Source organism: Labrus bergylta, chromosome 23, assembly GCF_963930695.1.
Source record: "Labrus bergylta chromosome 23, fLabBer1.1, whole genome shotgun sequence".
In the NCBI taxonomy this organism is placed as follows: Eukaryota; Metazoa; Chordata; class Actinopteri; order Labriformes; family Labridae; genus Labrus; species Labrus bergylta.
The window spans coordinates 18,208,537-18,352,715 of NC_089217.1; the positions used below are offsets into that span (position 1 = coordinate 18,208,537).

Below are 144,179 nucleotides of genomic sequence, written 5' to 3' on the forward strand. Positions count from 1 at the left end.
AGATATTGTTTTAAACATACTCCTTTAAACATTATTTTGGGTTGTCTGGAGGAGAATTGTCCCCAGATGTCAAAATCAATCTGCTTCATTCACAATAAAGAATGAATCTGAATCAAGCCCTTGTTAAACTAAATCATAAAGTCATTAGGTTACCTTTTGGAAAGATTAACCCAACAAAAATCGAATATAGTAATGCAACATGTTATAAAATGGATATAAAGTGGGATTAAATAGAACCAACACATTTTATTTTTTGTCTAATTGTCTTGTCTCTAATCTTTTTTCCTTAATGTCTTGCTGATTTTATTTGAGAGTAAAATCTCAAGCTTAAAAAGTGGGATTTTGAAATTCTTGTTATTTAAATGTACATGTGTTATTGATATAACTCAGAGAGATTTGACAAAAACTCAATTTAATGTATATCTATTAAGATGTACTTCAAAAAACAAGGATGAGAGTCCCTTTACAGGCTTCACTTCTTTCCCCAAGCCACCTACGTATAGGCCTATATCTTATTTTGGCAATTCACTAAATCAACAAGCCACAAGCTGATGTCAGCTTTTATACAGTTTTTATTGTTTATTTTCCTTCGTCCTATCATGATAGCATCAAAGCAAATGCATGAACGGGCGGGATTTTCATGAAAATCCGAGTTTAAAAGGGTCTGAATCTGAAACTGCCAGCGGAACAAGCTCTGATCTGAAAACTAGGAAGGTCTTGTCAGCTAGGTGGGTGAATCGAAACTTGCTTTGAGTAGATATTGATAGTGGGTCGTTGTCAGGCTTTGTTTGGACTGAGCACTTAAGTTTCATTCTCTGAGCATCACCAGGAGAGGCAGTTGACGCGTGTCACACCCTCTGTTGATTGCAAGCTGAAAATCTGGGGCGGGATTTTCACGAAAATCCAATCTTAAAAGAGTCTGACGCTTCAGCGTGGCCACAGAGCCCGGGCATCCACGACTACTGCTTTGCCTATTTCCTCTGGTCATCTGCTAAACGCAACATGTGCTCCAAAGAAATTTCTGTGATTCATGGGAACAGGAAAAGACACATCTGTCATAGACAACAAAATCTTAACAACTTGTCTCTGCTTAAGAAAGCCTCTTCTACCCACCCTTCATTTACTTTTGGCCTCTGGAACTGTCAATCTGCTGTGAATAAAACTGAATTCATCCAAGCACTTGCAAAAATGTCAGACATTCAGGCACTTGCCCTTACTGAAACCTGGATCCGCCCAGAAAATACAGTCACACCAGCTGCTCTTTCTGTTGACACAGTGTTCTCACACACACCCCGCTCTGTTGGACGTGGAGGTGGTACAGGTATCCTCATTTCTAATACCTGGAAATTCAATAAACTCTTCCCACTGAGCAACAACTCCTCATTTGAATATCACACAATCTTGGTTACTGCTCCTATTAAAATGTAAATTGCTATCATTTACCGCCCACCAGGGTGTAATCTGAATGATTTTGATGTGGAACTGGACATGCTACTCTCAGAAATCCCTGATGATGGAACACCACTGATTGTAATGGGAGACATGAATATACACACTGATAAAGCCCAGGCAACAGACTTCCTTGCTCTCCTATCCTCATTTGACCTCACGCAGGTCCCAACTCCTCCTACCCACAAAGCTGGCAACACTCTTGATTTAATTCTGACTCGGAACTGCTCGACAGCAAACCTGACTGTCACCCCTCTGCATCTATCAGACCACTTCTTTATTCAATTCACAATCTCCTTGCCGGAACTCCCTCAGGTGCACCCACAAATGGTGTCATACCACCAAAACATGCGATCGCTCAAGCCAGCTCAGCTTGGCAATGGCTGAGGTAATGGCTGCCATGCCTGCCCAAAAGGTCTGTACCGCACTCTCTACAGACGAGGCTACAGACACACTCTGCTTCACACTAGCCTCATCTCTGAACAAGCTCTGCCCTCTGGTGTCCAAACCCGCTCGCAAAACCCACCCTAGCCCATGGCTCACTGAAGTCATAAGAGAGCAAAGAGCAGGGCTGAGGGCAGCAGAGAGAAAATGGCAAAAATCCAAACAGTCCACTGACCTCAATGACTATAAGCAAAGACTTGTCTCATTCTCCTCCAGCCTGAAAACAGCTAAGACAACATATTATCAGAACAAGATATGCAATGCCACAGATACAAGAAAAATGTTTTCTGCTTTTAACTCACTGCTTCAACCACCTCCTCCTCCACCCTCCGATCTGTTCACACCAGACATGTTTGCCTCGTATTTTACTGAAAATGTTGCAACCATCAGTAACCAGTTTTCTGAGCCTGACCAACTCAGCCCAAAGACACCAACCAAAAGTGCCTCACTCGACTCATTCTCCTCTCTGACTGAGGATGAAGTCTCTAAGCTTGTGCTAGACTCTCGGCCCACCACCTGTCCTCTGGACCCAATACCATCAAGCCTCCTGCAGACCATTTCCTCTTTGCTTAATGCTGCGCTTAAGCATATCATCAACTCCTCTCTGTCAACTGGTGTGTTCCCCACTGCATTCAAGCAAGCTTGGGTCACCCCTCTGCTCAAAAAACCTACACTAAACCCAGCCCAGGTTGAAAACTACAGACCGGTTTCTCTTCTGCCCTTTCTGTCAAAAATACTTGAGTACATAGTCTTTAAGCAAGTCTCTGAGTTCCTGTCCAGAAACGATCTGTTTGACCCAAATCAGTCAGGCTTTAAGCGGGGCCACTCTACTGAAACTGCACTACTGTCAGCAACAGAATCGCTACGAGCTGCCAGAGCTGCGGGTCAGTCCTCAGTTCTATTACTGCTAGACCTGTCTGCTGCCTTTCACACAGTCAACCATCGAATCCTCCTATCCACGCTCTCTGAACTTGGCATCTCAGGATCTAGCCTCTGCTAGTTCGTGTCCTACCTCTCTGGGTGATCCTTTAGAGTGTCGTGGAAGGGAGAAGTGTCCAAAGCGCACAGCTTATCCACAGGGGTACCTCAAGGGTCGGTGCTTGGTCCCCTTCTCTTCTCCATATACACAAGCTCACTACCACTGCTATGCTGACGATACCCAGCTCTTCCTGTCATTCCCACCAGACGATGTTGCAGTCTCTGCAAGAATCTCGTCATGCCTTGCTGATATCTCTAAATGGATGAATGAACGTCACCTTCAACTCAATCTTTCAAAGACTGAGCTCCTTGTCATCCCAGCCAGTCCCTCTATGCAACCACGGATCAATATCCAGCTTGGAACAAGCAAACTCATGCCCACAAAGCCTGCCCGGAACCTGGGTGTCATGATTGATGACCAGCTAACTTTTAAGGTTCAAATAGCTTCGATTGCCCGGTCATGTCGATTTTCCCTGTACAACATCAGGAAGATCAGACCTTACCTGTCAGAACATGCTGCACAGCTCCTGGTACAGGCTCTTGTGATATAACACATCGACTATTGCAACTCTCTACTGGCAGGTCAAACCCCTGCAGATGATACAAAATGCAGCAGCACGACTGGTCTTCAACCTTCCTAAAAGAGCACGTCACTCCGCTGTTCATCTCCTTACTCTGGCTCCCAGTTACTGCTCATAACAAATTTAAAACTCTGCTGCTTGCTTACAAGATGGCGACAACAACGGCTCCTCCTTAATTTAACTCTCCGATCCAGGTCTACACTCCCTCCCGCCCACTACGCTCTGCCAATGAAAGGCGTCTGATCCAACCTTCACAACAGGGTCCTAAGACGCTGACTAGAGTCTTTTTCCTCTGTTGCCCCCCAGTGGTGGAATGAACTTCTAAACTCCATTCGATCTGCAGAGTCCCTCTGCACCTTTAAGAAAAAGCTAAAGACCCAGCTCTTTCATGAATACCTACTAACTTAATGATGATGGTCTCCATATTATTATTGATGATGATGATGATGGTTGTGACGATGGTTTTTGTTTGATAACGACGACTTATAAGATGGTTTCTATACTGATTAGAGCTCTCAAGAACTGCCCTCAATGTTGTGCTTTGCCTCTGGTCACTTCCTGTCAGCACCTGTGTGTCCAATCAGACTCAAAGCTGATCGTTTGCTCTTACTGACATTGTTCCCTTTTTTCTAGATCCTTGCTTGTGTTTTACTTACTCTCTGATGTACGTCGCTTTGGATAAAAGCGTCTGCTAAGTGAATTGTAGAATGAACAGAGAATGTTTTCATACACAACAGTCTGCGCAAGTACACACATCTTATGTGTTTAGTTATTTCATGTTTATGAGAACAGGTGAAAATATTGACCAACTTAACCGTTGCCATACACTAAAGCATTTATAGTCAAAGTGAATTTTTAATGGCCGTCCCTAGATGTGCCTTTAAAATATATGTCATGAAATATGCATAACAAATATAGTGTACTATGCACATGTACAGTGTTTGCAATAAAGTGTGCAACCAGGGCATTACCTAGCCTGTCATCAGCATACATTTAAGAAACAATCTCCTTGTCTTTATGTATATTTGCATCACAAAACACGACAGACAAATACTTTGATATGATCATGATCATGACACAATAAAATCAAATAAAATAGATATTTATTTAATGCTTTAAAGTCAAGCAGCTCTTTGGCAGCTGCAGCAAAAATACAACACAGAAACATTTGTAACAAAAACAAAGAGGCCCCCTCTATTCATACCTGGAAAGAATTGATGAAATATTATTTGACTGTAGAAAAGGCTTTATCTGAAGATAATAACAAGGTCAAGCAACTCAGGGACGTATGGGAGTTTATTAATGAAGCATTATGAAATCTATGAAACAATCTGTGGGGAAGGGGGGAGTCGGTGGAGAACACAAGACAAGGACTTATGTGAGGTGTGTGTGTGTGTGTGTGTGTGTGTGTGTGTGTGTGTGTTTCTGTGTATGTGTGTGTGTGTATTAATGTCAAGCGTGGGCATTGGATGCGAGGGATGTGGTTTGTGTAAGACGAATAAATGGGATAAGAATTTACATTTCTTCATATTTTATATTTATATATAGTACATGTAGTACATGTAAGCTAAAGGACGTGGGCTACTGAGAGCCGAAGCTAAAAACGAACAATCTTGCAGTATCTCGGTCTGTCTCTCATCCATGCCTCATCCCTCCAGCATGAATTTCCAGCCTGGCTGTACACGTCATACACCAAGAAAAAAGAATCCTCCGTTTGTTCACAACTCTCATCCCGCCCTTTCTGCCCCCGCCACATACCTGAAATAGACTGAATGTGGTCTAAAGTGAATGTTTACTTGTTTTGTTTTTGTTTGTTTACTTGTTTACATGTTTACTTCTACACTATAGAAAAAATCTGTATGTGTCCTGAATGTCTGGGGTCCCCAGATTTTTGTAAAGTCAACGTGGTTGGGAGCCACTGCTTTAGATGGTCCCCAAGTGCAATCACACATATAGCTACTATACCTTCTTCAGCCACTAGATGTCACTCCTTACCCAAACAAACATCCAGCTCCCTGACAGATACAACTCTTAAAATTGTGTACAGCTATAACCCTCGGATATAACTGTTTAAGGGTTCAATAAAAATGTATCTTATATTTATGCTTATGATAAATATGTTCCACATTCCCCTAAAACCCATTTTCAAAGAGTTTGTTACAATGTCTCCCTGAACATGCTTGACATTGTTTGTCGGCTATGTGATGAATATAATCGTGCAAAGCCATTCTTCTTAATTAAACATACAAAAATGTGTTTTTATGAATATTACATTTATCAAACTTTATATTTAGATTATTTAATTTAACGCAAACAGTGCTGTGGATCACTATCCATCATTTATAAAATAGTTATGAACTGCCTCCAAGTTTAATGTAGACCGAACTGATCAAATGATTACGATACCCTGCCCAGCCAGACTAATCAAATGATTACCGAGCACAAAAAGGGAGAACTGTGTTATTACGTCAAGTTAACTAGTATTTAACCGGAAGCGGGATCTTCAGTGCTTTCCCTTCAAAATAAAGTCATGACCAGAGAAAACTTTCAGGACTATAGTGATGATAGAAACATGAATATTAACTTATTTTTTTAAAGATTAAAATAAACCAATATTGGAGAAATAAGACTAATAAAGAAACCCATTGAAAACTTACTCCGCAAACTAATTTTTGTTGCCAAACAAGCGATGACCACCGTTTTTGAAAAATGACGCCAATGCGAAAGTGCAAACCCCTGCAGTTCAACGTGTGTCCACTTGAGGCTGGCTCAAGGAGCAGCGAAAGTCACATACACATGACTGGCAAAAAAGACGTTTTTACAGCATCAATTAACATGTTTACAACCTGGAATAAAAACGAAATAGGTCTGATTAGTTATTGTCATCACTGGCACACACTGTACGGGGGTGAATTTTTTGTTAAACGTCTCTGTTTTGATTTAGAAAACGATGCTTGTTGTGCATAATTGGGCGTGTAGCTGACATGATTGACAGCTGGGTGCGATGTAAAGGTTTATCAGGAGGCTTAAAACCCGCCTCAGCTCCAGCTCTCAGCCTGTCGTTAGGTTGACTGAAAGTTAGGCTGAGACAGGATTTCCAACCTGGTGGCGGCTGCCGATGAGCATGGGAAAACCCCTTCCATAACAGATTGCTGATGTCCCTCAGGCTTCGTCCATTAATACTTACCGTATGATGCCAACCCACAAGTTGAGAACCACTGCCATAAAGAGTCCATGGCCGCACTCCATGTACAGAGGCTGTAGTCCATCAAGTGGGTGGCGTGGATTCAGATCCGACCTGTGGTTTCTTTCCCGCATGTCATTACTCACTCTCTCTCACCCCTCTTTCTGACTCTATCCACTGTGCTATCTCCAAAATAAAGGCATTAAAAGCACCAAAATAAATCTATAAAAAATGTATAAAATTCACTGGAATTTTTACAGAGTATTGTGTGAAGAACTGATTAATGTTCAGTGGGGGGCAGTAGATCAGTCCGTAGGGACTTAGTTTGGGAACTGGTGGGTTGCCGGTTCAAGTCCGGGTGAGGACCATAATATGGTTGTTGGTCTGGTACCTGGAGAGGTGCCAGGGCACTTCCCGAGCACTGCTGAGGTGCCCTTGAGCAAGGCATCAGCTGCTCTAATGTTCTCCCTGTGTATCAGTGTGTAGCAGCCCCACTCTGACATCTCTCTACCAAAAGACGTCCACAGGTCCTGTTTGTGCATGTGTGTGATTCGAGCCTATGTGTGTGAGAAGCATGTCCCTAAAAATAAAAGAGTGTGAATCCGAATTTCCCCTCGGAGATTAATAAAGTATATCAAAATAAAAATAAATAAAATCTAGTTTAGCTTTTACTTTGAAATGTATAACAGGAAGTGTTTGTAACTCCGGCTGACTTGACGTCCGCTAACTCAAACCCATGACAGAGCCGAACAGGCGGGCTACTGGCTAACAAGTTGACTGAATATCGGTGATTTATAGTCTGCAGTAAGAGTACCAGTAATGTGAAGTTCATTTTTAATCGTCAGAACTTTAATATCGGACCAGCATGACGCCGCGGGGCTGAGGAGGAGCCGTGAACACTCAACATATAAACATTACAACGTCGCCAGCTAACAGTTAGCAGACAGACAAACGTCCCCACAGGAGGACAGACAGCTCTTCCCTTCAGTGAGACAGACACACAACCCACCGGGAAACCCCCAGCCAAGAAAAGGTGAGTACCCTGCAAACGCAACAACATAAACACAACAACTCCCGCCCACTGTTAATGATAAAAACGCAGCTAGCTTAATTGCTAATTGTCTGTGTGTGTTAGTTCCGAGTTGACAGCCGTGACTCTGCAGTCAGGCAGTGCGTACTCTTATGTAATAAACCAGTGCTAGCCCTATAGCTTTAAGTCTAGCAGCTCCTCCATCACTGTATTCCCACCCTCACGTCCTTGTAAGTGTCCTCTTAATCCTAGTGTTAACATTTCGAGGAATAGTGATGTTTATTTACGTCGTATTATTTAATCGTGTTCACTCTGGAGGCTGTGTGTGCGCTTTGCAGGAAATTGGTAACAAAAAAAAAAATAGCAGATGCTTCATGTTGATGTCCTGCGAGATTTAGTGAAAAGGCTCGTTTAAGATGTTTTGGGCTCTATTATTTTCATCCAGCATTGCAAACCCCTGATGCTGTGTCTACTATACTGTAGTGATCAATCCATTTTTACTTGTATAGTACCAATTCACAACAAATATTATCTCAAGACACTTTACAAAGGAGCAGGTAAAATGTCTTTGGTATATTAATAGGGACGTAACGATTCACTCAACTCACATTACGATTCGCGATTCTGGGTTCACGATACGATTCTCTCACGATTTATTGAACAAAATGAGACTGAAGACAAGTGATGACTGAAAATGATTCAAACCCACTTGTCAGTGTGGTTTAAATGTTTTCTTTCTCTCATCAAGGGGAGGTGATTGGAGCCTCTCGTTGTGGTGTTGATTAAATGCTGCACCATGTTGGTTGTGCTGTTTGTGTAGTTCTCTGTCTTCTTACAATGTTTGCACACAGTTTTTTGTCTCGTCTGTTATCTCCTCACCTCTTTCATTTTCTCTCTCGGGGAAGCCGAAATGCTTCCACACCTCCGATTTAAAAGACGGTGGTGAGTCCTCCATTTCTAAATCTTGCTCTACAGCTGCTGATTCTCACCATATTATTGCGATTCATTTTTCAGAGTTCTGATGTGAAAACCTTTGAATCGATTTATCACAATTTTACGACTAATCTTTACATCCCTACAGCGATGTGTTTATTGCGAGTGCTCATATCCCGGAAGTCTCAGAAATTGCGATGAATTAAACAGCCCTAGCATGTTTCTTCATCACAGCTTTATCTAAAATGTACCCCCTTCTGTAATATCCTCAAACACATCATCCTGCTGCAGCCTCTTCAGTCCTGGTGCTCTGTTACCACTTTCACCGGTCAGGAGCCCCGAGCAGAAACAGGAGACTGACCGGCGCTAAGAACTTTCCTAATTGTGTCAGACAACTGATGCGTCCGGCACATTCAGCCTGTAATCAGATATCTGATATCGACCTGTCGCCTTATCCACATGAGCTTTCATGGAGCTTTCTCCTTTCCTGTTGTTTGAATTAGATTTTTGTAGTTATTTAGATCACTAACAAGGTTTTCTAAGCCTTTGCTTCCCCCCTTATTTTTCAGTAGGAGGAGAAGCAGGCATGAAATTCAGAAAAAAAGCAGATCTAGTAAATCATGTTTTGGCATTTAATTAGTCTGATTAAATAATAAATAATATGATATGTTAGGGGCAAAAAAGTAAGGTGATGTCAAATACAGCTCTGACTGGACTTTGTAGCCAATGATTTAACTAACTATGTCACTACTTTATCAGCTGTAGAGCTGCTATGTTTCAACCACAATTACATTTTCTGGATTTTTGTCTGTCATTCAATATCAAACTGGCTTTGCAAAAACATAAACAGAAAACAAACCAACAATAACTTCAATGTTACTCGTTTGTTGTGACAGTTGAGGACAGATGATGATTGTATTGATAATAAGAATATTTGGTTAGAGATGGTTGAACCTGTGATAACATTTGACAGTCATCATGCATGACTGATCATTTTGAATTAACACCGAATACCTCAAGCACCCCATTGATAACACTATTACCAGGATTACAGGATTTCATCTAACTTATAATTGACCACCGCTAATTGAAGTCAATGATGCAATCAGTGGCCAATTTATTCTTTGTACATGTGCCAACCTGTGTTCTACCACTTGCAGACTGTATTTCCATGTTTTCCATCTTCTCCTCGTTTGCATATCAATCCCAGACTTTCCATGCCGAACTTTTGTTGAGGGGAGGCGCGCAATCCAGGGTCACAGGATGCTCCAGCTAATTTGCCAACCAAATGTAGTTTCCACTCTGCCCTTCTCCAGCCCTAGCTTGTCATCTGTGCACTGCTCTGTTGGACACACATAGCTCTAAATTTGAATGAAGAATCTACTTTGGGCGCACCAGCATTGTATAAATACCTAAAAAGGTAAACCACACAGAAGCTAATTTTGTTTGGGTTGTTTGCACAGTAAAGAAATATCGATAAGGAAACTGAAATTCTGTTGTCACAGCACAAACAAAATACGTGTTTTTATTCTGTCAAATAAATACATATAACCTACTAAGGATTTTTTGGTGCCATCGAGCAAAATAATTTACTGTTAAACGTCAGAACATTTTGGAATATTACCATTACAATCTGAAAGTAAATAGCAAATATATGACTGTGACGGTTATATTAGACAGATATGCCAAAGGTCCACCTCTGAGAAGCTGCAAACAAAGACTGTCTTCTGTTTTTTTTTTTTTGCTTGATGCTTTATAGTAGATGCACACTAGTTTTTTTTTTGGCCAGCTAATGCGTCAAGCCATTGTCACATATGCACTACTGAGAATATCTAGATCATTTCAGGAGGACTGCTCAGGTTATTCTCCTGACATGGCTGTTCACATATGCTACTCACAGCGGGAGACTATCCCTGTCAGATGGGGGGGGGGTTCACTTCCCATTGGCTTGAAGTGAATTCTCCGGAGATTATCCAGCTGCGTTTTCACATCAGCCCACTCAGACATGCTGCGGAAAAAATACTAGGGGTCTTGCCGGAGAAACTCCGGGTGAAGTCTGAATGAAAGATTTGGCTGTGCGCGCTCACACATATACAGCTCCTCCTGGATATATCAAGAGTTTTTCAGGAGTTTTCTGCAAGTGTGAAATCCCTATTAGTCATGGTAGCTCTAGTCCTGTCTGTGGAAAGTTCCAATAACGATGCAGAAGTCTCCAAGTGACTCTCATGTGATGTGGTCTCTTCTCTTCATTGTGAATCTAAAAATAAAACTCTGGGCTTAAATGAGACACTAAAAAACACACTGACAAAAACAATATGAAGCAACAGCTTGCCTAACTTCTTAAAGGCAGAGAAATCAATTTAATTTGACATTTCTATTTCTCATAACCGACTGGACAGCCTTACTGGAGGACAAAGGCCAAAATTGGGGTTTGGAGGAACATGCACCTTGAGATTTACAGTTATGTTAATCAGGCTGATTAATTATGCCAAGTGCAAGGCTGCATAATGCAACGGGAGAGACTCTTTGGATACCAGCCATTTTAAAATGGCCTTGTCTGCAACAGAGTGCTTTGATAATATATTCCTGCATTATAAATAAGTCTGTCCTACAATATATTCAGTGGTTACATGATTCTTGAAACTCTTAATATGGATACATTAACAGTGTTGTGTTGTGTCCACGTGTGTCATTTGCAGTTTATAGTTTGATGTTTGTTTGCACATGTATGAGGAAACAAATACTGTGTAGGACATAATGTGCCGAGCAGGTTTGATACCTTTATGTCAGACATCCTATATTTATGCACTCTTTGTGTGCAGTTCCCCTTGTACATTTTTTAGTCTGTCTTCACAGGCATTTGGTAGCAAAGGCAGAGACACAAGGAACGTTTGTACCAGTTTTATTAAGCCAAATGAAATCAATAGACGAAACAGGTTGCAAATGTTAAAAATGTAAAGGAAAAAAAGTAACACAAAATAGAAAATATGAGCCCAAACAACAAACCGAGGTCAACCAAAGTAAAGCTGCAACTGAGTTCTGACCTGAATAAAAATGGATATCCTCATGCTGTCAGTCTTTAAGAAAGTCTTGTCCCCCACCGCCATGACAGACACGACATGTTTATTGTTGCCGTGGAAACACTGCTACTGGAAGCTGCCGTACTGTTGCTGTATGTGCTGCTGTGATAAAAACATCATGTAAATTATACTTGGAAACAAAGTCGGTAAACATATTCTCTTCCTCAGGTCGGTTCCCCCCAGTTCGTCTCGACTACGGCCAACTCTGAGTTTATTTTCATCAGGGTGGGGTGGGGGGGCGGGGAGCAGCGGAAAGATCACTCCTATGACTCCCCCTCGACTTTTGTTTTGATTGAATTCCTGGTCGCGGAATTTACAAACTATGCCTTTAAAGCATTAGTACCTTTCAGAAATGTTGATTATCAAAAATAACAGAGATTAATTGGTTTCATCAAGTGGTATCATCAAGTATCAAAACAGTTTGACAACCACAGCACAGAAACACCTTTTTTTGTTTTTACACAAAGGTTCAAACATAGTCAGAAAATGCTCTAGTGTGAAATGTGAAATGTTAACTAAGCTCAGCTTGCTTGTAAATAAGAACAGACAGAAGAGAGCTTGTGCCCCTTTCTGAACTGTTACCAATAGAGCTAAAAGCTTTTTGCAGTAAAGAAAGCACTTACAGCCCTGAAACACAGTTAGAGTCCTTTAAAGGGCTTCACAGCAGCCCCATTATGATGTAATAAAACAGCCCCCTCACTTCCAGTGCCACGCTGAGCAAATATTCACCTGTCAGTCCAAAACAGCCTCTTCTCTCTCTGCCTTCAGACTGTAACACTATTAGAAGCTATAACAAATTTGGAGGCCAGTGCATCAGCGCTGTGTAATCTTTCCTTCTAGGACACTCAGGCCACTGGCTGCGGTTTGGCTGATTGGATGCCTTTGCTCTGACAAATCCCAGATGTGCTCCAAGTGAGAGAGTTGCTTCTCAACTCTTATCAGTGTGGATTAATCCAACAGCAGCAGCACACAAATCAGGTTACGCTTTGGCCCAGCATTCTTTATTACCATACATGAAAGGTTAGCTGAGGCTCAACCAATGAATACTGCTGTTGTTATTACAATGAAACCATATTATCGTGTACCTTTCATTTTATTGCCTCAGCCCTCATTATTTCAAGGAGCCCAGATACCCTCCGTTCTCATACATCAATCAAACCAAGCAAACATTTAATTTGCACCTGTCTGCGGCGATGAAAGGGTTTAGTTTAGCATGGTTTCTTGTGTCAGCCTTGCACCACGTCCGCTGCTGAGCAGATTTTGTTGTTTGATAAAGGAGCGTGGGTGTTTCAAGCTCTTTATGAGCGTCTCAGTCCATTACCTTCAGTGTCAGCCCTCGTCAGGCCCCTGGAGGAAACGTAGAAATCCTTTTTACTGCTACAAAGAACTCTAACTTCCTCGTACACGACAAAGATATATGCTGTTTTCAAAGCTTCCTATAATGCATTCAATCGCAAAAGAAGTCTTGTGTGTCCAGCTGACTCAATCTGACAACAAAGTGAGACTTAAATCATGTCACCCCCATACACTTAACATGGTGCTCTGAACGATTTCTGCAAAGGGAACATTCGACGTGATTCATAAACCGATCACCTCCTGAGCAGCAGCAGTTATCTTTGACATCATTTTTAATCTTGTTCAAGTGGTTATAAGATGGTAAATTGAACTGTCCTGAAACCAATTGAATGTTTGATTTTTGCCACCGTGTGTGTACACCCTTAGCCAAAATAAACCACATAACAATTTTCATTAGGGATGAACCGATTATGAAAATCAGAGCTGATACCAGTACCACATTTTAAAATAACAATCAAACCAAAAGCTGATACTGATGCTTTGTGTCTGTTTTTGAAATGATTTATGTGATTCATTGTATCAAAAATGTTGGTCCCTCCTCACTGGAACATGTCTTATAAACTGCAAAAACAGTGAAAGACTCCCACTCAGCCGACATTTTCGTTCACGACTGACCATGAATACTTATCACAGTTTGTCCTACAGGTGAATTCCTCTACCCAATAATCACATCCTATCTGAACCAGCAGTTAGGTGTTTTATAGGGCTTAGTAAAATAATCAATTCATCAATGCTTTAAAGTCTTAATATGTGATTTTTCACACTTAAATGTAATATAAATCAAGTATATCCTCTGAAAATAACTCTGAGTCATGACTGTCTACAATGGGTGTAACACCCGAGTCCCACTGTCTGTGATGTTTTCAGAGTCCTATCTTCAGTTTGTTTACATCGCCGGGACGGCCGGCCGACTGACTCCTCCCCTCACGTATAAAAGTTGTTTAATTGAGGGACTAGAGAAAAGAAGAATAACATACTGTACTCACTGCTTAACTGTGTTTCTGATAATAAAGATCACTAGCATTAGCATGCTAACACAACAATGCAGCACAAGTTGTTTTGGTTTCATGCTGGTGCTCAAGGGCGACATCTGCTGGATCAAAAAATTGCATATAAAGCCTTTAAAGGGATGATAACAATTAATCGATGATCAATTAATTGGTCGTTAAGAATTTGCTCGAGGTAGACAAATTAACTTGATTTACTGATTTGAAATATCAAGAACGTGTGTCATTTATCCTCCTTTCATCAGTGCAATGGTGTATTTACAAAGTAGGCTATGTGGCAACGCTGCTGGACCCTCGACACAAACATCTGAGTGTTTTAACAAATGCACAGAGAAAGCATGGATACGGAGGTGGATACGTTTTTGCAGGACATTCCCCTACCTTTGGTTACAAAACCGACAGACTGGTGGAAAGTAAATGCGGACAGATTTCCCAGAGTAGCAAAGCTGGAACGCCAGTACGCATACCCGCAACATCAGTGCCATCTGAGTAGCAGTTTTCAGCCGTTGATTTGCTTGTCACCAGGCTGCGCTCCCATCTGACCCTTGACAGGGTCTTTTTTTATTAGAGTTCACAAAGTGTAATTTGGTACTCAGTTTATTTTATATTTGATCTGTTATCATAGGCCAAAAAGTAATATTTACTCATGCAATGCTCTGGGTAAAAAGACGGCTACATAGCTGAGATTTTTTTGGAGCGTGTGCGCTTTTCAATTAACGTTATATAGTCGACCATAATAACATTTTAAATATATAGACGGCAGACATATCAATGTCTGCCCTCTATCTGTTTCATATGCAGTTCTGTTAGAAAATATGTTGCTGAGCAAATAAAGCTTTGATTGAGGAAGAAAAAAAAGCATGTTTTTAAACCATGATTAATCGAGTGATTGATCGTTAATTTTACCAATGGGCGAGTAAGTCAAGTGCTTAAAATTAGCAACCCCATTTGGGATATATATTTTTTGAACATTGACGGTGAATTCACTCATTCTCCGGGCTGAGGAGATCGTTGTATTAGCCTGACAGGGTAGCAGCTTAACTTGCAGCTCCCTCACAGTGTGTACTCAGTGTGGAGTAAAGACAGTAGAGCTTGAGAGACGGGGAAGTTATGACTTTTTAAAAATTCTTTATTCTGTGTTTTTAGAGGTCTTAATAATCTCTTATTTCATTTTGACAACAACAAAGGAAACATCTGGTTTCTTCAGCCCAGTAATTTTCAGGATACTTCTCAAATGGTCAGCATTATCAAAGGGTATTGTGATAAATGAAGTTATTGGTCGAGAAAAAATATCCTGAATATATATTTTATTATCATTTTATCCAGTAAAACTTTCGAGTCAAATTGAAGCACCACTCTTTCGTAAATTATAAACCTGCTCTGCTAAATTACATAATTGTGCTTTGGATGTGCAAGCAGGGTTTGGTTTGTACTTTCCTTTGAATTAAGAGAAGCATTCTCATCATTCTTTAAACCGTGGAGATGAATCAACTATATGTTAAGTGTTAAGTATGTTTCATTGTCTTTGTTGAATTTATTCAATGTGAAAAACCTTGAGAAATTGAAAATATCTTCTTCTCTGCCCTGCTTGAGACCTGCTTCTCTTCTACCTACTAATGTTTCTGTGAATCAGACCTGGGCCTTGCCCTCACACAGGAAACTTGCTTTGCTGCATATCAGTCATTACAGGCACCTGACCTGCAGATGAAACCACTTCCTGTCCATACCCTTAAAAAAACAATTGTGTCTGAGCTCAAAAGCTGACTCAGGAGAGCTGAGCCGAGCCTGTAGGTGTTGTCTTTGACCACACCTAAGATTGTCCTGAGGGCATTACAGCTGTGAAACACAAGAGACATGCTGGATCAAACATCGGCAGGTGGTGAAGATACTACGAGTGACCCATGTTTCTGTGAGACCTTGTTCTTTAAACAACAATGAAAAGAAAGGGAACTTTAGCATGCCTTTTCTTTTGATCTATTACTCTACTAATGCACCTTAGGTGAAACAACAAGTTTTTTTTGGTGTAGTTATGGTCGACACAAAGGTTCATGTAGTAAACAAAGACCAAAAAATGATCTCAGAGGAAGGGAAATGTCATATTAACATCTTTCACTTTTGTCTCTCTGGGATCGTACAGAATTTATGTCATCATTGAGGCTCATAAAGACGGAAAATGTAACTGTTTGCAATCCAGCTTTACAGACAACTCTGAACGTGATCTGTTCATGGACTCAGGTTACATCCTCTACTCATCCCAGGCATTATTGTTAAGCTGAAGGTGTTAACAAGGGTTGAACACCTTTGTCTTCTTTCCAGGGTCCCAATTCAGACCCTGAGACTACAGAGTCCTGTTCTCAACTGCAGCTCTTTTGAAGAGTTTATGCAAACAGAAAATCTTGTTCAGTGAGAATAGAATTTAATGACTTAACATTAGACGATATAGAACAAGTGAACATGTAGCAGCCATGTTATACCCTCTTGGCCTGTAGACTGCTGTTTTTTCTTGAGTCTGGCAATTTTGTGGTAATCTTACTTTTTTATTGTCTAAAGTGACCATATTTGGAAGAAGGGGTGGTGTGCTTGACAGTGAAGTAGTTGGCTGGTGGGATTAAAGTGTTTTCCAATGTAAATTTTCCCCAGATTTACAGTATATTTCCAATAATAATGAATCAGCTGGCTGATTAGATGGTTGACCACAGTGCCTACCATATTGTTCTTTATTCTCTTTATTCCCATGTGATCTTTTAGTTCTCCTGGGATCTTGTGAACCCTTGAGAAAAGCCGCTCATGGCGGTGATTTGCTGCGCTTTTGTATCAGAAACAGACCCTTTGGGATAGGGCGCACATCATAGCATGGATCCTGTGGAAACATGGAGGAGTAATGGGGATTCATTGGTCACCAGCCTCAAGTACCATGGTTTTTCTTATTGGCTTCATCTTATAAAGACAGAGGTTGCTGTTTAGGCTTAAAGTGGATTCACTTGCCTTTGGAGCCAGCCTCAAGTGGCCTTTTGAGGAACTGTAGTTTTGGCCGTGAAATTTGTTGCTAGATCATACCAAACCTCTAGCATCCACTTTTATGATCAACAAAACAGCACTGGCTCTTACTTTGTTTGAAATGTAAAGGTACGGTTGGCAGCAGAAGTCTCAAAAAAATCACCACTACTGTAATAATCCCTCCAGGCTCAGCTGTGGCCTGAGGGGTCAGTGGCTATGAAGCAACTTACTTTTACCATCTGTGTCACATATCTCTCCATACAGTCTCTCCAAGTCATGTCCTCAGAAAACGGATCATTTGGGGCAATCATAATGGAGGAAGCTGTAAATAGATGACATTTAGCTCGTGTTAAGTAAATGTCTCTTCTATTCCTGTGTTCCAGCCACTTATATTGGAAGGGTCAGTGCTGTGGTCTCATAATATTGCTTTTTTCCAGGAAAAGCTAGGAAAGCAAATCAAAAGAAATGTCAACACAGAGGTTAATTAAACCAATTGTCTCTAAGACCTTATTCATGAAAGATGATTAAAAAACAATACATCTCTTTGGAGATGTGTTGTTAGAGATATGTTTTACTTTTATCTCTGTTATTTCCCATTTGTGGCGTCCTTATCAACATTTTATTGTCTTGTCACAATACATTTAGCCTTATCATTGTTAGATAAGCTATCTTTGCCGGCCCATCTCTCCACTTTCTGTTCAGGTTGGGCAGGCTTTATTGAGCCTCTGGGCGAGGGATTTGGGGTGATAATTGCTCTTACTTGTTGAGAAGAATGCCTTCACAAAAATGTTGTTCACTAAGGTATTGTTGGTGAATTAAGCCTTTTGTTGTGCTCTGCCCTCCATCTGGCTTTAAACTCCGAGTGTGTCCCACTTAACTGCAAACTGACTCCATATCATCAAGTTTTTGTTCTTTGTCTCCCGTCTTCTTTCTCACTAATCCCCTTGAAAATGACTTTTCATTGCAATTGTATAATCCCCTCACATGGCCAGACTTCTTTCCCGTCCAGCAAGGTCAGACGAGCTCCTAAAGTCTCCCTCTCTAAAGCTCATTAGCGAGCAATATTTTGTTAGATCTAAGAAACCACGGAGAGGGATCTTTGGTTAGCCACAAGCGGAATACAAACCTGAACTCCAAGTGAAGCCTTCAATATAAAACACTGTTCAAGCTTTGGTGATAAGAATCTGCTTCATGGTAATACATGCTAGTCTGAGAACTTTCTCAGTCTTCCACTTTTAAAGGGTTTTCTTTAGATCCTCTTGTTTTCATAGGAGCACCATCATGATTTAAGGAGATTGTTCTTTGAGGAATTTTATCAAACCCTCAGTTATCTGGGGTGTGACTGTAGAGATTTAGTTATCTGAATTTGCGCATCAGACAACCCAAACAACTGATCTGATAACAGTGAGATAGAAAAAAAATGTTAGCAGCAAACATCACAACACTCACCTGTGTGAGCTACTCGAGATTCATTTCCCTCGCAGGTAATAAATATTATTTGACTGATGCATAAACTGGCATACATATCAATTCAATTCATTTCAAACAACTTTATTAATTCATCTTGGGGCAATTGGTGTGGAACAGTCCGTACACATGAGAAAAACAAAACACAAACAAGGACAAGTTGACACACAAACAACAGATTACACAAGGAGTTGAAACAGGGATAGGACCTAAAGGAGACACACTAATATTGACTGAGTTAGAGGTGTGCCAGACTGAATACAAAATAAAAACACTTGAACAATCAGTCTAATAAAAGAATAAAAGATCTGTGGCGCTAAAAAGATAAAATGACTAACCCTAGGAGCATTCAGTAATCTGATTGTAGTTTTTGTACAAGTCTATTTAATGCTCTAGTTGGTTGTGTCCAGTGTTGGGCAGTAACGCGTTACAGTAATAATAATACTTTTACTAGTAACGAGTAGTGTAACGAATTACTAATGAAATTCCAGTAATAATATTACAGTTACTCACGCAAAAATAACTTGTTACTACCTTACTGTTGTTGTTATTACCCCACTTCTGATTTAAAATGCAACAATCCCCAGATTCATTTCATCGCGCACGTCAGCCAAGCAGGAAGGTAGTGAGCATCATGGTGGCCAGGTTTGCAGTTTTCCTGCTGAATCGGGCTTCATTTTAGGTGCTGCTGCGGGTAGTTTTTTTTTTTTTGGCCTTTGGGCTTATTTTGTCAGTTGTTGTCATACATACCTGGCAACCCTGGCTAGCTTGGAAGATGGAAGTGCTCATGTTTACATTCAGCGGCTTGAGATATTTCCATTACTTTAGTTTTCTCGAGAGGAAAGATGACAAGAACATTGTTGTCAGATGTAGATTGTGTCCCGGTACTATAGGGCTCTTTCTACTGCAAAGAACACGACCTCAAACCTCATTAAGCACTTACAACAACAGCACAACAACGTGAAGCTCGTGTAAATAAACCCCACCAACGAGCCCTCTGCGGCCGTGGAGATTAGCTGTAGCCCTACAATGCCTACAAAACAACCAGACTGGATTTTGGCTACAAGCCAAAGAACTAATGAAACGAAAAGTAATATAACGAGTAGTGTAACATACTACTGTTGGCAGGGAGTAATAAGTAAAGTCATTATATTACTTTTAAAAAGAGTAATAAGTAATGAGTAATATAGTCCTTTTCTTCCCAGTAACGAGCCCAACAGTGTGTGTGTGTGTGTGTGTGTGTGTGTGTGTGTGTGTGTGTGTGTGTGTGTGTGTGTGTGTGTGTGTGTGTGTGTGTGTGTGTGTGTGTGTGTGTGTGTGTGTGTGTGTGTGTGTGTGTGTGTGTGTGTGTGTGTGTGTGTGTGTGTGTGTGTGTGTGTGTGTGTGTGTGTGTGTGTGTGTGTGTGTGTGTGTGTGTGTGTGTGTGTGTGTGTGTGTGTGTGCGCACAGTTGGGGATGTGGACTCATACACTGAGGTCACCTCCAGCAGTGAAGCTTTCCTCTCAGTTGATGCAAACACACACACACAGAGGGAGCTCTCACTGCTGCTCCGACACCGGCAGCCCTGCAGCTCTAGCCTACATTTCAGAGGAGGAGGAAGAAAAATTGTAGTGATGTCATCTCTATGTCTCTCTCTCTCCCTCCCTCTCCCTCTATTCCTCTGTAGCCCTCTCTCAGAGACTACTGTGAATGTAATGGTGCTTTCTGCTACCCGAGCTACGTGAGGTAGGTCGTTCATTCACCTCTCCATATGCTCTCTCTCGCACATGTGCATGCTGCATCGCTCCGGCTGTATCCAAGAGTTTGTGTGCTTAGATTTACCTGCGCTCGATTTTGAATCGATGTCGTCCATTTACGTGACTGTGTTTTGAATCTTTCGAGTGTTTTCACGCTATGTATGTGTGTAGGAAGGCTACGGTAGGGTAACAGCTGCTAATACATTTAGGTCACATCACACTACAGCTTGATGATGTGTCCCGATATCCGACTAGCAACTCAGAACGTATCAGCCGGTGTCAGACAGACTGCAGATAGCTGTTGAAATCCCAGGCAGGGACGTGGAGGTGAATCATACTTGTCCAGAGTCTGGCTGAACTGATCATGTAGATTTGATGGCTACAATCCTGTCAGCCAGCTCAGCCCGTTTCCCCAACTCAGAAGGCCATTCTCAGGTCACAGGAATATCGTCTGCCGCTGTGACCCTTCCACCTCCTTGTGATGTCCGTAGTACATCCTTCAGAGAATGATGGAAATTTAGGCTACATGTGCTGGCATTTCAGCCTTACATCTTTTCTCTCTGTGTTGTTATGCAAGAGGTATCACACACACACAAACTGACACATATTATTCAACTTGGGCTGTGTGCGTCATACACTTTTCACTGTGCAGCTCTGAAGAGGAGCCATGGCTGTGTTCTCTCTGTGATTTTCCTCTCAGTGTCTGATGCAGTGATGTTTCAGAGCTAGTTAAAAACCAAGCAGTTGCGTTTTTTCCCTCCTATCAGGGGGATGAGCGGTCCGAGGTCACCACAGTCTCCTTGACACTGCTGGGGTTAACACCTTCTCACAGTCCTCATCAGCATTCCCATCCACATGTCGCTCTGTTAGGTCCGATAAATGGATGTTAGTGAGCTGAGTCACCTTGCTGCATTTGAAAGTCTTACACAGTTTAAATATTGCACAAGGTGACACTTGCCATTCTCCTGTGGCTAATGGTGAAGAAATAAAAGAGACGCTCTGCTGTCAGAGATTATAGCGCCACATCATCCTTTTTTTAGCACGAAGAACCAATAATAACGCTCATTATATGATTCTGAATCAGGTTTATTTGCACAATAATGGTCTTTTCTTCGGTTGGGAGCTGTGCTTTTTTTTGGCTGTGCTGGTTTTCCGCATGCAATTAAGCGTCAAGGGCGTGGAAATCTACATTAATTGATTGGTTGTGGCATAAAAGACATTGACTCATTGATTTTCTGTCAGCTGATGTTCAAACCAAAGTGTGGTGAGTGTAGTTTTAGCTGTATTTATGTAGGGTGAGAAGAAACAGGAACATTTAAGATAGAGAAACAACAAGTGGAAGATAGGTCTTGTGATTCTACATTTCTCTTGCTGTTAACAAAATTCAAAGACCGAAACCATGAATGTGTCCTATAGGTGGGAAAAAAAATCAATCTTATCTTCTGAGATTTTAAATAGATTCATAACTTCCAAAAAAATTTAAATGTATTTATTTTTATTTTTTTGGCTAATGAGTCACTCCCTGCTAAGTGCTAAGGCTAGCTCTTTAACTCAGTAGAATGCCAAATGGAGCAGCAAGAAATTCAGCCAGTCTCACAGATGACTGGAGTAGATCCTGAAGTACTATTTCTAAAATAGACTTTGAATCATGAATCCAGAATGAAATTGAAAGATTCCCTGCCCTAATGTACAGTATCCTACCAACAGGTTGTCCTGTATTTCAGAGGACACTGTAGGACAATGTAATCTAATGTATTATGTATTATAATCTCTTGATAATGACACATCATTTATTTGATGCATCAACTTTGAAAAAGTGACAGATCACCAAGAAGTCAATGGGAAAAATCATTTTTCATGAAGCATTTATTTGTGACAAAAAGACAAACAGAGAAACTGACCATTAGACGATTATTATGTCAACCTCACACAAAAGGTGAATGATTTAAAGGCGATTGTTGATCATCAAATAGCCTTTACATCCACACACGTATGATTATTTCCTGAAATTCAGTGGGTTAGCTGCATGTGTAAATGCAAGCTGACACTTTTTTTACCCCGACTTCTTTCCAGACTTTTTTTTTACCTTCCCCTGGTTACATTTCTGCAAGAAATCAGAATCAGCTGATGTGTGATTTAGTTTTTTGGGTTACGATTTGATTTGAAATTGATCAATATGCTTTGATATTCATTCAGTAATACACATGGATGACAGAAATACCCAGATGATTCATCACAGTACCTTCTGGTATTTGTTACATCATAATGTGTGCATTTTTTTTGTCTTGATTTAGAACAAACTGACTCCAAAATGAATTTTTACAGATGTTGTTTAGTCAAGTGGGGTCTCAGTACAACACAAATCACAGTGTGGCAGCACCCACAGTGCCCCCACAGGAGGTGGGCTTCATAACAATGGCAATTATCAATATCAGGATGTTCTGTATCGATATTAAGTAGGGAAAAACTAGATTGCAATGCATTGATGAATCAATTTTTTTACTCGGCCATAGTTAAATCTTCATGCAACTGATGAAGCGGCTTTATTATTTTTTGTGCTCAGCAGTTTGTTTTTCACTCTTTGATTTATACTGTGAATATGTTCAGTTATATGCAGGGTTGATTTAAAGGCAAAAATAAACTGTCATCACAGTGACTATGTTGCTTTGTTCTCCATCTTGGATATGTTGTAGACATTACACTGTGACTTGTGCGGCATCCTTTTAATAATATTTACTGCCTCCTGAGAACCCCCCGCTCCCATCCGACAGTGAAATTCTCCCGCTGTCAAGGACATGCGTGAAAAACCTCTCAGGGAGATTTCAGTGGCGGGCATTCCTTTTTTCATTTTTTTTTTTTAAAGATTTATTTGTGGGCGTTTTGTGCCTTTATTTTAGAGATAGTTCAGTGGATAGAGTTGGAAATCAGGGATAGAGAGTGGGGAACGACATGTGGGAAAAGAGCCACAGGTTGGATCCGAACCCGGGCCGCCCGCCTCGATGACGACAGCCTCCATACATGTGGCGTGTGCACCAACCACTGCGCCACCAGCACCCCACGGGGGGGCGGACATTGCTGAGATTTTCCAGATATTGTCAGGAGTGCATCTGTGAAAATGCACAGAAAATCGTTCTGCACCCTATTGCACATTAAGAAAAAATCTTTTATCCTTTCTAGCTTTCAGTGTTTTCCTGAACATTTTTTCCATCCTCCTGCCAGCCAGTTGAACTCTCACTGACCCTGTAATCCCTGTTGTTGACCTCCATGTTGCCTCTTGCTTGCTCCATGTCATTGCCTGCCGCTGGGTGATAAACTTGGCGGAATCAATTCCTCCTTTTGCGTGTCCTTTAACAAACACTTAACAGATATTGTGCTTTTAAAATAATCGTTGGACACTTGGCTTCTGTTAGATTTGTCGTTGTTAAGCTGGACAATGAGGTCATGCATGTGAGAAAAAGGTCAACATCAAACACAAGTAGAGTATATTAAGGTAGTACACATATGCAGCCACCTTGTCAACAGCTGGACGGGGGGGGGGGTCTACTCTCTTGACTCCGTGTTTGTGTGACTTCTTCCACTCAAAGTGTTAAAATGATGAGAGTCCATCTGAATTGTCAGTTTTCCATCGCAAAGAGCTTAAAGGTGACTGAACTATGTTATATTGTGTATTTGTACTTACATTACCTTAAATATTCCAACAGTAATCGAAGCAAGAGAAATCCATGATTGTGTAGTTGTATCAGGACATGTCGTCTTGTTGTGGCAGCCTCCATGACAGAGCCTCCATGACAGACACGACATGTTTATCGTTTCCATGGAAACACCGGCTGCTACGTTAAAGAACGCCGAATAAGGAATCGGGAACAGCTACTGAAAGGAGGGGTTTGGCCAAGAGTAAATTTATAGAAAGTCAGGGAAGAACCTAAAGACTATTAGAAGTTATTAGAACTATCTAGAAGTTATTTATTGTGAGATTTGGCATATCCCCTGCCAACACAGAAACTCATCCTTTGTTCACTTGCCTTTTAAAAACCTTGTTTATACTTTCTTCTTTATTAGATGGGTAGATGCAGTCTCTTTAGGCAAATCTCCATGATGCTCAAGGATGCTTTAACTTGAATTGGAAGAAATAATTTTCAAGCATTGTGATTCAGACGAAAAGGATCTAATGAAGGATGAGTTAATCTTTGCTATGGAATTGGATGCACGATATTATTTCAATTTAAAAACATCTGCAAGCCTCTAGTATTTCTACAAACAACCAAGATTTGAAATGTATGACCTGCATTGTTAGAATCTGTTTGTTACATGTTTTGCGACATACAACGATATTTTTTATAATTTTTTCACTTTCATTTCTATGTTACTCTTGTTAGGGGTAAGAAAAGTGAGTCTGATTTTGGTGCAGCAGAGCTGGATTCTCTCTGGTCCACCAGGGCAAGCCTCTAACTCTACTTACATAGTTGATTAATATTCTTCACTCCCTGACCTACATGGATTAATTCTGTTTAAAGAAGTCTCCCCCTGAGCACCAAACTGGGACAGGCAGTAGATTACACTGGACCAAGTTTCTTCAATCTTTCCTCTCTCCCCTGTCTTTGTTTTACTGCTTTAATTTCCATAGAAAGTATTCCTGAAAGTACAGTTTGTCCACTGGCACCTTCTTGTATAGTGTCATGGTCATGTGTCCCTGTACAGGAAATTACATCCAGCCTGCCTGAGCTGTTTTAACTTTGAACATCTGATACTGAGCAGATTACGTAGCTTCATATATACTGTATATTATTATTGTTGTGTAAGAAAATAGTTACCATCCAGCAGAATCATCAGGTGAAAAGTGTTGTCTAGTACTTTTTATTATTTCACCAGTGTTTACAAGACTGATGATGACAATCCCATCAGCCACAGCACTCATTTCTTTTCAGTAGGGTAGAGACAAAATATCAATTTTGCAACGTAAGGCTTTAAATATGGTCATTTTAAACATATAACTCACCGCGTCACCTCTCCATGACTCTTCACACTGGTGCTTATGACATGAATGAGGGTGGTGTCAATGTAGGTTTATTAGCGGAAAAAAGTTGACAGCGGGATGAAAGAAAGAAAAATGATAGCGGGATAAAGCCGACTTTACAGCAGGCCAACTAAGTTAAAGGATGAAGCTTGATCAAAGGTGAAAATGACACCAAAGTGCAGTTAAAACATGAATCCTGCACTACACCTTTTTTTCAAGCAATTTATATTCTTCAGTTAATCAGATATTGTAATATCATAAAATGATTTTCTTGCAGAATGTATCATAAAATTGTTTTTGCGCCAATGTATTGCAAATCATGTTGCATCGCATCGTGTTGTATCTTATCTTGAGTTCCCCTGAGATTCTCACACATAATATTAAGTGTTGAATCACAAATTTTAGCTTGCTAACTAATAACTCTAAGATGTTGAACATTGATTGTGCATGTTATAGTCTAGAATGCATGCATTGTTGTCATTGTGTGCATGTGCAGCATTCTGAATATATATTAAGCTCAAAACATCTTTGTACCAAGAATGGCTATATTTGTGACTTGGTGGCATAGGACATACACAGATAAATACAGGTTTTAGGCATGTGCACTTGATGACATGATGATGATATTATTGAGGGAAATACTTTTACATTTTGGATGGAAATCAATTCTCACTTGCTGTCAAGAGCAATGAAGCTCATCTACTTTTCCCAAGTGTTGAAAACAAGCCTTTGCAGGAGAGTCTTGTTGGAGATTATTCTAAAAGCTTCATCATCACTTTGCAGCAGTAGGGTCAACAAAGGCCTTGTTCAGAATTATCAGAGTGTGTGACAGTCGCTTCAAGGACTGCAGATAAAGATGAAATTGACTCTTCAGACAAAACCATGGGAGAGACTGTTGTCTGTGCTGTGTGTTATCAGGGACACACGTGACAATGTCACTGTCTCACTCTCTGCTGTTATCGCTCATCCAGCATGCTGCTAACGCACGGTATGTTTAACTTAACCACATGTAATCAATTCCCAAACACTCAGTGTTGACAGCAGTGATGGGTCTGTATAGATCTGCCTCTCTGGCTGTCTGAGAGATGCCTCTCCTATGGGGAGTGGACGGCTACATCACTACAATCAGCTTAGGATCCTGAAATGATTTATGTCCTTGTCTGCCCTTGAGCTGAGCTCTACTGTTAATCTAAAAACAATCAGAATCTGAAAGTATTTTCCCCACTGCTGACTCCAAACAAGAATAACAAGCAATCCAAACAGATATCTTCCAGTTTGCTCTTCTCATTTTTAAACCAAACATTTTCTGTAATTTATGTTTTTGTGTGGAGCTTTAAAAAAATACACAGTCTATAAGAGTCATGTTTTGTGACATTTTAAATACTTGACACACTGCAGTTAGGATTGTGCCGCCTTGATACACCCAGTCTAAATAAAGCATACTTTTATTACAATTGGACTGAAATTGTTCTGATGGAAAATTGGACTTATTCTCAAAACCACTGATAGTAATTAAGAAAAGGTTTGTTTTTGAATATTTAAGAATAGTATTCTAAATAGCACGCTAGAACGTTGTAAGCTGTTAAAATAGATTAGGCTGAGAGATCATTTGCATTAAATGGCAAGATTTTTGGTCCTCAGTCTTACCATAGAGCTGAGAAAAAACAAATCTACAGGGAGTTTGACTTCACTCACTTTTTAAGAAGTCATTACTCCAAAAGATATTTAAATCGTAAGATTTTTGCAACACTTTTATCCATAATTTTGCATAGTAATCCTTTAAAACACTAAAGTCCTGCAGCTGTGACTTCTTTTTGTAAGTAGACTAGTCTGCCCAATCTTACCAGGGCTTTATAAAGTGGTATAAACACAGACAACCATTGTCTGGAGGAACCTTTACTTCCTTGAAAAGTACTTTGTAGAAACTAAAGTTCTGGAAACTTTTGCTGTTTGGTACTTTTATCTTTTCTTCATCTTTAACAGATATGATCTTCAGCTCTCCAAAGGGTAAATGTATGTCTTAAGACGTAACTGATGGACTTAATGTCTCACGATCCAATACCTGTTGCCATACTTGTTGATAATAATAATAATTTAAATGAGAAAATCTGCACTCTAACAAACTCTATACCCAGGGGTTCCCTGCTATCTCTTGGCTCGGTGGAGAAACCCCTCAGAAGGTGTTTTGTGTTTCCAGCCGTGTTTTGGGGACACTGCCAAGCCACAAGTTTAGGATTCCCCTAGCGTTTGCCCTCTGTCTTTGGCAATGATTCATAGCTCTTTTAGCTCCCAGTGTGCTGTGCTACGACTGAGACCTTTTGTAATGTGCCAGCTTGTTTGTAAGGGCAGCAGAGTGTCAGCAAAGTGTGGGAGAAACTGAAGACAATTGAACCACAGCAGAGTGGATTGCCCGTCAATTTCTTGTCCATTGTTTATCAAGTGAGGACTCCAACATGATACACAAAATCATAGATAGATTAAAAAAAATAGAAAGGTATCAATATACATCAACTACTGTAGAGTTAACCGCCATATGAGCTTATCTTCTTGTATTGCTGAAGCAGAACTGTGACTAAAATGCTAACACGCCAACAGAGATATGCTACATAGATACAATGTTAGCATTAACTGTCTTAGCTAAGAGTTTTGTGTTTCGAAATGATACAATCTCCATTTGATGATGATCGATAGTATAGAAAAGTAAAGTAGATAAAAAGACGACAGATTATCAGTCATATTTACATTCAAAGATGTCGCCATCAAGAGAGGTTTTTCAAGTAACTGACACTACAACTGCACAAATATACAGTGCTAGCACTTTTTGGTAATTAAAAACAAGAATTTACCCAATATTGAGTTTCTAGGACCTTTATGTTTGTTGCTGTCATATCAAATCAGTTATCAATATGATTAGGAATGCTTTATACTGGTATTGTGTCATACATTAAAATTCTGGTACCGTGACAACCCTACAACAGGCACAACATACCCTGATCTATACTTGTCTAAGGTACGATGTGTTAGCAAACGCTTCTCCATTTCCTGAAGGCCAAGGAATATAGACTAAGTGGTTGGCCTATTTGGTAGCTTTGCACCAAACCCTGGAGGACAATGTTCCTGATGCTAGTTTGTAGCTAGCTACTACCTGTTAGCATTCAAATGAAGCTCAGATGGTGATTATCAGTCTAGATGTCTGTAGGCAACATGTGCTTCATTTTTTCCTTGTTGCAGCAGAAGGCAAAGCTTATGCTACTGAAACTTAGAACTAAATATTGAATTATACGAGAATGACTAAGTGCTCAGTGTAGACCCTGGGATAAGATAATAAACTTCTGTTGTCACTGCAGGTACACACTTCAGAGGCATTATAAAAGTCGTAAATGTTTGCAAAGAATATTACAGAAAGAAATTGTACCCCCCTCGCACTACTATAAAACATTCCCTGTAGTTTTGGGGCGATTATTTTTGGGTATTTTCGCACCTCAGCTGTGTGGCTGCTGCTCCCGGCTGAGTCATGGACTGATTGCAGAAGCCTGTTTTGAGAAAGAGTGGAGAGCATCTGTCTTGGCGTGACGGGTCCTTGAGAGTCGAGGCCAGATGAAGTGTGTGTGTTGGCTCAAGCCAAGAGGCTGTTGGAGCAGTGGAGCATTACATTGGGAGAATTAGGTGGTGAGGGGATTTGGTGACCTTCTCTTTGTCAGGGTGTCTTCCTGTCCTCTGTGTAATATAACAGGCAATTTGTCTCTCAAGAGTCTCCTGTAGAGCGGCTTGCTTCCTACTTTTATAATGAAATTGCTAATGTAAACAAAACTTCACAGACTGACAAATGTACAACATAATCTTAAAAATGTATCTGTCATGTCAGTATAGTTGTCCTATGGGAAGTTGCCTATGTAAATAATAACAGTTTTTGCTTTATATTGAATTGGTTCATCAAAGTTTCATAGAAGCAAACATTGATTTAAACTTAATTAAATAAATTGAAACAGAAAAACGGAGTATTACCATTTTTCACCCTTCTTCTCAGTGCTGATTCTCACTACAAAACAGCCTAAGCCTGCTCTTATGTCCAAGAAGCATCTCAAACCCTCACCAATTATCTTTTATCTATAGTGTTTGGCTCTCATGATTTGAGCTGAATAGAGCCATTCCATGTCCTCATAAGGCAATTATGGCTCTATTTCAGAGCCCTTGGTGGTCTTGGTTAGATGGTCCTTTCTTGTGATCAAATTACTGGTCTCAATGATAAAAGCAAGCGGAGGCAAACCGAGTTATATATTTCTAAACATTCATTTTCAGTAAACAGGGACTGAAAGTTCTCTTTTCTTGCACAGGGCTAAACGTCAAGCATTGCAAATCAAGCATTTCACTGCTACGTTGTATCGATGTAATGAAGCTATATCGACCTTCACAGAGAGAGCTTTATCACTTTCAGTAAGAGTCTTTATTATCAAATAAATTAGCAATGTTTCTACATTGCTATTCCTTTTCTCTTAAGTTTCTACAGCTCAAAAAAAAAAAGACAGCCTTTCTTAAAGTCGATGATTGCAATCAATGGGAAATGCCTCAATCGTGCGTTTTAGATGCAGACGAGGAATCATGAGCACAAATATCCTGCCATGAACTGACAATGTATAAGGGGGTGGTCTCAAAATAGCCCCTTTAAGGTTAATTTTTTTAGTTAAATTAACAAAGAAAGCCGTCGTCCTATCCAAACAAGCAGATCTTTTGATCAAAACTAGTTTAAAAAAATGGAATGAAGTGTTTTCTTAAAATGGTTGGTTCTTCCCTGAAGCTTTCAGGGATCTCACAACTCCAGGATGGGCTGCTAGCTGAGCTGTCACATGCTTATGTGAAGGTGCTTAGCATGTATTTAATTCTTCAGTATAAATCATTTACAGTGTTTTATTAGGAGCCAAACTAGCCACTGTTTTCCTCCTTTCTAAAAGAGATCTAGTGATTTAAACCAGTAAAGGCTGCTAATTAAAGAGTTCCATGTTAAATCTGTGAACTCTTAAATGCTCTTCAGAGGGGCATTGGGTGCTGCAGGCCAAGCTGCAACTCATTTTAGCTCTGCTTTTTTCTCTGATAACTTTAGATCCAGACTACCAATTACTTTAATTCTTCTCTTTGTTAAAAGATTATACTGGATAAACAGGGATGTGACCTAAACCCTTAGAAAGAAGTAAGCTAGAAATATTTAAGCCTCTAACTAGAACAGGCACTGAATTGTGCGTCTTTAATTATGAGACTCGGGTAGGCATGTACAGTATGGTGGTTAAGTTTTGCACTGAACCAAAAGAAAAAGGATCATTTAGTAAAATCTTCATAGTGGACAGCCAGATGCTTTATGTCACATAAGATACTCTTGACACAACATTAAACAATAGCTGTTCTAACACAATGTGTTTGAGCTCCTGCTGTCTCAAGTGTCCATGTGTTGCCACATGGTCTGAAAGGGTTTAATCTTGTTTAGGACCACAGGGTTTGTAACATATCCACACAAAACAGCAATTAACACATGTGGCCGACTCATTTAATCTTGAAAGCATTTTTAGGATCACCACGTGTCGGCAGGCAGCCGCTCCACCCAACTATAATCTCCCGGAAGCGTTGAGTGTAATTAACAGATGGTCCCACTTGTTCATGAACTCATGACGAGGATTCAGCTGACAGTGGTATTGCAATTTCAAACAGTGGGGTTACGCCAGAATTTTAATTGTGTGCAAGTACAGTAATCACATGGGAAAACCGGAATGTAATGAGTTTGACCAGACAAGGACAGGGATACATGGCGCATGTTATTGGAGGGATGGAGATTGCTATCACATGGCTCACCCTAGGGCCTTTTGGTTTCCTCTACTAAATGTTTTTACTTTTTACACATGCACAAAACTCCAGAAATCTTCAGGAGTGAGCTACGTTTGTGAATGCAAACAGACGCTTTTCTTCCCAAACTTCCCCGTGTCTAAGTCCGAGTGAGCCAATGTGGGAACCCAGCAGGAAATATACCTCTAATAACACATATGTCAGGCACTGTTGCTTTGTCTGCAAATGATGCAGGCATGCTTTGTCAGCCATTTCCACATCATCCTTTTTACATCATGTTAAGGCTCCTGATACCCCTTCCCCCTGTCTCCCTGTCTGTCGATTTCTAGTGTGAAAAGGCTTTAGATGGTATGTGTGTATCAGCAACTGGCTCAGTTGATTTGTAAATTATTTGCAGAATACTAAGCTTTCATTCTCGTCTTTGGCAGGAAATACTGTACACCAAAGGGCAGAGTCCAGGTGTCAAACCTGCAGTTAGCACTCAGCTTCTGAACACTAATTGAGCTAAACCAACTCCTGTATTGTCAAAAGTTCTCTCAAAACTGTTGTAAATTTCCTCACCATTGCATGGAAGTAAAAGTTATTGGTTGGGCTTCATTGATATTGGATTTGAACATTTAGAATTTGGCTTTGAATTGAGAATTGGAATTTAATGTACAATGAAGGCCATTACTCCAATGAAAGGTGTGCTTAACATTGACTGTTTCCATCGGTATCTTTACTTGTGTTTCATTGCACATGTAATGCTGGTGCTTTAATTAGTCATGCTGATTTGTTAGAAACAATGTTTTCTTTTGAACTGCAGAGTCTTGCCACTGGACTCTACTGTTTTCTACTGTGTGCATAGAGCACATGAGCTTGTCAAATTTGTGGTAGAGGATAAAAATCTATTTAAACAGCTCAGCCAAGGACATGACTCTTCTGAAGCTTTAAAGTAAAATCCCAGCCCAATGCTTCCATGAAATACCCATCAACAGGTACCCGCACTGTTGTACCCCTGAGAACGTCCTCAGCAGGTCAGTGAAGCAGCCAACAAGCAGCCTGCAGAAAGTTTCCCTGGATAGATAAAGGTTAAACACAGTGTCATGCTCCAAAACCTCTATAGGGAACACAAGCAGAGGGCCGACAGAAATAGATAGATTGGAATGAATCTTTCAGGCCTCACTGGGGAAGGAGCTGACAGGCCGGTTGGTTCCCCGTCCTATGCATGCAGTAGAAAACAGGCTGTTTATTAAAGGCCTGGAGCTGCAGCACCAGTGGGGAACAGTTATTTTGCTGCATTAGTATACGAGGCGAGGAATGAAACTCCTACTTAGTTCTTCTGTATGGTAATCTGATAGATGAGTAGGCATGATGTTGGAAATACATCCAATCTTGCTAGCCGTCCTCCACAAGGTCAAAGGGCACTTTCAAAACATTCAGTGCTATTTCAAAACAACAACAAAAAATGCTTTAAAACAACTCCAAAGCTTATTGTGCCAAATGTGCTTTTTAAATAAAGTTGCTATTGCTATACAGCTTGTCCCATTGGGGCTCCGACAAACAGAGCCAAACAACTCAGTCACACTCACATTCACAGCTAGGGGCAATTCAGAGTCACCAATTAACCTAACAAGCCTGTCTTTGGGCTGTGGTACCACAGTAGCTTGAGGGAACCCACCCATGCAAGGGGAGAACGTGCAAAATCCCTACAGTAAAGCACCTGTTCGACCCGGGATTCAAACAAGTGCTAACCACTGCACCACCTGAAACTATAAGACAATTATCTAAATAGTTTGCAAGAACTTGCTCTCCATTGCCTTATAGATATTTGAGCTTTTGTTGTAGTTATAGTTGTACAAGTAATTCTATCCGGTCATGGTAACTCTTTGTCTACTTACTTTCTCCCAACAGAAATGCAGTCATCGTCATAGCATCACTGGTAGGCTTGACTCTGGATTAACACGACCATGGAGTCCTCCTCTGAGGCCCAGCAGGAGCCTGAGAAAACTTTGGTGAGTTGACACATTCTTGCCTTTGGTGCGAAGAAGTTCTTCATTACAAAACAACACTCTCAGAAACTATTTTGCTCAATGAAACTGAGAGAATATCTAGGTACGTATGTATCAAATGAAATCAATGGAGCTTTAAAAGAAACCTGCAACCTTGTATCAGCTTTACTTTTAAACATTTAGAATAATGCACACAGTGTTATAAATGTTTTGGTTAAGAAATTTGGAATGAAACCTCTACATAGACTGCACCCTAACTATAAATGTTATTCTTTAAGCTCCCCTACGATCTCCAAAATGATCTCCGATCCACCCACCCTGCCTCTTTAACACTGATAATTGTCCCTAGTAATTGGTGCTCTTCACTCAGCCTCCATGTATAGTCTGAAGCTGGAAAGGGCTCCTGTTTCCTGCTGCCATCAGCGACAGTATGTCTGCTCCAGGAGTACGCTCTCTGAACCCTAATGATTAGCTAAAGGTGCTAATGTTGCTAACCTTACACAGGCTTGTCAGGCTGGCCGTGGCAGACACTGCACTTTGCTGCCTGTAATTAAACTTGTGTTAGGGTGTGTGTGTGCATGTGCATATGTGTGAGAATGTCAGTAGATAGAGAAGACAGCTAAAGTCACTCCGGCTGCAGATGATTAAAGGTCACACAGAGTTGGGTTTTTGCAACATCCTTTTTCTGAGGAAAAACAAACAACTAAGATTAAAGGACAAGTATTTCACAGAATTTGTTTTTGATTCTTCCTGTTAAGTGTAACACGTTGACAGTGCCCTAATAGAGTCAAGTTCTGCTTTGTTAATAAAAACACTACCGCACTAAGCTGACATTTCCCTTTCATTATAGAGTAAAAAAAAAATGATGTTCTCGTTCAAATAAAGTTACTTAAAAGAAGAACAAAATCAAGTCTTTGCTGAGACTTCGAAGAACCAGGGATGTGCGCATTTAGTCGATGAAAGGGTTCAATTTGATCACGCCCGCTAGTCTGCACCAGAATAAGCAGTTGGCTAATCAAATTATGAATATTTCTGTTTATGCTCAATTTTTTGTATTTCTTTATATTTTCTAAAGCAGGATGGTAAATAATCTCAACAAGAGTTCATTTGTAATTGTGTTATAAAGCATAGTTTTGACGTTTAAGTAATTTAGCTGTTATTTTGTCAAACATTGAAAGGAAGTTCAATCGTTTTGAAACGTGGTTTTGAAGTAATTGAACATTTTGACATCCTTACACAGTCTCAAACTGTCAGCACAGTTCAGCCACTGTTCAATAATTAATATATTTCAAACCATTTGAACAAGAGCATTGAAATCAGATCCTTGCTTGAATTGCTTCGATATTAACCAGTTGCACCTGCAGTCAGCACACACACATTCACACACCAACACATTAAACCACTTCCTTACTCTCAGCTTCCTGGATTGTCATTCTGCACTTTCATTTCACCTTCATCATAATCCCCTCTAGCCATTTTTGCACCAAGCAGGAGGGCAATTATAATTGCAGATAACTGGGGTGATAACAGTACTGGCCGTCTCTCCCGCATGCCTCCACACAGTCACATACAATGGGACTGTAGGTGTGCAGTGCTGAAAGTCTTTTTTACTTCCTTCAGTCTTGCATAGGGTGGGAGTGAGTTGTAATGACACTTCATAACTGTTAGTAGTGCAAGCTAATTCTTTAGCCTGACCTCTCCTGGGTTTCTTTTAGAGGCTGAATAATTAATCCACAGATTGTGGTTGGTATAGTCTGACGGTGTATTTACTGTTTCTTTTAAGTGCTTTCTTTTTCGATTACATTTGACAAATGTGTAACTGTTGAGGTTGAAGCTTTAAAACTTCATCGAAGAGGCTCTGGCATTATGAGCGACCACAGTGTGTATTGTGTTGCTGGCATATTCTGCAGTTTGCTGAAAGGGTCTGTCGGTAAAGACGATGGCTTCCCAACACCAGATGAAAGGTGTCTGCTGCTTCTCCCCTTGCACCGACATCCTCATGCAGGAGACGCTTTAGCAGGGTTTTGTGGCATGCCCCCCCCTCTTGTTTCAAACACCCACCACCATTCTGTCGGCTGTCATTTGCATTGTACATACTGTGGTGACCTGCTGTTCAGAAAGGCACATAGGCAGTCATTATGAACTAGAACAATAGATTTGAGGTAGCTCGGAGGTAAGAGAAGAGGATCTGTGGGTAGGAGAACACTGACCGAGAGGATTTGATCAGCTGAAATAAATGAAAAAACTTTCATCCTCTATGAAATGCCCTTTGGACTGGCACTGCTCCCACATCTGTTCCAAAAGGAGCTTTGCCATCTGTATGAAGCTTGTTGTGCTGAGAAGCTTGCTGATTGGAGGGAAAGATATTGTCTGGCTCACAAAGCAGGGTTTTTTGTCTTGATATACCTGTCTTATCCTAACTTGCAATCTTTAAGGAGCAATATATAACTCTGACACATAGCATTTAAAAGTGGCACTGTTGTCCAAATTCAAAACACTGGAGAGAGCTGTCTCCTGTACTGCCCCGTCCTCCCTTGAGGCGATGCGCACGTGGGTTGCCATGTCGCAGACACGGAAGCTTCAGTGTTTAGCCAACTCTGCATTGGACTTGAAACCTATCTGTGCTCTAACCTCTCTCCATTTTTCAAAAGCATCTCCAATATTGATCCTAGTTTGACCACGTTTCTGGAGCTTATAAGGAAAATGCCAAAGCTTTTTTTAGGTCGGGTAGATCCAATTATATCTGAACCAGTTCTCTTCCATCGCTGCAACACCTGTTGGTTTGACGTCATAACTGGTCTGATATTTGGATAACCGACGGACATCCAAAATGGCCAGCTGCTGCATTGTTGTCAGAGAAGCCAGCACTTCATCATAGCATGTTTCCTTCATGTCTGATCATATAGTAAGGTCATTTTATAATTTAATTCAGTAGATATCTTACAGATTTCTCCTCTAAAATAATTCTGGCCAGTGTTTCTTCCAGACTGTTTTGTAAAGTGAGGTTGTTTTTTTGTCTTTTGCTTCCAACAAGCCTCAAGTCAGAATTCTTCAAGCTGTTGTCATTTAATGTATTGATCTGAAAATGCATACGATTGGATGTGGTCCTGATATTTTGTCTTATCACAACTACTTCTTTAGCCATTGTTTCTCTACAGCAGCAGTTTGTTCTACTGAAATGACTCCCTAAATAATCAGTTGGATTAGTGCATCTTTTTGAAGGAGTTTACAAAGAGACAGCGATGCTGATGTTGCAAAGAAATTGCAAAGACTGTAGCTGATTGGCTAACATTAGCATTCTCCTGTTGACTGATATTAAAACTGACATTTAAAATCTCACCTCAAGTTCTCACTGAAGAATAGACAACACATTGCAGAGGCCAATTTCTAAACTAGAATTATTAAGGGTTCTGATTTGTTTGTTTAAGCTGCAAACCATAAATTACAAGGGTTGGAGTCGAACTTCATTTAGTTTTTACATGCTTCCCTGTGAAAAATGTTTGATATCAAATCAGATCACACAAGATACACTTGAGGGTTGCAACATTATTTTCAAATCTTTTAGATGGTCAACCGTATCATTATTAGAGAAGAATATATGTAAAGTTTTTCCTTATGTTTCTCTTAAATCCTGGCTGATGTCTTGTCTAGCCTATAGATTATTGTTTTCATCATAAAAGTTTTATTTTATGTTAGAAAAAGAAAGTAGTGTAAGCAGTCTTGCAGGAGATTCCACTCTCTTCTGAAGCTATAATCCAGTTTGCATCAATATTATGAGGCCCATAACATCACAATGCTTATGACTCATACAGCCTATCACATTTTCTTTCAACCTGTTTTTCACACTAATAGTTCTATAAAATGAAGGCAGATTCTGTCGTCATTCAGGACTCAACATGAGTTTTAAAAGTCTTCAGAATAGAAGATTCCTGCAGTTGTGTGCATTTCTTCTTGTTTACTGGAAATAAAACACCTTCATTGATATTTGGAGGTTAGGAGATTACTTTCATAATTGAAATCGACAAATGGTGTAACTCCTTAATGGGCTCTACTCATTCATGTCGGGACGACTTCCACTGCTCAGTGAATCATCAGTCAAAGTCTAAACTGTTATAGGAGGTATCAAAAAGCGCCTTGCCTTACAGATTACATTTGAGCCAATTAAGAACCCTGCAGACACACCGTGAGCAGAAGAGAAGCAACTCTTATGACCATAAATTACACCAAAACCCAATTTTCCAATCTGCCAAATGTACTTAGTGGTTTCTGGGAGTACAAATGAAGATTTAATCTTCAAACCAAATAAGTGTAACAACAGTTCCACTTCCAAAACCCAGTGTCCTTATAGGGCTGGAATCGTTGGGAATCTAACGATTTGATTAGATTTCGATTCTTGGGGTCACAGTTGGATTCAGAATCCATTTTTCGATTCAAAACGATTCTGGATTCATTGATCCATGAATTCAAAGTCTATTTTTTTTTTAACTAGTACTTCAGGATCTACTCCAATCATCTGTAAGACTGGCTGAATTTCTTGTTGCTCCATTTGGCATTCCTACTGAGTTAAAGAGCTAGCCTTAGCACTTAGCAGGGAGTGACGGATTAACACCCCCCCCCCCAAAAAAAAAAAAAAAAATATATATATATATATATATATGTATATATATATAAATGGAAGTTATGAATCGATTTTAAATCTTAAATAATCTTTGGGCGCTGGTGGCGCAGTGGTTAGTGCGCGCACCCCTTGTATGGAGGCTATGCTCCTCCAAGCGGGCGCCCCAGGTTCGAATCCAACCTGTGGCTCCTTTCCCGCATGTCATTCCCCGCTCTCTCTCCCTGATTTCCAACTCTATCCACTGAACTATATTTCCATTAAAGGCACAAAAAGCCCAAAAATAAATCTTTAGAAGAGAAGAATCTCCATTTTTGCATAAATATATATATTTTGCCACCTCTAGTCATTACCAAGCACTGGTTACTTGGAGATAAACTTATTTTAGTATATATGACATCAAAGAGCGAAGGAGACAGCGGCCTGGATTAGATTATAAATGACTTTGTAGTTGCACATTTGTTGCAATTTGCCTCATCTACAGTGTCTATAAGACGTCTTTCCCCTTTGAAAGTTTATATGGTTATTTTTTTGTTGCATCAGTCAGTGTATCACAATTGATGAAATGTGACCTTTTTGCACTAATCAACAGAAGAAGTCCTTGTGACGTTAATCTGAAAACGGATCTGTGTGTCTAATTTGCTCCAATTAGTCTTGTTTTATACAACATAAGTAGAATAGGAATGAACTCGGAGTTTCCCGTGGGGTTGCTGAATGCCCGAACCAATCATTGAGCTGTTGCTACTGGCTAGCTTTGAAGTGGTGCTGACCACACCTGTTACTTAAAATTGAGCATGTCATGTGCGTTACATAATGCTCAAGTCAGACTAACTTTTGTGTAGAAACTGTCGTCTGTTCCTGTGATATAATTGATTTGTCCCAGTGGATAAAAGTGTGTTTTTAATGCGACATCACAACTTTGATATCAAATAAAGCAAATGGTGATGGTAAGAGATAATGCATTAGGGAATCTTAGGGGGAAAAAATTAGAATAATTAGTGATTCACATGCAACTTTTATCACCAGTGTTGATTTTTTATTTTTTTTGATTCTGCTGTTATAAAAATAATTTCTGACCGACAGAGAGAGGTACCTTGTTTCATGGACCTAAAAGTGCCAGATAGTGTGACAGGAGCAAGCTGCAGGAGGCTGCAAAGAAGGTGAAAATTGGCTTCAGGCTGCTCTTTGGGAGTGAGAAAAAGGAAGCAGCATCAGCCTCCTTATGTCAGTGCTCGGACTCAGGGTGCTGTTGACAGAGCCGAGCCGACAGTCTGGGCTGATGAGACATGGGCTCACCGCTAACATTAAAGTAAACAGGAAAAGAAGGCTTATCCTTCACAGTTTAAGCCTGGCCTCAGATGCAGAAAAACAGCATATCTGTAAATATAACAAACTTTAGATGATACGGGGGAAGGTTGCGGATTTGAATTTTCAGGATTTAAATACGTGGAGTGGAGTAAAGAGGTTTGTTTAGTTTTTTTTCTAACAAAGTTAATCTGGTTGGCGGGCTGTAATCAAGAGAGTATGGATTTATTAACTCACGGATTGAGTAAAGCAGGTGCTGGTAGCATCCCATAGATTGGATTTTTGTGTCTGTGTGTTTCCCTTAAAGATGCAGCAATTAATCTAATGCTTTTTACCAGAGGACCCTATAGGAAACACATTTAGCTCTCTGTTCTTTGCCTGAGTGAATCAATCAGCAAACATATGCTGCCCAGCTCACACACACATCCCTCTTGGAGTATCCAGTTCCTTTTGCTCGAGGAGGGGCGATATATTGTGTGTCAGCTCCCCCGGCTTCAATATGGAGAAAGAAATGAATTGCACACACACTCGCTGTCATGTGTGGCTTCATGTATTATATATATGTCGTCTATTACGGGTTATTCCTGTAGCTATTTTGAGGTTGTGAATGAATTTTAAATCAGACAGCATGGCATCCCAAGTTAGCATTCATCGCCAGCGCAGAGAGCGTCACAGCAGCCAACACAAGTTTGGCTTAACTACTGCTGGCCGACATCACGCTGCCCTCTGTTACCAAGGATTCCCAATATGTGCATAATTAAAACAATGCTCATATCATTGTCTGTGTAACTTATGTGGCTGTGAGACTTAAAAGTTTTCAATTTCAGAGTGATCTGCCTCACTCATAGTGACTTAATAGAACAATTTTTGTGAAAGAGAATTACTATTACGATCAGTACCATTAGATGGGTGCTCTGTTAGTCCTTCCTCTTTGAGAAAACAAAATAATGTCACACTGAATCACTCTCAGCAGGAGTTTCAGGGCTGAGCTCTGTGGTCTAATTAAAAGGGTCCTCAGTGTTCCTTTGTAAACGAGCTTTACATTTCTCTGTTCAAGGTGCACTTTGTTAAGTTGACTCTTAGTTTTTTTAAACCTCTTGTGAGAGAGTTTGGGGTTGTTTTCCTTCCTTTGCCTCCACGGTTTCAAGATGCATACAAATAATTGAATCTAACCCCGTGATGTGGATCGTATCAGTGTCCTTTCAGCAGACTAGAAGCAGTTTGCCTGCTCACAAAGGCTCAATTGTAGCCCTGTTGAAGAAATACCCAATCAGGACAGCAAATATAGTTCTATTATCAAGTTCATCACTTCACAAGTGGGGAAAAAAAAGCTCTTTACAAATCCAAGAACTTGAAAACGCAAGTTTCTTTCTTCTTCAAAATACTTTAAAAACTTATTCTTCCAATCAATGTTGGCAAAAGGAACACAGTGTGCTCCAGCCTGGGATCCTTCAGTTTCATAAAGCTTGATTCATCCGCACCCTCAAAGTCGCTCTGTCTTTGGTGAAAGTGCTGTCAGTGGGTTGCTACATCATCATGGTCTGAACTGCAGAGTCACCTTAAACTAGAGCATTGAGTCAGCTTGGATGATTTTAAAAGTAGGATAAATTATCATTTGACTACTATCTGCGCATCTTTCTTTGCTGAACGCCTCTGATTTGTTGACTGATTTAGTGTTTATTGTCTGTCTTTTGTTCTCTGTCTGAAACGTTTATACCAATGTCCTGGCCAGGACTCTCTTATCTCAATTGAAATATATTTTCCTGGTACAATAAAGGTTAAATAAAAAATATCTTCCAAATCCAACCAGTATTTGATGGATCCCGTACATTTTGCTGTAATTGGTTTATTTTAAACACAGTGTCTTGATGAGCAGCACGGCTCAATAAGTCTTTTCCAAGCAAAGGTTAAGGCTATGCTGAGTTACCTAGCTAGTATGGTCTCGGTTCTTTACACCGTCAAACTACTTCCAGCATTCAGGTGACTGTTCTTGCTTTTTGTGCCACCATCGTAGGCCAGTTTGGCACACTGTCTTTGTCTTGTCTTCTCTTAATTTAAAGTGTTCCCACACAGCTGAAGTCTTCTGTGTTTTGTCTTCCCTTTAACGGCCAAAGTGAACTGAAGTGTGACGTTTACTGACCGCTGTGAGGATAGGAATGTCAGGTAGCAAAAAAAATTGATGGCCTACCCGGAAAACAAATATTCGAATAGCTGAATATTCGGGTCCAGCCCTAGTGTTTAATCCTTACAAAATCAAAAGTTTTATGGTTTGCTTTATGTGTGCATCAGTGTATCTTGGTCAGGGCTGACTCCCTTTATTTTAGTCTCAACTGGTTTTGAGGGATCCACACGTTTGACTAGAACCAGGAAGTAGTCTGGCTGGCACATGACATCGTCTTCTAGCAAACAAAAATGTGTCAGAGCAGATGGTGGCTTTAAAGTGACCTGCCAGAGAAAAAGACAAAAGTTGTGTTTTCACACTATCAACACATTGTACTGACACAAACCATGTTATCAAGTCTTTACAAATGTTTCTTACAGGCTAGTGACAATTTTGTTAAGAACAGTCAACCAATTCTTCGAGCAGCTACTACTGACTGCTGATTGATCTACTGGTACATTACGCTGTACTATCACACATCATCCTCTTTATCAGACTAACAGCAATGTGGCTGTGGAAGGTAAACACAGCAGACCTCGGTTTCACCTTGCCTGAGGAGATTAAATGTGTTTGTTGGTGATTAAAAAAAAAAATCTGCTGAGTTGTGTTTTGCAGATCTAGTTTATTTATGAAAGATGACACGGACGTCATACTGAATCCAGTGTGTTGCTATATCTACCGAATGACCTTTGGTTTTTTTCATAGGTTACTTCATTCCTTCCTTTGCTTCACATTTTACGTCTGTTGCTACGTCTACACATTTTGTGAGATGAGTAAAACTAGGTGGCAGACTTTCATTACTTCAAATTTGTCAAGTGAGATAATAATTTGCATTATCCTGTTAACATTGTTTGAAACACAATAGCAGTGATAGACTTCTTGCAATGGAGAGCTTATATGTTTCCCTCTCTTTGCCACCATCTTTTATGTTATTTGATGATGTCATCGTGTCGTGAAAAATGTTACAAATTGGCTCGCATGTCATCTCTCTCTCTCTCTCTCTCTCTCTTGCCGATTTCTGACTACCCACTGCCCTGTCTCAAAATAAAAAGCATAAAAAGCCCAAAATTGCACCTTTAAGACTGGCTGCTGCCATCTGTCAGATATCTTGCTGCAGGGAGATGTTTGGATTATCCTCAAGATGTCTGCAGAAAATTGTTCTAAAATAAAAACAAGCTTGCATAATTAACAGCCTTTGGATTAGGCAAAAAAAAAAAAAGCATTTGCATTTACCTTAAAAAAACCTAAAAATAGGCAGAGTTTAAAAAAAACCCTCTTTGTAGCAACTACACGTAAAAGATTGTAAAATGCTGCTTAGATAGTAAGTGGGCTCCTTACTGCGACTCGATTGTTCCAGATGTGTTTGGACAGTTTATAAAACAAAGGAATGACTACATGACTCGATGCAAAAACAAAAAAAAAAATTACTTGGAAAAACAATGACTATGACAACGATGATGGTCAACAGAAAATACTGTATCCAAACCCACTCAACAACTTTCACCATCTTCCTCCACACAGCTGAACAGAACAATGCATTAAATAAACATAATGGCTCCTACACTTCAAATGTGTGAACAAAAAATGAGTTTGCTTCTAAATTAAGAGCAAAATTTACAGAAAACCATGTCGGATATTGCGATACTTAATTAGATAATTATGGTTTATTAACCTTTTAACTAAACTCGTATTGATACTGGGGACATGATGCATTTGACATTTCCTTAAGAAATAATTTCCCAATAATCAAACACACAGGTGTAATCCAGAGTTCAAAAGGGTCATGAACTCTTCAGCATGTGCGTTTGCTCTTATGTTACACACTGCATTAACCTTGGTGTAAATTGTTTTAAATGGCTGCTGTTCTGTGGAAACCGTTAAGCAGGTTAATGGACACAGTAGCACAGGACGGTGCTTTAAAACTTGCATTATTGGACGTGTAATGAGGCTTCGGGGAGGCTGTGTCATGCATGCGTCGTCCTGTGGGCTGATTTTCCATGATGGCTGGGGAGTTCGGCTCTTTGGTTTATTGGTGCACACAGGGGCCTCAGTCAACAAGAGCATGAGTAAGACTAGTGTGCTTACAGTAGCTGCGCTCGAGGGCGTTCTCGGAGCTCTGACTTGCACTGGTAACCGCTGTGCTACACTAGATGCAGCTCTTAATGAAGAGAGTCAGCCCACTTCCTTATTCAGTGGGTGTGCTGTGTGGTGTGTTGCTGGTTTGTGTGACACATGGTGTTTATCTGAAAAACATCCTTTAAAAGAGTTGTTTTGTGGTGGAAAAAAAGGCTGATAGGGGGCTTAAAAAATAAAAAAACTGGAAAAGGAATGGAGGAAAGGAGATGTGGAGATAGAAAGAGAAAGTCATGAATGCTTTGAAGACAGATAATTGCTGAGGAAGGGTAAACAAATGCCAGGGATGTAACAAATTCACAGAGAACGACAACAAGGAAATGACTGAAGCTCTGAGTAATGTGAAGAAGAAGAGCAGGAAAGAGTATTCATTCATCAGAGAGAGAGAGAGAGAGGGGCTGACATTCTCTTGCATGCTTGTTCTCCCTGCCTTGTCTCCTCCCTTCAGTGTTCAGTGTGTGTGTGTCTGTGTGTGCGGGAGAGAGGCGCTGAGCTCAGTGGCTGGTCGTACTAGGTTTTATTCTGACCAAGCAGCAGCAGCAGCAGCAGCAGCAGCGACGAGCTCACCTCCCTTCGACTGACAGGCACAGGGTACGCATTTCCTCTCCTTCTGTAAGTGAACTTCAACACTGACAAGTGTGAAAACGGGAAACAGGAGTGGGCGGATTAGGCTGCACGTCAGACCGAGTCAATCATGAGATGTACCGTCACTTTTGAAGGATTTTGTTGTGCAGTCAAATGTAAAGGTGTTAAAAATAGTTTGTTGTCATGTGCTGTAGCTGTAAGAGTTAGTCTTTTTTAAGCTCCAGACTTGTATTTGTGATGCAGTTTTACATTTGGAGCCTTCTGTGCTGTTTCCACTCCTGCCTGTTGTTTGCTCAGCATGTTGCCACTGAATGAAGGCCAACACTCACTTCCACTCTTTGCTCAAGGGCTGCACGTACAGCTAACACAGATCATGCTGTGGCTATTAGCACACTGAAGACATTTGTAAGAACCCAACTAATACATATTGGTAGGCTAATATGGACCTAACAGACGTTTAAGATGTTTTTTTTTTTTTTTTTTTTTTACCTTTTGCTGATTTTAAACTTTGTTTTACTAAACATTTAATCAAGAAAACAATGTTTCACTTAGTTGTGAAATTGTGTTGTAACAGTTTCTGCTGCAGCATGCACTCTGACTCAAGACAGTAAAAGCAGTCTGGGTGACGCACTCTGTTTTGGGGGGGTCTCCCAGAGAAAAGAAAAGGTTTACACGTGATTCCATAAAGTGCAATTTCTGTACAGTTGTGTAGCTCTTTCTAGTACCATCCCATTTCACCAGATGTGGCAAGCCTGTAGCTAAACAAGTACGATAGTTGAGCTTTCAGCCTAAAGAAATGTAATGGTAAGCGCTTTTCTAGTCTTCTGACTGCTTAAACTTTTTTAAACTGCATGTCACACCTACCGATTCACACTCATTCACACACTGATGGCAGAGGTTGCTATGTAGTGTGACCATCAGAAGTAACTATTCCCATACTGTACATATGCCTTGATAAATTGCTGACGAAGCAGCGAGACATTGGACATGTGGCTTCAGGAGCTGGAGATCGAACCCTCGACCTTTCGGTTGAGAGACGACGACTCTACCAACTGAGCCACAGACGCCCAGACGTTGATAGTTGTGAAGTGCAGACCTAAAGACCGTATCCAATTTGTCTAGATTCAATCGTTATACACTATAATGACCTAACGAAGGATAAATCTGGATAAAAGTGGTGACGCCAGCATTGTCAGCATCGCTATGTATCCCAGCACACACACTGTGCAGTGAAGTGGACGCTTGTAATACACAATGAACGGGGGCCAATTTTGAATTGCGATAGATTGTGTGCAGTGCGTGCTGGTGGCAGCCTCATGTGCCGTCATGACAGCGCATGTCTTGGCATTTTATACTGGTTTATTGGTCGCACCAGTATGAAGCTCGCAGCCCACTGTTTAGATGAAGAAAAGGTATTTAAAGTGCGTTTTATGCACCAAACGTTACACTGTTTGTAACTCTCTCACGTTGTCTGCAGCTCATGTAGCAAAGCATTACATTTTATCAGCGGTAGAATTGGTTGGTTGGTCTATAATGATTTTACTTATTCTTGAATTAAGTCAATTGCTGAAGAAAGCAGCCTTCTGCCACATTGGTGCATTTAGAAATTGACCATTTTCTGTCTTGCTTTCATATTATATCCTTTTTTATTAAGTAAAGTGTACATTACTTTGGTTAGCTGAGGTTGTTATAAATGTGCTAAATTAATAATCTTTGACTTTACAGGTTGAAAGTGTCACTATGTATGCCTCCATTTGTAATCAATGAAACTTAAAAAAAGGGCATCATTATAGCTTGTAACAGTTCCATATTGGTCAGGATTTCATTTTGTAGGAGTCAGTCTTAAGAGAGAGATTCTTGCATGCATCTGAACTGTGCAGACTTCTGCACACTCACAGCCCAACCATGGATGTAACTGAGGCCTAATGACAAAGGGGGAGGTCAGTATCTGGTTGCTTTCAACAGAGGATGGAGCAACATCGTGTACATTATAGACACATGATAGCTCCTTATGCAACCCTCTCCAGTCCCATTAAAAACCTAATGAATGTTTCGAGTACCGTTTTAAACGAAACTGAATTATAAGACTCAATAAATTAGAGGCAAAGCAACAGTAAACGGTGACCTATATGTCCGATAATGTGCGTGGCTCACTGAATGAGGGGAAGTTAACTAATTATCTGTGGCTAGGGTGCAGTTATGTAACATCACTTTCATGGGACTGGTTCGTGTTTTTGTTTTTCGGTTCGTCCTCACAGCAGGGGCAGGATTGTTGGCTGCAGCACAGCAGTGCAGAAGGCAGCTGGGCTGGACTTGCTCTAATCAGATTGATAGTACTAGCTGCAGCCTGTGTGTTCATTTGCTCTGAACAGCTGGTGGAGTCCGTGTTTTTAACCCGCTTCTTCCCACAACAGCACCAGGTTTGTTTGTTTTTCAACATTGATATCATTTTACACAGCAAACTATTAAGCAGTTATGACTCATCATTCACATGAATCAGATCCTTTAAATCACATTAATTTGACATTTTATTGTATTCCTTTATTTTGTCCCATTTCTAAGAATTCTTTGTGTATGTCTGAACAAGAATTCCTATCCTCAGGTTAAAGTTGTACAACAATAATGCTAAATTTAACTCTTATATGTAAAGTAATTCATTTAAACCATATTTGTTTAAAGAACTTAGATATTAACCAAAAAGGTGTTGAAGATCTGGTCTCTTTGCTGCTATTGAAGTAAAACTAGGGTTGGGAGATGTATCCAAAATCTTCTACAATAAAGAAATGGTCAGAAATATCCAACTACTTTTTCCCATTCTGTTTTCAGCTTTTATTTAGGACTTGTACTACTTAAACCTTTACTATATTAATAAAACAGCTGCATCTCATGACACAACACCTGAATAGAAAGCTAAAGTCTCCAAACAGAAAAAAACTCATTCTTTTCACACAGAAACTTAAAAATCCGGAAAACAATCATTTTGAGTCTTACTGATTTTAAGGTTAAAAGGTGAAATACATCCACCTTTTCCTTGTTTACAATTTTTTTTATTTTAACTTGATTCAAACATTTTAAGTACTAACGTCTACACCAGCGAATACATTTACATGAACAGCATTTTCTTCTATTCTGGTGAATAATTACAAGATAAGTTATGAAGTAAATGTGGTGAAGTTTAAGGAACCTCAGTTTCATCCATTTCACCTATATGTTTGCTTTTTTGTGGTAATGGTCATTTTTAAGGCCTTTGCACAGGAAGAGGATATCTTATATCTCACTTCTAAATAAAAAAACTCCCTCTGGTTTTTCCAACAAAGGAAACAGCACATCAACTTTTAAAGTGTTTGAACTATTAGTGCTAGTATTAGTGAACCATACTACTTGCGTGTCATTCCTGTGAATTCAAGATCTCTTTTATGCTTGTGTTATAGACCCAACATTAGGACACCAGCCATGCTTCAGGTTATATGATGCAGTCAAAATTTCTCCTTTAAGGGATGAATAAAGGACTCTGTTTCCCACATCTCAACTTGTAGGATTATGAAATGAAGCACTTCTAGTTTAAACCTCCCAAAAGACAAGACAGCCATCTAAAAGCCCCATACAAGAAAGAGATCCAGCTGTGATCAGCCAGCGGATCTTTATCTTTGTTGATGTGCAAATTCTCTGTCGCAGTACGAGGTTTAAAGTTTATGACTGATGTCTTCGCTCTCTGCCTCACCATGCTGAGACAGGGACAAAGTACATTCTGCACTGCCTTTGATCAATGAGCTGTGCATTGTTCTAATATGATGAACTCTAGTCTATTCCCACTTTACCCGCTCATAGAAACCTATTCTCTTTTATGTCACTATTTTAATTAGACATTAATACGATGCTATGAATTCAATGACAATAAATTGAGCTACTACCTGAGATTGGAATTTGATTATCAGTGGAGGCCAGATGTGACTTGGGTTTCGTCAGTTCAACGTCTGCACACTTGATATCAAGATGTATCATTGCAAGCAAGGCACGAAAGGTGTGCCTGCATGGCAGGTTGAAGCCTGAAAATGAATCAAAGCATGCTGGGAAGGTTTTGAAACAGGGCTTACTACACAAAGTAGTTGAAACTGGTTAACAGATTTATAGTTAAAAAAGCTTGTAAAAGAGGCTGCAAGCTGAGCTGACTCTAGTATCTTTCTAAGGAGCTCAGCTTGTTTTTGTGTGGGTTAAATTTCTTGAGTATTCATTGTTAATAAGATCTACATTCCCATAACTAACAGATATGGTTATTAATACCAGTAAAACCACTGTCTTCATATCAAAATGTAATTCCATTCGGACACATTTCTCTTGGGGGTGGGCGGGCCGCCCCCCTAATATAAGGGTAGGGGAAACACTGCCCTGTATGCTTACCCTGACCCATAAGGCCCCCAAGCGTAATGAAACTGAGTCTCCACTCTCCGTGAGGCTCACAGACCCACTCAGAAACCCCCCACGTTCACTGTTTTGGAGGCTGGCACGTTGAAGTGTTGCAGTCTAATGAAATGCAGATTGTGTGAGGTCGAGTGTTGAGTATAACAAGACCCTTCTCTTTCCTTCCTCGTTAAAGATAAAACATGGACAAAACACGACTGTACAAACTACTGTAGAGTGTCAAACCAACAGTCATCCCTTTTTTAATCTGCGTTTATCTACATAGTTAGAGTCTTTGTTAGCAATGTGAAGAATCAGAAATCCATTGATAGGCTCTGCTTAGCTGTAAGTGTCAGAATGTGCCCCTCCTCTGAGAATTATCTCTTTATGGATTTCCTGTCAGACTGTACAAGGACATCCATTTCCTTTTGACATCTTCAACCCTCATATGGAGCAGAGGTTAAGCACTCAAATGTAATAGTAGTTCAGAACCTACTGAAACATTTTATACAACAAAAAATGGTAAGAGCCATACGCGTTAAACTATCCTGATTATTAAAATATATACTATACTGTTAACTAAATTATTCTTGAACCTGTCATCAATGCAAGTAAACAAATAAAGAGATGAAGTCTAGAAAAAATACAAAAATATAGGTAACCATCATAATGTCAGATACTGTTCACACAACAACGATTTGCACCGAGTCATTCTGTCACACATCAAACGTCTATCAGGAGTTGCAGCGTCTTTGTAAGATGATTCTGCAAAATTTGGGACCAAAAATAACTCTTCTTCTTCTGAGTCACGTCCTAACACATTGGCCTGATGTGTGACCTTAGTTTAGATTTAGTGTGAATTACACTTCCCCAGGACATCATTAACTCTGACCTGTCCGTCTACAAAAAAGAAATAATCAAGTCCATGACTCTATTTTGACATAGAAACAGCCAAAACAAGCTTCTTCAGTATGTCTGACAACCATCATGTTGTTTAGCATCAAAGTAAGTCAGTAAACTGCAGACAATAACTGCTAATAGCTAATTCAAGAAAAAGAGGGCGAGAGTATTACACCACAGGTAACTAACTAACATCAGACCTCCTGTATTCATTTCTAATAGTTAAAATGTTAACACTTTTGTTCTAATCACTGAAAATAAATTAAGAAAAAACATGTGATAAAAAGATCATTATCATCATAATGCTGCAGAGTTGGATTCTTTGATTCAAGTAGGTTTCAGAATATTCTTTTAACATCTTCATGTTCAGATTTGTTGTCAGGGTGTCTGGGAGAGTTTGTCATCTTCACTTTTGTATTTTCTATTTCGTTGTATGTTGTTTACTGGCCCATGTCTACTGTTTGCAAGTTTTGCATTGTACGAATTTACTAATAAGACACGATCAGCAAGAGAATGTTTGTGTCTTTTTCATCACAAAAGTGTGTTTCCATTGGTACACTTGAAAAACCAAACCCAGAAGTTTCCAAACTGAAATGGGGTCAGCAGCATTTCCAAAAGTCTCCGTTTAAGTGGTGGCAAAACTTTACAGAAGTGTGAATTAGTTGAACAAACACCTAGCTGTGGGAGTGTCACCCACCTGGGGGAGGGGTTACTGCCCTTTAAGATGTCATGAAAGGAAAATCTGCAAACGGCCTGTTTGAGCACACATTTCAGAAAAGTGGAGCAGGCAGAAGACAGAGAGGATGGACTTTTCTCATCATTGGGGGGTTTGTAGACAGACTAGAGACACATACTAGTCTTACAGCCAACTTCCACCAGATGCGTGTCCTGTCCGTCTCTGCTCCTGTCCGGCAGCGGAGGTGATAGGTTTTCACTTTATTCAATGTGTGTGCTTCCACTGGAGCAGACAAGCAATGCACACGTTTCTGGTGGAAGTTCGGTGTTAGAAACACATGGTGAAGTGTATTTTGCATAATATGTTACCTTTTAAGTTATGTTTTTTTGTATAAAAATATATTACTGGGGACCTAAATGCACATGACAACCACAAAAAATACAACCTGAAAACCTCTGTGATAGACATCACACTGTTATTTAAATGCACACAATTATACTTGACTTGTCTCAAACCCAATTTGGACTGCAGAAAAGAATGGAGCCCAACTGAATCAGTTTGTGTGGATTGGTCACATCTGGCTGATACCTGAGTCCCTTGAGTCTGCAAGGCTTCGATCACTTCAGTCGATGCATCACTGGTTGAAGATGTGATGAGGTTCAACACATTCGATGCAGCAGCCTCATTAAAGGGAGCAGTCTGAAGGCTCACAATCTGACAGCACAGTGGACAGGCTCCTTAGTGTTTACACCTGATCCCCAACACGGTCCTGAAAAAGCTCCACTACATTTACCAATATCTGGATTATAGTAGAGAGACGGATGTCAACAGGGCTCAACCATTGGAGCAAAGATTGCTCAAACTTTTGTGTACTTGTTTATTTGGGCATGTTTAGGTGCAGAGGGGATTCAGGCTGGTCGGCTTAGTGTCACTTTGGTTTCAACCTCAAAAGGAAATGTGAACTCTCTCCTGGCCTGTTCAACTTTCTGCGGTGGGGGAAGTGTGAACAAAGCTGAAGTGTCTTTGTTACCTTCAAAGAAACACAGAGAACGCAGCAGTACAAGGAGAATTCACCTAGCGCGAGTTGGAGGGGGTGCTGTGAGGTGCATGTGTGAACAACCAGATCAGGAGGATTTAAGGGGCAGTCCTCCTGAAATTCTTCAGAAATTTTCTGTAGTGCACATGTGGAAACGGCTTTAGACCACTTTGGGTGCCAATTTGATAGATTACAAGATTGTAACTCCTACCTTTGTACTACTTTTCAAATGAGCAGATCTCTCAGTGTTTACTTCCTTGGCTCAGGTCTCACTTTGGACAGTATCTTGGCAAACAGATTCAGCTCTGGCCATGCTCTTAAGGGCCTATGTGATTAAACATTTTATTTATGGTGTGCGTTGCAGTTCCACTCCAGCTATAAATCAGACACCATGTGGGCGGCTCCCAAGTTCTGAACCTCTTACAGTACCCCCTGCCTGCCTTGACTCCAGCTCTGGCCATAGACCCACCTTGCACTGATGGATGTGTCAGAGCTTTGATGGATAAAGTCCCTGTGACACTACCACATGCTGGCTTTGTAAGTCTTTTCACACTCTGTAAGTACTGCAGAGGTGGATGAGAAATGCTGGCATGGTATTGCAAAGATCAGAATTAGAATCAGAAATACTTCATCATCACCTTGGGGGAAATTACAACATTATGTTCGCTCTGATAACGGACATAAGTTCTAGTTTCTTTTCTGAAATTGGTGCCATGTATCACTATACTATATAAGAAAATGATCTTTTAAAGAGAAAGGTTGCATTTCATATTGCATTATTTCCAGAGCAAAGCATGGAAGGTTATCTCAACAGTAATCCACCAGGAAGCCTATTTTGGTACTTTTTTTTTTACCATTTACTTTTCCTTATTCCTTAACATTCTTCAGATGGTAGTGACCGAAAGAACGAACGCGGATGCAAACGGCTGAAATTAGTTTCCTCCGGAGGGTGGCTGGGCTAAACCTTACAGATAGGGTGAGGAGCTCAGATATTGGGGGGGGGAGCTATGAGTAGAGCCGCTAGTCCTTTGCTTCAAAAGGAGGCAGTAAAGGTGGTTTGGATATCTGACTAGGATGCCTCCTGGACGCCTCCCGTTTTTTCCAGGCACGCCCAACTGGGAGGAGACTCCTGGGTAGACCCCCAGGGGTAGATATATCCCATCTAGCCTCGGAATATATCCCATTTAGCCTTATATATATCCCATCTAGCCTGGAAACGCCTCGGAATCCCCAAGGAGGAGCTGGAAAACGTTGCTTGGGAGGGGGAAGTCTGGGTTGACTTACTGCACTTGTTACCATCGAGAACGGACCTCAGATAAGCGGATAAAATGGATGGATGGATTGGTGCTTCAGATGTGAACAAAACAAAGTTTTGTTAGGGCAAACAGCTGTACAATAACTTTCTGTTTCTTTTTAGAAATTCTACCAGTCAGTTTTTGTGAAACGGTCACCAATTTATTTGATGTCAGTTGTTGGAACAATCATGTTTTATTCATGGGGCCAGAGGAGCTGGAGCGAGAGCTCACAAATTGGAAACATGACATGAGTTTTCAGTACACTGGTTTGGGTTGTACCGTGAATACTACTGTAATTCTTTGCCAGAAATCTAAACATGAGTATACTTGCCTCCCAGTTCCTGTTTTAAAACCAGCTGCAGCTCCAATCTGCCAGGATCTATTTTCTCCCGTGATTCTGATTTCACTTGTCTTCCCAGAGAACAGGTCTTTTCTGTGAAGTTGATTGCCAGGTACAATCAGCATCAAGGGGGAAATTTCCCTCAAGGACAACTTGTATCAGGATGTTTCATAAAGCCAAGAAGAGGGTGAAAAAGATGCATCTTACTCTGTGGTTTTCACAGAAGTTTATTTGTGGCAGGTTTTGATAGGGATAAAATGTCCAGGTGTATTATTTGACTTATTAGGACTTCCAGGGATCGTGTATTTTACATACGAGACATTATTCCGAATATAAACAAACTTGTTTGTTACTGCTGCTAATAGGTGTTTTCGGACCGCAGGAACCTTTTCATAGTTCCAGGAACTGTTGGAACCCTCCCCCCTTCTTTAGTGATTCTGCACCACAGGATCAATTTTAGTTCCTAGAGCCCCGTTTAGAGGATCCTTTGTAGCTCCTGCTTCAGAGTAGTTACTCTCCCAGGACCATGGTGGTGCGAATGCAGACATAGAAAGTGTCCCCATGGTGAGTAGGGAACTCCCAAGTGGCGGGGCGGTTGTGGCTCAGTTGATAGAGTCGCTTGACCCCAAGCAACCACATGCCAGTAGTCAGAAGACTTGAAAAGTGCTATACAAGCTCAAGTCCAAGTGGATAGTTCCTCTTAAAAATTATCCCCAGAACTGTATAGTCCAAAAACACCTAATATTTATGCATAATATCATACATGTTATGAAGGTGGCTTTATACCAAATATCACATCAGATAAGTTGCTGTAATTGTCTTCAGATATAACAAAGCTCTTAGCTCAGCTCGATGAACAAAAGCTGATTAATCCAGTGTCTCAAAAGCTGTTGTGATAAACGTCTTTATAGTGTGTGGTAGAAGGGAGACTTTCCAATTAACCTTAATGGCTGTCCATTTAGTCTGCGAGCACAACTTCAATAACAGAGCAGCAGCACGACACCACCTTCCAATAAAACATTTTATCCAACAACTAGAACTGACACACAATCCCTCCTTCCTTTTAGAAAACTGGTCTAATCAATGTTTTTGTCTCATCATTGATTCAGTGCAGCTATATCAGTTCTGTCCCATCTTTTCACCAGATAATAGAAAAGTATGCATAATGGTATCGATATAAATAAAAGGTTAACGATCCCCTTCCCTTGCCAGGATCCTATAGCTTCAAATTCTTATAGCTTGTTTCCGCATTTTTCTTCTCAAAGCAGTATGTTTTTTTTTGCTCATGTGTATAAAACTTAGTTCTGAATATTGAACCCTGTTGGTAATGTGTCCCACAGCAGGCTTTTTCCTTTAACAAAGACGCTCGAGCGATGCATTGTTTTCCATTTCTGTGTAGGTGGCCAAAATTTAATTTGGCTCTGTCTCTAAGAAGGATTTATTTTGGACTGTCTTGATAGACAGCTCCCCCCCAAAACAAGATCAAAACAACAAATAATGTAGTATCTGTATATGAAAGGCAGTGTTTTGACTGCTAACCCATCTATATTTGCAGGAAGTTTTCATACAAATTATCTCCAACAAGTGCAAAACAAATTGAACTCATGACATGCTCATGAGTTCATGTTTGGAACTACATCATCCTGAGATTTCCAAGAGTCTTAAGCTAAACAAAAAGCAACCAGTGATGACTCAGCTGATCAGTAGCTCTCGCAACAGTAGGTCAGCATCAACCCTTGCATTTTCCTCCTTAGTATTTTTTGATTCAATATAGACGGATACATCAATGACTTCTTGCACACACTTGGGAGGGTCTTTCAGAAGCTACATTTTACAGATATTTGTATCTTGAACTGAAAGTCGATTCAGTGTTTGGCAAAGCATTTTGAGTTTTGCCTTTATATGTACATGTTTCCATTGTAAGCTGAATAAATGGCAAACACAGCCTTTCAGATATGGAAAATGGGAGGAAAAAACTGCTGTTGCTATCTCCTCTTTCCCAGCTACTAAAAAGAAACTGGGTCAGAAATGTGCTGCGAGTAATGTTTAAACATTATGTAATATGTCACGGCATTTTATCCTGCGTAAGCGCTCTTCATCTTTTCAGGGGCAGAGGGAACGTGCTGTGGTTGAAGCAGTGTTTCTTGTAGAGGTGTAGTGAAGCTTTTGATGTGGGTTAATTCTATTACAGCATGTGTTTCAGTAAGGGATTGGATCCTTTTAAATCATGGTCTGGGTAAATACTAAATTATGACTGGCAAGATGTTATCTTTTTTCTGATAAGTAGTTCAGTAGAAACTGTCTGCACCATTGACTATATCTCAATTACCATCTCTCTCTGTTGTACAAAAGTGAAGCAAATATAACCCATGACATGTTGCGCTGGTGACGTAATTTGGAGCCAAGACATGTTCAGATTAGTGCTGGCTGGTGGATCCACTGAAATGACGCCATGTCCCTTCTCCTTCCCTTCACTCACTGTTAAAATGTCACATCCCTCAGCGTAGACTCGCGCTTATTCAAAAGTTCAAGGACTGTGTAATTAGTTTTCATTACGTTTGCCTTTCCTTGTCTACGTTGCTAACCCGGTTGATGATGTCATACCCTTTTCCATAGGATCAAAGACTAATTCCAACTAATCTTCTTTGAAAATAATAATAATAAATGATTTGACGTGCATTTGAACTTTATAATTTGGCGTCTCTGCTTAAACAGAGAAGGCAGGGTTTATGATCTAAACTTTAGCCAGTCAGCAGGCGGAGCTCTGAATCTTTTGGCTTCACTCCCGTCTATCCGTCCATCTTTTTACACAGTCTATATCCTGCGCTTTATGAATGTGTTGTCTCGGTCAACAGGTACAGAAGGTGTAAACAATATGCACATTGCATTTGAACTCTGTGGGTTGGTTATGGCGTTCTTGGAAAATAAATAAAGTTTGGGCTTGTAAAAACATTGTTTTTGATGCAAAACACATGAAAACATAAATTAAAGGTCTTCTTTTTATTCAGCTAATTATGGACTCCAAATGGAACATATGGTCCTGATCGCGACCATAAATACATGATAATGTACACCAAACCGGGCATATACACTTCAAATTATGGATTAAGTGGACATGAATTAGTGCATTTACTTCTGGAAATCAGTACTAATCTGCCTTATTTTTCCTGCCACTAAATAAAGCCTGATTTGCCATCGATGTGTTGTGATTGTGCTAATAATTGTTGCCACAAATTTTGCTTCAAGGCTCTCTGGTTGTTGAGTGTTTTAACAAAGAGTAGAGTAGACAGCTATTTTTGACACAATATTTAGCCTAAACCAAGGTCTAGTGTTTGTGTCCATCATTACCGCACTAAAAAATAATTTAATACATTAACTTGGCACAAACATCACGCTATTATGTTTGGTAACAAAGACTACGAGGTTAAGTTAAGAGAAAGATCATGGTTTGTGTTTTAACACTGGGCCGACTTGGACAGGAATTCTCTGAAAGGATTGTTTGTCCTGTGTCCTGTGTTTGCCCTATTGACTTTCAAAGTAAGTCACAACACAGTAGTACGAGCTAATCAAGACACAGCAGGCCACCTGGCATGGATCTATTCGGAAGAAAATAACTCTGCTGATCTGCAAGGTGTTTGAGCTCTTTTTCTCCATCCAATTTTAGCTTACCTTCTCCATAAGAGTGCTCCAGATTCAGAATAATGGTTTTTAGATATTAGAGGGAACAGTTACTTTGTATAAACAGATATTTAAAAACCTTTAGTTTTCCAGCATGTTCTTCAGCATTTGAGCTATGATTGTTCCTCTGTAACCCTACCAGATGTCCTTATTATTATACAATGATGTATGAGGTGCAAAATATAGTAAAATGCTCTAAAATATGACTATCAAAGCCCAGATAATAGAGGCACATTTTTTTATTTATTGAAATAAAAATAGAAAGAGTCAAAAAAACCCTCCCTAAAGGCCTTAAGATTAGTGATATAAAAACAGAAGTTTGATTTCTCTCCTTTCCCTGCTTCAGACAGAAATATTTCACTTCAAGTTCAGAGCGTCTCCTCCTCTGCCCTTGTTTGTCATCTCTTCCACACAGCAGGCTGCTTGCTTTTTGCTGGCCAGATGAAAAGGCAGACCGCCAAACCCAGACAGCAAAATGTCACCTTGTCTTCACAAACAGCAGTTTTCACACTGAAGGCGAAATGGGCAATCCATACTTCTCCCCTTAGATAACGATGAGAGTGGTCTATTTTTATTTTACCTTTTTTAAAGTGAGGCAGTTGATTGACATGCTCACTGTAATGTCGCTAAAAGGAAAATACAGCAGCATACCTTCCTGTTCTGAGGTGCAATGATAAATGTGAATACATCAGCAGCCAAGGTCAAAATATGGGCGTCAAATGACAAATCTATCATGCCTTGTTCGTCATGCTAGGATGGAATACCTCGGGATCTAGATGTGTGAGCTGTCCCTGTGAGTCTGTTTGCTTTGATTCATATCATCTGACTTCTCTCTAATAAAACACAGCAGGGCCGCAGGTTGCTCAATATCCTGTATTGCATCAATCCCTTCCATGTCCACTGTTTATTCAGTATTTTCTCTTGGTGACATCACTGTTTCAGTCTGACTGTGATAACGTTCACTTACACCTTGGTGTCATTGCTTGCTCGACTCCTCTGGTTTTTCTACACTTACATGGAAATTGGCTCACACTAACAAGAGCTGTTGAGGGTTCAACTGCTGTCAAAAGGGTAGTGCTGTCGTGGGAAGCTGAGCTGTTTATTTATGAGACAGAGAATGGAAAATCATCCAGGTGCTGTTTAAAGCATGATAGTCAGCTGTCACCTTTCCCACTGTCTGTAATCAGACCTGCTTTATGAACGTACTGCTGTAACTATAACGCAGGCAGAGATGTGAAAGAGAAATCACAATGTAAGTTTTTTTAAAGGTATATTTTTTGGGGCTTTTTGGGCCTTTGTTTTAGAGATAGGACAGTGGATACGGTCAGAAAACAGGAAGATAGAGAGTAGGGAGTGACATGGAGGAAAGGTGCCATGGGTCAGATTTGAACCCGGCCTGGGGGACCACAGCTTGCGTACATGGGGCACGTGAACTAATCATTACTCTACAGGTGCCCCATCACTTTTAAAGTTTGAGGGTTAGTGTTGATTTATCATTACGAATAGAATAGCAACTATTAAATTTGAGATTCTTTGAAATATAATATCAAGGCTAGTCCTGGGACGCCACTTTTCTGTTGAAATGCGTAAATATCTTAAGGGTCAAATTTAAATGAAATAGGCAGGCGAGTGGTGGGACAAAATATCAATCCAGCAATATTTTGTCCTCCTGACTTGTGTGACACAGTTATCAAATCTCTTATCCCAAATATAGATATTTTGATCACCAGAAAATACTGCGCTTTAAGCAGTTTTTACTGGCAATACTGCTGATTGCATCATCAATTCATGACTCCTCATGGTGGCATGAATGAATGAGAGTCACATGAACACAAGTTAATTAAAGTTAAAAGAAAAAGTTTGGAGTTGAGTTACTTTGATTCATTTTTATCCAATCACTATTTAGGCGTTATCTTTTATTTTAAAAGCAAAATGTTATGTTAAGTTTTGCTCTCTTTTATGGAATGTCCTTGTGGTCTTATGAAAGGACAAGAACTCAGTGAGGGCTACCCCTAATCTTATAAATATGTATCGTTTTATTTGTTCAGTTTGTTGCTGTGCCCTAAAAACTTTGTTTTTCATGACCAGCCGGTCAACATGACTTTTTAAGAACATGTACATCGTGCAATGCTAACTTCTTCTTTCTTAAACTTTTCTGCAAGTATTGAATGAGTCAAACTTGAGCCAGGAAGGTGGCATTTTTAAATTGCTCTCTCGTGTGTGTAGATAAACTCCTCCATCCCTTCAGCCAAGTCATCCACCAGCCTCCACAGCTTGATTGTCAATTTATAGTCGAGAAAGCTTTTGAAATGCTAATACATGCCTGCCACATGTTGTGATCCTGCTGTGTGTCTCTTTTATTTCGGTGCACCGATGAAACTTGTATCCGACAGCATGTCACAGTTTGTGTTTTGTACTGGTGACACTTTGAGAGATTTTTTCATAGCTCTTCATATTGTCTCTCTGGCAGTTTTCTCCTCTCCCACACACTCATCTGCATAATTAATCAGCTTTAATCATCAGGTGAGGCTTTTATGGAGGGGGTTCACACTTCACAGTCACACAGTGGAGGAAAATCTGGTATTTTCTGAGCGAAAGAGAAAATACGTTTCAGATTGGGCTTAGAGTCAGGCTGTGATCGTACAGGTTATAAAAGCAGTAGATTGAAGATTGGAAACCACGGACTATTTTTAGGATTTACTATCTAGGAATCCTCCGAGTTTTCCAGACACAAACTCCTCTGACTTCCCGGTCTCCCTCCATGACTGCAGGTCAGTGTTTTGCAACCGAGAGGGAGTGGCTTGAGTGTAACTGTGTTTCCCCACTGCGAGAAAATGAGCTGAGCCAAGATTAAGTTAGAAAACCCCTGTGTTGATGCTTCACCATAAAGCCTTGTTAATCGACCTCTGACGTTCAGTGACAGTCTCCTAATCCGTTCTGCCCTATTATTGTAAGCAGCTATTAGTGATGTCTATCCTCTCAGACCGTGGCTCTAAGGTTTCGAACCAATCAGAACTGAGCGATTTTGATTCCCACTTCCTGATTAAGGGCGCAATATCCAATCAGTGGCATTGTTTTCTCTGTTCTTCTCGTTACTGAGCTGCCTGTGGGTTTGTTTTGTCTGACAGGAGATTAGCTAAATCAGGCATCGTGCCAGGTATGGGTTGCAGTCAGTTGTGCTGTGCGCTGCAGCCATACGGATGGCCTTACCTGCTAGTAGAGATCTTGTTAAACACGCAGTTCCACAGAAATCTTAAGCAGAGCCAAAAGTCCTCCTCGGGGACAGGATTGGTGGCATGATGTGTGTTTTATAATGATGTGTTTCTAAGATATAATTGTGTGTGACTAAACCAAATCAGTGTGGTTACTTCAGGAGGACGGAGGATAGCAATAGTGAGGAAATGTGATTAGATCTGGGTTATTTTTCTCCTGCTGTTAAGTTGCTCTGTTATCTGCGGTTCTCAGGAGCAGGTGGAGGTAATCTTGTGTGGAGCCGGAGCGCAACATCTGGCCTAAAGCAGCTTCAGTACTGTAGTTACTCTGTGAGTCTGGCTTGCACACATGTAAGGTGGCCTCTTATATGATCAGACATTATGGAAACATGCTATGTTGAAGTGCTGGCTTTGCTGAAAACAATGCAGCAGTATGTCCTCCTTCTAACTTTAGATTCTGCTCCTGAATGCTCTGGATTTCTTCTGACCAGAGAAGGTAGGCAGTTTTAAGACACCCCCACACGGCTATTTTGGATGGCCCTCGGTTTGCCAGGCAAACAGCAAACCAACAGGTGTTGCAGCGATGGAAGCGGGCAAGAGAACTGGTTCAGATATAACCGATTCTACCCGACCTAAAAAGCCCACCAGCAGAATCTTTTTCACTGGCTGAGAAGCGGGGTTACACCCTGAACAGGTCGCCAGTCAATCACAGGGCTGACATACAGAGACAAACAAGCATCCACACTCACATTCACACCAACAGGTGACTTTAGAGGTCACCAATTAACCTAACAATCATGTCTTTGGACTGTGGGAGGAAACCCCGTACATGCAGCTCCTCACAGACCTGAACCAGGAACCTTCTTACTGTCAGGGCACTGCATCGCCGTAGACCCTCTTTTCTTTACTGTGTCCGATTGTAGTGAATGGAATTAGAGCTTCTGAATCGTCATCAGATCAGCATTATATTACCATAATAAAAGCGTCCTGTCATTCGCCTGTCTCACTGGAAAATACATATGCAACAACAGTCAGTATGTAGCTCACACAGAGGAGCTTGCATGGCTGTAGGCTCTTTTTCTTTTTTCATTGTTTTCATCTAAAATCTTCTGCTCTTTACTTATTCTTCATGAGTAAAAATAAATCAGTGTTGTTTGAGTTTTTATGAATGGATGCAGCAGGAATATCAGTCAACATGTGTTTCTAATTTTGTTGTGAATGTCTGTCTGTATGCTGTTGTAATGTTCATCATCATCATCTTTTATCATTCCCATTGCTTCAATCTGTTGCGAGTTTTGTGTCAAGTTTTGTCTTCTGTTAATATTTTGGTTAAACTAATGTCTGTTTTCCTTTTTTTTCTGTCTCTTGTCTCCTCTTTTTTCGTTTGTTTGCTGTCGTCCTGTTTGGCTGCTGCTGCTGATGTCGATGCTGCACAACTATCGCCATTCTGCTGTCACGCACAACCCACCACTGCCGACATCTGGTCAACAACACGTGGTGGACGCACCCTCCTCCCTCTCCCCTCCTTTAATCTCCATGCTCCCCTTACTTCCACTCTCCCCCCCCCCCCCGCACTTCTCTTTTTCTGTCTCCACCTCTTTTCCCCTGATAGCCCCATGCAGAGTTGAAAGAGCACCATGCCACCTCTGGTAAGCCAGTGCCTTTTCAGAGTTAAGACTAAGGGCAGTTCACACAGTCAGGGGAAGGGGCTAGGGGAGAGAATGATGGGTATTAACAACATGTTTTCAAGAAGGGTTGTCACAATACTTGAAGTTTGAAATTCAATATAATACTTATAAAAAGCAAACCTACCTGTTTGGCTCTCACAGCAACAGAAATATAAGTCCTAAACTCCCACCCAATATTCAACTTATTTCTTGTTTTCAATGATCAAAAGTATTTATGCAATTGAGACAGAATTCAGGCGATGTCTTGCAATTATTGTTGGATTCATTCCCCCTCCTATGCACATGTCTTATGATTTAAATATATATCATTTTAGCTTTGGTAATTTTTGATTCTATTCATCATTGAAAAATCTATGTTGTCAAAAAGTATCAAATTAATCAATTTGTGATGCACCACTTTCCCACTAGTTTTCCCATACTGTGGTATTTTCCATGGTATTGTATACTTTAAACTGTTGTAAGCCCTTTATTGTTATATTAATTGTTCAGACATCACTGTCATTTGCATCGTCCCAAGTTTCTTAAGGCATTTGGAACAGGACATGTTGTGTAGATGAAGAGATCGTGGAGTTCATCTAGCAGAGCCGTGGGCGACCTTAACTTGCTTTGTGCACATTTTAGTCTCAGCTCACTGATATTTTTTGGATACTTTTTTATTTTACTAGTTCCCTTTTGCAAGGTTTGAGGAGGAGGTTGTCAAAAAGCCAGTGAACAAGGTGTACAAGAACTGTACTGAACTGATTTTGTTCAGAATAACCTTCGAAAATCTGAAGAACGTGGAATGAAAACATTTCTTCTTAAAATTTGAAAATGAACCTACCTCAGGCTACCTCACTTACTGCATCATGAAACAAAATCAAAATGTCTGAAAACAAGAGCGAAATCAATAGATTCTGCTGTTGTAGCTTAAAAAGAACAAGCTGGAAAGAAGGTGACTTTTTTCTAGAGCAGTAACTGTAGTAGCCTCAAACATCTAACCTCTCTTTCTTTTATGTTGGAATAAAATATCTTAACTTGATAAACTCGAAAAGTTCGATTAACAAATATTCTCAACACTTAAATATGCTCAAATATGAGCTGTTTTGAGTTTCATGTGGAGTCCTATTCGGAGATGCAAAGTTACATAATCCCTGAGTTTTCTTGTATTAGAAAGATAAAAATCCTGTTTTAATTGCAAACGTTTATTTCTACATTTGTAAACTAAAAAAGAGCTGAGGAACAATCAGCCAGCTCTCTTTATTAAAGGTGGATAAACAAGTTGTAGTAATAAGGGACACTCATTAAAAGCTCTTTTTCCATTCATAAGTGGTGCATTAAAGTCGTGTTATATGAGTGGTCATAATGTGTTTAGACACAAATGGCTGTTTGTAGATATTCTCTGCTCTGAAGTAAGATGGAAACATGTCTGATCTCTCCTCTTACATCCTTCCTCTTCATCTCCCTCCCCTCCTCTCTTCTTCTTCTCTGTCTGTAGCTGCTGTAGTGAGCGGGGATGACACCCTCCTTCTGACCCCAGGCAGGATGAGCCAGCGCCAGGTGAAGGAGCGGGACAAGGAGAGGGAGAAGGACAAGGACAAGGAGAAGGAGGCGGGCCTCCAAACACCCAACAGGGAACATGTCGCCACCCCCTCCACCCTGAGCCCGGGGGTCAGCTACAGCCACGGTAAGATACTCATTCCTCGTTCAACCCACATTACACCAGTGCTGCTTTACTGATACGAGGTTTTTACAGTATCTGACTGTAAAACTGATAAACAAGTTAAACAATTTCAACCGTGAATCAAAAGCAACACCTTGTAATAAAAACACTGATTGTCCTTTTATGAACAAGCACACATTTTAAATGGTAAATGGTAAATGGACACAGGAGCTGGAGATCGACCTCCCGACCTTCCGGTTAAGAGACAACCGACTCTACCAACTGAGCCACAGCCACCAACATTTTAGGAATCGCACAAAACTGTTTTGTTTATAAAAAAGGAAAGTTTACATAAAATCATTGTATAATGAAATAAAAAAAGGGAACTAGACCAGCCGCCATTTCTGTGTGGCATCTCCCTTCAACAGCTAGCACTCCTAAAAGGTTAACATTTTCCTACTTGTCAACTTTTACATCAATGTAAAGGACTTCAGGAAAAACCTGTGGAGTTTTACAGTTCACTAACACTCGGGGAGGGGGAGTGCATCTTACACACTGTATGAGAGTGGACCCTTTCTTTACTACCACACAGTATCGACTCTTCCCTACCAACATGCTTCGTCTTTCCACTCAGTTATGAAGCTCTCATTTTCCATATTGGCCCCTCATGTATAAACACACACTTTCAGCTTATCTTATACACACAACAAACTCTGTAGCTAATAAGAGTAATAATAATCATATTAACTCATCATATATGTCTTTTATGACCTGTGCTCACTCTAACTTCACAAACATTCATTAACAGACAGACCTGTATTTACAATTTCCCTTGATTTTTATGTTTGTTTAAATTGGCAGTCTGTCTGTTTTCTCATTCCATCCAATATGCTGTGGTAATTTCCCCTTTGTCATTGTTACTTTAGCACAATGTACAGGACATGTCCACTGCATTTGTAACACACATACAATAAGTAAAGTGCATGTACGCATGCATTTCTCATGAGACTAGAAACCTTTGGAGGATTCTTTAGAAAAACCCAAGAACTCCTCTTTCCAAAAATACTGTGCCTCGTCTTACTTGTTCAGGTATGACTGGTAGCTTATGGAGGCTGATGTTAGCCTGCTAGTTAACTGACTTAACAGATAGTTTTAGACACTTTTGCAATTGAACAAACTCGTACATCATATAGCCACTAGCATTGCTTAGCATCTTACAATTGCTTTTAAGACTTCCCGGCGGCTTTGGCTCAGTGGAAGAGTTGGTCGACTCCTAACCAGAAGGTCGGGGTTTCGATCTCCAGCTCCTGCAGCCACATGTCCAAGCAAGACACTCGAACCCAAGCTGCTCCGGCTTCAGCGCCGTATGAATGGATTAGCTTATACTGATGGACACTTTACACAGCAGCCTCTGACATCAGTGTGTGAATGTGTAGGTGTGACCTGTGGTGTAAAAGTGCTTTTGAGTAGTCAGAAGACTAGAAAAGTCCATTTACCATTTCTTTCTTATGTGCACATAACATGACAGATTTGCATAGGAATACATTCACCTGTTCTATTAGTTAAAGCTGACTTGCTTCTGACTTGTATAGCATAACGCTTTGGGGAAAGACTTTGCAGCAGTTGTACCGATAATACTCACAAGTATTAACTGGTTGCTGAATTTGATGATGTCATGACAGAAGGGTCACAGACTGGATTAGTGTAACAGCCTTGTGTCTCCCTGAATGTGAGCGTCTCACTGGCTGTACAAACAGAATGTAAACATACTGTAATGCAGACAGACACACATATCCACTTTACCTATTAGCCCCACATCGACTGCTACCTTTGTTTTCTTTCCTGTGGTTAATGTTTTCCTGGATTATTATTAAGACAGCCCTGTGAGATAATTAAAATCAAACTGTTGACACTGTACGTTTTGTAGCCATGGGGCAGCTGTCAGAGTTATGTTTAGCCATAAGCTCTCCCAGACAGTCCTGCTGGAGGAACAATGACTCATACTCACTTGATGAGTGTTTCTCAGCCTGCCTGTCCTCTGATGCACGGACTCAAATCCTGCAGAACGACGACGGTCATGATCTTTTCCTGTGCGTTGCGTCTGTGTAACACAGAAGCATTTGTCATCACAATCTGCCTCTATAGTTGGAAATCATGGTCTAATAATAGTAACACCACTGGATCTCCACACACTGTGGATTAGGGATAAATCAAATAGAGGATGTATTGCTGTCAAGAGAAAATAAAGCTCAAGGGTACAGTACATTCAGTAAGGGTCTTACATCACCCCACATACCGCTTTTGCTATGTCGTTGTGTTACAGCGCCCTCTTGTGGATGGTTCTTCTCATTGTTTGCACCATGTAAATTAGATTCATGGCTTGCTGTTTGTTGGTCATTCAGACCCGGATGGGGGACAGTTTCCTCCAGTTTAACTAGTCATCCAGCATCATAGTTCACATATTATAACATTAATGACATTGAATCATAAACATGGTTATGTTATCAACCTGTGCACACCTTATTACAGCAAATAGAATGAAGACAACAAAAAGATGCACCAGAATAAGCACAACCGCTCATTTTGGTCTAGGTCAATACATTGTCAACACACATACATGTAATACAAATACAAGTAATCAATGATTTTTGAAGATGTAGCTTTATAGTGTGTTTTTAACCGAGGGCTTTCACACTTAGAGAAAACTCCTGAATGCTCCTGATATTTGCAGGAAGACTGCTCAATTTTTCACTCGGAGTTTCTCTTGCTAGACCCCCTATTATGTTTTCTGCCCCCCCCCCCCCCCTCCTCTGACGAGGGTAGTCTCCAGCTGTGAGGTGGATATGTGAACTGCTAGGTCAGGATTATTTAAAGATCAGTCTTCATGTTCAGACAGATAAATACAGCAGAAATCAAGTATATCAAAGTGGGGCCTGGGACCCTCCCAGGGGTGGCACGGCAAGGGTTAACAAAAACAATTCACATCGCTTTTCACTGCTAGCAAGGCATGGCACATTTTGTGATGGAACTTCCAGGTGAATGTAAGGCTGATAATAAATCTACGTGGTATGTCAACATCACAAATGTGGAAGTTTCACCTTACAGCATCACTTTTAATTGCTTCCTCTTTAGAAGCCGCTTGCTAGTTTTTTAGTTTGTTTTTCACACGCTGAACTGATATTCTCTCCTCTTGCAGCCGATATTTGAGAAAACATTGAGAGTTTGTGTGCAAAGAGAGTGACTGACAGCGTGTTTAGTGTAAGCCGATACATGACGGCGGAGGGGATTGAAAATATTTTCATCTGCCAGAAGGGGAGCAGGAAGAAAAAGTTTGGGAACCAAAATGAATGACTTATTGGGATGTGTTTTTGTTTTGTCCATTATGTGGATTTTGGAGCTGGGAAATTAATTGAGTTTCAATTTCAGTTATGATTTCTGACTTCCCAAAATCATGAAAACAAGATTATGGAGATAACCCTTAACCTGGGCTGGAGACAACAGAAGGGGAGAAGGGACAAACAGCACGGTGTTGAGAATGTTTAAGTGTGATATATGCATGTGATTTCAGATGTTGTAAAGTCAAAGAGAAATCCTGTTTAATGATCGTGATCTCAATATTAATAATAATAAGAATTGGAATTTTGATCCTTGCCATAATCGAGCAGCCTTAGTGGCTTGTTGATGTTGTTTGTTTCATTGTTTTTATTTATTTATTAGTGCAGCTGTAAAGGCAGATAAAGGTGTAGGTCACTGATCACATTGTACCTTATCTAAGCCAGAAGGACTTGCTTTAAAAAATACATTTTCTGATTTAAATCAATTTTCTCATGAAAGATCTGATATTGATTCATAAAATCCACAGATCAATCTTTTAATAGGTTATAGTCCCTTTCCCCTCATCCATTCAAATCATATAGTCTTTCGTATTTCTGTGACCGAGGTGACTTAATAAGTACATTCATGTTACTGCTATGGGCAATTTTTGACCTTTTTAATATTATTTTTTTCTGAGAATCCTAATCATATTGAAACAGAATTGGTATTGTAACTTAAACATCCCTAAATTAATGGATATTGGGACCTTATGCATTGGATCGATTCAGACAATCAGTGGTGATGATACCAAGCCCTATAAGCCAGTTACATTTTCCATTCAGGAAAGATAATTAGACAAAACAAATGCAAAATGTTAAACATTAAGTTTCAAGAGTCCTAACACTTTGCGATAACATTTTATAGATTTTTTTTGTTTGAATGCAAAACAAATCAAAGTCATGTTAAACGTGCCAGTTTGGAAATATAATTTAATAGATTGAGTTGATTGATTATTAAAGTGTTAATTAAAAAGCTGAAAATGTAAAAACAATAACAAACACAAGTGGGGTTTTAAAGGATTACATTTCAGTTTTAGAAAAGGTAAACCCGTATTGAGTTTAAGGAGGAGCAGTATTTTGTTCTGGGATTCAAATGCTTGAAAACAAGATACCCATAATACTTGATGTTTCCAAATTTCAAACATGCTTAAATGTTAATTTTAACAGTAAGTGTTGAAGTCTTTTGGTCATATTTGAATAACATTCAATTATTATTGTGACAGCTAGTTGAACGTGTATGCATTCATTTTGTTGAGTTTTTTTCCCACCCTGTTAAATGAAGGCTGTGAGTCTAATCCCTACCACAAGAGGGAGTAAGCACAACATAGAAGTTATTACACAACACAGTTATTTGATTTCCCCTTTATGTCTTGATGTGTCTGTGTGTGTATGTGCATCATCGATGCAGCTTCATTACGAGCTTCTTCTTCTCACCTGCTGTCTCATATCTGGAATAAAACACTCCTGCCTGTCTTTGTGTTCATGAAGAATAGGACATGCCTCAGTGCACTCAGACTTGGTAGTATAAGAACGTATGCTGTGCTGTTGCCTGGTATGTGTCCTGCACAATGTGTGTCTGAATCATTTAAACATAAAAATAAAGAAAAAATCTTAGTTTCAAATATTTTCCGAGCTCGTCTTTGATGAACGTGATGAACTACAAAGCAACAGTCTGCAAAGCTGCAAGCACACGTGCTGTCTGTACAAGAGACTGCATCTGTAAAGCATGAGAGCTTTTTTTCTCTGATCCACGACTCCATGCAGCAAAGAAATGGGTATCCATGGCAACTGATATTTTGCTTGCGCTTGCCCTTTGTAAATGCGTCAGTGTGATGACAGTGTGTGGATCCCTTCATTCATGTTTTAGGATGCTGTAGTTATTGTCTTGGTATTTACTGCTGGATGAGATGTCTGAGATATTTCACTGGGCTTCAGTTGTGAGTTTAATTCAGACTCCAGAGTTATGAGGTGATGATTGTCGCAGTGACACATTTATATCTGGAATCAGATCATGATTGGAGTTGTGTGAAAATTTGCACTTGAGGTGCGAAGATTGACGAGGAATATTCTGATTGTATTGAGAGAACATCTGTCCACATTTATGAACAAGTAATCACTCTAATACTCTTCATTACATGGGTATATAATGTTCCAAAGGTTTTGTATGTAAAGATGAATACATTGCAAAACAAACCTAACTGTAGGTCTTGTATTTGTCTAAAGTGTTGCATAACTAATAAATCAACATGTGTTGAGAATGGCTACAGGAACTCAGGAGGTCACATACACACCACAGGCAAAAAGCTGTTTTTACAGCATAAATTAACATGTTTACAGCCTGGAACAAAAAACTAAATAGGTCTGATTAGTTATTGTCATCACTGGCACACACTGTACGGGGGTGAATTTTTTTAAACGGCTCTGTTTTGATTTTGAAAACAATAGGTATTAGGCATGTAGCTGACATGATTGACAGGTGGGCGTGATGCAACAGTTCTTCAAGAAGCTTAAAACCCGCCTCAGCTCCAGCTCTCAGCCTGTCGATAAGTTGACTGAAAGTTAGACTGAGACAGGATTTCCAACATGGCGTCTGCTGCTGATGATCCTCCAGAGCCCCCTGCAGGAACAGATGGGTGACGTCACTCAGGCTTCGTCCATTAATATTTACAGTTTATAATTGCTCCTTTGAAATAAATGTAGAAAATAAGTTATTCTTCATGAGAGACGATGGTAGCAGAGAAACAATTTTAGGAATGCAGAAAAGCAGTGAATGCACTTCTGTCAGTCTGGATTATGATGAAGCAACAGACATAAAAATGTAGAGGCCAGAGTATCCAGACTGTGACACATATTTGGAAGTCTAACCAACTCCTGATGTGTTTTGGATTCATTCTGTTTGTTGTTCCAAATCAACCTGGGTATGACAAAAATAAGTCAGGGCTTTTAGTGCCCAAATGGTTATTTATAGCATACATTTGTGTGTAACTAGTTTTGCAGAGTGCTTTCATAATCAAGCTGGCAGTTTGAATTATTTAGTTGAGTCTGAGTTTTGTTGCATCATCACATACGCACAGACAAACTCTGGTGTCAGGCTGCCAAGTGAGCTTTTTATCGTTCTTTATGACTCATGGAGAACAGAAATAAAACCGGGAGGCCGTTTGATAAGGCGTCTTCAATCAGCTTTGTAGACTATCTCGCTTTAACCGCCTTTCCCTGATTTACTGTCCTGTCTCCAGGTAAACAGAAAGTCTGCCGACAGGACGGTACTGTGGGAGAAGTATGTGATGAAAAGCAGTGAGATAGTGAGAGAATCGAGAAAAGAAAGGGGAGTACAAAAGTTGAATTGGAGTGAGTTGAACGGCGGAGTGCAAGGTAGTGCAGGAGGATGACTGAGCAGGTGGGGTCACCATGGATTTAAGCTCAGCCTCAGGGATTATGCTCCACCAGACGGCGTTAACAACACGGAGGGGGCTGGTCTTATCAGCAACCTCAGCCACTGGCTGTCATGCGTTCCTTTTTTCCGTTTACACTCCCATCCAATGAGTCGCTGAGCCCTGAGAGGTCCGAACGCACTCGTATCAGAGATATTTTCTGTTGATTGTGTTGAAGTTAAAGAAAGACTGGGTGAAGATGATAGAGGATGTGTTGGCCGTCGGGCCTGAGATGCTCGGACGGCCGAACGCTTGCCTGGCCTGACAAAATGGGGATTTAAACCTGGAGGGATAGTAGCATGATTTTTTTGAGATTACAGTCCTGTCAACACATGACCTTGGGACAGTTTTCCTTTCAAGTTTTAGTCTGAAAAGAAAGCAAGGTACAGTATCTAGTAGCAACGCTGGAAAACTAGCACTTAATGTTTTTCCAGTTCTCATTCCCTTCCTCCTCTTCCAAGAAGATTTCTGATCTGTGCTGGCCTTCTGTGTTGAGCTTTTAACTTGTGCTTTTACTGTAGAGGCTTCTCATGAGGACAGAACGAAGACCACACCAGTGTTCAGTGGCTGTTACGAACTAAAGTTGTCATTTGGACTGTCTGTTCTTTAACGTGCCTGCTTGTACTTACAGTGCGACTTCAAGAAGAGCAATACATCAGAAGACGCCTTCAGGCTAATGTCAAAAAGCCTCTTTGTTGCAGAGCTAATCCCAGGCTTACAGGGTCTCTTTGTAGCCTTTATGTAAGACTATATATGTCTGTCCGCTCGTCTGCAGTGGGTGTATCACTTGCACTGCATGGTATCGGATGAATTGCAGCTCCTGGGTTACTGTGTCATAGTTTGTCTGCAGTATGGTCACGTTTTTGGGCCTGATGTGTGATTCTGAAGACTCTTATGTGAGCTTATTGTTGTCTTTAAACTCTTTTATTCAAGTTGTGCATGACAGCAAAGCAAGATGATTGTCCTTTGGTGGTTTTGAAATATACATTTTGAAATATACATCAGTGTTCTTGAGTTGCTGATTTCATTTTAAAGTTTTTTTTATTGTTTTCCAACATCATTATATCTAATGTTGTCTCTTCCGTAAGCAGTATATTTCCGTGTAAACTTGGTCTTTGATTTAAGCTATTTGGTAAAGGAAGTGCATATATAAGTGTGAGAATCCGTAGTTGTACTAGCAGCTGTTAAAGGCTGTACTGTACTGTACTGTGAGGCTTTAAGCTGGATCCCCACAAGATGTTATCCTGCACATGGTGACCATGCTAACATGCTGATGTTAAGCAGGTGTGATGTTTGTAAAGCTGACAATTTAAAATTGGCTTGTGCATACAGTTGCAGTTTGCTAATTGCTTTAGTTGTAGCCTAAACACATTCTCAGGTGCACATGTTTGCAGCAACAAACCACGATAATTAATCAAAAGTTACTTTAGTTATAGCTCATCTAAAAAGACAGCTGAGACAAAAGGGAAAGTAAAGTACAGGATCTCTTTTTTATTGACCTGATGAAGGTGCTATGGTTTACCTGATTGAATCTGTCCCACCTGTTTTAATCCCCACTCAGACTGTTTTGCTGCAGACAAACTAGGGTTGTCACAATGCCAGATTTTTTAAAACTCTGATACCGTTTTAAGTTAAATATGTAACGTTATTGACATCGGTTTTTATACCATGGCATGAAAAATAGAAGTTCCAAGCACCCAATTAACGTTAATTTCTTGTTTTTCATCACCTTATTTAAAGGAAGGTGTTCGAACATCCAACAAGTTTATGAAGTAGGAGCGTAGGAAATCAAACTATCGCATTCAAAAGACAGAATCCCGCACACTACTCTTCTTCGGCATCAGCAATTCGGTCCCTCTGAACCTTTATCAAGTGTGTCAAGAGGGGCCGAAGTGTTGTAATTGTTTCTAATGAATTGGTGATGCCGAGCAACAGTAGTCTGCAGGATTTTCTCTTTAGAATGTGATTCTTTTTAACAACCCTCCAAAAAATAAAACAACAACTCATGCACATTGTGTAAATTACAAAACACATTTTCCAAATTTAGACAGTGTTCCGTCTCTCCCGCTCACTGCAAATTTTGGTAAAAAATATTGATCTGTAGTTTTTTCATTCAATTAATCATAAAAACAATCATTTTCAAAAAGAAAAGTATTGAATATCGATTGGTCAGTGCAATCAATCAAATGTCCTGGCAGTCCATGCACTATAGATTTCATACAGACATCAAAGCTTTGAAAAGATCAGCTTATGTTAATAGATCTAAAGACACCAGTGCGGCTTATGAGTGTGAGCAACTGTCTGGGATCAAGGATCTAAATCTACAAATAATTTCGGCCCAATTCGTAGGAATCAATGCCTGTCTTGGGTTACTTTTCCACAGGGCTGCGATAGACCTCCCTAACCCCTCAGCTAGCTTATCTGGAGTGCCAGTTCTACCTTTACCCGACACCAGCTCACTTGATACACATGACACATAAGGCATTGGAGCAGGTAGACGCTGGGCACAAGTAACTCCATCTAGCCAGTTAAGCCAAACAGCTGATATTCAAAACATGCCCACATTTGTGTTTTGTGAGCTTTAATGGTCCTCCAGCGGTGAATTAAACTATTTGTTGACAGTGAAAAGGGTTTTTTCTTTTTGCCTGCATTCGTTTATTTTGAGTGCAAAAATCAAAATGTTAGTCCGTGGGAAGGCAGGAGGCAGAGTGGATGACAGACTGAAAGCCGACAGAATGTTTACAGTGGGTTAAAGCCATGCTAAGCTATGGATTAGCGCTGTTTGTTCAGTAATTGAATAAGATGAGGTTGGGATTTTAGCCAAGAGTCAATTCAATAGTCAGACCTAACTCAACTAGAAATAACTTTAGACATGGCCCAGATGATGGCTATACTTAGCACGTTTCTCTCAAATGCTATTGGAGCAGCAGAGATGGACTTTTCTTCTGTTGGCAGGTTAATTAGGTCTGGGATCTGAATCCTACATCCAGAACTAATTACCTGTGATAATTAAAGTGCAGTTGAGTCATATAGAAACAGATGAAGATTTATCAGCTTTAACTTGGAGCCTTACCTATCTCAGAGAGTTATGATGTGTCTCTCTCAGGGCTAGCTTAGATTTAAAAAAAGTTTCCATGGAGAGTATTTATGATGCAAGGCCAGCAGCTTTTTTATTTTATTTAATTGAGATCATAAATGAAGGACATGTCAGGCGAGAGGAAGATAAATGTGCCACTGGATTGTTAATGCTCATCAGCAGTACGACCGCAGGGCACAGATGGCCTAGCAGTTAGGAAGTTAGTCCTCCAAGCAGGTAGCATAGGTTCAAGTCCCACCTGTGGCTTCTTTCCCTCATGTCATTCCACACTCTTCCGATGTCCTACTCTATCCACCGTCCTATCAAATTAAGGCAAAAAGCCCAAAAATAAACCTTTAAAAAAACAACATTACGATTGCAGACATGTGCAGATAGTTTTTCAAGAAAAAGGCCCATGCCCAGTTTATCTGTTTGTGTAGCCATACAGCAAACAGCTTCTGCCTTTGCACAGTTAATTTGACTTCACCAAGTCTGGTAAAATGTGACAAATTAGCTTCATGATATATTATGAACTCTCAAAGCCTTCAGCACAGCAAACTTAAAAAGTTTAGCTTTTTAACAGAGAAAAAAATTAACAACATGAGCCTTATTTAATTCCTCCAAAATACAGCTGCATTTTGAGATAACATTTCTTGGAAACCTTGTCCTCAGTGCGTCACAGATGTCTGCAAACAAGGCAGTTTACAGTCAGCTCCACCTGCCCTGCTGCAGACAAAGCATCTGTTTCCAGCAATATTTATTGTGCTCAGGGGAAGCACGTCGATATCGCTGCATTCAACACCACCACACTGGAGACTTTTTTTTTGTTTTTGACCCTCCAGCTGAAGACTTGAATACAGTAAATAAAGTCTGGCAAGATGAACTTGAATTTGGAACTTTCCTGCAGCTATTTGCTTGGAAGTAAATTACGTTTATTTGACTTCTGGTGTGATTAAGTGCTTCGTTCTGTCCTCATCTGAGCTGTCTCTTTGTGATGTGTTTGTGTGTGGGTGTGCAGTCTAATGCTTAGCAGTCCCTGTTTACCAGCACTGTTACCTGAGAGATGAAGACAGGACAATAATGTCTGGATAAGAACAAAGCAGAGCATGAACATACTGCCTCATAAAGGGACAGCTTCACAGCTTTTAATATGGATATTTATTGATAACTTTTGCTCTGTGTAGGCCAACAACCTGTAAGATGCTGATGGAGGAGTCTGCGTTCTTTTGTTCAGAGCTTAAACCACAGCATCTAAAGTGCCAGTATGTATTCATGGGCCTTTTTTAGATTGGTAAACCCACACCAGACTGGGAAATGACTGTGTGTTCTTCAGACTGTAAGATTGTCCACCCACAGAAAGCAAGGCCTGCTGCCTGCCTGATAAAGCTATAAACAAAGTAGGCATCACTCGGTCCTGGATCGTACACAACAGCGGAAAAACATCTGCAGCTAGGCAGTTAGGAAGCTAGGAATTTTGTACTCAATTTTGGCTGAAAAATACAGATTTTAAGAGGAAAATTTGCAATGTTAGGAATGGAAAAGGCATTTAATTTTTCTCCTTGCATAACATCCCCATCAGTTATAACCTGAAAACTACTATTTTTCCTTGCGTCCATACAAAAGGAAATGAGACAAACATAGAAGTAAAACAAGCCACAACATCAGCAAAGAAACAAGAATGAGAAACCCAATTTAAACAAACTTGTGCGTAAACTTTGCTTTTATTTTACTTTGCAAAGTTACTCAGAAGACTGCTACCTATTAGCAAATATATTTTAAAGGTCATTAAACATACTCAGATGTTTTTAGTGGCCCACTTTCTGCTCAGCAGTGATTCTCTGATGCTCTTACAGCTTTTACAGTTCTGAAAGTATTATCAACAATTGAGTCAGAGCTTGCTCAGCTGCACAAACTACATTAGGATGCAATCCTAGTCACTCCAATCCATGCATTTATTTCTGCCGTAAGTCATATTAGGGGATAACTGGAAAAACTAAATGTCCATCTGAATATGTCTGTGATAGGCCAATGTGTGCAAGTAATAACAAACAACCGGTACAGCTTCAGGTACTAATGTCAATATGAGCCTATCACATTAACGTGGCGGTATGAGGAGCAGCTAATCTGACGTTTTACTGTTCCTCCAGCCAAAAGGAGAATATTGACTTTGAGTGTAACGGCCTGTGAGTTCTTGAAAGACGATAAAGACTTTATGTAAGTGCAGGCCATTAACTATTTACCATATCGGCATCTGCTTACATGTTATCCTATATACAATGATTTAGACTTCTATTGTCTGAGCAGCATAGAGCAGAAAAAGATGCTTGAAGATGAAATGGAGCTGTCCTGCTGAGCATGCTCTGACTTCTTTGTTTACAATGCTTTTGGCAAGAAGAAGCATGGAGTAAGTCTTCAAAAGTTTCTTACAGTTGGCCATCATCAGCAATGAAAGCTGCCATCGCACTTGGCGGGCACTTAGCAGCAGCTTGAGTGCATGTCTCTGCGTGTTACAAATTCCCACGTGATGTGTGGCAGTTTAAAATCCTCCTGTGTATATTTTTTTTGGTCACATTAATATGAAGAAGAATTGTAGACGTCATAGACGTGCCAACACAATGACTCATCCAATGAAGTAAGACGGAAGAGCTGTGAAGTGTCCCTTTTGTATTTTAAAATCATGAATTAAAAATGTAGCCAGAGAGAGATGAGATGAGATGTTGAACATGAGGGCTTTTTTCAAGCTAAGATGCAGCTCTCCCACCCATCCGGAGGAGAGGGAGTAGGAGGGGCTCAGCTTGTTATTAAGTACTTAGAGGCTGCTGCTTTCACACACACTCAGCGAGCAGAGAGCCAGAGCGTATGTGAGTGAGTGAGGGAGGGAGGGAGCAGTCGACTGAAGGAAGCGTAGAGGAAAGCAGCATACTGCGCTGCTCCAATGCCTGCTGTCTGAGCTTCAGTGTGAGTGTCTGTCTGTGTGTGTTTGTTTTTGTGTGTGTGCTGATGGGATTTTTTCGCCTGGCTCCCTATAGCTGAGTGGGACGGATCGAACACTTTCCCCGACCCCCCTCGACCTTCTACCCTTTAGTTTCCTTACTACTCCCCACTCCCTCCTCCCCCCCGTCGTCCCACACTCCGAGGGAGATCCCGTCGGCCCCATGATGAAAGAGGAGGGCATGCTGAGTCGCCGCCGTTTCTCCACCTGCGGCGGGACGGCGTCACTTCGACCGCCACACCCAGACGGACGCAAACTCATCCGCAATGCCTCCTTCGGGGGCTATAACGAGCTGTCACCCATCTCGCTGCCAGGTTGGTGTAAGATCACATGAAGACGGTGCTTTGCAGAGCGCTGTGGCACAAAAGTGTTTGGCTGTGTAAACGTGTCTGATAGTTTCTCTTCTGTGGCTGCTAACTTGTTGTTCTCGTTCATTGTTGAATGGCAGGAGCTTGCATTGGACGACTCTTTCACACTTGCAGTGAAAAAGTGTTCTCGTACAACACTGTGAGCTTGTACTTGCTCAGCTGATTTGTGTCCACCTGGTCTTAGGTTTCAGAGAATTTGTCGTGAATTCAGCGAGTTCAGAGAGTTCTTGTGTTTCTGTAACAAAAGCACATTGTTCTTTTTTAGCAGGCACAAAGAAAACCGAACCACATGAACAAAAGTGAAGGCACAGCTTTAGCTCACTGTATGTATGCTTTATGCAGGATAAAATGTAATCATTTCTCAGTAACATAATTGATCTTCAAACACTTTATTAATCCTATTAGAGGCAATTGGAGTGCAGCGGCTTTTACATAAAAACATCCAAAAGGCAGTGACTTCAAAGCAACAGATGAATAATATATAGTGGGGAAATAGTTTGTTTTTACAATCTGATTAAAAAAAAAATAATAATCAACTGGTAATACTGAATTCAAGTCAATCTGAATATGTACGTCTGCACTTTTCTGCCAGAAATTCGATGCTTTAATGGTATCATAACTGTATATAATTTTTATATCGCTTTTCCAAAAGAAGGTCACATTTTTTAGCACCTAATTGTGGAAACAGCTCTTAAGCATCGAGTTTCTTATGGCCACGTTAGAGTGACATTTGAAGGCTAATGTTGATAGGAAGTGCATGTGGGGGCTTCATGCAGCGTTTTATAAAAGTGCATTGTACTTGAATACACAGGATGTTTTTTTCCCTTCTCAAAAAGCCCTCAACCCGTTGCCAGTAATCGAGGATGGAGACATCTGTTTCTAAGCAACATCCAACATTTGGATTCTGTGTAGTTTGTGTCCCCCTCAGAAAGTGGAAGCTGACAAGTTGTGCTAATTTCCACATTGAAAGTGGAGCCTAATTAACACAGCTTGCTAAAGTTAGCAGTGATTTCCACTTCTCATGTTATTTTCACACCAGCTCAATCATCTGCAGCTGTATGTACACGTCACAGAGAGAGGTTGTGTCTAGTGTTGATTTGTTTTTTCTCATGGTTCAAGATAAAGGGAAATTTAATGAGCCAAACGTGCAAAGGAGGATTCTCCTGATATCTTAGAAATTCTGTTTCTTACCTTGCTATTCAAATGACAACAAAGTGAAACTTGTAGTCAAAGATAAGACAAAAGGCAACAGCTAACAATGCTGCCCTAAAGCTGGTTAAATGCCTTTGCTTATTTTACAAATGCTATTTTATTGTGTTGAGTATTGGGGCAGATAATAAGAAACTTAGTTTGTTCTGATTTAAGATGCCCCTGTGGACTAAAGACGTGCATTTGCACTCCCAGGCCACATTTTCATTTTTGGGGGATTTAGAGACAATTTTTTTCATTTGAGATCAGCTTCTGCAAGATGCATACGGTAACTGTGTGTACCCCTTAATGTTTGTGTGTGGTATTCCTCAAGAAACATCTCCTGCAACTCCCCTTTCACTAACATATAATTGTGTTGGAAAATTCGCCAGGGAAGATGGACCCGTTGACAGTGACTTGCTCAGAATAGATATTTAGATATCGTCAGTCCTCTTCAGTGATCGTCTGGTTTGTAAAGTTGTTGGTCAAAAAGACTCAACACTGTTATATATCCAAGATATTATCATAAACTTAGTAAGGTTGTCACAATGCCATATTTTTTAACTTTGAAACGATTCCTTTAAATAGTCGAACAATATTGATCCTAGCCCACCCAATGTCAGATAATTTCCTTTTAATTACCAAAATATGCACGCAATCACCTGCTAACTTTGTGATTTACACAACCAAAAGGTTGCCAATGTTAAGCCAACATGAACTTGGCTTAACAAATGTCACTGCGTTATAATTTAAATACTTTTTTCTGTGTGAGGACTTGCTCTGCTTGCTTTGAGACTCAAGGTCTCTCTCTCCTTTTTGTTAACAAATAGGGACCATTGGGGGGGCTTTTGCAGTTTCAACAGGGTTGTGCAAACTAATGCATATGAAGGCTAAGACCTCAGAGCAGGTGCTTTGTTTTTACTCAGGTTACAGTGATACCTCTATGAGAGAGGAAGGTCTGATCCTCATTTTAAAAAAGTACATTAAAGCCTACAGGACAGTAGGGATTAAATTACTTCAGAGTACTTTTCTAAAAATGCCTTCCTCTGTGATCTTTACTTTGTTTGTCCTGCTGAAAAGGACACAGACAGCTTCTGACAGCTGGCAGCCCCCTGCAGCTCTGAAAGACTGGATGTTCCCTGTTCCACCTTTGCAGAGAACTGTTTTAAACCTTATTAATCCAGGAAAGGCTGACTGTGCACAACCGCTGCCACACTTTCATGCAGTAACTCAGACAGACATGTCCTAGCACAACCTCAGAGCTCTGCTGTTTGCCGATGAGCTGCTCCGTTAGATAAGTGCCTTGCTCGAGGGCCTCTTAACCACACTCGTTTACTGTGTAGTGATTGGTCATCATTTCTTTCTCAGACCTTTCCATGTCTGGGGATTCAGGCGGCTGACCTTTTAACCACAAGCCCGCTTCTTTCCCCTACAAACAACTTCTCCTCGAGCGTTACAGAAACTTTATCTGCAAGACATCGTCTGAGTCATGGTTTTTTCCACACAGTCACTTCCCAGCCTTCTGCTCTATTTGTGCTTATTTTAGACTCGGGAGAAAACTGGTGCAGGCAGGTTGCACTGACTCACTTTTTATTTTGTTTGTACCTTCTCTGCATCTATGTTCATATCCACGTCAGCTCGACAGAGTAGTCTGCTAACATGACTCTGTACTCTTTCTCAGCTTTTAGATATTCAGGTCCGTACTCTTTCAGTCAGTGTGTCATGAAAAAAAGTCCCTTAAGTGACTCTGTGTATTTTTTGTCAAAAGCTCTACTTGGTAATGCTTGCTTGTAAACTTACCTGCGGACACCATAGCATGTTTGTGCACTGCGTTCTGCCTGCACCGTGCGGCGTGCACATCATTGCTAACCCTGCCCTCTTTAGTCAACTCTAGACAGTAACCTTTAGGTTCCACTGCACATGCCACAGTACAACTCAGGCGGGTCCCAGAAGTGCCACTATGCTCTGCTCGACTTGAAATATTTGCAGAGCATTTTATATGAAGCTTCTTCCTGCATGCAGAGGAGATAGACCCGGACAGGAAGTCAGACCCATCGAACGCAAAGAGCAGCCGGTCAATTTTGTAATAAAAAACCATGTACAGACTGTGGGTCGTATACCCCATCAATATATCAATTACGTCAAAACAGGCACCAATAGAACAGAAAATTTACCTCAGAAAGGCAAAGTTAAATGTTGGTTGTATGTTATTCCTGTGTGATCTTCTGGACTAGCAAAACCAGCTGGGCTTCGCTCGGCTTCAGAAACGTTTCCAGTATGGTATGACACACGCCGTTGGAAAGAACGAAACCATGCTGGCACCGACAGAAAGCAGTGCACAAAGATGCTTTGTGAAGATGCTAAATGATTTGCGATAGCTCCAATTCCTACTAAGTTTTTTTTATAGCAATATCCCAATTCTTTTGATTTCCTACCGTGGAAAAATAGACTTGCTAAAGCCGTTGTTATTCAGTCACTAAAAAAGTTATTAGCAATTACTTTAAAAGTTTTGTAGTAAGATTTTGATTGTAGTTACAAGTTAAAATGCAAAACTCACAGAAATGTTTTTATGATTCTAGCTTCAAGAAATGACCAAGGTGACAAAAAAATCCCCTTTGTGTCAAAGCCAGTATGGCAGAAATGAGAACATTTAAGTTGCAATTATGTTGAAAACACATTTGTGATGATAGGAGGATCAAGTGAGGAGGCATGTAAAATGGAATAGGATCTCTTACAGAACCTTGTGGAACACCAACAAAATAATTCAGTTAGGAGAGAGAAAATGGCTCTAAATATGACAAACCTTATTTTTCTGGTGTCATTAAGGGGTCAAACATTTATTTTTAACTCTCCCTAACCTTCTTGTCTACTGTATGTCAGAATAGGACAAAAATTTGCATCATTGACTTTGACAAAGGCAAAGGATCAAGCCAGCGTCTGACAGTAAACCTGGCCTTGTTGAACTAGAAATAGAACACCCACACAAAACAACTCCATGGTAATACAACCTGCCTAATGCCCCCTCTCTCATCAAGACAGCTGTTGGAAATGTCACCTCTACCAAGAGATGATCTGATTTTGTCCCTTTAAGCTTCCTGTGTTGACAGAATGAAGGTAAACTATCCTTAAATGCAACTTTATCTCAGTTGTTGTCATGTTCGTGCAATATTGTCTGCACAGAAAAAAAAAGGACAGAGATGATGCCAGGAGAAAAAAAAAACATGAAGGACTTGGGCTCAGCTGCATGAGTGTGAACTACCGTGATGACCCACAAACTAATTACTAATAAATATTACATTTTGTTGTCTGGCAGAGCGGATGCACCCTTTCATGATTACCTTGCACTTTCCGTTGGGTTGTTTACTGTTGAGCCTCTGTAGCCAGGGAATAGCTGCAAAGGAAGTTGATGTAAAGGTTAAAGAGGGGGGCCTTTATACAGCTGATAAGGGAGTTGAAAAAGCTTTACACTGTAGTGGCTAATAATAAGATGGAATCATGGCTCTTCTGGGGTCGGCATCACTTGACATACATCCATCTCTGACCATTAAGATCCTATAAGACAAGAGATTGAGACCAGAGGTGGCCTTTAGGTTGGATGAGAAGGACCTGCAGGGCTTTTAAAGTCGATGAGATGACCTTTAAATTTATCGACAATGGACTTCAGCCATTTATACTCACAACGACTTTAGAGATTTCAGAAAGTGTTGTTTCGTGTCCTCTATGACTCTGAAAGAGCTTTTCTAAGAATCTGAAAAAGAATTCTGATAATGTCATAATTTTCAGTTAACCTTGTACCTAATGCATTAGTGATTCTTATTCTTTTAGTAGTCTTTTTGCTTGTTTAGCACAGTGAAAAATGTTTACTGGTGATCTCGCAGTCTTTTAACATTTACTTTTATTGACGTTTCACGAAGTAGTTTGTAGTATGTTTAATTTCTGCTGCTATGACGGCATCCCAACCATCATAGCAGCCCTGCAGAAGTTACAGTCAACTATTTTCATTAGAAACCTATTGTTTCCCTTGTAACTTGAAACATTACAAATAGAGCAAAACCATGTTGCTTAATATATGCTCCTTTGTTGCAGTTTCATCTTACCCAGTTTTCCTTTGGTGATGGTCGATATGTCTTCATCCTTCATTACTTTAAATAAAGATTAACAGTCTGATCTAGGCCACCTGTAATTATCAAATCACAATCAGTTAGATTTTCCTATTAGTATCAAATGTCCTTTGACAAATGAGTCATTTTTTCATATTTATGATTTTGAGCCCAAAAAACTAATGACACTGTTGCCATGGCAGGTTTTCAGCAAGCTCAAACTGCCAATTTTCTCCCTTAAATTGAGTAACTTGGCCGGCAGCTTCTCCCCTCCATTTATTGTTCTGAGGTCACCAGTTGCCATGGAAACCTTCACTCTTCCTACACATTAAAGCAGCACCATTAAGCAATTAATTATTTTGAATCATTGTATAAAGTAAAGTGTAAACATCTTGGTATTTTAATGTTTCACAAAAATGAGCTTAAAATAAATGTGACTAAAATAATCTTGGTTCAATCTGTGGTGTGGGAGTTGAAAACACCAGCAGCAGCTCCACATAGACTGCCTTGGAGCTTTCCCAACTAGAAATAATAAACCAGTTTTGGAGCGTTCAGTGTTCAGGCTTTCCATTTTAGAGCCATGGCCAATTATTTTGCTGTGAGAAGTTTGGAATAATAAGAGACCCAACAGGGTCTAATCTTGTTTTACCATACTTGGCTTGAAAATAAGCTGTCTTTGGTGGGAGGTGTGCTTTACTTTAGCATTTACTGTATTATGATGTAGATGGGTTTAGATGATTTCAGGTCTGAGTAGCTGAATCTACTAGTAGGAAATCTTCAAAGTCAATTCAAGTGATGTTTTTAAGGGATATTTCTATCAAGGTATTATTATTGAAAGGTCACATATTATGCAAAATACACTTTACTATGTATTTCTAAAACTAATATGTGCCTCTATTCAGTCTACAAACCCCCCAATCATGAGATTGTGCTCAAACAGGCCGTTTGGAGATTTTCCCTTCATGACATCACAAAGGGCAGTAACCCCTCCCCCAGGTGGGTGACACTCGCACAGCTAGGTGTTTGTTCTGCCCTCTGAGTCTGACTTTTCAACGTAAACAATAGGACATGGAGCGAGAAAGACCGAGACACCAAAGCCCTTCCAGAGAGAGGGCGTGGTCAGACACAGCTCATTTACATATTTAAAGGTACAGAAACAGCCTGTTCTGAGCAGGGCTGAAATAGAGGGGTTTATAGACATGATCAAATACAGGATCAGAGTGGATTTAGAACAAGAAACTTCACACACACGTTTTGGGGAGCTCTGAGACTTATTTAAACTGGTTGGAGAGGAGGAGATTATGTGACCTTTAATTGGTGTCTCGCCTTAATATATTAGTGTTTATCTGATCCGACACAATGGCTGAACTTGTCCTTAACCTACAGGAGGTAAATAATATAGTTGAGCCAAACTGATATGTTTTTTTAAGGATGATTAATACAGATACAATATATCATAATACATGTTTTATCCCATTGAAGGAAATGTGTAATTTGAAAAAAAAGGAGAAAAATACATTTATTACATACTTTGTATTCTATTTTGTGAATTTTTGAGAAAGAAAAACTTCCTCTATGAGAATTGTTCCCAGATTCGGTAACAATTAAACAATTTAAAGGAAGAGGAGGCTATGGTTTTACACATTTATCATGTTTTTGCGTTGTCAGCATTGATGCTTGTTGCTAAACATACACACTAAGATCAGTATTTCTTTGATAGGCCCATATTGGTAGAAGACATTGGTGGGACAACATATTATATATGGGGTTCAATAAAGAATATGACAGTTTTTATATCCTTGGATTGGACAGTATTTTCTGTTTTTTTAATGTATGAATAACATAGTTTAATGCAATTTTTGAGGCTTGAAAGTAGAGACATGTAGAGATAGGGAAGTTCATGTCCCGTGGTTTTAGTGTATTTGGACATTTGTGGGGATGTGAATTAAATGGAGTGTTTTTAATCATAATTTTTCTCCGTTCATTCAGCTCTGTTATTGTGTCCGTAGTACAAAGCTTTTGGTGCAATGCTTTGTGTGGGCTAGACTGTATTTACTTTGTGAGGCAGAGCATTAATGTTGAAAGACTTTCATCCTAGCAGTATACATCTAGTCCTCTTTCTGTCTCTTTACTCTCTCTCTCTCTCTCTCTCTCTCTCTCTCTCTCTCTCTCTCTCTCGTCTATGAGGTTTGATGCAGCAGAGTGAGATCACTGCAGCTCTTTTTCTGAGACAAATACCTTAGTCAGCCTGCAGTGGGACGTGAGACTTGTACAACTTAAGCATACGCACAAACACACACAAGCTTTCATCCTGACATGCATTCACAACAACCAAGATTTTTGACAAATTGTTCTGACAAATCTCTGGAAAAGATTTAATGGAAATGTGTACAGTGAGGAATAAAAAGCAAGACAACTTGAAAAAAAATAGATCAAACTAAGACGGACTGGAACTGGAACTTACTGTTTTGCTTAGGTAGAGTCTGATATCCCAAAGGATCTTCACAAAGCAATCTTTCACCGACTTGTTTATGTTAAATTCTCATTGATCTTCAATCCTTAGCTGTGTTCTATCTTTTAATTTTCACATGTTTTAGAAGTTCCATCCAGAGCCAAGAAGATGTGAAATAGCTGTGTAGGGTTTTGTCTTTCTACCACAGTTTGTATAAAGGCTAGGAGATAGATGTGATACATAATAAAGGTTATTCTCAATGATGTATTTTGCACTTTTATTTAACAGTGCAAAAGTTGGTCTGCAGAACTTTGACTACATTTGGCCTGTTCAAAAAGACAGCCCATTAAAGACTGCTTACTGTGTTGGGAACATGCCACAAACTTTAAACGCTATATGAATTATTGAATCTTTGGCTTATTTAAGTTACAAGCAGTTTGGTATCCATTAACAGCTGTGGGCAAAGGGAGACGTCGTCCGAAGAATACAGCAGATGGTGAACAGCAGCGTCTCAGAAGTCTGTGAGACTGGACTTTGACCCCATCCAGACTTTGTGGCATCTGTCAGCAGTGTCACAATAATCTCTGTGACAGGTAAACAAAAACCAAAAAAAAACATCTTTGCCAGCTGATCTTTGCTCAAGAAACTCTTTCCTCAAAGCCTTTCCTTTTAAAGCACTTTAAATCTTCATGGCAGTTTGATAGTTTTCTTAATCCCTGTTTTGATCATTGATGGCAAATAATCAACCAATCCAATGAGAAAAGAGTCACTTGGTTTGTTTTTATACACGTACTTAGTGAATTACGCATTTCATAAACAGTATACCAAAAACACCTGGATGTCCTCCTACATCTGGTCACATTTTGCACCATGAAAGCTTGCATGCTTTTTGGCTTTTCTGACCCACAGTCATGTGTCTCAAGGAAGATGCGTCCCAGCCACCCAGGCTACCAACGTCTGTGCACTGTCTCAATCGTGCAACTATGTAAAACATTGCCAACATATTTGTGCAACACAGACAGTACTCTCTCTGTTTCTCTTGTGGTAGCCTTTGGTTAGAAAACTGACTGAAGATCTGTTTTATTTCTCACTGTTTAGTACTTCTCAATACTGTCAATCATCATTGAAATAATGCAGATTGTATTGTTTTTAATCACTTGGTTTGTGAATAGTATGGAAGTATTGAAAATGTTGACATCAATGCTTATTACATACAAAGCACCTCCTTAGTAAAGGCAGCTGCAGTAGACAATGTCAAAGAAAATCACATTGTCAATATTGGTTTAAAATATAACTTCACCGTTCTATATGAAATTCAAATCGACCCTCTTTACCTTAAGTCTTCCAGTGATTGGTTATAAGTGATTGCTTTCCTTCTCCACCATTGGCCTCGGCAGGAGAAACTCTAATCAAAGATGTTCTTAAGCGTTTTAGTAAGAACCATTTCTTAAGTCCAGGGACTGTCCTTATCACTCTGCATGATTCAGAAGTGCACCCTTTGGCTCATATGGGCTTAAAAAGATGTAAATTCCACATGAGAGATACCTCATAGTGGATTATTTTGAATCTAATGAAGGAAAGGTTTAGTCAGATTCCATCCAATAAGATAAAAGAGGCACCTGAAATGACTAACGGCACAGGATTTGAAAAATAGAATCCTATGCCATCTCTGGACTTGCTGTGCTACAGAAGACACTGATGAATAAATGTGTACTGGCACCCAAATCTTACATTCATTGTAAGCAAGACTTCATTAAAAGTTATTCCATCCATCCATTTTCTTGCACTTATCAAAGGTTTGGTAGCAGTGGAAACAAGCGCATTAAGTCAACCCAGACTTTCCTCTCTCCAGCTCCTCTTGGGGGATTCTGTTCCTAGGCTATAGGGGATATTTAATCACAAAATTTAAGCCAATTTTGGGTCTACCGCGGGCTCTCCTCCCAGTTGGGCGTGTCAAGAAAACCTCCAAATCGTCCAGGAAGCCTCTTAATCAGACGCCCAAACCACCTCAACTGGCTCCTCACCCTATCTCTAAGGCTGAGCCCAGACACCCTCTGGTGGAAACTCATTTGGGCCGCTTGTATCCTTGATCTCATTCTTTTGGTCATTACCCATAGCTCATGACCTAAGGTGAGGGTTGGAAAGAAGATAGCCCAGTAAATCGAAAGCTTTGCCTTCAAGCTCAGCTCCCTCTTTTAAAAGTTCATTTTTCGTTATATTGCAAAACCATGTTTATCAAGGCCTGACGTCCATCTCCTCTAACTATAAAGAAATCAGTCTGTTGTGCAATCGTAACACAAGTTCATCTCTGAGCAAAAAGTTTTAAAGGAGTGGAGAAGTGGTCTCAAATTGAGATTGGAGACTTAATCACAGTGGATTACGTTAATTAAGCCCCTGCTTGATTGCAAATTAAAAGGCTCTAACATTTGTGAGTTAATTAACTCGATTGTAATGATTTTACTTTAAAGATTTATTTTGATCTCTAACTTTAATAAGAGAACAATAAGAGGATTTACTTATTTATACTGTGTCTACATTTCATTTTAATGAGCTGAATCAACTGAATGATTAATTGTATCTTGTTGTGATCATTCAGATCTGTCCCTATATGTTGATATCGAGGGAAGGGGACAAATGGTTACATAAACACTTGATGCTTGCTGTGGGTGAATTGCCCTTGAGTTGTTTTTCCAGCTGAAGTTGGCATGGTGATCAAGTGGGCACAGATGGTCTGGCGGGACGTGTAATGTACCACTGAAACTAGAGCCGCATTAAACAAGGGGATTACTATGAAGGCAAGACAGACAACAGCATGGCCTCGTTCACTGATGTTTACCTTTGTTTTTGCTTAAATGGAGCTTTAGTTAATTCAAACTAATATGTATCATTCATGTGAAGTGTATATTGTAGACGACAGTTTGATCTCTTAAGAAATCACTGACTGAAAGGTTGTGCAAAGACTGGTGGTTCTTGAAAGATCTCTACTGTACTTCAGGGACTTTCTCTGTTTATTTCACACCATGCTTCTGTTAGAGATTTGTAAGACCAAAACAGGCAATGGAGAAAACAGAAGCAGACTTTGGACTCATTTTGCCTTGGTGTGCGCCGTGGTTTGGGTTAAATGCTTTGATTGAGGTTGTAGCATAAACTGGGTTAGTAATAAAAGCTAGCAGAACAATAACAGAACTTAAAATTATCCAGAAACACTTTCTGAAGGTCTTGGTCTCGTCTCGGAATTGAAAGCATTTTCATCGGTCTCGTCTCGGTCTCAGACTGGGAGGACTCCAGGTTTTAAATCAAGACGACCACTGAAAGGCTATTTTTCCACGTCATCACTGCAATAAGGAGGAAATGTCTCTTTCTTAAACAATGAAAAACTTAAATTAGTCTAAGTGAGTGACATGCCCGCTGCACTTCAGATGATTTTTCAGTGATATTTATGGTCTTGGTCTTGACACGGTCTCAATCCCTAAATGTCTTGGTCTTGTCTTGGAGCTCTCTGGTCACCGTTATGTCGTGGTTTCGGTTAGTGTGGTCTGACACTGACTTATATATGGTTGATAAAGTTCAGGTGTGCAAAAGCCAAGACTCATCTGTGAGATGAAGTTAAACATATTTTACTTAAATTGAATATACTGTGTTTGATGACAACCTCGTACCAAACTATCAAGATGACTGTTGTGTTCTTCACTCTCAAAACTAGTCAACTATTTTGGCATCCAAAAACTGTCTGCAACGGTAAACACTGTTGAACACTTTTTGTTGATGTTGGTTGTAATCGACCCTAATGAAACTCTCTCTCTCTAGGTAGCCTTTAATGCTGTGGTTCTCAACCGGCGGGTCGGGATCCAATTGTGGGTCGTAGAGTCCATTTCAGTGGGTCATGTGTGATGGGGGTCAAAAAGTCTATGAAGCACTGTTTAAACATGTTTGTTTTGCTCAGTCTAAGAAATTAAGGTAATTTCAAATGAAGGAGTTGGTTGGCATGACAAGAAAAAGGATCTTTCAGCTGCACTGCTTGGTTTAATACTTTCTTGGCACCGATTGGGTTCAATCATAGCTGAAGTGTTCTCAAACAAGAAAGCAAATATGCAAATTATTCTTGCTCAAGTAGCCACTTCTCCATCTGGATTGTTGACCTCTTGCACCTTTTGTTCATTTCAAAGAGGTATTGTTTGGAAGGTAAGACGTCTCTTTTGTGGTTTTTCCAATCATGAGACTTTTCTGTTTATGTGCTGTTAAAAGATAATGTCCCCCTGAAACACACAGATACTATTACACCTCTCGATTCTGGGAACATTTTAGTTTGGTGTGTGTGTGATATCAAAATCATTATTGCTATGTATGCGTACACTCAATACTCAGTCTGGAGGGGTGTTTTGTTGAAAGGCATTACAGTGAATTGAAAAGGGGCAGGGTAGAAAATGCAGGATAATAAACAGCAGATATGACAAAAACATTTCTGCACCGAATGAACTCCAATAATACCCTGAACATCACATAGTCGTGATGAAAACTATCCAAGCGCGGAGCTTGGAACCGATGCTATTGTTGAAGAATTCAATTCTGCAAGCACGCATTAAGAATGCATAAAATGAACTGCAGACACAGACGTGTTTTATTAAGGAAAATGTCTCATCAAGTTGAAGGCAATCTTATCAAATGATGAATATCTCATCTGTAATGAAACTCTGCAGTGCTTCTTTCATTCCCTTGGCTGATGCCCTTTGCATCGGAGACGGAAACTATAAAATATTTACAAGCCCTCTGTCACCTTTAGACCACCACTGTCACCAGCTGTCGGGGTCTCGGTGGGGAGTCTGTTGCTAAGTTTTGACTTGATTGGTTAGAAACCAGATCCTTAATCAAAATCAGAATTGTTAAAGTGGAGAACAGCAAGTCAGCACACACATATCCAATAATATTTTATTTCTTCCCTTCAGCAGCTGTTATGCGGCGGTTTCCATTGAGTGTCTTAATGAGGTTTCTTTGTTCCTGTTCACTTTCCACGCTCATGTTGTTCCAGCCAAACTGTGGATGTAAAAAGGGAACCTCTGATCACGAACCAATTTATCCAACTTTAGAGCTCAGTTCAGATTAGGAACTTGTTTGCACCAACTTGTTGCCATCCAGATTGTGTGGCGCTTGATTCCTTTACTTGGAAAACCAGCTTGCTCCCGTGACTGAGATTATGTAACGAGATTCCATTCTGCCTCTCAGACATTCAGATTTGTAAACCCCGATAGTGTTTTCCAACATGTTTGATATCCAGTGGTCTGTTAATCCCAGCAATGAAAGCTGGAGGGATCACGAAAACAGGAATGTGGACAGTAGGAATCAAACAGGATGATGTTGTTTTGAAAGAAAAAGGACTGCAGCAAATAATTGTCAGTATGAGTTATCATGTTGATTATTTATAAGATTAAAGAGTTATGACAATACTTATTCAAAGCTCCTGAGGTCCCATTTGGATTGAACACATTGAACCATATTTAAACAAAGTTCCTGTGGTTGGCAGAGTTAGATTGCTGTTTTATAACTCATTTAAAATAATCTAAAATAAGTATTATTCAAGCTGGAATGTTTATACTTTTTGCAACAGAAAGCTAAAGCTCATCTTTTTGTTGTTGTCACGTTGTACACTCATTAATGACTACATTTCTGTTGTCATGACACCAGAATTCAAAACTTTGATGCAACACTAGTCAAATTACAAATGTTGAAGTTTAATACCACGGCAACAAAAAAATAGAAGTCCAAGCCCCCAAAGGTGGGCAATTTCTTGTTTTTAATTACCAAAAATCAAAGTGAAGTCGTGCTTAATTACATCTGAAACGTTTTGTACAGAAACTTCTTTTGGTATGAGACAGGAACAGCTTGCAGGTTTATAGCAGTTTACACACCATAATGGAAGTGAGAAATGTCAGTATTTGAGTTTTTGTCGACCTGGGAATTTGAACCCACCTTTCTCTTGCTGCAACTTTGTGTTGAAATCTGACTAAAGATCTTTTTTCTTTTAAGCTTCATTACCTTTCAATACTATCATCATTAAATTCATTCCTTTAGTCTTTGAGTCTATGGTGAAACATGATTAAAGCATCCGACAGAGCAAAGCGATGATGGTGCTGCTCATTGCACTGGGTCCGTCTGAGTTCACAGAAACTTTTTCCTGGGATAGTTTAGTAACATGGGCAACAACAATGGACAGAGCTTTTTTTAATTCTCTTGTGATTTATGTGTTTCAGGTTTTGAGAGAGGAAAGGAGGACCTGCTGTCTCTGCCTTTGAAAGAAGACACACATTCCATATCTAAGAGCAAGGTAAGAAAAAACCCCTCTGCTGAGTCGTTGTTCTGTGTTTGTTGGATGAGGAAACGACGGGCGTCTTTTTAATGTTGGTGTCATAATGAGACAAGAGAATTTGGGAATTACTGCTCGTCTTCTATCTTTTCCCCGGTCTCGCCTCGGGCTTACGATAGCCTACATGAAGATGACTCACACACCAACACACTCTACACATCAAACATTTATCGACTGAAAAATTCAAAAAGTCAGCCGCTTCTCTCAAATGAGCTCTGTGTGGAGGAAGCCCGTCTAGTTCATCAGTCGAGGTCCTCGTCGAATGCATTTGTCAGAGCAGACGTGGGTGTCTGAGGCTCCCTCAGAGTCGCAGCAGACTCGCTCTCTGCCGCTTAATTTTCTGAAAGGACTCTCTGAAGTCTGAAGACACATGACAGGATAATCATTTCAGATCTTCAAAAGCTGTCTGTCAGCCAGGCTTCTTGACACCAAACAGGATTTTAATGAATCCTAATCTGCAGACTTCAGATTTTTTTGAGATTCTGCTCTCAAGAATCTCTCAAACAACATTTACAGACAGAATTGAGACATGTATCTATTTTCAGAGGAATAAATGCCTCATTAGGCAAAGGAAACAATTTTCCTATAATGGTTTTCTTTTTCCTTGGACCCTTTAAGATGTTACAAAGCAACCTCTACTCTTTCTGGTTTCTTTTGGCAAAGAATTTTAGATGTTTTTTGTTCACATCCCAAACATGAATCTTTTTTTCTTTTTTAAATATATATGTACGCGTCCTGTGAGTAAGGCACTGAGGACCTGATCGGACACGCCTCAGATCAGAATGCCCAGCTGCCCTTCAACAGGACATGTTCACATCCCAACATGAATCTGATTAAACTCCCTGACTAACCAACGACTCCTGTAACTGTGGCTGTCACAGGAATCTTTTAATTCTATCCAATCATTTGATTTGACCAAATTATGGTTGGACATTTTCCTTAAACTCCAGCTTCACACTCAATTGGTTTGAGTTAGAGCATCGTTAGCACAAAAAAACACAATGACAAGATCTGAATTAATAAAAGACAATAAATAACAAGTCACTTTCTCACTCAGCATGTTTACATTTAACTTTGAGATTGAGGCCTTGGAATAATGATGATGCTTTCACACCATCCTGAGCCAGGCTCACACCACCTATCAGATACACTCATTAATTGGCTCGGATTTAGTTGTGAAAAAATGTTTTTTACACATACAGGTTTTATGTAAAACATGAAGAACAGCAGATCAATTTGAACCTCTGTTATTAATTAGAAAGTGCTTTAGAAATTGATGCCAACCTAAATGTCTTTACTTCGTCAACCAAAATAAATCAATTATAAAAATTCTGCTGCCGCCGTAAGATCTACAAGCGACGTCAGAACACAATAATCGATCAACTTCTGTCACTGCATCGATGCAGAATCGTTAACATCTGCATTGCAGCGCATCACTGAAATGATTACAATGCCCCTAATGCCCAAACCAATTTCCCATATAAACACAATCGACACATTAATACATACACACTGATACATATTCACACCTAAATTTAAATTTATGACCATTCCTCCTCCTAAATGTTTCAACTACATATTTCACAAACACTGAAAAAAACAACAAACAGAAATTAAGCGATCCAGAGGACTCAACCATAGAGCTTTACACTTTAAAGTACTTTATAAAACTTTATTTTTTTGTGCTTGTGTTGTGAAATCACATGAGTTTTACGACTAGAAATCAGCCCTTAGTTTGACAAATAATTTCTGGGAAATTGAGCCTCGGCCCTTGTGTACTTTCTGATGTTTGTCTGACCCCGCCTGCAGGAGTTTAAGGCCTTAAGTGCTCCTGCTTTAGGATCCCCACACATCACCGTCTGTCTCTCCACTATAAATCGCTCCAATTGGCTTGTGAGCCGAGCTGGCAGAGACACACACCTGAGCTGACATTTATAGGCTTCATATCGGCTAACTGAGCTAAGTTTGGTTTACTAGGGAACCACAGAGCCTCGCTCGTGGATGTTTTTCCAATGACGTCGTTTCTGAGATTGTTATCAAACATTATAATGTTTAAGCCCTTATTTCATTAGACTCTGTTGTTTTGGCTTTTGGGGAAATACATTTACTATTAAGAGGGGTATTAAGATCATGAATTTAAGAAGACCGGGCACTAATCTTCAACTGATAACTTTGTTTACAAGCTCTAGATTTCTTTCCAGCAGCTTCACATGGCACATACATCATGACTGATGTGTACTTGGTATACTTCAGCATAACTTTCTTGTCTTTTAATCCATTGTTTTTCCCTCCTGTTTGTCCACAGTCTGAAACAAAGTTGTATAATGGCTCTGACAAGGATGTGTCCGCATCCGGAGGAAAGCTCACCAAAAAGGAGTCCCTCAAGGTAAAAGAGCTTAAATCAGCTTAAGACTTGCTTATCCGGGACTTATTCTCAAGATAGGCATGAATCTTGCCCTAATATGGAGAGTGTTACATATGACATCCGTACGGACACTTGTTGTTGTACAATTTGTTGACCTTTATGACCCTCTTTTTTGTATTTTTAAAGGTTTATTTTTGGGCTTTTTGTGCCTTTAATGGACAGATAGGACAGTGGATAGAGCCGGAAATCAGGGAGAGAGAGAGAGTGGGTAATGACATGTGGGAAAGTAGCCACAGGCTGGATTCGACTCTTGATGTGTCAGTATAGCCCTGTTCCCACCAAGCTGTCCGGTTCATTCCAGTACGTTACCCATTTATTGGCGTTTCAACCGTCAAAAGTTGGAAATGATACCAAAATAAGGGATCCGTACTGTCCTACATTTTTGGTGCCCTTCTGTTGAGGTGCCAAGGGTACTGATCCGTCCCTAAAGGGTCCCAGTTCTTCTTGAAGGTTTAACTTAATTATTAGCGGGCTACACTGTGTTGGGCTGCTGTGATGTCACACTATTACACAACTGACGCCGCTATCTCCATCTGGCATACACTCCGCTTACCAAATAAGGGTACGATTGGCTGTGAAAACGTAACCAAGTTCAGGGTTTACCGTATCAAACTGTATCAAACTGTACTGAACCAAACCTGACTGCTTGAAGGAAAAGGGGCTAAAGGGAGCCTTTTGGGTTGGATCGGTACCCTTGGCACCAAAACAGAAGGGTACCAAAAAAGTAGGACGGTACAGATCCCATATTTTGGTATCATTACCAACTTTTGACAATCAAAACGCCAATAAATGGATACTGTACTGGACCGCTTGGTGGAAACAGGGCTCATGACAGTATATAGTCCCATCATGTTGTGCAGTAGTGTCACAACAAAGCAGGGAAGTCAGATGTCACATGTTACATTCAAACAGCTAACATGCTAACACCTTCAGCTGGAAGCATGCTCCACAGTGACAAGCTATCAGGTTTTATTTTAACAGCTGCCCAGAGAAGTGTGATTCCTGTATTATGATATACGACTAAATGTGATGCAGTGAGGAACCGAGTGTGGATTATCATTAATCACAGCTGTGTGAATTTTGCATCCGTGCTTCCTTCAGGTGCAGAAGAAAAACTACAGAGAAGAGAAGAAGAGGGCGACCAAGGAGCTGCTCAGCACCATCACTGATCCCTCCGTCATCGTCATGGCCGACTGGCTAAAGGTGGGAAAGTTTAACAACCCACAGTCAAGATTTCCTTCTGGTGTTGTGTATTTCCAATGATTATAAAATAAAATGACACTGTTGTGATTATGTGTGGAAACATGGCTTTGTTGTTCGTAACATCCATCCATTAAACCATGCTTTTTGTTTCTAAAAGAAAGAAACAAACCTAATACCCAGGGAACAAAAGCACTTTAAAGGTAGTTGGTTAAGTAATGCCCAGCCTCTCTGACACGTATCTGTATTTGATTCAGATCCGTGGCACTCTGAAGAGCTGGACCAAGCTGTGGTGTGTGCTGAAGCCGGGCGTCCTTCTCATCTATAAAACCCACAAAAACGGACAGTGGGTGGGAACGGTACTGCTGAACGCCTGCGAGCTCATTGAGAGGCCCTCCAAGAAGGACGGCTTCTGCTTCAAGCTGTTTCACCCGCTGGAGCAGTCCATCTGGGCCGTCAAGGTCAGAAAACAACTCATTATACAGACGGTGCAGCAAAATGTGAGGATGAGGAAGCTGAGAAAAAACGAGGATAGGAGAAATGATCAAAAATACAAATATCACAAGTGCTTCATCCAGAAAAGTAGTGACAACACTTCAGAAAAAACTGCCATCTCTTAAAAGTCTTCAAAAAAATATTCATTATATAATATAAACAGGTAATGCAGTCAGTCTGACTCCGACTTGTTGGAGACAAAGACGTCGTTAAAACCTTCCACTTCCCTGTGAATTGAAGTTGCAGAGGCAGTCATTAAACCAGGAAAATATGTCCACATGACTAATTGAAGGGCTTGTCAAATAGAATAGCTAATGAAAAAATGAAAGATTCAGGGAAATTTGTTCTGCTGATTTAAAAAGTCCTGCATCATGTTATCTTTTCAGATTTAATGGTTACTTTAAAGAGAATTTTCACTGATGGGAAAAGTAACTCTAAAACTAGTTCAAACTGTGCAGCCTCTTCCTGCTACAAATGTTTTTGTGCCTTATTTCCAAAGCACTTTATTGGGACTTGAAGTTGCCCCCATTATCAGCGATTCTAGAGTCTGTTGGGGCCCTATGCAAAAATAAACCAACGACCATTCATCATGGTTATGTAATAAATAATCTGACACCCACAAAAGAAAATGTAAAGCAGAAGTTAGCAGAGCTTTACAACTCTTTTTTAAAACTTTGAACATTTTGAGCCACTGCTGTGGATGGAAGTTTGTCAGCCCTCAGGGGCCCCCCTACTGGCCAGGGGCCCTTAGCTGTCGCCTGCCTCGCCTGTTGACAAGAAGCGCCTCTCTCTATTATCCAATCCTAACTTTACATTTTGTCATTATTTGTAGTTTTCCTCCAAATATGGTTAGACAGGAAGATTTCTTGTGTTCAGCTTGACCTTCCTTTCTATGTTTGGGGATAATTATGAGGAAAAAATATATTAATATATATATTAATGTTATAATATATAAATATTATCTTTCCCCTTTTTGAGACAGGAAAATAATATTGTATCGCTGTTTTGCTTCCACAAGTCTGGTCATCCTCCTCTGAGCTCGCTCGGAAGAAGGTCAGAGAGAAAAACAGCCCTTAGTCTCGCAAGGATCTAATTCAATACGAGGACCACGGGGGACTTTAATGTCATTAAAACACCCCCCTTAATTATAATGAAACTGGCCTTTAAAGGAGTAGTTTCACTTGTTGAGAAATATGCTCTGGCGCCCTCCCTGTGTCGCAGCACCACTTTAACATCTCTCTTTAATTTAATGCATGTCTACAGATCCTGTTTGTGCATGTGTATATTTTGGGCCTATGTGTGTGAGAAGCACATCTCTCTAGAGTGTAGACCAGAATTTACCTCAGTGATTAATAAATTATGTAAAATGAATACAATACAAAAACGATCGTACCTTGGCAGTTATCTTAGCATGTTTCAGGTTATCACTGGTAACGGCAGTAAAGAGATTGTATGTGTCTACCCAAAGGACTAAAATCCACCTGAAGACACCTCTGACCCTCATTAACTGACCTGTAAAACCTTGTTTTACATTGAGAACATCGAGTAAACAAAAGAGAAGACAGTTGACAGTTTTACTGGAGTTATGTAAATAAATCAATCAAACAACAGTATTAATCCCATTTAGGGTAATTGGATTGGAGCAGTTAATACATAAGTGCCAGATTGTCTCTTGGCATAGTCCCATCCTTAAGAAAAAGTGTGTTATCTTTGGATTTGTTATGTTTAGACAGCCAGGTCAGCTGTTGTGTCCTTTTTCCACTTACACAACATGTTAACTAACTTAACATGTGTTGTTAAAAAATGTTTTAGTCCTTCGAACCATCTTTTCAGGAAATATTGACAGAGTTTCAAAGCCTTAAAAGTAGAATACTGCCAAAGGCTTGTTACAGAGACGGATGAATTCACATTCAAACAAGTCTCCAGTGATTAACAAAACAAAACAAACACAAACAGATAATCAGGGGAAGTGGGTCTTTTTGTTCTCCCCTGCAGTCAAAACAAACAGGCAAACATATTTGGATGTTAACTGCATAATTAAGAGCTCATCTTTGTTTAATTTAGGCCATTTTCATATTTGGCAGCACACGTTTTCCGTTTGTTATTTTATGTTTTCTGTCCTGTTCAGTCGTCCACTTCATCTGCGATTTAGTATTCATCCCTGACCTCGCTTTACCAATGTTTTTTTGTTTTTGTTTGGTTTGGGCTTGAATAAAAATGAGCAGTCTGTTTTTTTAGATGACAGTGTTCCTGCTCTCCCCATTGTACTCTTCATTGTTGGAATAAACACTTCATCCAGTCCACCTCTGTCCCCTCTCATCGCTCATTTGCATAACTCCATGCTCGCAATGCTCCAGATTTCCTCGATTTGCTCACATCAATGATTAAAAATCTTCAAAAGTTCAGCTGAAACTAAACAGGGAAATCATTATTTCTGATGGAAATATCGAGGGTTAATAACAACACCTCTCTGGAACAATACATTTGATTTGTAACATTTATTTTTCCACATTATTTACTGTCGTCATCAGGGTCCCAAAGGAGAGGCAGTCGGCTCCATCACTCAGCCGTTACCCAGCAGCCACCTCATCTTCAGGGCTGCCTCCGAGTCTGATGGTAAGAGACAGCCTGTCAATCAAACGTCAGCTATTTATCTGAGGCTTGACATTAGTCATTTAAATTGACTGATTACAATAAATCCATGAAGAAGAATGTCATGTGTGTCATCTTTTCAAGCCAAGTCTATCGGTTTAAAAATACAAAGCTATTTTAGTACTTTGAGTTTGACAACCCGTTAGTTTAAACTGTTCATTATCTGAATAAAGTAAAGTCTGAACATCACGACCTGTATTAAATCTGGGCTATTAGATGCTGATTTTGGTGGGAAGTATAATATATATTCTCAGAGGCACGACACTAATACACCTGAGAAAAGTCCATCAATTTTAAACCTAATTCTGTTTTATCCCATTACAACCAGTGTACCCCTACTGTGGAAGGAAACTTGGAGTTAAACGAAAATAAACAAGACATTATTCATGCCTAACTCGCTAACCCTGTATTACATTTCTTGTAGCATTTAAATTATGTCCGAAATGTCTCGTTCTATTCAAGACTTATAAAAGTGACCCATAGTTAAAAATCCTGTGAATGAATGAATCGTGACCTTTTGAATGGTGTAAGCCACATCTAGTATTGCTGTGTCTCTGTCTGTAGTGCTGAAACACCCCGCCCAGTCTGTACCTTTGGAGGTCTCTGTCCGTGGTGCTGAAACACACACCCAGTCTGTACCACTAATGGTCTCTGTCCGTGGTGCTGAAACACCCCCTCCAGTCTATACCACTAGTGGTCTCTGTCCGTGGTGCTGAAACACCCCCCTCCAGTCTATACCACTAGTGGTCTCTGTCCGTGGTGCTGAAACACCCCCCTCCAGTCTGTACCACTAATGGTCTCTGTCTGTGGTGCTGAAACACCCCCTCCAGTCTATACCACTAGTGGTCTCTGTCTGTAGTGCAGAAACACCCCACCCAGTCTGTACTAGTGGATGTCTCTGTCCGTGGTGCTGAAACATGGTCTAACATTGTCCAGAATCCCTTTCTGCTTTGCACCCTAGCTCAATGTGTTAATTTTACATATATTATTACTCAGTATATGATTAAATTGCCTTGATTTATTTGTAGTTTCTACATTACTGGTATTTATAAAGGGATGTTAGACATACAAGTAACCTATTGTCCAAAATCGTGTCCATAATGAGTACATTTTTAACATTTGAAAGACTTAAGTCTTAGCCCAGCTCTCTTTATAGCTCTCTCTCTCAGTGTCTCTGTCTTTGGTGCTGAAAATCATTATAATTTGACCTTAATTTTTACTTCAGATTAAAGTTTCTGAGTGTTGATTTAATGCACAATTTATGCCCCTTAAAAATATACCTTCAAATAACCAAGACCGGTTTTCTGAAGCAGCAAGCCTGCCTTCATTTTCTATAGAAAATCAAAGCCCTTCTGATTTTCAATTGAATAAAAAAACATGTGTCCTTCTGTTGTGCTATGAATATCAATGTGATAGGCATTCATCAAATATTGCACCTCTGGAACGGTCTCCGGGTCAATTTAGATGGGATTGCTGTTAAAAAGAAGAAAATCAATCTGATAAGAAATCTAAACGTCCTTGATTCACTTTTCTCTGAATAGTAAATTAAGGTATATTAACTAACAGTGAAGGCTGAAGTAGTTTTAGTAGTTTAAGTAGTTTAAACTAAATAAAGCACATCAGATTATTCAGCTGATTCGGCTAAATCTCTGTTTTAGGTCGATGCTGGATGGATGCCTTAGAGCTAGCCCTGAAGTGCTCCAGTCTTCTCAAGAGGACCATGATCCGGGAGGGGAAAGAGGACATGAGCACAGTAGCCACCGGTGGAGAACACTCCATAAATTTCTACAGCCTTCTCAGAGCCCACAACATCCACGGCTTCCAGTGAGCAGGATATGAAAATCAAAGATACAACTTTTTTTCTCTTAAACTTTAAAACCACCGGCCCTTTTCAAACATGTTTATCTTCTTTCCAGGTTCAATGACAGTGACCATTTGAAAGACCCAGACCTGTACTCAGACAAGTCGGACAGGGAGGGGGAGCAGGACCACGAGGAGTCGGATCCAGAGGGCCTCGAGAAGAGTGAAGAGAGCGACAGCGACACGTCAGAGCGCCAAGACGACTCGTACATCGACCTTGATCCTAATGAGCATCTGCGGGAAACACCATACCTGGAGCAGTCCCATGAGGAGCTCGGAGAGGTAAAGGACATAAAGTTTGATTCAGGCCTGCTATGTTCCTGCAGAGATAAAATATTGTAGCATCACACATTACTCTCTAAAGACCTCCAGCAACTATTTTCATCTTTATCTTGGATTTAAACTTAAACTAGCAAAGAGCTTATTTTTTGTTCTGAAGTTTTCTCCCTAATGAGGAGAAAATTAACATGTTCTTCTGCTGGGGCTATTGGGAAAGCATGTACCATGGACTGGCTTTGATCACGATTGTTGGGGCTTGGTTTGTGTGGGTGTCTGAATCATGACAAGTGTGAAAGTACTTGTATGAATTTCCATACTGATGAAATCTCAGTTTAACAGCTCTATGATTAAACAGCTACTGAAGCGTAGGAACAATGTTTATAGAGGTAGGAGCTAATTTAAACTTCCTTTTGAAGAGCGGTCAATGAAAACATGATGTCTGCAGTGTTGTTTTAGGCTATCTCTGGGGAAAATACTTCACTTCTCAACCATTTTGTGCATGTCCTCCTGCAGGCTGGCGAAGCTGCTCAGACAGAGACGGTGTCAGAAGAGAATAAATCTCTGATCTGGACTCTACTGAAGCAGGTGCGACCTGGCATGGATCTGTCCAAGGTGGTGCTGCCCACCTTCATCCTGGAGCCGAGGTCCTTTCTGGACAAACTCTCCGACTACTACTACCACGCAGACTTCCTGTCAGAGTAAGCACTTCCCATTTCATATTGTTAAAAGGAATATGTCTGTTTTATCAGTGAACAGACTTACACAGTATTTTGCTACGAGCTCCTTGAGAGGTCAACACCAATCATATCTTCATGCTTAATGTGGAACATGAGTGAGCAAGCTTTTTTCTTAGACCAGCAAATAAATATTAAATACAACAAATAGCTACCCTGGCTCTATCCAAATTTCACAACAACAACAACACAACAGACTTAATTTATTCCAAAAATCAGGTGAACTTTAGCTTTGTTTGTGTGATAAGTCCACTGGTATGGATTTCTTATTATAGAAATGAATGTCCACATACTAAAGCCTGGCTCCCTTTCCTGACAATCGCGGGGGTGTTCCCGACTCTCGGCTGCCCGGAAAAAAGATTATCTTCCCAGATTTTCTTGGAGAGTGGGTGGTGTAAAGATCCAATCTTAACGTCCCAGATCTGCTCAGAGATCGTCAGGAAAGGATTTATATCAAACATCTTTGGTATTTAGGATTTAAAATCTTGAAAAGTAAGTAAGTAAGGTTCTGATGCACAGGAGGACAGTAATAAGGGGACAGCAATAATGGTAACCGGCTGCAAGATGCATACTGAACTGGTGCGCTGGTCAACTATATATGACAGTTACAAGCTCACCTGTAGCTTTTGCTGAAAAACAGACAATCCATTTTGTCCATCACGCCTCCTCAGACATTTCTTCACCCAAACGCGTTGTTTTTTAAAAATTATTCATGTGAGGTGGCTTATCTATGTAGTATTTTGAAATTAACTTTTAAGAGATGATTGTTTATACTGTGGTCCTTTTTTCCCCTTAGCTATGAAATATTAACTTATAACTTATAAGAACTTATCGTTTTTGCATTTAGCTTCTCAAGTTGAAGTTGAGTGACTGATTGTTAAACTAAATTGAACAGCAGGACCCTTTGTTAAAATGTGTTGTTTCCTCAGAGAACAGCAAAACATCTTTGATCACAGTGAAGTGTTTCCGAGAAAACTCAAGTTGACAAGAAAGGGGAAATGTCTGGGAAGATAATCAAATCCAGTTTGAAAGGTTTTTCCGATGAGCGAGACAGCTGGTGTCAATCTTTCTTTGTTCATTCTCAGGGCTGCAATCGAAGAGAACGCCTACAACCGCATGAAGAAGGTTGTGAAGTGGTACATCTCTGGGTTTTACAAAAAGCCAAAGGTCAGGAGCATAAACATGTCAAATCCAACATATGATAATGATGTGAGTGGTGCGGACATGCTTTCTCTTTACACTGTAATAAATCCTCTGTGTTTAATCCTCAGGGCTTGAAGAAGCCTTACAACCCCATTATTGGAGAGACGTACCGCTGCATGTGGCTCCATCAGAAGACCAACAGCAAAACCTTCTACATCGCAGAGCAGGTAACAACCGCTCCGCTACCATGACAACTAGCTACAAGCAATCTGATTGGACATAAGCTCATTCCTTTGTATCAGACGCCTGTTATAAAACAATGAAATACAGCAGCTGTCTCTGCTTGAAATAAATGTTGCGCAGACTGCAATCGTTTGAAGGATATTGTTAATATGATTGCTGTAATTGTGGCGCCAGCATGGCAGCTAAGGTACTTATGGCTAGTTCTGCAGTTATTTTGTTGCAGTTATAAATCACAATGGACCTTTATTTTTTTTTTATGTAATAGATTCTCTTTCTGTCCGGGGTTAGGGTCTTTGTTTTCCCTTTGTCTGCACTGTTCAGCACTTTGTGTGAAGTACTTTACATCGCTGACTACATCGCTGTGTGTCTTTCCCCAGGTTTCCCATCATCCTCCAGTGTCAGCTTTCTACGTCAGCAACAGGAAGGATGGATTTTGCCTCAGTGGAAGCATCCTCGCAAAGTCCAAATTTTATGGTACACTCACGACTAAGATCCAAATGATATCAGCTTACACCTTACATTATAGTCACACAAAGAATATGTGATTATTTGTATTCTGCTGTTAGTTATTCACTCCTCAACCAATTTACCACCTCTGTCTAATACCTGCTGCTTCTTTTTCCATTTAAAGGAAACTCCCTGTCGGCCATATTGGACGGGGAGGCCCGGCTAACGTTCCTAAACCGAGGAGAGGACTACGTGATGAATATGCCGTACGCTCACTGTAAAGGTCTGAGAGCAACTTTGTCCTCGTCACAACATTATCCAGCTTTAGTGCAGCTTTTATATGAAATGTGAATCTCAAATTTACACAGAGCTCAAAGTCGAGTAGACTGATGCAGAAAGTTTAACGAACACAGTGAAAGTTACATGTCCACCCTCACTCCATGATGGTGCTGGTAAAACACAGGAGAACATTCAGGGCAGGGTTTATTCCCACGAGAAGTACCTCCCACTAAGTGTCTGACCTGAAGACTTACATAGGCCCCGTGGCCACCTAGTGTTTTTTTATCTAAGCGCCAGCGTCTTTTTTCAATTGTTTTCAATGAGGAGGCAGCGTTTGCAGCGGCAGGCGGCGCCCAGAACAAATAGGCGCAGCGCCCAGCGTCTTTTTTCAGAGGGGTCCGCCTTTTATGTGCGCTGTCAACTTTTCAGAAAGGCGCTGTTTCCGTATTTTTGCCTCATACAGGTCGTGTCTTGTAGCCACATCCTCTTTGCTCCGTGTCTGATCGGGAAAATAAAGGTCTCAAATATAAAAAATGAAGCATTAAGCAACAGAGCAGTGATGGTCATATAGTAGTCGTTGTCATAGAGACAGAAGGGACGTACATATAACAAATAAAATCATCATTTAGTTTTTGTTGAATGCACATATCTTTAGATATTTCATACTTTGTACATATTGTAATGTTCCTTATCTATTTTGATCTTTTCTGTATTTCAGTTGTATTTAGTATTAAACATGTAATATTTGATATCTTAATCTTATATTCTGTAAACAAGCAACTGCGAGGCCCAGATTTTCCTCTCTGGAGAATAAACAAAGTATTTATATAACAAAAGCAGATAAATGATGCCAGTCAATCGAGGCCTGTGACTTTGCAACATCTTTGCTAATCAAAAATCTAACAAATAGTATCTTATGAATGCTGATGATTCAACAAGACCAAGACTTTTCCTCTCAGTTTTGTCTATTATCTGAGCCAGTTATTCATGCTGATGGGTAATTGTTTTGGTGTTCTGTATCTGCTAGGCATCCTGTACGGTACCATGACCCTGGAGCTGGGCGGTGGGATCTCCATTTTGTGCGAGAAAACGGGCTACAGCGCTCAGCTCGAGTTCAAACTGAAGGTATTGCTTTGTTTTCTACTTTAAAATGAACAATTTCAGTCCTTTGTTTAAATCGTAGAACCATTTAGAGTTCCTGCGTCTTAAGAGGAAACCTTTGTAATCCTACAGTAACCCTTAGAATCATCTTTTAAAAAAAAACAGTTTCTCACGTGTTTTCTTTGAATGTCTCACTCCCAACACCATCACCACCTCCACCATCCGCTCTGTCCCCTCCTTAAACACCACCCCCACAAATCACACCATCACCTGCCCCCTCCTGTCGTAAACATAGCGACAGGTACATATCAGAGAAACAAAACCCTAATCCCAACCCTTTCCTGAATCCAAGTCATGCTAGGTGCCTCTTATTATTAGACTGTATCTTCACAGCACATTGATATCTTTGCATGTAGATTTAGTGGGATTAATTAGAACTGATGGATGCAGGGCGCCTTTTTGGACAATTAACTTGAAGTACTTTAATTAACCCAATTAATTGGATTTTAAGGGCAATTGCGACCTATTTTCTCTTTTAAAATAAGTCTTGAACTGAAACTTTCTTCATCAAAAGAACTTGTAAGGTTTACCTTCTTGTTTTCTTCTTATCCGCAAGCAACACTTTGAACAGTTCTAAACGTATTAAACGACGTATTAAAGGCACAGTATCTTTTCACACCAAGTGCAGCGAGTAAACTGAATGTATGCGTGTATCTGTCCATCCTTGTAACCCCAATTTCCTTTTTCCTCTCCACCTATTTTCTTGTTTTATTGTTCCCCCTCTCCTCTCCTGCCCCGTCCTTTCATTCTTCCTTCTCTACTCCTCCTTTTGATTTCCTTTCCTGCTCTTTCCTCGCTGCTTCCTCCTTCTCTCCACTTGTATCTGCTTCTCTTCCCTTTCTCTCCTCCAGCCGTTCCTGGGCAGCAGTGACAGCGTGAATCAGGTCTCTGGAAAGATCAAGCTCGGGAAGGAGGTTTTGGCTACGCTGGAAGGACACTGGGTAAGACTCAAACTTCACCCCTTCATCTCAGTAATCTCTCATTTACATACAGTATGGGACATGAGGAGCTCAACCTGTGCTATGGACGTGTTTTGTATGTGTTATAATCAGTGAAGTTGACTGCTGGTAATATGATGATACACACACCTGTATTTGTGCTATGTGCTGTGTTGTAGATGTCTTAAGATTGTGTTCACCACATTTTATTTTAAAGGAAAACAAACCACATTCAAATATCGATATCAAACATAGAAACATTAATAGACATTTCCCCAAATGTGTCCCTCAGTGTTCTCACCCAGAGGAGTCTGTAATTAAACAAAATAACGATTTGTTTCTTTAAGTCTTTACTTTGCAAAACACAAGATCATATGTAACCCCTAAAGTCCACCACATTCATGTTCGGTCCATCTACTTGATAGGTGTTTACTTTTTTTCAATGTGTGTGCTTCCACTGGCTCCGCTGCGCTCCGTCCCACCTCTCTGCAGCGGTTACACAGGGCTTCTTTTTTAAAATTAAACACTCCATTTTGACGGTTCAGAACAATGACCTTATGTGTGTTTGTTGAAGTGTTTGTGGGTGGGTTTGTGAAGGGTTTTTATATGGTTTTATACCACATACATGGTATTATCGCTGTGCTGTGTAGCGGACACACAATGCACACATATCTGGTGGAAGTTCTGGGTCAGACTGTGAGGTATTAAAGGGGCAAACGTCTTGTGTTGGCTAACTATACTTGTGGTTGTTTCATCACAATAAAACGACTAAAAGTAAAGTTTGAAAACATTTACATCTTTGGCTAAATTTTCAATTTTCAACACAGATTTTCATCTGCATGAAGACCAAAACTCCCATGATTCACCCCTACCCAACTAACCCCTACCCAACCCTACAAAGTTATGGTGTCGCCCTCTGTTAATGCACTGATTTGGAAACCTTGAGCTGTACCTTATCACTAGGTCCTTAAATTGTAATTGACAAAGTGTTCTTGGACTGGCCAGGGCTTTATTCTTTTAACTTAAACACATGTTGAAGCCAGCCAGCAAAGGTTGCTTTCTCATACTATCCTCTGTGGCAATGTTTTTTCTTCCCTTGCTCTTTGTCCAGTTCTCTGCACTTTAACAGCCACACATGGTGCTGCCATGCAAGAAGTTGTTTCATTGCTCTTTCAGGATGCTATGCAGTGGTTCCATGGTGTAATGGTTAGCACTCTGGACCCAAATAGTGCAATTTAATGTCCCACTGATAATCTCTAAAATATATATAACCAATGATCTTCAGTACATTTTGCCAAAATGGAGCTTTCCTGGTTCCCACAGTTTTAAACCCAATAATCGCGTCATATAACAGCTGTAAATGTTTTTTAATTTATCTTGAAATTTCATTAGGAAATTAAGGAACATTTTTCCCCCTAACAGGACAGCGAGATCTTCATCAACGACAAGAAGACAGGGACGTCCGACACGTTTTGGAACCCGACTCCAGACCTGAGGCAGAGTCGACTGACGCGCTGCACCGTCCCACCAGAGGAGCAGGGAGAGCTGGAATCAGAGAGGTGAAGATCTGATGAACTATTCACAATATAGCAGTTAATTTTTTTATAATAGTGTCCTTATTATGGGCTGTGTGTGTGTCGTTTCTTTGCCCACATTTACCTCTGTCACTCTTTAGCATCTGGTCTTCAGTTACCATCTGTCCTTTTTGAGTGCAGACAACCTTCATGCCTTTTGCCCCCTCTCAATCCATCAGGCTGTGGCAGCATGTGACCCGAGCCATCAACAACAAGGACCAAACGGAGGCCACCAACGAGAAGTTCATCCTGGAGGAGGTTCAGAGGAAATCTGCGCGTGAACGGAAAGCCAAATGTGAGGAGTGGATCCCTGCGCTGTTTGAGCAGGACCCAGTCACCGGAGAGTGGCATTACAGATATGCCGAGTGAGTGAAACTTCTACTTCCTGTGAGCTTCTGAGGTTTGACATCAGGTCAGAGTGCAGTGACTGAAAAAAGTCAAAACATGGTTTCTTCTATCTTCTACCTGAGTCGAACAAAATTCAGATCAAGTCATGGGAAATATCAACAGAACAAAACTAAACAGTACGACAGGATAGTGTTAATAATCCAGTGTGAGGGGTTTTCAGCCACAACCACAAAGAAGAATGCCAAGCACCAACAAGAATAGCCTGATTGTCGCTTCATTTCAAAACAGGATAATATGAGATTTATTTTTGGGCCTTTAATGGAGAGTTAGGAAAGTGGATAGAGTTTGAAATCAGGGAGAGAGAGAGTGGGGATGACATGCGGGAAAGGAGCCACAGGCTGGATTTGAACCCGGGCCGCCTGCTTGGAAGACTACAGCCTCCATACAAGGGGCGCACGCGCTAACCACTGTGCCACCAGCTCCTCGGGATAATATGAGATTTAAGAATTCTCTGAAGGTTTATTTTGGGTATTTTATGCTTTTATTTTGATAGGACAGTGAATATAGTCAGAAATCAGGAGTGAGAGAGAGAGTGGGGAATAGCATGCAGGAAAGGAGTCGCCACTGTTAATGGTGGGCGTGCACCAACTAATAAGCTATTGGCACCCCATAATTTAAAGATTCTAAAAAAAAAAATCCAACCCTAACCCATGAAATCTGACGACAATATAATCATAAGAGGATATTTGATGTGTATCCAAAAAAAAAAGATACACACACAATATTTACTGTGACAAAAAATAACTACAGCTTCTTTTGGCGTGACTGTATGACGACATCTTGTTTCTGATTGGTTTGTGCCAAAACAACCTGTTGTTTAAGTTTATATTGGACATCTACATGAGTCTACTAATTCATTGGTCAGACTCCTCTTACAAGACGAATATTCAAATTCAACCAAATGAGCTAAATGGGGATATAAATGAAGACAGAAGTTACATTTTTAAATCAAATATACTAAAAGAGAAAGATAACCAATCATATTCAATTTACCTTCATGAGATGAAAACTTGGCAGTAGTTTGTGGGTCGAGTTAGTTCTGAAGCTCTAAGACAAAATTGTGCCTCTTTAGGGAAGCACATACATTTTTGATGACGATATTAAAAAACAAATTATTTTTCCAGAGAATCAGACTGAAAAAAAGACTTGAAAGCAATTCTGTCCTCACAGTTATTTTGTTTACACGTTGCATACTTCAATGACACCTTACAGTTGCTCTAGATCCGAGGCACTTCACTTTAAAGCCTCCCCTTCTACTTTAATAGTGAATTTTCTGGTGTGTCAGGGCGCCATCTAGTGGTGATTTACAATATCTGCAGCAGGGATGTGCCTCTACAAGCAGACTACTGCTGTTGATCTTAATCGACAGCTTTTATATAATAGATAATGTCCATCTCCACGTCTTCTTTTTCAATCTTTCTTTGTTTCTTTCTCATCCGGCTCTCTGCCTTTTCTTTTGCTCGACTCCTCTTTGTCATTTTCTATTCCTGACTCCTAATGTCACCCTCTCTGTCTCTCTTTTAATCAGCACGAGGCCATGGGATCCGCTCAACGACCTGATCCAGTTTGAGAAAGACGGCTGTATCCAGACCAAGGTCCGACACCGCACCCCTATGGTACGTTCTGGCAGTCTTATTAGTCTGAGTAACCAGGCGCCGCGGAGGGACAATTGCAAGTGCCAGGTAGGTCGTCCCGATCAAAAACCGCCCTAAAAAAAAAAAAAAACAAGCTCGCCGTCTCAGCCACCCTCCACGCAGCACCCGCTGCTTCGTCTTCATTGTCGCTTCTTCTCTTTGTGTCGTCATCGCCTGCCGCCATCACCGTCTTCACCTGTTCATCTTCATTTTTGCTCTCTTCTTTTGCTTTCACTACCTTGGTGTGTCTGTCTGTGTTTAACACTGCATGCTGTAAGGAAGTGGATAACCAGGTATTCATGTTCCCTTCTTCACCTCCGCCAAAGGATCAAGTTGAATCAGCTAAAACATGTCTGGTTTTATGTGAAAGAGCCGCTCCAAGTTTAATCACTTCTGCACAATGTTTCAAGAACTTCAAAGTAACCTTGAAGGATATAAGTTGAAACAGTCTTTATTTGCAAGTGTACGTTCAATTCTGTGTCTGCATTCAAAATGTTACAATAAAGATAGACAGTGTTTAAGAAGTGGTCATAGCTTCTGAGTCTGCAAGCTTAGGCCAGTGAGGAAACACATTAAAGGTGGAGTCACTAGGCCTCCTCCTCCTGGGCTCATCGCCCCCAGAAGCATAAACATCCTGCAGTATGTAGTGTGTACGCTTACTGCTTGTACCTACACTGCAGGCTAGCAAAAGCTGACATTGGTGTTTTGCGTCTGCCTGTCCAGCAGAAAGCAGACCAACTGCACGTAAAAGCCAACCTAAGGTTCACCTTAGTCTTGGAACAAGCTTTATCTGCTGTGTGTTTCTCCTTGCTCTGATTCTATTTTCTCATTTTTTGACATCCATGTCACCTGCACGCTGTCATCACGTAGGAAAAATGCATTAGCTCCCCGTCCCCACCCAGAAACGTCCAAGTTAACCAATACAAACCAAAACATCAAAATCTAGTCAGAGGACAGATTCTTTGCAGACACAGTCATCACCACACATGTATGGAGGCCCAGAAGTGATGATAGAGCTTCTAACGACTAGGCTGCCAGCACCCAAAGCCCTTACCCTTTTGAGAACAACTAACATCAGTGTGAGGCACCTGTCTGTCCAACAGAAAGCATACCAACTCTCTGTCTGTGGGTGAAAGCTAACACAAGATTCACCCTCGCCTCACTGATTATATTTTCTCTTCTTTGCTGCGACGTCCACGTCTGTCATATTCGACGGTTTGAATCGCGTCAAATCTCTGAATTGTTTCCACTTCTAAACTCACCTGCGCACCGTCATTGGCTGTGGGAAACACACCAACTCCCCACCCAGAAACGTCCGAGTCAACCACATCTAACCAAAACATCAAAAATAGGTGATGTTCTGTTGGCTACACCTGTTTTAAAGTTTTTTTTGGGGGGTAACGACTGCAAAATCCCATCCAGAAATATAATGAAATCACAATAAACGACTGTAAAAGTTCATTTTAAAGACTGTTATTTGTAAGTTTTTTCCCATGTCAAGTCTAAGGGAAAGAACAGCAAAGCATGTTCGCTTCAGGACATCCACCACATCGTTTCCACCTTTCATCCAGTCAACTCACCTTCACTTTTTGTTTCTAGGTTTGCTCCGACTTCTCAAAACTTCCCGAGCCGTTCCTTGTCCCTGTTGTTATATCAAAAAATGAAAGAATACCGTTGTGCTGTCACTTTAATTTCTGCCTGTTCCTTATTCTTTTTTTTTTTTTTTGTGTGTGTGTTTGAACCTACCAAGTTCCCTTTATAGTGAAGTTTCTCTTTGGTCAACACTTTTTTAATTTAGCTTACTATGGACGGTAAAGCATGATCCTGATCCAAGGATCCTTGCATTCTCTATAAATGGACCTGATGTCTTTTTAAAAGCTGTTTCTGCCTCCAGGCCTGAAACATTTCATCTTATCTAAGAAAGCTTTAGGAATACGAGCAGTAATCCAGTCAGATTTTAATCCCTTCAGACTGAATCATTTTAATTTCACAGCAGCTTTTTAGCAGTTTGGGTTAATTGTGTGCCCTTTAAATAGATGTGTCTGAGTGATGTACCAGCATGCCTTGCACAGCCGTGCCGACTCGCATGTTTATGTTTTGAAGACCGTGTGTGTAAAGGGAGGGGAACTCTTGCTCTCTCTCTCTTTCAAAATGTTGCTGTAGCGATGTGTGAGTTAACAATTCTCTTCGCCTGTTTATTTGTGGTTACAAAGATATTTTATTTATTTAAGTTTTTGGTGGTTGCTGTTTATCTGACCTGTATCTCTCTGTGTGCGTCTCTGTGCTCATGTGTGTGTCCATGCATGTAGGTAACGGTGCCAAAGAGGAAACATAAAAGCGACAAGCCCAAGAGCCCTGAGAGCGGCTGCTCGTCACCAGAACCCGACCGACAGGACTCGTCTGGCAGCGAACGTGAGTCACATTGAGTTTGAACAGATGTAAACTGCAACAACCAGAAGACAAATGATTTCGGTTTAAAGCTGGTTATAACAATATTTTAAAATATCTACAATTCTACGACAGTTCTTCTGTTAATTTAGCAGACGCTTTTAACCAGAGCGGGGAAGTTTAGAGAGTAAGATCAACACGATCAAGGATCTAGAGAGGAGGAAACAATGTCAGTCAAACAAACAGCTTTAAGTCCGATCAGACACACAGGTGCTGACAGGAAGTGACCAGAGGCAGAGCACTTTTTTGTGATAATAAAGTTAACATACTGTCATCAACAATACATCTACAGCTGCTCTAATCATCATCAAAATCATTAAGTATGTATCGTTTATGAACACGGGAATGCTTTCTGAAAACCTTTAGCTCGATATTTCTTAAAAATAGCAATATAACTTGGAGCAAACGTACCCGTCTGCTTCAATGTATAACCTAGCTTCTGTGCCTGTATTCTCAAACTGAGCTGAGAGACATCTCTGAGATGATCTTACTATATGATCAGACATTAAGGAAACATGCTATGTTGAAGTGCTGGCTTCTCTGACAACAATGCAGCAGCCAGTATGTCCTCCTTCTAACTTTAGATTCTGCTCCTGAATGCTCTGGATTTGTTTGGACCAGAGAAGGTAGGTGGTTTTAAGACACCCCCCACACGGCTGTTTTGGACGCCCCTCGGTTTGTCAGATATGAGAGCAGTTATCAGGTCAAACCAACAGGTGTTGCAGCAATGGAAGCGTGTAAGAGAAGTGGTTCAGATAGAAGTGATTGTACCCGACCTAAAAAGCCTCTGCATGTTTCTAATAAGCTCCACGAGCAGAAATGTGCTCAAACTAGGATCAATATTGGAGATGCTTTTGAAAAATTGAGAGAGGTTAGAACGCAGAAAGGTTTACAGACCCATGCAGAGCTGGATAAACACTGAAGCTTCAGAGTCCACCACATGGTGACCTGCGTGAGCAACAACTCTGGAGGGGGCGAGGGGAGACAGCTCTCTCTGTTTTGAATTTGGACTGCAGTACCCATTGTAAACACTAGGTGTCAGAGTTACATATTGCTCCTTTTGAACACTGTTTGTTGCAGGACACAAAAGTAAACATAACAGCCGGCTGAGGAAAAAAGGAACCGACCTCAGTGAACTTCAAAGTGCCATTGAATCTATAAAGAAGACGCAGGAGGACATTAACAGGTGAGGTTGATCTGTTGGTTTTGTTGAGTCTGATACAATGTCTCCATGTTGATCAGATTCAAATAATCGCTGTGTGTACTTTTTAGGAGCATCAGCGTGCTGCGGAGCCGTGCAGCCGGCCGGGTAGAGGGAGCCTCTTTCCTCCAGCAGCGCGACTACGTCATCATCGTGTTCCTCGTCCTTCTTCAGGTCCTTATCAACTACGTCTTCAAGTAGCAGCCATACACTGCGGAGAGAGTGGTGCCCTCACACACGCACGCACACACACACACACACACTCACACCCTCCTGACACACTCTCTGAACATGAGGGAGGGGGGGTCTCAAAGAGGTGAACTTTTACGTCTCGCAATTATCGAGGTCTCGAACTCTCTTCTTCTCTGTCGTTATTTAATCCAACTACACACGTCCAGAAAAGTGGAGCCTGACTTCCATAAAGAGACTTTTTAAAACTAAACTTTTAACCAGTTCATTCCAAAAACTGTGGGGAGATCCGCAGATTTCAAAGAGGAGACGAGCAGCGATAAGGAGGAGAAAGTGGAGGTGTGATAAAGTCTCTTAACTGCCACTCCGGAGCTCACTGATTTGCCTTGATGTAGGGGCAAAGACAGCAGCTGTTTTTTGTTGTTGTTGGTTTTTTTAAAAGCTGTTGTTTGTTTTCTTTTGATTCACATTTCACCTCAAACAACAGGGAACCTTTTAAACACGAGGAGACGAGCGCTACGACTCGGATGGTCACAGACTTTGAAAAAAATAAAAATAACACCACACCTTTAATTTAAATGTTTTTTTTTATTGTTTTGTTTCTTTTTGCTTTGTGTGTCCTTTGTGACTAGAAGTCTGCTTGGAACAAAAAAACAAGCGGCGATAAGGGAGACGGAAACAAAGTGGTCCAATTGATGTGACTTTTATTTTTTTATTATCAGATGACTTTTCTTATCGGCTCGGGGTTTCTACATGTGAAAACGGAAGACGAAGACGAATAACACAAGTGATATATCAAAAGGAACAGAAGCTATAATTTCTGCTGTAAATTCAAATACTTCAACTTTTTGCAGTCGAGTGTTTCAAGAAGACGAGAGAGGTCTGACATGTCCTTGTGCGCCGTAGGTAGCATGTACAGAAAGAGGAGTGTTAGGACCTTTAGCCCCATGTACAGTATTTTGTCTCAAGGCACAAACGCACTGGAAATGTCCGATATTTGTGTTAACAACACAAATTCAGTCATGAATTATATATCAACAGAGCGCCATAAATAACGATATTATGTGGGATTCTTTTCCCCAAGCTTCAGTGACCACTGCCTCAGTTTCAGGTAAAAGAAGTTCAGGTTTTTAATCGACTAAGCAAAGGGACGAACGGCCCTCTTAGACCTAAGAGTACGTTTTAGAAAGAAGTATGCGCGATCACATAAACCCTACCACTCCAAAGTTTGTCCTTACAGCGACTACACTGCAACGACTCAAATCTTAGTAAGTGTATTGTCTGATTGGTAGTCAAAAATATCTAATTGAACTTTTAACAAGCCACATTCACCTGACAAATCCAGATACACGTCTTGTTCCAGGATAGAGCAAGTAGAAAAATAAGGTCTGGATTGCTTGTGATGAGTAAAAAGAAATATCAACCAGTGAAGAAGGCTAAATGTATTTCAGTGTCTTGACTACTTTGGATAGAATTTATCTCATTTGATTTCTGAATTTGTTGATATTTTTTACTCTTCACAAGCATTGTACTGTAGGCTTTACATTTAGCTCTTTATATCTTATCTTAAAATGAAGTGTTTATCTGGACCTGTCGGGTGAATCTGGCTTTTTGAAGAAAAGTAATGAGATATTTTTGACAATAAATTAGACATTTGCTAAGATTTGTAGTTTTTGCAGCTAGTTAGCTTAGCATAATGTCTGAAAAAGACAAAAGAAAAAACGTAGCACATTAGGAGATGACCTCTCAACACTTTAAAGCTCGTTTGGATATACAAAGCTCAGCCTCCATCTTTGTTGACGAGTCGCTGGCAGAAACTGAATCAGGTCGCTGTTTGTTGTCCTGAAATACTTTCGTTACAATCAGAGGCTGCCGAAGCGTAATTCTTTCTATCTAACATCGTGCTGTGAAGAAAAAGACTTGACATACATGATTGAGATGGAAAAAGTGAATAAATCAAGTGGAGTCATTTTCTCATTGACTTCTATACTATTGGACTTATTTCGCAACCAGTGCAGTTGCCCCCTGCTGGCTGTTATAAGGAATGCAGATTAAAGTCAAAAAGTTTGAACTTTCAAACCAAAAAGCTTCATCCTCTTTTTATGAAGTATAATTTGGACAGAACAAGGCCAGCTGTTTAGAGTTGTTATGCTATGCTAAGCTAACCAACTGTTTCCTTTACAATAGTACAATTTCACTTAGATCTTTGGCTTCATATTTTCTCAACAAACGATGTGGAATCAATCTCCTGGTCTAACTTAAGGAGGGAAAAAATGAACCAATGTCTGTCCGAAAAAAGTTTTTATCCTTAAAAAATAAGAAAAGTTGTGCAATCATTAATATGAAGCATAAAAGACATGTGACTCCAAGCCATAGCAGAGGAAAGCCTGAACACTCCTGACAGCTGCTGACTGCGCCTCAGTCAGGGCTACTACTTTAAATTCAATCATCACTTCCAGTGCTTTTGCGCCTCAGGTGTTCACCAGGAAAACTAGAATAGAAGCTTTAGTAAGCCACTAGCGGGAGGAGCATATAGACTTTTTCTAATTACTACTATCACCATAGTAAACCATTCCAAATGTACGCCAAGTACCAGCCAAACTCAGTGTGTAGAGTAGGAGTCGGCCCTGTTCACTGTGTAAATAAGGATGGGGCTGACCTGTTCTTCATGAGAAGCTCTCTGCGTTTCAACACCAACAAGGTTTCCACAAAGCGGACACTCCACACTCTGTGCACAAGCCGGTCTTTTTACAGCCTCGTGTGTCTTTCTGTCCACCGCTCTGTAGATACACATGGACATCGGCAGAAAAGTTTAAAATCAAACAACCGGGGTTACACCGTTAGATTCCCATCCAGTCGGTATCAGGAAGTTGCTTTCATTCAGCAGATTTAATGTTCCAATCTGTCGCCTTCTCCTTTGAGGAATTCGGATTTTAGAGAGTTATAAGTCACAGAAACAATGGGCGATATAACAATGTTCAGCAGACTTTACGCAGGCGTATGAGCATCATGTGACTTATGACAACATACTAGGTTAAAGGAAGTAATGCTCATTATAACAATGAAATAAAAACCTGTCCCATTACACTGTTTATAAGAAGTGGACATAGCCACAGTGACTTTACCTGGAGCCTCAGGTAAGGCCACCATAGAGCCATGAAGGGAACATATTTGGACTTGTTTTGTTCTACTGCAAGACAAAAGAGAAAACAGTAAATCAGAACCGGCTTTATTGTGTTTTTACTCTGAATGGGACTTTAATAAAAAAATAAATTAAAAAAAAGGAACTGTTCAAAAACAAAAGTGATTGAGCCCATATTTTTTAAGGATTTAATTTAACTTGAGGGAATAAATCAAGTGACTCAAGTGTGCTAATTATTGGGCGTATTTAATGCTATGTCGCCCCCTGCTGGCCATTATCAAGACTCCGGCAGTGGCTTAAGTTTGTGTTCCTGAAAAGTTGGTTTATAAAATTAATCGTTCGTCATCATATACCGAAGATAAAGGCGGCATACTGGAACATTTTAAAACATTGATTTGTCTGCTAACAGTTGTTAAGTGACTCCTAACTGAGGCAACGTTAAACTTACTATCAGACCATCATCATGTCACGTCATGATGTCAGCCTTGTCGACGTTTACATATCCGACTGCCTCCGCCGTCAGCAGACTGTTGAGCTATAAAAACATAACCACAGGTGTGAAGAGAGACTTGTAGCGTGGTCAGGAGCCAGCTGTACCCCCCCTCCTCCCCCTCCCCCCACCCCCTCCCCACAAGTAAGTCACCCGGCTGGCCCGTGTGTATCTGTGCGTGTATTTTTGTGTATCCTCATTGCCTCGACCGCTCATCTTAAATCCAGATGTTAGAATGTGGAGAATATATAACAGTGCCTTCTAGAGACGGACCGGGAAGGGGGTAGATCGAGGTTTTGGTTATGAGGAGGTCGGAAGGGATGTCAGGGGTGTGATGTGGAGCTGAGAAACGTAGAGTACAAGTCTTGAAGTAAAGAAGGGAATGATCTGGAATAAAGGTATTAGACTCGGTCAGGACCTCGGCCCAGTTGTTCAAAAGTTATCAAGTTGGATCAAACCTTGAAAACTAGTTAGGAGAAAAAAGGATAACAAAGTTTTTTATTTGGACAAAACCACCAGTTTGTGTTGTCCAAAACTTTTTGGTTGGATTTGGATGACTTTGATCAAAAGAAATCAGGATTATTCTGATCCCGGCAGAGGTCTGGATTCAGATTTACAGGAACAAAAAGTGTCAAAGTAGAAACGAAGACGTTATGCTTTTAGGAGAAAAATTAAGGATTCTGTCCCCTTAAAATGTTTCACAAAACAGCTTTTAATATCAAACAAAATATTTGATAAAAAGCAGCTGTCTTTATCTGTAAGTGTGTAGATTTGCGCCCCCCTGTGGACAAACTAAGTAGTATGAAGTCACATTTAGACCACTGGATATTCAGATCTTGGAATCTTTAAAAGTCCGATTTTAGCACGTTGATCCTCTCCAGTTTTTCTCCTTAAAGATGGTACAAACTTGAGCTGGATGACCTGATAGAATAAAGAGGTAAAATCGCGGTCGTTCTTATCCAGATGAAACTTCTTTGAACAACCTGGCCTTGGACTGAGACCCTTGTAGTGTTTTAGAGCGGACGTGCCATACAAAGCCTTAGAAACAAAGCTCCACAGCTCACCTCCTCATCCAGCTCCTCACCCCTCCTTAAGCGTTGCTATGGCAACTCACCTGTAGGTTGTTTTTTTTTCTGGATGCTGAATCCTGCCACGGGGAGTGAGGGAGAGAGAGGAGAGAGAGACCCCCACTCCTCTTCATATTCGTCTTCCTCCCCCTCTCTCTCTCTCTCCCTCTCTCTCTCACTCTCGCTCTCTCACACACCAAAATTCAGAGGGAAATAAAACATCTCTACTGTCTGTTGTTGTTGCTGTGTCTGTAAAATACATTTTATTTATTCCTCTTTTATATGTGGGTTCATGTTGTTTTCTTTCTGCTTTTAGCGTTCGGTCACTGTTTCTTTTTTTTGTTTTTCAATGCTCACAGTCTGGTTTTTATTACGATCGATGTCACACACAAAGCGACTGTCCTCAACTTGTGCACAATTTCAATGTCAACTCCCCCTCGTCCCCTTTCCCACTCCCCAATTTATCCCCCCCTTAACACACACATCTTTCCTACCCGAGTACCTGAATATATTTACTGTATCTCCATGGACGCTATAACTTCCACATGTAACATAACACAGAATAAAAACAAATGACATCCTGCGCTCTTCTCTGTCTTTAGTGAGGAAAAGACCTTACTCATTGTTCAGAAAAATGGGATAATGCAGGAAGGATTTCTCCTTTGTTTTCCTCATGTTCCTGTTGTCCACACTTCCAGAGGTGGAGGTTGGAGCGGACCAGCAGGAATGAGGACAGCGATGATATAAACATACTACTGTACAAAATGGTGTAACAGCCCGGCTCTTAGGTTGCAACAACTAATGGGAGTCGAAGATGAGATATACCAAATCGATGTTCACAGGGTAGAGAGCGTCTGTCTGGAGACGAGGAACTCGTGAGGACTACACCAGGCCCAGGTGTAGCTCATCCCCTGATTGCGACCTTGCCTTGAGCGGAAACTACAACAGAAAGAAGAACGAGTCATGACAGGAACACCTGGAGGGGGGTCGGACTCGTCACAATGGCAAAATTGTACTTGTTCTATATTAAACTGTTTAAATCATAAAGCATCCAGATTTAGGTGTTGAGATTAAAGTGCAAGGAGCTTAAAGTAAGTATGTCTAAACCAAGACCAAGATCTAAACGCTAATCACTGATTCTTTAGAGAAAACAAACTGAGTGAAAAAGATGAAAAAAGCAAAAAGATCCATCAAATAAAAATAGACGGAGACGGCTCTGAAACAGAGTGAATCTGCAATGTGCATGAAAATAGATTTATTAAATCAGATATATTTGAGTTTGTTGGGAGATTCCCATCTTATCATCCAATATACAATTCCATCTGCTGTGCCAGAGGAAACAAATTTGAACATTTCTAATCTTTGATTGAACTTCCAAACAAACTTTCTGCTCCTTTCTGATAAACTGCTTTGCTCACTAGAGGGCATAAAAAAAAAAACTTGTTACATTTATTTCTTAACTTGTGAAAAGAGTGCAGCGACTTTTTGATCCAGTAGATGTCGCCCTTGAGCACCAGCATGACACCAAAACAAATTGTTGTTTAGTGACACCTCCGCTATAGTGCAGCCCCCGCTCTCCTCCAGAGACACACCTCCAACCAACCTACCCTCATGTTCACATGAAGAAGTTTAGCACAAGCGGGGAGGAAAATTGTCCTTAGCTCGAGCTGCAATCACCTGTGTCCTGCATTGTTGTGTTAGCATGCTAATGGTTGCGCTCTTTAGTTAGCTTGTAGCTTCACAATGCACATAAATTGACACAGAATGACCTAAAAAGATCTAAAAAGGCTCACATGACATCCAAATAATCAGTGAGTATGTTCTTCTTCTCTCTAGTTCTTGACTAAAACAGCTTTTATACACAAGGGGAGGAGCCGGCCGTCCCGTCCATGTAAACACGGCTCTGACAACAACACAGCCAGCAGGACTCGAGCTTCTCCCTCATTGTAGACAGTCATGACTCAGAGAGACATTTACACAGGATAGACTGGATTTATGATTTATTTATGTGTAAAATGTGACACATTTTTTTTAAGCTTTACAGACAATTTATGCGTTTAGGGTGATCAGAATAACATTAAAAATGGGAGTCATGAAAAAGAAATATAAAGCATGAATTTCTTTTTGTAATTTTGTAAAATAAGACTGCGTAAAGGACGCACATTAGTTACATTAATGATGTACATTCATAATTTACAACATTTCATCTCCTATTCTTATTTTTATCAATAAATAAATAACTAATGGAAACTGAACTTTGAACTTTGATTGAGTTCACCAACAAACGTCATTATCTGCAAGATAGCTCCTTGTTTTTAAACCTGTTTGTTCACTGTAAAACCACTCAGCCACCTGTAGAGGGCGATAGTGTCTTTTCTAAGCTCAGTACTCGTTTGTTTGAGCTGCTTACACCTGTCACTGGGATTTTCAGAAACCCTCATTCTGTCTTCTTCTGCAAACTGTGTACCTCATGTCTGGTTTACCTCCTCTCCCCAATGATCTCTTTGGGTCTCCTGAAGGCTTAAGCACTACGATGTTGGACTTTTGCACTTTCATACCCATGAATCAACCATGTGGCGGCTGTTGTGAAGCAGCTCAAGTAAAAAGAAACAGAAGACTTAGTGTTTTCAGCAACATGAGGTAAGAAAGACATCAACACAATCTGTTTAAAATCAAACAGGGCTCTTAAAAATGAATACACAAGAGAGGCAGGACTCTTGGTCTGCGACATATTTGTGAAAACAAACCATTACATAATTGCACTTCACTAATTATAATTCACAGTTTGATGTTGTGTGATCGTTACAGAATAAATCAGGCTTTGAATATCAAGTTTGCACCAGACACCACCGTGTATCACCGTGTGGACTAATCTGTTGAAAGTCTGCATCGATTTACAGACTAACGTTTTGAAGTCTTCAGTTTGGCTTTCTCTGCATCCTATTCTTTGTTTTTTTTATACTCCTGAAGTGACCACTTAGAAGAAAAGGTGGATATAGTAATTGACAGGTAGCCTTTGAAGCGTCTGAATATGGAGCCACACCCGCCATTGGACCAGAACTTACAAAATGAAAAACTTTTGTCTCCCCCTGCTGGCCACGGTTAAGAATGCAGGTTAAGGTCACTTCCTCTGTGGCGATTCTGAAGTCTGTTGGGGCCCTAGGCAACAACGTACTCCTCTTAATTTTCCTCCAAGACCGCCATGTTTATGGTCTATTACGTAATATTTTCTGAAAATATAGATCGACAGATGTTAACGTCAGGTTTTTTTCCTGAGGGGAAACCGGATCCCTGAAACACTCACATCCTTAATTTATGAAAATCATAACTAACAGCCGACTACGGTCCTTGAACTGTATTAGTTTTTTGACAGTGATGTCCAAGCTCGTTCCAGCAGCTCTCATTTATCTCAGCGCTCTTCTGAATCCATTGGCACGTCTTCCCCCCAAGTGTCGTCTCCGCAGCCAAGGACATTGACGAAGGTTGATGAGGCAAAGCAGTTCTTCCTGTCCATCTCAGATAACAACCAAACATCTGATATCAATCCTCTCTCACTCTCTCTGCCTCTTCCACACTTTACTCTGCGGCTTTGCATCGACACTCTGGAGCTGCTGCTGAGGAGGGAGGAGGGAGGACAGGAGGGAAGGAAAGTGAAGAAGGCAGAGCACAAATGGGGAATCAAAGGAATCCAGCAAGGAAGGAGGGGTACAAGAGAAAAGATGGTAGTCTGACCGGATAGACAAAAGTTAAGACCAAGTTAGCGACATCTTTACAGTGAGCAGTAAACATCAGGAGTGTTCACATCTCTGACTTTTTGCATGGCCTGATGTTACAATTTTGTGGTGTTGCACATTTTTTTATATAAGACCTCATGTATAGTGAGTGTATTCTTATCGAGAAATGATATCCTGACAGGGTGAGACAAGACCCCCGATACAAAGCAGAGGGGTCACGTTACCTGCCCAGTCGACATTATCCTGCATATTACACGTCCACTGTTCTGTGTTAAAATAATGAACCCTCTGCAGCCTGAAGTTTTTATATCAGTAACCCTCTTTCATTTTACTCCCTTTTTTCCTCCAAGTTTCACTCTCTGGGGACCCACACTTTGAAAAACACTGGCCTAGTGGTTAGTGCATGTGTCTCATGTACGGGGGCTATGGTCCTCCAAGTGGGCATTTCATTCCCCACGCTTTCTCTCCCCATCCACTGTCCTATCTCTAAATAAAGGCCTAAAATATACCTTTAAAAAAAGAAAGAGACAGGTGCTAACACTGCACTGAGTTTATATACTAACATCATTTTTGGTACATTTTCCAGCCAGTGGAGAAATATCCAGTCCATCAGGTTTTTGCAATTGCCTTTCCTTTTCAGATTGAAACGGGGCACATAATTCAAATAAACCTGAAAGATACTGAAACATCGACACACAACAAGATCTGTGCCGTCCAATCTATGCACATACTGTCCAATTTGAATGTTTTCATGAGTCCCTATAAATGTGATTTATTTATTACGCATTTTTCAAAATAAGAAAACAGAGTCTGGTATCAGCTGCTCAGAGTGTCACCCCCTCCTCTCTCCTCCAATCACAGCCTCTTCCCCCTCTTCATCCAAAAATTAAATTTGGTTCATCCTGATGCCGAAACGGGAAGGATGACACTGTTGCTAGGATACATCCTCCGGATGGCGGCTGGCTGCTTTCCTTCAGGGTTGGAGAGGAACGAGGGAAGTGGGAAATTAGGAAGGATACAGGGCGGTGGGGTGGAGGGGAAGAAAAGGACGACTAGATGACTATAGGAAAGGAGCAGAAGGAAGTGAAAGAAGGTAGGATAGAAGGAGAGATTATAAACCAGAAGTAAAGGTGGAAAGGATGATAAAAGAGGAAATGCAGAAAGGAAGATTGAAATAAGGGAGGAAGAGAAGGCGAGGGGGATTTAGGGTGGTGGAAAGAGAAAATGGGGAAACAAGGAAGAAGAGAGGATAGGAGGAGAGGATGGTTCATTATACAAACAAATATATTGAACGAGGGACTGTAAAGAAAGATACTGAAGAAAGGAGGAGGAGTGAAGGGGAAAGATAGTAGTTGAGACCCAGAGAAGGGAAAAGATGAGGGGGAAGCGACAGAAGAAATGTAAAACAGGTAGAGAAGATATGAGGAAGGGTTAGAAAGGAGTGATGTGCTTCAATGGGGAGAGACAAACAGGTCGAAAGAGAGGAAAAGAGGAAGTGAAGGGAAAGAGAATATTATGTAGGTTCAAAGGAAATAAGGAGAGAAGCAGATGAGATGGGGGACATATGATCCCCCTTCTCCTCCTTTTCAAACAGTCCCCTGTGGTCTAAATGAAACATCTGTGCTGTGCTTTGGTCAAAATATAACATGAATCAAGCACCAGAGGAGGTTTGTGACCCTGTATAAACCAGCTCTCTCAGAACGCTCCATTTTGGTGTGTGTGTCTCTTTAAATGCAATGAACCCCCCCTGAGTTTTCCTGGTAGACATCACTCCTCTGTAGAGAGAATAAAAATGGTCGACCTGCGTAAAAGTTTTATTCTAGGCTGGGGGTGGAGTGCATGGGTGGAGATATCTTTTTAACCAGAATCCCACTGTGACATCACAAGGAGAGCACATTTGAAACGGATAATTTTTCCTCTGTGTTGTAAGACACTGGATGGATTTATTTCACACTTTGTGGGTCAGTAGACTCTCAGGTTACCCAAATAAATGTTCAAAAACACTGTACAAGTGGATTTTTCATAATATGTCCTCTTTAAGACTGGAAATGAAAAAGGTAGAAGACAGTTAAGAAAAGGATTGAGGATTGATGGAGGGTGAGGAAAGAGGAGTGTGGAAGAATGGGAGATGAGAAAGAATAAAAGGAGTGAAGCAGAGGAGTAAGGAGAAAAAGAACAGGATGGGAAAGGAGATAAGGAGGAAGACAGGAAAGTTAGGAAGGTTACGACAAAAAACTAAAAGCAGGAAGAGAAGGAAAAATAGGGTGAAGGAGAGGATGAGAAAAAAGATGAAGGCAAAAGACAGGTGAACGAAAATGAGGAAATGAAAAGTGGTGGGGAGGAAGGAAGAGAATAAAGGAGACATGCAGGATGGAGAAAAGTAAAGAAGGTCAAGAGCAGAGATTGAAAGATGGAACAAGTGGAGGATGGTGGGGAAAAGAAAAGATGACAGGACAGAAATTAAGAGGAGACAGGGTGTGGTGGAAAAGAGGAAAGAAAGAAAAGAGGAATGGAGATCTTGAAAGGATAGAAGGTGAGAAACAAAGGAGGTAGAGGTAAGAAAGAATGGTAGGAGAGAAAAGAGGAAGAGATGGAAAGGAAAGATGGTGTGAAGCAAAAGAAAGGAAAGAGAGGATGGGCTTGCAAAGACAGAGGAAAGAAAGGTAATGAATAATACAGAGGAAGGAAAGGAAAGAAGGATGCGAGAACGCAAAAAAAGGGAAATGAGAGGGGATGGATGAGTGAGTGATTGGAAGAGAGAGGACAAAGAGCGAATAAGAAAAGAAAGGAAGTGTGAGCGGAGGACGGGCCGTTGTAGTGGAGTTTGTTTATGATTATGTAACCTGCTCTCTGTTATGTCATCATCCTTCTGACAGACTCCGCCCCCTCCTTAAGCATCATCTTCACAGCGAGCTCTCGGGCTGATGTTTCCAGGCGTGACTCTCCAGGAAAAGCTCTGCACAGCGGACATTCAGCACCGAGTTAGTCGGTATAAAAAAGGTCAGTTTGAATGTGCTGGTCCACTCACATAAACACTCTGATCAGTATCATCACTTCTCCTACCAAGGTTTTCATTTATTCACCGGGCGAGGCGTAGTATTAAAAAGAGTTCTACTGTGAAAGAGTGTGCGGTCACATAAAGGCTGTGTCATAAAAATGATCCCACATCATGATCAAGAGTCCTGATCATGATGTGGGAAGGCAGTTCAGTGATGTTTCTCCTTTGGCTCGCCACCACCGCCGTATCCATCTCTGGAGCTCTTGGCAGGGTCACCCATGGCGGAGAGGCCGAGGGGACGGTACCAGACAACCAAGACCTTCACAGCTGAACTTGAAGAAGATGATAGTAGTCATGACGGCAGCACAGGCGGAATGAAGTTTGCAAAAGACGGATGGTCACCAATCGTCATGGACTCACTACATTGGAACCTTGCCCTCCTCTACCAAGGTGGCTGCAGGCTCATCAGCCTCTCCACGCTCAGTCAATCAATCATTAGTTGTAGAGCGCCAATTCATAACAAATGTCTTGAGACGCTTCGCAAAAAGCAGGTAAAAGACCTTACTCATTGTTATGTTACAAAAAATAAATGCGATAGGGGGAGATGGGTTCAGATTCAGGAAGAATTTCTCCTTTGTGTTCCTCAAGTTCCTGTTGTCCACACTTCCTCTCCGCTGAGGTGGAGGTTGAAGCAGGCCGTGCATGAACGAGGACGGCGGTGGTTGATGGTGGTGGGTGGGCGTCAGTGACGTCAATTTGGTAGTTGTTGTCTCTCAACCGGTCGAGGGTTTGATCCCCAGCTCCTGCAGCAACATGTCAGAAGTGTCCTTGGGCAAGACACTTAACCCCAAATTGCTCCCACTGCTTCGTAAGCAGTGTATGAATGTGTATGACTGGATTATTTACTTCTGATGGTCTCTCTGTACATAGCAGCCTTTATCCATTTACCTTTTATCATTCTGCCAAGCTGCTCTTCATATTTAGAGGATTCAGGGGTTTCTCCCATTTTCCTCCGTTACAGTATCTCAACTTTTCTAAAGTGACTACATCAGATGTCAGAGAGGGATTCATCCCCCAACCCACTTTATCATTATAGCCTTAAAATGAATTGAATTATGTTGTCATGTTCCTTCAGACGCTTAGCTTCACTTCCTCGTAGTAGGCATGAAAGTGGGCGTGGCGGCAGTAGTTGTCCTATCAGCATGCCTCTTTCTCCACATGCTGCCTTCCAAAATAATTAAACAGTTTTGCATTTCAGAGCCAAGGTATTGTAGTTCCTGTTTTTATCTTTCATTTGGGACAAATTGGGGAATCTCCTGTTGTGAACTTACCATGAACATGTGCATATAGATAAACTCTCCCCCAGTTTTGACTAGTCTGTAAGCTCCACTGAAGAGCGGAGGTCCTCCAGTCTGCTCAACAGAGGGGGCATTATGTCACTTGAATCCCCTCTGCCCACTCTGGCGTCTCTCATATCTGCCCGCAGGCTTAAACGGGTTAACAGACACAGCATGAGGTAATGTGCGGAGCTTGCAGAGCAGCGGGGTTGGTGAGGTTGCAGTGTGGGTGCTGCTGGCTCAGCGTTTGTGTTTATCCCCCTGTGGAATCGACGGAGCATAAAAGAACTGCTGCAGCGAGCCGCTCTCATTCACAGACGGATTAGGGGAGCATTTAGTCCTCTTTTTATTATGATTTTCTTTTATTTCTCTCTTCCTGCACTCGACAACACCGACTTTGACTCCCTTATCGAGCGACCTAGCTGACTCTCGGGGCAGCTACGGGCTCTTTGCATCCCATCACTGCCTTCCACTTCCTTCTGCCTAACATCCGGGTCAGAGTTAAGAAAAGAGAGACCTGTAAAGGAGGGAACATGCACAATACAGGATGGAAAATGTCTTCATATCTAATCCCACAGATGGTGTTATTTGTTTGAGGTTATTTTGCAGGTATATTTTGGATTGCTGCACATTCAAAGTCACAGAACAACGTGCACGCTGTAGTTCAGTTCAATGGATTTCACAGCATGATAACCTACAGTTAAAGCAGTGTAATCAGTCTTCCCCCTCTGCTCCTCTCTCTCTTGATTTATATGCATGGCTCGGATGATGATGGGTTTTTCTCCTCTCGTCCAGGTTGGCAGGGCTGCGGCTATTTTTAGAAAAAGAGAAATTGCTTTGGGGAACCCCTCTAAGTACAGCTGCCTGCCCCTCCGTCTTCCCCTTTCCTCTCTGCACACACACACACACTCTCACACACACCTTGAATGTAGATTTGCTGCAGCTCAGGGTAATCCCTTCCTGGGTTTTCCTCCAACATATACATTTTGTTTCACTTGCAGAAAGCAGTCTGAGTCTTGTGCACATTTCCATTTTGACTGAAAAGCCTGAAAAATAGAAGAAAAAACGAGCTGCTGACAGCCGGCAATGTGGCTTCTCCAAACCTATAGGAGTGATATATGTCTGTTTGGAGAAGCATACGCCTCGCTGAAAGACAATCCCTTCACAGGCTCGGTCGATGTTTATCCTTTAAATGTGACATCTGAGCGACATTGACTCAGACAGCCGAGGAGCTGCTGTGTCACTCAGACGTTTGCACTTGGCTCACGTCTGCTGATGTCGTGCTCTGACTTTCACATCAGCTGCTCACTTGAATAGCATCTGCCTCAAAAAACATGACGGCAACAACAACAGCTCAGTCAGAAGCCAGTTTGATGGAGAATCAATTAAGCACAACAGGTAACAAAGAAAGGTTATGCACTTTCATCTTGGTGTGATTGTGAGGGTTTATCTTAGCGCCAAACTGACATTAAAAAATAAAAATGTCCTTCAGATTTAAGAGGGAGGATCTAGTAGATATACAGAAAAACAGTTATGGAGACATGATCTTAATGATGGATGGTTTAGAAGAAGAAAATATACTTTATTAATCCCACGAGGGTGAAGTAGTTTTTACACTCGGTTATTGAGACATTCTATGGACATTCATGAATGGAGAGATGTCCTGATATTTATATCTCAAAAGCATCTAAAATCATTACATTTTTACATGTTTGTTTTATGTTGAATGGTCAGTAGTTTGAACTGTGTCAGCCTCTTCTGTATGTACTGATCTGTCTCATCCCCCCTTCTGATCCAGAAACATTACAAAAACAAGTTCTTTTGCATCCACTGTCCCTCTCTGTGTCTTTAATAGACTCCCCGCTCCTGTCTCAGGTTCCCCTCGTTTAGCTCTGCATCGTCATTAAAAAAAACAAAAAAAAGGCAATCTTACTGATCATCAACACAGCACAGTGTGTTCAGATACAGTTTCACCCCTGCAGCATTTTCAACAAAGACCTCCGACGGTAAGAGCCGGGAGCCTGAACGCCCACAGACAGGGCACCGCTCGTCTGCGTCGATGATCTCTGTCCTCTGAAAAATACAGAGAAGAACTCTATCCCTCGTGTTCTCTTAATGTCCGTTTTTACTGATAAATGTTAAGAGCCAAACTGTTTTTTTAGGCTTTCTTCTGCTTTGTTTTGCTGCATTTGTCTCGTCTTCTCTTTGTTTTCTGGAGCCAGTAAACACTGAGAGATTACAGGTTGTATGTGGGTGTTTGTTGTCTGTTTCCTGTGAAAGATACTCCAGCATTACCAGCCAAGGACTCAATTAGAGAGGCTTCAATCTACCATCAAGTTGGAACAAACATTTTAGAGATACAGCACAAAGAGAGCTTCTCAAATCAGATGGTTTCTGTGGTATTCATCACACCAGGAGTCACAGGGATATGAATGTTAGAAACATATTGTATCTGCTTTCATCCTTTAAGAGGTTCCTCTGTGATGATTCAACTTATATTGAAACCTTAAAGCTGCACTTCTCAATATGTGAGCTTACCTCATAAGGACGGGGTGATCTGGACCATCACAGTGACTATTTAGTTATCTAGATCAGTGGTTGTCAACTGGTGGGTCAAGACCCAAAAGTGGGTCGTGGAGCCGTCTTCAGTGGGTCTTGAATGTGTGCCAGAGTCTATGAAGACAAGTTTGTTTCATTCAGTTTCTTTGTTCTATCACGCCTTGTAGCGTCTGAGGTCCAAACTGCACCATTTCTCTTTGAAGAAATCTGATAAATATAAGAAATGTGGGTCTTGGTTCTTCATGAAGGAGTAGTTGGTGGGTCCTGAGTCTTGATCAGTTGATCTACAGTAAATCCCTGGAAATGTACAGGTGGATTTTCCTGAATAGTTCCTGCGACTCACCCCGACTTCTGGCGGAAATTATACTCGGGCTGGGAAAAGTCTGGGATGACAAACCTCAGCTGTTTGTGTTCACACATTCATGGTATCATAAAGCATGGCAGGAAAAAAAGAAACAAACACACGGAGGGAAATGTTCCCTGCTACAACATCATGTTTAAAGCAGGAATGTCACAGCTAGCAAGTCTAAGAGACCGATAACGTTATCATGCACTGACTTAAACTAATCCTGAGGAGGAAGTATGAGTCCATGTTAAACCACCACTCCTGTCCATCTCCCTTCTGTTTATCCTCTATTCTTCTATTAGCGAAGAAGCATGCATCTATATATAGAAGAATCACTTTTGGATCACAGGTTTGTCTTCAAGTTGCTGATTAAGTGATCTGGAGTTCTTGTCTCACTTGAACAGAACCTCCTGTATCATCTCTTATTATTCTCTGAACCTGCAGACTAAAACAGCTCCATGACTCTTTCTCAAATGTCCTGATTCATATTCAGTTCACAGCATTTAGCCTCGATCACTCACTGCCCTGAGAGAAACCTTTGTTTTCTGTCGTAGGAACAACAGATATAAAGAAATCTCTCAAAGGTAATGAACCCTTCGAGTCGTCTGAACTCGTGTGATTTGGAGGTTTCTCACACTTAACCTCTGAGCACGACTTCTGTCTCACTCCTCACAGCTTTATTTATGTGTCACTGAGAGTAAAGGATGAAACAACAGAAGGAAGGAAGACGAGGAGGAAGAGGAGGAGGAGGAAGAGCAGGAGAAGCAGGATGAGGAGGAGGAGGAAGAGGAGGAAGAGGAGGAGGAAGAGGAGGAAGGAGGGAGCAGGGAGCAGGAGGAGGAAGAGGAGAAGCAGGATGAGGAGGAGGAGAAGGAAGAGGAGGAGGAGGAAGAGGAGGAGGGAGGGAGCAGGGAGCAGGAGGAGGAAGAGGAGAAGCAGGATAAGGAGGAGGAGGAGGAAGAGGAGGAGGGAGGGAGCAGGAGGAGGAAGACGAGTAGGAGGAGGAGGGAGGGAGCAGGAGGAGGGAGGGAGCAGGAGGAGGAGGAAGAGGAGGGGGAGGAAGAGGAGGAGGAGGAGGGAGGGAGCAGGAGGAGGAAGACGAGTAGGAGGAGGAGGGAGGGAGCAGGAGGAGGGAGGGAGGGGGAGGAAGAGGAGGAGGAGGAGGGAGGGAGCAGGAGGAGGAAGAGGAGGAGAAGCAGGAGGGGGAGAAGGAGGAGGAGGGGGAGGAAAAGGAGGAAGAGGGAGGGAGCAGGAGGACGAGGAGGAGGGGGAGGAAGAGGAGGAGGAGGAGAAGCAGGAGGGGGAGGAGGAGGGAGGGAGCAGGAGGAGGAGGAAGAGGAGGAGAAGCAGGAGGAGGAGGAGGAGGTGGTGGAGGAAGAAGAGGAGGAGGAGGGAGGGAGCAGGAGGAAGAGGAGGAGGAGGGAGGGAGCAGGAGGAGGAGGAGGAGGAGGGAGGGCGCAGGAGGAGGAAGAGGAGGAGAAGCAGGAGGAGGAGGAGGAGGAGGAGGAGGAGGGAGGGAGGGAGCAGGAGGAGGAAGAGGAGAAGCAGGAGGAGGAGAAGCAGGAGGAGGAGGAAGAGGAGGAGGAAGAGGAGGAGGAGGAGGAGGAGAAGCAGGAGGAGGAGGAAGAGGAGGAGGGAGGGAGGGCGCAGGAGGAGGAAGAGGAGGAGAAGCAGGAGGAGGAGGAGGAGGAGGGAGGGAGGGAGGAGGAAGAGGAGGAGGAGGAGAAGCAGGAGGAGGAGGAAGAGGAGGAGGGAGGGAGATGGCGCTGGTGAGGGGAGGAGGAGGGATGAGGAGGAGGAGAAGGAGGGAGGAGGAGGAGGGGGTAATCAAAGACAGCTAGCCGATGACTCAGATATTTTGAAGCGTTTCTGGTTTTCCTTTCTGTTTGTCTGTTCACTTCACGACCTGCTGACTCTTCTGTGGTATCAGATTCACCTGTTTGTCTCTGCTCGCTCTGAGTCTCCATCAGAGGTTAACTCTACTGATATAAACACAGACATATATGTGCGCAGTTTGGCGTCTTAAAAGGAAATGTAAGCTCAAAGAAAGATAGGTGCGTCTCACAGGAAGTGAGGCTGAAAGAGAGCAAAGAGTGAGGTCATTTCTGAAATATCAGTGATGTCTGTCTCTCAACATCATTCAACGCAAACTTTATCAAGAAAGAGCTGAATGAGTGTTTGTTAAGACAACTGCTTCTCTTGTCTGCTTGGTAAATGTTTGTGCCTTGCTGAGAAAATGGATTCACAGTTGTCTGTGCATGAATCTATGAATCTATGAATCTATGAATCTATGGTACGAGTTAGCTTAAAGCAGGCTTCCAGACCCATATAGGGTCGCATAGGATTCAAATGGGGTCCTCTGAGTTTTCTAATTTTGGATCAATAAAAAATATACTGTAGTGTTCTTCCTGAATTTGAACAATAAGATGTTAACATGGACTACTGTGAGCTCATGCTAAAAACGTACAAACTTGCAGTATATCTGTCTGTGTCTCATCCACGCCTCATGCGTCCAGCATTCATTTCCAGACTTGTTCATTCACGTTCGTCTGGCTGTACGTGTCTTGCGCTGAGAAAAATAAAATACTCACTTTGTGCACGAATCTCATCCTGGCTTTCCTGCATCTGTCCTCAGTATTATACATGAAATAGATCTGGAGCACCTGGGCCCGCTGCTCCACCCAGGATATAAAGCCCTGCTTCCTGTGCCTCTCACTCTCTTCTTCCTAATCATGTGCACTCCTCAACTCCTCAAACATTTGATTTGGTGAAAATAACAAAACGATTGGAAAACGGCGATATAAGCAAAGGTACAAGACTCTGGACATAAGATTTTCTGGGAGTGAAGGTACTACGTTTCCCACAATCCATTGTGATTCCAACCAGACACAACAAATGCTCCTTTCACACCGTACATGGACCTTCTTTCTACATTAAGTCGTCATTTATTGTAGTTTGTGTATTGTGTGTTGAACTGCCGTGAACTTCAGCGGTATCAGCCAACACGCAGAGCCGTGCAGGGGTGGGTAACATCACCATGGTAACAGCATGCCCCACTCATCTGCGATGTTGCTGTGACACTCTAGGATTGCGGGTGCTGTAGTTTTCCCCAAGATCTTGAATAAACTTGTGTCTTCTTCACTCAGGCGGCTCGTGGGAGGTCGACCTTGGATGTTTATGACATTATGACGCATAATTAAACCATATTGGAGAAAATGAACAGGATTTTGACTTCTGGAAGCACACTGTTGAGGTCTACACAGACTCTTGATAAAAACCTTAAACAACCCCACTGTGTCTGCTTGATTGACAGGTGCTTGAGCGAATCACTGCAGCTTTCTCATCCTGTCTGCAGCAGCGAGTTTCCTGAAGTCCTCAAATCCTCTGCCTTCAAACCGATCAACAAAAACACGACGAACAGTGAACCCATTCGACGTCCTGGAAACACACAGGCAGTGTCACCCACTGCAGGCCTGTATTTCTGCCTCTTCTACAATGAAAGACACAACACATTTACGCACACACATTTCCTGCGTAATCAAACACCCTTCACAGGTTTCACTGTCACTGATCGAGTCATGTTGTTATCATTTCCACCTCTGTTTATCCGACCGAGCTGACAGCCTGTGAAAGCAGGAAGAGGTGTTATTCTCAGCTCTGCAAACAGGATGTCATTCTCCTTCATTCATTTAACATCGTACCAGTGTCTGGCTCTGGACTCATTCATGTCTCTTTTATTTTTGATGCATCAAAGGTTGTGCTGAAAGTGGATTTGGTGAAATGTTCTAATTAGCAAAGCACAGGAAGGTCACACTCACAGCACCACGTCGTCAGCTTCTAAAGGAGAAAAGTGCTCAGTTAACTTTCCTTTGATTTAGATCGCTATAACTCTTAGAAGTAGATTTAAGTAGACTGTCTGCCATCAGGTGATACGTTTTGTACAAATGATGGAAACACTTTAGGAGTGTGAGCGGTGCAGGTGAGAGACAGAAACCTTTTTGAAACCGTCCAGAAATAAAAGACCAATGACTTTGACATTTAAAACAGCAGAAATATTTATGGTATTCACTGATTTGTCACATGTCTATTTATAGCAGCTGATGTAACCTTTCTGCAGGAGCGGACTTAGAAACTTTGGAAAGTGTGTGGGGGGGCAGTTTTAAAGAAGGGGGCATACTGGTTAAAAAAAAATAAGGTATCCAGGAAGTGAAGGTGTTTGAAGAAGGAGATAAGGAGCAGCATGGGGTTGGAAACACCTGGATATCACAACCATCTTTTCATAATGCAATACTGCAACAGTCGCAATCTTTACGCCTTAAAGACATTCATATTGTCTCGTCTAGTCTGTGAATTCACATTGTGTTACGGTGTTGCAGAAGTGCAAGAGAACTCATCACATTTGAAGCTCCACACACACACACACACACACACACACACACACACACACACACACACACACACAGAGCGCAGTTTTCCATCGATCCTTTCTCGCCCTTGTAACACCTCTGAAGGCAGCACAGAGGGGGTGGGGGGATCACGGGTGGGTCACTTAGTCTCCCCATAACACCTGTGACATTCAAGTCTATGAGGAACGGACGTAGATATCACGCCTTGAACCAGAAGGCTAGTTACACAGCTAACATACATTTTTCTACAGAATGAGATTTTATTTATTTCACTCGCGGCTGTGGATGTTATTTTATGAGACTAAAAAAAAAGACGGAAAAAGTTACATATTGGTAAATGATAAGATAAAATAGAGAAACACAGAGAAAAGTCTGAATAAAGACCTCAGAAAGAGGACTGGGAGAGCAGAGCCAGAGCGAGGTGCTCTGATCGGGACAACAAGCACTCAACCATATCGGATTGGGCTGTTGCTGTACCTCCCCCTACTCCCTCCTTTTTCTCCTGCTTTTGTTTAGACTCCACCTACTGGTATTATTTCTCCTCATCCAAATCCGCTGACTGATTTTACATAATTCCTCTGACATCTCCATTACTGTCCTTCAATGACACCAACAAACTGTGAACCTATCATTGACTGATTTGGGTTGTGGAGGTGTACCAGGGTTTACTATTTGGTTTCCCTCCAGGCCCAGCATCGACTTTCAGCACTCTGAGATTAGATTCTGCACAGGTTGCACATCTCAATAAAGAGTTCATGCAATAAAGGAAAAAATGTATTCTCCCGCATGTTTGATGAGATTGGCAATGTCCCACAACAAATGCAGCAGTAACAGAGAGTCAGATTAAAGTAAATGAGAGGAAGACAGAAAGGCATCTTGAAGTGAAATGAATAAATCTGCGTGGTTGTCGGTGGAGCGCTGTGAGCTGACGATCGATGTGAGGATGACTCAGTGCGACGGAGGAAGTCCATGTGGGAGGGAAGGTTATGAGAGGACGCTGCTGGGAGCTTTTGGACATGGGGAAGATTTTCATTACTGAAGCTCCAGATGCTTCTCGTATGGTGAAGCACATCAGCAGTTCAGATTAAAGAAAGGGGAAATTAACTTAATTAAATTGAACTTTTGTTTTTGGGGGGACAGCAGATGTCGTAGAGGATCAGAAAATGTGGGTAGACAGAGGTTTCAGGTTTCATTATTTTATCAAGAATGAACTGATTAAATGAAAGGTCAACTTCCCCCTGTGAGAGAGCACCAACCTTAAAACATCCATTTCTGTGCGAGCATTTCATCTTGGAAATTAGCAAAAAAGGGAAGCAGCAGCATTCTCTGCAAGGAAGAGATAGAAAACTGACATGTACTTTTGGGTGGCAGTGGGAGATGTGTACATGGCTTTAAATCTCTGGTTTGCCGAGGAATACGTGGGTACTCATTTTAAAAAAGTTCTAAAAATGAACACACATTCATACCATGAATTTAATGGTTGTGTTCTTACGATGTAAAGACACTAAGCATATACTCTTAGTTGTAACATTACTAAGGAAAAACAGATTCCCCTTTTTATTTACATCTGTTTAATGGCACTCTGTAGTATATGTTGTGTGTATGCATGGGGCAGGATATTAGTGCATGACAGGCTCCATCAAAAACTGCATACAAACTTCTGCATACTGTCGAACTTGCAAAAAAAAAAAAAAAAAAAAAAAAAAAAAGTCACATTGATTTGCAAAGTTTTAATACTAGACAACTGTCAGACAAGAGGCCGGCCATTTTTAAAAAGGAAGCAGCTGCAAGTTCAAGTCAATGAATTTTTGCAACTTTTTAATTTTTTTGTATTTAACCAGGTAATTAGTCCATTGAGATCAAGATCTCTTTCACAAGCAGCTAACTGAGACCTGGCTTCATTTGTCATAACGGAAACACCAAGCCAATAAAAGCGACTGGGCTTGAAATTGTGATGGGCTTTATTTAAAGTTTTAAGATAAGATAAGATAATCCTTTATTTATCCCACAACGGGGAAATTTACATTGTTACAGCAGCAAAGAGCAAAGATTGCAGACAAAAAGTGAACACAGTACAATTTAAATTAAAAAAAGAAAAATTAAGAATGTACAAAAAATATAGATACTAAAAAATAGATTTAAAAAATAAAAAATAGATCAGCTATTGACAAAAGTGTAGTCTGTAATATTCAGTGTAACACAGACATGCACACAGTGCACATAAAGTGTAACATGTTATTGCACAAAGTGGTTTGATAAACATAATATAACATTAATATAACATTATTATTGCACAAAGTCATAGTGAATTGTCCAGTTGTGTGTGTGTTTTGTGATCTACTGGGAGCAGGCTTGGTTAAACATTCTGACTGCAGCAGGAAGGAAGGACCTGTGGTATCTCTCCTTCTGACACCGCGGGTGGCGAAGCCTGAAGGAGCTGCCCAGAGCTGTTACAGTTCCATGCAGGGGGTGGGAAACGTTCTCCATCAGGGATGATAGCTTTGCCATCATCTTTCTGCCTCCCACCACCTCAACAGGGTTCAGCCCAGGACAGAGCTGGCCTTCTTCACCAGTTTGTTCAGTCTGTTCCTGTCTGCAGCTGTAGTGCTGCTGCTCCAGCAGACCACTCTGTAAAGGATGGCTGATGCCACCACAGAGTCATAAAAAGTCCTCAGGAGTGCTCCCTGCACACCGAAGGACCTGAGTCTCCTCAGCAGATGAAGTCTGCTCTGGTCTTTCTTGTAGAGAGCTTGTGTGTTATCAGTCCAGTCCAGCTTATTGTTCAGGTGAACACCCAGGTACTTATAAGAGTCCACGATCTCAATGTCCTTTCCCTGGATGTTCACCGGTGTGGGAGAAGTGGGTCTGCGCCTGCGGAAGTCCACCACCAGCCCTTTGGTTTTACCCACGTTGATCTGGAGGCAGTTCCGTTGGCACCAGTCCACAAAGTCCAGTTTGAGTTCTCTGTACTCCCCCTCGTCCCCATCAGTGATGAGGCCGACAATGGCAGAGTCACCAGAGAGATGAATACAATCTGTGCAGAATACAATCTGCACTGCTGAGTAAAACAGAAGAATGTTTACCACTACTAACATTATTGCTTTACATTAACATCTCACTGTCTGACTCTTTTTGTTCTCTCTTTCATATTAAAAGTTGCTGTAGAAACAGGGCATCACCCATTTGGTCTAGGACAACTTTTCTGACTTCTAAAGTCGGGCAATTTGACCGTTGCCATCTTGTTTTTTTTTAAGCTAAAATGACCTTTATGGATGAGAGCATGATGCAAATCACTATATCTCATGTTGACTGTTTGCCATGGTCGCCCGTTGACACTCACAGGCAGCCACACCTTGAAGCATGTAAGAACCACATTTAGAAAAATACACATCCCCATATTTTGCAGAAGAAACAGTAATCTAGACTTACAAGACTTGTGTACATCAGTGTACTTCTTGTGATGAAAGATACAACAGAAAACTCAAAGCACTTGGTCTTTTTTGATTCTCTGAAAACAAAACATAAAACACCACCCAGAATTTACATTTTTAGACACTTCAAATCCATTATTACCCCTTTACCTTTTCTGAAGATTATTTCCTTTTTAATATAGATGGAAATGGAAATAACAGGAGCAAAATGTACTGTTTCAGAAAACCAGAAACAAAAAAACAAGAATTCTATCCTTCTATAGAAGAAATGTCTACTAAAGGTCATAAATCATCTGAGTATTTGTGTTCCCTTTTTATTTAAGTCAACGTGTCAGTCATTGCATGTGTCCCTGGCTGCTTTGTCAAAAACCCACAATACTGTGAAGGACAGAAAACCTTCTATTTTTACCGATAACAACAGTGATGAATGTCCTCTCAGGTGTTATTATAGGAATGATAAGAGATGTTGTTTTTGAAAGAAAAAAGGCTTCATGGGCGGCTGTGTGAAAACAGTGACTCATATTTACTCTTTACCTCTGACCTGAGATCTAATCCGCTGTGTGTTGTGACACTTTTTTAAATCTCAGTTTTTTGTTTAGCTCTGCATGATAAACGATCCAGCATCCTGCGGGTTTGCGTTGATCAGCAGACACCCCTGGATGTATGGCGATCGCGCTCTGAAGGCCAGATCCAGCGAACACGCGTCTGACAATGACCCCCGCTCTCTCTGTGTGCTCCAACCAGCTGATGTGGCGCTTTTCATTGACCGTGAGGATTAGAAACCTCAGTTGTCCCTCTTCACCTCGGAGGCCCAGCCTGCTCTCTTTGTGGCCGACGGCTCACACACTGACACACAATGCTGCAAGGTTGCAGTTCAGTTCAGGTTAAAGTTGTACTGATGCTGCAGTGGAAAGGTTTAAAAGCTTGAGCTACAGTGAACACTAACAAGACTCCTTGCTAGCTCAGCATGTACATATCAAAATCTACAACTTGTACTCTTTTAGTGTACATCCATGCACATAAATTATCTTATCCCCACGACTAAGCCTTATGTCAGGTTTAGACACAATCATTTCAGTGCTTATAACAACCAGCCGCTGCACCGTTTAACACCATGGATGTCATGAATGCTTAATTTAGATTCTTGGTACTTAAAGTCACCCGGAGCGCTTTCAAAACATTGCTTTCATCAGCATTTGTTTGAATGTTTTCATCATTTATTTCAGCAGGGACGACCCACTGAGGCAAAAGTCTCTTTGTCCAGGAGTCTCCTGCAGAAAAACAATCAAAATACATTCTTTACATCTTCAAGTCTGTGCCTCTTTCAATATTTTTCACATTTTTAAACACATTAACACATGACATTTCCTTTCTCTAGTAGTTCAGATGCAGAGAGGGCAGCTAGAGCAGTCAGTTAAAACCTATTTCAGAGAACTGGTGCAGAAATTCTCAAAGCTGTTTTGTGATCTGTTGTTTGGCTGTCTGGTTTGAAAAGTTTGAAGACGCCGACGTCAGCACAGTGTTATCCTAGAAAGGATGTTGTCAACGCACAACAGCTGATGATCTCTTCGGCGGAGGCTTTCTGTCTGTGAATTACCAACATGATTGTTCCCTGCTCGAGCTAAATAACAGGAATGTAGCCGTGAGTTGCAGTCTATATTCAGGAAAGAAAACTTTGCCCAATAGCCAAGAATAGTCTTTCTAATCTCATGAAGCACCGAGTTTAAAGAGGACATATTATGAAAAATCCACTTGTCATTGTGAAATGTGAAATAAACCCATCCAGTCCTTTGTTTGTGGTCTGCACAAGTCTTACAACACAGAGATAAATGCTATGTTTCAAATGTGCTCTCCTTGTGATGTCACAGTGGGATTCTGTTAAAAAAAATATCCCCTCCTCCGTTGCATTTAAAGAGACACACACCAAAACGGAGCATTCTGAGAGAGCTGGTTTATACAGGGTCACAAACCTCCTCTGGTGCTTGATTCATGTTATATTTTGACCAAAGCACAGCACAGATGTTTAATTTAGACCACAGGGGGACTGTTTGAAAAGGTGGAGAAGGGGGATCACATGTCCTCTTTAAAACTGCTACTACACTAGCTGTCAGAGAGCTCGGTGCTGCAGACACCTGAGACCTGGGTGCAGCTCACGTTAGCTCATCAGACCGAGGAGGAGACACTCCATCCAAACTGACAGGGCCTGATTTTAATCACCGTCTGTAAAGCAGGACTAAACACACTGATAGACAGGCATGTTGACGATGAAATGCTTCATATCAACCGCTGAGTCTGTTGCCTTCAAAGCATAGTGATAAGTATGACAAATGTTATATGACATGTGAGGGTTGTTTCCTCTCACACTGACACAGCAACTCTAAATAATGTCAACATTAATGTGAGGATTAAAGCCAAAAAATGTGAAGTTAATTCCCAACTAACTACTTTCTTTTATAATGTTGAACAAATAAAACATTTGATTTGATTTGATTATTGCTTAACCAGTGAAAAGTCAGTGGATCACCAAACGCCTTCAAGATTGATCTTTTTCAGGAGTCAGGACCCTGAAGACACTGGAATTAGCTGGTTTCCCCAACTTTATGCACTTTTGGCTTTCATGTTGACTCTTTTATTTTGACGATGTGATATTAATGGTAATGATTCAGGAATTTGCCTCATCCAGGTATAAAGAAGGCCGGCCGCTGCTGTTGTTTCAGAGGTTCTGAATGGATTCATGTTCCTGCAGAGCTGCTTGTAGATGAGCCTCGGCTCTTCAGCGTTCACAGCTAATGGATTCACGAGTGGCTCTGTAAATAGGCCATGGCACAGAAGCTGGCCAACGCTGCCGCCAGCACATGAATAATGCATGAAGGTAAATTCAGAAAAATCACTTCCGGCTTTGAGGAGGCTTCACTGAAACTCAAAGCTTTTGGAGAAAGTCAGACGCGTGTCCTTTACCGGAGCAGAAACCTTTCTATTCAGCTTGTGCCTCCACACTTCCTGTCGTCAACTAATTATTCTTGGCTTCATTTAATTCTTGTTCTTTATTTACACTGAGGACTTCAGAGAGGGACTGACATCTGGAGACTGAACCTCCAGAGCTTTTTTTTAATCCTCTTTGAGTATTTGTGACTCAGCTGCTCTGTTATTTTTTTTCAACTGGTACATTTTGTGCTTCACATTTGACGCAATGCATTTTCATTCCTGTTGTCATTTTAGGGATCTTAAGTAGCTGTTTGGTGTTTTTTTGTTTGGAGTCCTGTTCTCTTTCTGCCGAAGGCTGTGATCACTCTGCAGCTGGAAATATCTTATCTTTGATTTATTATTACCTTAAATGTGACACAGATCAGACAATCGAAAAGAAAAAAAAACTGCAAGGAGTCATGGATGTTCAATCTGAAATGAAAACATGCTTTGAAATTATCAACTCTTGAATGTCTGTTTAAATATTTAGAGAGTCATCCAGAGCTGCCTGTGTCACAGATAGAGTCAGTAGACGGGGGGGTGGGGGGTTTTACAGGAGGGATGCTGGGTTGTTCCCCTTCCTGGCGAGTGAGGCGACACATTGTAGTGACAGTGGTGAATTGGATTACTGAGCAGCTTGACGGCGCCAACCAGAGCACTGGAGGAGAAGCTTTTTCATTTCACTGTAGAGCTATTTATAAGCTTTGTCAAACCTGACTGCAGAGAGAGATAGGAGAGGGAGAGAGGGAGAGAGAGGGAGGAGTATTTCAATGATAAAGGAAACGACATGATGACGTAGTGACGACTTTGAGAGATTGAACCCTCTCTGTTTTTCGTCTTTCTTTGTTCAGCAGTTGATTTCAACAAAAGTTGGATTTTCTTCCTCATTAAGTCAGTTTGAGTCTGTGTCTTCATCGCCCCCCCCTCCCAAAAGCTTTTCTAATGTACAAATAGAAGCCTGTATGTTCCTCAGGGCATCCTCCAGAGTGTCTGTCGCTGAAACATCACAGCTATATCCACACGAGGACCTCAAATCCAAACCAGTCGTAAAAACACCTTGAACCTTAGAAAGGTTCAGTAGTGTTATAATATTGGAACTTAACTATTGGAATGACTTAGATTAATAATGTTAAATGATGTCATATTTTCAAGTCCCCCCTGATGTAAAATTCTCACAAAGCGTGAGTTTTGATGAACTTGCCCTTTAATACAGAGCCAGAGCTTCAAAACAAAAAGCACAGGCTTTCCTTGGTGACTGCACTCCCCCCCCCCCCCCCCCCCCCCCCCCTTACACAGAGTACAAGCTGCTGCCATCTGGTCGCAGATATACTCTGCCTAGGTGCACGACCAACACATTTAAAAACTCATTTTGCCCCTGGCACCATTGTTCTCCTCAACAGCATCGTGTGAGTGCTCATTCCTTGATGTGTGTTTACATTTTTTTGTTGTTTTATTTACTGCTGGCTGTGGAGCAAATTGCCCCTCAAGGATAATACAGTCTTACTTGAACCCCTTGAACCCTTACAGTCACTCAGTTGTACTTACTGTGTCTCAGTTGGTACAGTCTGTCGTCTGGAAGATCCCCAGCTCCTGCAGCTACATGTATGAAGTGTCCTGGGCAAGACACTTAACCCCAAGGTGCTCCCGCTGCTTCGTCTGCGATGTATGAACGTGTATGAATGGATTAGTTACTTCTGATGGTCTCACTACATAGCAACCTCTGCCATTGTTGTAGTTTGAAAGGTTGAATCATAACAGAAACACACAATCTGGACAGCAACAGGCACAAACCAATAGTTATCTAACCTCTGAATTTAGCCAGGTAATAAGGTCATGTTCTGATACACACATACTCACCCACCCTTTCCTGGTAATAGACCAGTTTGTCCGGCCAAGAAACTTCTAGGAAATGGTCTTCATGTAGCACACATGTTGTAATTGCCCAGTGTGATGATTGCCCATAACGGGATGATTGGGATGTAATAAAAGAACTGCTCCGAGAGAAATAAACAGATCCTTGATTTGCAAGCCATACGTCTCTGTCTGATTGTTCAAGAGCATTTACTCTTCTACACCATCAGTGTGTGAATGTGTAGGTGTGACATGCGGTGTGAAAGTGCTTTGAGTAGCCAGAAGACTAGAAAAGTGCTCTACAAGCTCAAGTCCATTTACCATTACTAACACATCAGGATTTATCAGTAGGCGGTTGATTTACTCTTGCGCTCCTCAATTGGCCCCAAACTGGCCTCGGTATTCTGAGCAACCGTCTGGATGAAAATGTATTTTTTTGCCGTTTTTGTGCAGCCGCTCCGAGTGCACAAGTTGAAAATCTGGGAGTGTGCCTATGTTCCCACAGCCCTATGTTCCCACATTTCCTTTTTCATAAATTTGTATCAGATTTTATCCCCCTTTCTCCCAATTTGGTTAGCCAATTACACCCAACCTATTATCCAGCAGCAGCCTATTTTATATTTTCTTGATTGTGATTGTGACGATTTCTGCTGCTGCTGATCGAAATAAAATTACTCATTCATTCATTCATTCATTCATTTACTATAAAGTGCTTCCAAAAAGTCTTGTGGGAGGATAGGGCTTAAATTGAAGGGAAATATAGGAACACAAGACCTAATTTGAAAATGTCCTACAAATGTGGGAACACAGGGCCTAATTTTAAGAAAAATCTTATAAAAATCTTAGAAATGTGGGACCATTGGACTGTGGAACATAGGGCTGACCCCGAAAATCTTTCCACTTTTCAGAAAGGCGCTGTTGATGACACCAAAGCTCATTTCAAAATGTATGATATCCCTCCTATTTTAGCTTCCTACGGATCGTATTTTGTACCCACATCCTGTTTTGCTCCGTGTCTGCTGGGGTAAAAAAAACACGATCTCAAATATAAAACATGCAGTAAAAAGTGGCAGAGCAGTGTCGGTCATACAGCGGCCATTGATCAACAGATTGTTTGCCTTTTTCATAGATACAGTGCAGGGCGAGCAACGCTTTTCTTTCAGCGCACAGCCATCGCTTTTTCTGCACGGAAGAAAACGCTGGCTGTGGTGGACACAAGGTCTAAGACTACTCCAGAGTCCTTCTTAATTCATGGCCGGCCTCCTAAGACCCCTCCCCTGTCCAACAGGGGGCAGGCTGTCTTGACAGTTCTAGAAACTTTCAGTAGTGCATGTGTGAAATAGGCTTGCTTTAGCCTCGTGTCGGGGCGTCGATGGCCTAGTGGTCAGGTTGAGTCCAATGCACAGCGGCTAAAGTCCTCCATGCTGGCCGCCTGGGTTCAAGTCCAACTCGTGGCTCCTTCCTTGCATGTTATTTCCTACTGTCCATCTCTCTCTCATTCCGAGTTTCCTACTCTATCCACTGTCCTCTATCTATTCAGTCATGGCTTCATGTGTGTCATTCAGGTTATGATCCAGAAGATAACAGCTGGAAGCTTCATACAGATGCAAACAGAGGAGGAGGAGGAGGAGGAGGAAGAGGAGGAGGAGGAGGAGGAGGAAGAGGAGGAGGAGAACGGGGATGTCACACAGTCCATATATCCTCCAGATAGAATTACCCACCACCATCATGCCACCCCTCTGACCTGCATCCCGCTGTCGGCCTCTCCAGCCTTATTCACCGCTTTGTTACGCAACAGGGGTTTGTGCCATGTGCTTCAGGCTAGTTAAGTATTTATCAGGCCTCTTGTGTAAGCTGAGGATGGCAGGCGGCTGCCACTCGCCTTTCCCCTCTTCCTCTCTCTCTCCCCTGCCAGCCTTGATCTATTTTTCCTCCCATTTACTGTGTTCGTGTGTGTGTATGTGTGTGTGTGTGTGCACTCACAGGAAACCCAGATGTCACGACCAACCCCTCGCCCTGCGCCTGTGTGTACTAAATGTGCAGAGACTCAGGCGTGACTTTCACTGATAATGCACGATTCTTATGCAGCAACATAACTTAGCCTCCTGTTGTCCCTGAGTGATGCCCCACCCTCCTCCTCCTCCTCCTCCTCCTTCTCATGGAAGAAAAGAGAACGAGTGCACATGCAGCCGTTCATCACACCCAGACAGAGGCTGAGACAGGAAATCAAACATGCTGTGATTGAGCTCCTCCACTGCCACTCGTCACCTGTCTCAAGTTTTTACAGTAGCCCCTATGTGACCAAAATCCCATCTTGCAAATCAAAGTGAAATTCCCATGATGCATTGTGGAGAGCGCAGGCTGGGATCCAGTCTGTCGACTGGCGGGTGGATCACAGCCATCACAGTGTTGTCAGCGGAGACATTTTGCAGGAGGACGGAGCAGAGAGGGAAAGGGTAACTCACCTCCTGGACCATTCTGTAGCTACAGCAACTGAGGATGAAGCTGTTGATGAGAGAGCTGTGCTCAAGGACGAATCATTGAAATCAGATTTTTATATTCTTAAGATGTTGGCTATAACTTTGTCAGACCCATTAACTGTATACGTATAAAGATGGACAACACGTCTGCATCACTGTTGTGTTGGATGAACACAGGAATATTCTTATTTATATGTTTAAGTCCACAGAACCTTCTGCATACCCTTCTGACCTACAGTATTTAAAAAGATACAGAGACGTATACTCTTCAATGTCAGGATCTTTGCTTACGGTCGGTTCCAAAGGTCAGAACTGAACTGGTAAAAAGGTGTTTCAAGCCATTCTCACATAATGCACTCCTGAAAATATCTAGATCATTTCAGGAGGACAGCTCCGGAGATTCTCCTGACCTGGTTGTTCACAGCAGGAGACTATCCCTGTCAGATGGGAGGGGGGGGGGGAGGGGGTCTCCTGAGCTAACGTAAAGTGAACGATGAGGAAGTAGCGGACGAAGCAACAGAGTCCTCTATACGTTGCTGTCATGACAATATTTGCCTTAATATCAATGCTGGGTGTAGTTCAACTTGACTTGGGAGTCTGACAGGAGAAACTCCAGGTAAGGTTCGAGTGAAAAGCTCAGCTGTTTGCATTCACACATACAGTTCCTCCTGGAAATATCAGGTCTTTGTATCAGGTCTGAGTTGATCAGACCGATTTTGTTTTTTTGAATCAGGCAGTAAACATGTTGATTTCTTCTGTAAAAACAGGATTTTTTTAATGGATGTGACTTCCGGTGCTTTTGCAGCCAGCCTCTAGTGGACACTCGACGAGCTGCAGGACGTTGCACTTCCCCTGGCTTCATTTTTAAACATCAGAGGTTACCGCTTGGTACAGGGCGATGGGCGCTTATACAACAATGTGCTTAGATTCAACGCAGAAGTATAAATAAGGCTCAAGTATGTCAGTAAACTTATCCTGATTTCAGGTCTGCAGCTATACTGACAAGCTGGCCTAATCCCCTTTTTTTAATGACCCCATTGCAACTTTGTTATGTTAAGTTCATGTTTTTCCCAGGGAAAAGTTTGTATGCAGGAGTTTGAATTCTTGCAGTGACGACTGACGCTCAGCTTAACAAGCCGTGTAATGAATTCTGGTATCTCACTAACTCTAGCTCTGTGTTGCCTCAAACATTTGTTCTTCATATTGTTATGAATCATGCAGTAGAGAAGCAGCCACAGCACACACACATCTGAAGGTGTTTATGACATTTATAATGAATGTTACATTTATCCTATTTGTTTATTTAATGGGAAAAAATCACATTCTAGAAATCCTCCAGAAACACACAGGATGTTCTTCTTTCCTTGAGGTTGTTTGTCACTCTTGGGCTGCTGCTGTGCTAACATCAGACCTGCGGCTAATTTTAAACTGAGACACTGAGACGAGACGATGCTCTCCCTCCTCGTCACCTCCTGCTGTGTTCACTCAGCCTCCAGAGGATTGCCAACACCTTCATACAGATTCTATGTGAGAGGAGAGAAGAGAGAAAACCTGGGAGTGTTCACCCCCCCCCCCCCCCAGGAAATGCTTGAAAAAGCACAAAGCTCTCATTAATATTTAAATTTGGCACCTCAGCTGGTCATCTCTCCTTACAGCTTCTTAGAAGATGTCGAGTCACAGCTTTGCAGTTGTTGACAGTGTTGTCATCAGTTTTTATCCTGCAGAGCCAGAGAGCAAAATCCACAGAGAATAGACTCACACTTAAGCCTCTGATGTTGTACATGCAGAAAGTATGTTATACTTAATCCAGAAAGTTTGGTTCCATCACATGACAGATTTCTGTGTTGGCGGGCCTCAGCTTAAAAAAAAGGTGAAGTCAATCGTCTGTGAACCTCCTGAATGATTAAAGGCAGGGTTGGTAATTTTTTTAAAAAGAGCATAATTTTACCTGACTATCTTACTACTAAAACGGCCAACGACAAACTCAG

The 144,179-nt window shown here is 41.0% G+C and overlaps 1 protein-coding gene across 9 annotated transcripts; it reads left to right on the forward strand.

The window, feature by feature from the left end:
• The first annotated feature begins 7,362 nt into the window (after positions 1–7,362).
• Positions 7,363–116,668, forward strand: osbpl8 (oxysterol binding protein-like 8). Of its 9 annotated transcripts, XM_020649514.3 has the most exons (25): positions 7,363–7,669; positions 20,173–20,231; positions 32,979–33,079; positions 61,023–61,059; positions 62,573–62,761; positions 89,964–90,037; positions 92,382–92,462; positions 93,603–93,704; positions 93,959–94,162; positions 96,728–96,812; positions 98,507–98,672; positions 98,765–98,990; positions 99,501–99,685; positions 100,807–100,888; positions 100,993–101,091; positions 101,485–101,581; positions 101,739–101,837; positions 102,861–102,958; positions 103,846–103,935; positions 105,355–105,491; positions 105,686–105,871; positions 107,443–107,596; positions 109,858–109,960; positions 111,077–111,182; positions 111,269–116,668. In XM_020649514.3, exons 3-25 carry the CDS (start codon positions 33,035–33,037, stop codon positions 111,396–111,398), a joined length of 2,775 nt encoding a protein of 924 aa, XP_020505170.1. In that variant the 5' UTR covers positions 7,363–7,669; positions 20,173–20,231; positions 32,979–33,034; the 3' UTR covers positions 111,399–116,668. The 9 variants fall into 9 exon arrangements, with proteins under 9 accessions (XP_020505170.1, XP_020505169.1, XP_020505171.1 ...); XM_020649513.3 differs by lacking the exon at positions 20,173–20,231; XM_020649515.3 differs by lacking the exon at positions 20,173–20,231 and having other exon boundaries at positions 107,443–107,530.
• The last annotated feature ends 27,511 nt before the right edge of the window (positions 116,669–144,179 follow it).

Excerpts from the sequence above, each read along its gene's own strand:
- osbpl8 (XM_020649514.3), top strand. The coding sequence starts at position 33,035 with ATGGAGTCCTCCTCTGAGGCCCAGCAGGAGCCTGAGAAAACTTTG. Across the intron at positions 96,813-98,506 it reads GGCTGCCTCCGAGTCTGATG|GTCGATGCTGGATGGATGCC; the intron begins GTAAGAGACAGC and ends TCTCTGTTTTAG. Across the intron at positions 109,961-111,076 it reads GGACTCGTCTGGCAGCGAAC|GACACAAAAGTAAACATAAC; the intron begins GTGAGTCACATT and ends TGTTTGTTGCAG.